General features: G+C 33.6%; 8 protein-coding genes, 3 non-coding genes and 3 pseudogenes across 11 annotated transcripts; 11 read left to right on the forward strand and 3 right to left on the reverse strand.

The window, feature by feature from the left end:
- The first annotated feature begins 23,742 nt into the window (after positions 1 to 23,742).
- On the forward strand, positions 23,743 to 23,846 carry LOC130977446 (small nucleolar RNA R71). Its single transcript, XR_009085136.1, has one exon. It is a non-coding gene; the product is annotated as a small nucleolar RNA R71 (small nucleolar RNA).
- Positions 23,847 to 30,635: 6,789 nt separating this feature from the next.
- LOC130977144 (11-oxo-beta-amyrin 30-oxidase-like) lies at positions 30,636 to 32,843 on the forward strand. Its single transcript, XM_057902172.1, has 5 exons — positions 30,636 to 31,015; positions 31,107 to 31,330; positions 31,445 to 31,686; positions 31,762 to 32,134; positions 32,214 to 32,843. Exons 1-5 carry the CDS (start codon positions 30,676 to 30,678, stop codon positions 32,637 to 32,639), a joined length of 1,605 nt encoding a protein of 534 aa, XP_057758155.1. The 5' UTR covers positions 30,636 to 30,675; the 3' UTR covers positions 32,640 to 32,843.
- Positions 32,844 to 38,420: 5,577 nt separating this feature from the next.
- On the reverse strand, positions 38,421 to 42,240 carry LOC130975562 (TMV resistance protein N-like; annotated as a pseudogene).
- A 2,019-nt stretch (positions 42,241 to 44,259) lies between these two features.
- LOC130972959 (phosphopantothenoylcysteine decarboxylase-like) lies at positions 44,260 to 45,337 on the forward strand. Its single transcript, XM_057897311.1, has 2 exons — positions 44,260 to 44,638; positions 45,068 to 45,337. The coding sequence occupies exons 1-2, from the start codon at positions 44,300 to 44,302 to the stop codon at positions 45,335 to 45,337; spliced, it is 609 nt and encodes a 202-aa protein (XP_057753294.1). The 5' UTR covers positions 44,260 to 44,299.
- Positions 45,338 to 55,521: 10,184 nt separating this feature from the next.
- On the forward strand, positions 55,522 to 56,434 carry LOC130975563 (probable phosphopantothenoylcysteine decarboxylase). Its single transcript, XM_057900336.1, has 2 exons — positions 55,522 to 55,857; positions 56,150 to 56,434. The coding sequence occupies exons 1-2, from the start codon at positions 55,522 to 55,524 to the stop codon at positions 56,432 to 56,434; spliced, it is 621 nt and encodes a 206-aa protein (XP_057756319.1).
- A 3,602-nt stretch (positions 56,435 to 60,036) lies between these two features.
- LOC130974050 (heat shock cognate 70 kDa protein-like) lies at positions 60,037 to 62,982 on the forward strand (annotated as a pseudogene).
- A 1,589-nt stretch (positions 62,983 to 64,571) lies between these two features.
- On the forward strand, positions 64,572 to 66,035 carry LOC130975564 (heat shock cognate 70 kDa protein-like; annotated as a pseudogene).
- A 1,993-nt stretch (positions 66,036 to 68,028) lies between these two features.
- On the forward strand, positions 68,029 to 69,578 carry LOC130974051 (protein VACUOLELESS GAMETOPHYTES-like). Its single transcript, XM_057898788.1, has 2 exons — positions 68,029 to 68,069; positions 68,643 to 69,578. Exon 2 carries the CDS (start codon positions 68,652 to 68,654, stop codon positions 69,390 to 69,392), a length of 741 nt encoding a protein of 246 aa, XP_057754771.1. The 5' UTR covers positions 68,029 to 68,069; positions 68,643 to 68,651; the 3' UTR covers positions 69,393 to 69,578.
- A 2,236-nt stretch (positions 69,579 to 71,814) lies between these two features.
- Positions 71,815 to 73,729, forward strand: LOC130975565 (uncharacterized). The gene is made up of 3 exons (XM_057900337.1): positions 71,815 to 72,297; positions 72,391 to 73,383; positions 73,481 to 73,729. The coding sequence occupies exons 1-3, from the start codon at positions 71,815 to 71,817 to the stop codon at positions 73,727 to 73,729; spliced, it is 1,725 nt and encodes a 574-aa protein (XP_057756320.1).
- An 11,549-nt stretch (positions 73,730 to 85,278) lies between these two features.
- On the reverse strand, positions 85,279 to 85,352 carry TRNAV-AAC (transfer RNA valine (anticodon AAC)). Its single transcript has one exon. It is a non-coding gene; the product is annotated as a tRNA-Val (tRNA).
- Positions 85,353 to 88,150: 2,798 nt separating this feature from the next.
- Positions 88,151 to 88,600, forward strand: LOC130973695 (uncharacterized). Its single transcript, XM_057898323.1, has one exon. The coding sequence runs from the start codon at positions 88,158 to 88,160 to the stop codon at positions 88,329 to 88,331; it is 174 nt and encodes a 57-aa protein (XP_057754306.1). The 5' UTR covers positions 88,151 to 88,157; the 3' UTR covers positions 88,332 to 88,600.
- Positions 88,601 to 89,655: 1,055 nt separating this feature from the next.
- Positions 89,656 to 89,739, forward strand: TRNAL-CAA (transfer RNA leucine (anticodon CAA)). The gene has a single exon. It is a non-coding gene; the product is annotated as a tRNA-Leu (tRNA).
- Positions 89,740 to 108,003: 18,264 nt separating this feature from the next.
- LOC130975566 (formin-like protein 5) lies at positions 108,004 to 108,763 on the reverse strand. Its single transcript, XM_057900338.1, has 2 exons — positions 108,563 to 108,763; positions 108,004 to 108,423 (listed from the first exon to the last, which is right to left on the reverse strand). The coding sequence occupies exons 1-2, from the start codon at positions 108,761 to 108,763 to the stop codon at positions 108,004 to 108,006; spliced, it is 621 nt and encodes a 206-aa protein (XP_057756321.1).
- A 19,133-nt stretch (positions 108,764 to 127,896) lies between these two features.
- On the forward strand, positions 127,897 to 129,309 carry LOC130976291 (early nodulin-like protein 18). The gene is made up of 2 exons (XM_057901113.1): positions 127,897 to 128,189; positions 128,435 to 129,309. The coding sequence occupies exons 1-2, from the start codon at positions 127,988 to 127,990 to the stop codon at positions 128,869 to 128,871; spliced, it is 639 nt and encodes a 212-aa protein (XP_057757096.1). The 5' UTR covers positions 127,897 to 127,987; the 3' UTR covers positions 128,872 to 129,309.
- The last annotated feature ends 14,870 nt before the right edge of the window (positions 129,310 to 144,179 follow it).

Raw genomic sequence — 144,179 nt, forward strand, 5'->3', positions numbered from 1 at the left:
CCGTTTGTCCTTGCTGCTGCCAGCTGCGCCATCGCGAAGGAGAGACGCGCGAGAGATGTGGGATCGATTTTGTAACCGCCGCCGCACCGTGCTCCACAGCGTCGCCACCGTTCGCACCGTCAGCCTTGCGTAGAGCAACCATGGCCGTCAAGGGTCCATCCACGTCGCTGCCGAAGGTTGAACGCTGCTGCAACCACTGCGTGTCATTATCTTCAGATCTGCCGCCATCGGAGCGGAGCTCGGCCGTCCTCGCTGCAGGAATTTGTCGCTGGAGAAGTTGTTGTTCTGCCCTGCTCACTGAACGGCGTCGGAAAATTTCGGCTACAGCCGCTAGAGGACGCCCCTGCAGCTGCCAAACCCTATTCCACTTGAATTTGGGTTCCGGCTCTGGTTTGTCTATGCCGGGTTTTGTTCTCCCGAATCTCGAAGCCGCCATCCTCTTGGTAAGCATTTTTTTATTTCCGGAATCTTTGAAATTAGCATTCTGGTATGAGTTGTTAGAGATTCTGAGCTACTGGTATCGTAGGGTTGAGTTCCGATGATTTCATTGTCAAAATTAAGGTTATTGCTGAACCATTAGAGCTTCCGGCCGCTATCAAAGCGGCTGCCTGGTCAATTTGAAAACTGCTTCCGTGTCGTTCTATTCTGTTTATCGTGGTGAGATTATTCGGTTCTGTTCTTGTTTATGGCAATACTCTATTATCAATTATGTTCTAATATCGCTATCAATTCCGTGTTAATTCTAAATTATGTCAGATATGTGATTGTCGGAATTTCTGCCCGCGGTTGCTGCCGAGTAACATGAGAATAAGGATTTAATGGTTTTAATTATGCAACTTATGACTAATCGAGGTAGGGATTTTTCTTAAAATTTATTTTATATTACAGAGTTGTTATAAATAGATATTAATGCAAAAATATATTTCTGTGATTATGTTGGTCTTGTGGATGTGGTTATGTGATTGCTTGGGTGATGTATAGATGTTGATAAGAAATGGGTTTGAAAAGTTATTTACTTGATTATTATGAAAAGTGGTTTTTTCTTGGTTTGGAGTTAAAGCGGTTTGATTTTGAGTTGGTCTGATTTTATAAATGATTTAATATTTGAGTTGATTTGATTTTAGAAAGAGTTATATTGTTGGAATTGGTTTGATTTGGAAGTAATTTGATATTGGAACTGGTTCAACTCTGGAAAATGTTTGAGATTTGGAAATGGTTGAGAAAAGGTTTGAGGAATGTTTGGATGGGACCCGAAAAGGGTGGTAGTGTCCGAGTTTTAGAGGAGATGCTGCCGAAATTTTATAAATTTGGAAGTTTTATTTAAAGTAATTAATTATAAGAGATTTGTTTTTAAATATTATATGTTTTAATATTGCTTTATTTATCAAAGAAAGAATTATGTTTTGAATTGGGATTGTTAATGAATGAAATAAAAAGAAGGATGATGAGGATTTTCTTTGAAATATGATTCTTGAATGAATTAGGAAATGAGATTTGGATTGATGAACGATGATGATGTTGAGATATGGATTGAGAATGTTGAGATATGATCTTTGAATTATTCATTTGGCTTATGGATTTGAAATATCTGAGATACGAGATTCGCTGGTTTAAGTGTCGTGGCTTGCCACCACGTGTACTAGGTTGAAAACTCGATACTCTGTTGACCCTACGACGTAAGTGTGACTAGGCACTATATAAATTCCCGGGGGATGCATGTCGGGGGACAGTCTAAGGACAATTCAGACTTGTCGGGTTGGCTGGATAACCGACAGATGAGCTTCATCAGCCATAGGACAGGCATGCATCATATGCATCTGTATGCTTTGCTTGGGTTTGAACTTGTTTTGGTTTGCCTAATTGCTAAACTGTTCTTAACTGCTACTTGAACTATTTGCTGTAACTGCTACCTACTTGTGTTTTTCTTATCTGTCTTGCCTGTGTTTGTTCTGGCGTGCTACATTTGAGAATGAATTTTGGTATTGAATTAATGATTGTGTTATTTGATTGCGTGGTTAGCTTTTGATTGAGATTTTCTTATATGCAAAATCTTTTATCTTTTTCATCATATATTACTATTTATTTCTCTTAATTTCTGTTTTTATTTAGAAATAAAAAAAATAAGGTGCACACTGTGGAATCAAACTGCAACCCAATTACTCAATTATTTATGTAATCACCAAGCAACTAAAGACATATTTATTCTCTAATTTGCAAAATTTAACAAAAGCATTGGTAAGCATATTGGTTTAACCTTTTATTAACATATTTATTTATATTATATTTGTAATTATATTATATCTATTTTTACGAATATATCTTTTTAAAAAATATTATTAGTATTAGCACATGATATATTAAATAAATATTTTAAAAATAATTGTAACCTATAATAAAAAAATAATCTAAATAGATATTACAAAAAATAAATATATATTCTGCCATGCTGTACTTAATTAAATTATCTGGTACTTTTTTATTTCAGGTCATTTAGTGCTTACTTACAGAAGAGCTTTTGTTTTTGGATAGGACACGACCCGCACCATAACTCAGCCCCAAACACAAACATAGCAAAGACAATTTTCAATTATTATTTTCTTTGTAATGACAATAAATAAGTCTCAGAGACAAATTCTATCAAAAGTTGGAATATACCTTTTAAAGTCAATTTTCATCCATGATCAATTGTATGTTGCGTTATCAAGAGTAAAGAGTAAAGATAGTCTGCGAGTGCTATTGCAAGATTATAGACACTTGGAAGATAACTGCATGATGAATATGGTATATAGAAAAGTTTTTGAGAGCTTATAATGAAAAAAAAAATTTTAAATCTCTTAACCAGATTTATTAAAATTTATTACTATTAACTAAAAAAATTGACAAATTCTAGGTACTAATGGGCAATGTAACGACCCTCAGTTTTAAAAACATAAATATAAATAAGTTATAATTTATTTCATAAATTGGAGTTTTTTATTTTTAAAAATTATTTTATTATCAGTAATTGAACTAATTTTATAACTATTTGAATTCAATCAAATTCATATTCTTTTATGATGAAATATTTTACATAATTAAAATTATAATTCTAGTAATTTATAAGTAATGAAATTTATATGTATATTTTAATTTGAGTAATTGATATTTTAATTTAGAAATAGAGTTTAGTTAATAATATTATTATCGAGTTCGATATCTGCTGATATGAGTAAATATTAGTACCTTTTGCTGAGTTTAACTTTGTTAATGCTTCACCAAATACCTTTCATCCTTAAATTACTAATATCATTTAGATTAGTAACTCATATATTATTAATTTTATATATAAATTATTATTATTATTATTATTATTATTATTATTATTATTGTTATTATTATTATTATGTTAGTAATATTATAACTATTTGATTTACCTATTTTCGATTACCTAGTCTATGTATATGCTTTCGTTTATATATATATATTAATGTACTCCAGATATTATAATTATAATAATATCATCCTTCTAGAAATGATTATATTTGTATGCTAATAAAGGATTATATAAAGCAGCAAGAATGAGAACGGTGAAAAAAAAAAAAAAAGAAGAGCATAACCAAAAGAAAAAGAGAGAGAACGTAAACTCCCACCAAATTTCCAGCTTTGATTTTTTGCAATCTGTAACTCTAATAAAAAATTTAATCCGGTAAAAATATTCGTATCCTCCTCCTCTATATGTTGGCACTATTTTTGATAGGTAGAAGTTGACGATGACGTAACTCCACTATCCTTTAAGTTCGGCCAACTAGAATTTTAGGAGGTATAAACGATTTTGGACATTTTTTTCTTCGATAGCTCGGTCAGAAAGTTTCCTGGAACTTCGAGTATTTTAATCCGTACGAAGGTATGGTTTTAGTTTCTCGTAGTTAATGTTTAATGTCACGTGAAAACTTAGATTATTTTCATGTCAAAAATATTAAAATTAGTTGAATATTTTTTTCAAATAATATATAATCAATCTAATTTGGTTTTAATTGTCTATATATCCGGCCAATTTGTAAAAAAATATTCGGTGGATCCAATTAAAAGAAAAAATATAAGAAATTAATTGCAAATTTTATAAAATTATAAAGATTGATAAAATAATTAAACATAAAATAAATTTTTTGTTCTTTATCAAAGATCAGAAACAGCTATAAAAAAAAGAACAAAAAGATCATTAGAAACTTTTCTAAACTGTTTGTGATTTGTGAATTCATTTATTTTATTTGTAGAGTTCAGATATTTTTTGGCGTATATTTGTTGTCTCCTATGATCAACATTGATCAATTTATTCATTGATTCCCCAATCCCCCATGATCATATGTACATAACACTATTACATAAAAGTATCTTCAAACACACGTGTCTGAATTCCATGAAAAACATTCATGCGAACTAAGTAAATCCCGGCATGGTCCACCTTTCTTTATAATCCAACCACATGGATTATCACAAAGTCGGTCATCTCTCTCTTGTTTATATATGTCAAACCGATGACATGAACCTGTCCAACGAAAAGTGCAAAAAAATAATGTTATGCGGAGAATAATATTTGGAGTGAAAGTAAATCGATATGATTGATTTGGGCTGAGAATCACTGGTCCAAGATCATCATCCTTAGATTTGCAGTGAATGGTGAGATTCAAGTTGCCCTCTACAGTATTTTTTACTATAACCGCTGTCTTGCGAGCGATGGAAAGTGGTTGTACTTGTAGCACAACCAACAAGAATAAGAACATAATACATTTCACTCTTGCAAACATTTTCGGTAATGCTTTTTGTTCTGATCTTTTGTATTTTTTTATAAACTGATGGCTATATATTTCTAGAGATTGAAAATCAATTGGCCAAATAAAGAATAAATAAATTTAAGACGGGTATAAATGCAAATACTATATATAACTAAAATATATTAAAAAGTATTTAATACAAAATCAAAACAAATAAAACATTAAAGATAAAATCAAATCAATTCGTCAAATAAACATTCATGCAGACATATTTATTTTTCATTGCGAAAAAATGTATTTTTTATTTTTAATATTAAAAAAAGTGTGTATTTTATTGTATCATGAAGACGAAGAGTATATCACGAAATTGTGAAAGACAAATAAAATAAATTTGAGGTTCAAACATGGGTACCAAAAATTTAAAGAACAGATTTCACTACAAAAAACATCGTTAAAATCGACGGCTAGACTGTCGATAATATTAAAAATCAACGGCAAAATTGACAGCAGAAGTGATCGCTATTAAACTTGTTGAATTTTTAAAATTGTAATAGATAATTTAATAAAATCGACAATATTTCTGTCTGTAATATGAGTTTGAGAATTTTACCTTAATAAAATCGACAACGTTGTCGTTGATATTATTATATAAAATTGACAACATTTTTGTCGATATTTGATTCAATAAAATCGATAATATTTCTGTCTATAATATAAGTTTGAGAATTTTACCCGTTTAATAAAATCGACAACCTTGCCGTCAATATTATTATATAAAATCGACAAGATTTTTGTCGATATTTAATTCAATAAAATCGATAGAATGACCGTCGATTTAATTAGTTTTTAATGCATCATAAAATTATCGACGACCTGGCTGTCGATTTTAATATTTTATTTTTAATTATTTTTTTAGCAATATCGATAGCAGGCTGTCCAAAAATATCGACGGCAGAATAACTGTCGGTTTTTGGCGTCGAAAAAAATTACTTTTCCTCGTAGTGTTTATGTTTATAATTTCTTTTGTTTTTTCATTAATATTAGAAATTTGTAAGTCAAATTTTTGTTTTTAATTTTTTTTATTATTATAAAATTACATATTTAAAGGTCATATTTGTAAACTTGTAAAATTTTATCATAAAATATTACTCTCAAATTTGTGATTCCTGTTTTTCACCAACCTGACATGTCCAGTAGTTAATTTGGGCATCGTCCTCTTGAAAATTGGTGAGCGGTACAGTATCACAATCCCCACCTGGTGAGCGGTAAACCACCTCGATTCCCACCATCTGCGGGTGGTAAACTACTACGATCCCTACAGACGTTTTCAATTGCAAAACAGCACACACGTGGGCGGTAAATAACCACGATTCCCACAAAATAATTTTCTTTAAAATGTAGTGGGTGGTAAATAACCACGATCCCCACAAAACAATTTCATATCAAATTCATCCTCATCATCATTCAATTCATTCAACAATTAATATCATCACACCTCTCATTCCGTTCATCAATAATTCAAACTCAAAACAGAATTCTCTTCTTAACTAAGTAAAACTCAAAAACATAATACTTTTCTTGATAAATTGAATCTCCAACATACTACTTTTCTTAATAAATTAAGCTCCAAAATATAATGCATTTCTTTTCTTTTGATTATATACTTAGATATTTTTCAAAGAAAGGTTTTCATCTCTTCTCCAGTTGGTTTTTGTTTGGTAAACTTCACCTAATTTATTTTTAATTTGAATTTAGTTTAACATACTACATTGTTTATGCAATTGTTGTTCTTTTAGAAAAAAAAAAATGTTGGACTCATGTCTTTCTTCTTGTGAATAGACCAATCTCTTTCTTAAGCTTTTCATTTCTAAGAATGTTATATTTGATTATGTTTTTAATTACTCTCTTACTTTTTTTTTTGAACATTACCATTAGTCTTAGTTTTCTATTTCTTGTGAATCTCATGCTCATCCGAGTCAACTTGAATTCGTTTCCATCTAATGCACCATTTCTCCTTCTATTTGTCTTTCTTTAGTCAAAGATTCTTTCTTGAGAATTTTCTATTGACTAAGTTGTCTTTCCTGACGCGTTTTATATTCCTTTGGACCAATTGAAAACTCATTTGATAATCCATGCCTAGTGAGTTCTTGTTCGAATTCCCTTAATTTAAAGATTCTTTCTTTCATTGGTTGATTTCCTTTTAATCGCATCGTAATTTTCTTAAATGATTTTTGCGAGGTGGTTATTCCAAGTATACTCTCAAAATTTTGTTTTGGACCATTTTGACAAAGTTTTGAGTTCCTTTGAGGAAATTTAAGTTTTGAATCAACTTTTTAAGTTGCTGAGTTCCTTCTTAAGCTTTTCGTTTCTATGAGTGACATGTTTTATGAATCCTAATCGAAATCCTTTGATTTAAGTTCCTTTCTTAAAATGAATTAGTTTCCTTTTTAGCGCATCTTAATATTATTGAATATCCTTATAAAGTTGTGACTTCAAGTATATTATTGGAGTTTTGTTTTAAACCTTTTTAAACAAGTTTTAATTTATTCTTATGCAGAGTTGTCCCTGACTTTGAATTGCTTTATATGAGCAGTGCCTTTCTTTAATGTGATTTGAACTTGTTTCGGGGCGATATAACCGTCTATTAAAGTTTTAATAAAATTGCTTTCAATTCAGCCTACACTCCTTTATATTATACTCTGAAAATTTCTGTGTGATTTAAACCTGTTCAACTGTAATGCATCATATTTTCTTTTATAAGTAAAATTTTATGTTAGGTTTTCTTCCAACAAGATTGTAGTTTTCATACATGCTTGAAAAAGAAGAGAAAATACAATTTAGCGCTTAGCCAAATTAATCTTTCCATTTACAAAGTTTGTGTAATCTATTTCCACTTGAATTTATATTGAAATAATGCCACATTTACGCTTTTATTAATCTTTTGAAGGATGTTTGTTACCCATTTTCTCTTTCAGAACATGAAATGATTTCCCCTTAAGTTTTCCATGCTTTACAAACAATGCATTCGAAAATATTTTTAAACCATATTATTGAGTTCTATAAACTTTGTCTTTAGTTTGGATATTCCTCTTCTGTAAACCTCATATTTCTTAATTAAGCTTGAATTCGTTTCAAAATACTGTGTTGTTTTACATCTTATTATTCCTATCGAATTCCTTCGACTCAAGAGTTACCCTTAAAGTTATCAGTTGATTCTCTTTCCAACATTCTTCATTACTTGTTTATCCTTGTTTACTTGTGATTTCAACAATTCTTTTGGATTCTTGCGAACGTGGTCCTTTTCACTTTTCTTTCTTCTCTAAGGTCTATTATTCTTCTTAGTATACTCGAGATTAGTTTTGGTATCTTGTGCGACTGTTGGGCTTAGTAAACGACACATTAGACCTTTAGGACACGTTTAGTGGACGCAAAAGGTAAAACTCGTAAGTGTACGATGTCATAGAGAGTTGTGAAACCTTGTTTTACGTGAAAGAGTTCTGTTGATGTGAAACTTATGACCAGTAGTAAGGTTTGTAAAGTGTTTGGCAAGATTGAGAACCCTCAGATGAATTGTTTAATGACGTACAGTTGAGAATGATGGAGAAAAGTTATGTTGAAGTTTAAATAGTTGAATCTCTGAAGTTGGTATCAGATCAATATGCGGGCGTTAAGCACATCGTTTTAACCCCAACTTGTTTTATAACTTTTTGCCACTTTGCATTACCATCACATGTTTGAAACATTATTTTGTGTATCAAGCCTATCTTGTAACCTTGTTTCACATCATACTTATACCTTTTATATTTTTATGCCATATGAAAATCCTGGTACTAGAATCTATATATATATATACTAAGAACTTTTTGCTTTTTTTTTTAAATGAGTTCAAGAGTGAAATTATATGAAATCTCTTTTAATTCATATCAATTTTTGAGGACGAAAATTTTTATAAGTTGGGTAGGATGTAAGACGCATAATTTTCAAAAAAAAATATTATCATGAGTTAATTTCAATTTGTTTATTCATTAAAGACTTTATTTTTAAAAATTATTTTATTAAAAGTAATTAAATCAAGTTTTGACAATTAAATTAAAAATTTTACTTAATATCATAATTATTGAGTAATTTTCTATATTTAAATTAGATTTTTAATTAATATTCTATACCCCTAATTTTATTAAAATTACCAAACCCTAATTTTTATCCTAACCCTCACTTTTACCCTTCTTACCACCGCCATTCACATACCCACTTCAGGAACAGAAAAGAAAAGAAAGGGAAGAGAGAAAGGGGGGAAGCTGATCGGGGAAGACAGAAAGAGAAAGAGTGAGACGAGAGAGAGAGAGAGAGAGAGCTGAACAGAAGAGAGAGGGAGATCCAGGGGAGGCGCTGTTGGGCCAGAGCCGCTGCTGGGAGGGTCCTCGCCACTGCCGCCATAGCCACGCAGCCGCTGTCTGGTCGTCATCGTCGTCGTGCTCACCAGAACCGAGGCAGAGCGTAGCGCCGAGAGGAAACCCGTCAACCCCTTCGCCCCCGTTTGTCCTTGCTGCTGCCAGCTGCGCCATCGCAAAGGAGAGGCGCGCGAGAGATGTGGGGTTGATTCTGTAACCGCCGCCGCGCCGTGCTCCACAGCGTCGCCACCGTTCGCACCGTCAGCTTTGCGTAGAGCAACCATGGCTGTCAAGGGTCCATCCACGTCGCTACCGAAGGTTGAACGCTGCTGCAACCACCGCGTGTCATCATCTTCAGATCTGCCGCCATCGGAGCCGAGCTCGGCCGTCCTCGCTGCAGGAATTTATCGCCGGAGAAGTTGTTGTTCTGCCCTGCTCACTGAACGGCGTCGGAAAATTTCGGCTACAGCCGCTAGAGGACGCCCCTGCAGCTGCCAAACCCTATTCTACTGAAATTTGGGTTCTGGCTCTGGTTTTTCTATGCCGGGTTTTGTTCTCTCGAATCTCGAAGCCGCCATCCTCTTAGTAAGCATTTTTTATTTCCGAAATTTTTGAAATTAGCATTCTGGTATGAGTTGTTAGAGATTCTGAGCTGCTGGTATCGTAGTGTTGAGTTTCGATGACTTCATGTCAAAATTAAGGTTATTGCTGAACCATTAGAGCTTCTGGCCGCTATCAAAGCGGCTGTCCGGTCAATTTGAAAGCTGCTTCTGTGTCGTTCTATTATGTTTATCGTGGTGAGATTATTCGGTTCTATTCTTGTTTATCGCAATACACTATTATCAATTATGTTCTAATATTGCTATCCATTCCATGTTAATTCTAAATTATGTCAGATATGTGATTGTCAGAATTTCTGCGGTTGCTACCGAGTAATATGAGAATAAGGATTTAATGGGTTTAATTATGCAACTTGCGACTAATCGAGCTAGGGGTTTTTCTTAAAATCTATTTTATATTACAAAGTTGTTATAAATAGATATTGATGAAAAAATATATTTCTGTGATTATGTTTGTCTTATGGATGTGGTTATGTGATTGCTTGGGTGATGTACAGATGTTGATAAGAAATGGGTTTGAAAAGTTATTTACTTGATTATTATGAAAAGTGGTTTTTTCTTGGTTTGGAGTTAAAGCGGTTTGATTTTGAGTTGGTCTGATTTTATAAATGATTTAATATTTGAGCTGATTTGATTTTAGAAAGAGTTATATTGTTGGAATTGGTTTGATTTGGAAGTAATTTGATATTAGAACTAGTTCAACTCTGGAAAATATTTGAGATTTGGAAATGGTTGAGAAAAGGTTTGAGGAATGTTTGGATGGGACCCGAAAAGGGTGGCAGTGTCCGAGTTTTAGAGGAGATGCTGCCGAAATTTTATAAATTTGGAAGTTTTATTTAAAGTAATTAATTAAAAGAGATTTGTTTTTAAACATTATATGTTTTAATATTGCTTTATTTATCAAAGAAAGAATTATGTTTTGAATTGGGATTGTTAATGAATAAAATGGAAAGAAGGATGATGAGGATTTTCTTTCAAATATGATTCTTGAATGAATTAGGAAATAAGATTTGGATTGATGAATGATGATGATGTTGAGATATGGATTGGGAATGTTGAGATATGATCTTTGAATTATTCATTTGGCTTATGAATATGAAATATCTGAGATACGAGGTTCGCTGGTTTAAGTGTCGTGGCTTGCCACCATGTGTACCAGGTTGAAAACTCGATACTCTGTTGACCCTACGACGTAAGTGTGATCAGGCACTATATAAATTCCCGGGAGATGCACGTCGGGGGACAGTCTAAGGACAATTCAGACTTGTCGGGTTGGCTGGATAACCGATAGATGAGCTTTATCAGCCATAGGACAGGCATGCATCATATGCATCTATATGCTTTGCTTGGGTTTGAACTTGTTTTGGTTTGCCTAATTGCTAAACTGTTCTTAACTGCTACTTGAACTATTTGCTGTAACTGCTACCTACTTGTGTTTTCCTTGTCTGTCTTGCCTGTGTTTGTTTTGGCGTGCTACATTTGAGAATGAATTTTGGTGCTGAATTAATGATTGTGTTATTTGATTGCGTGGTTTGCTTCTGATTGAGATTTTCTTATAAGAAAGGAAAGGTTTCAGATTTCTGAAAGATTAAACATTGTTTCTTTGAAAAGGTTTTGAACGATTTCCTATTGGTTTTTAAAAGATTCATAAGGCATTGATAATCAATGAGTTTGAAAACAGTTTTCTTTTTAAATGTCTTCTTATGACAACTTTGAAACTCCGTGGTGAGACCGTGTGGTTAGGTTCTCACCCCCTACAGCTTTACCTTTTCAGGAACCGGATGAAGAAGTATTAAGAAGAGTTATATTGCATTTGGTTTATAAGTTGTTGTATTAATTAGATTATTTTTTCCTCGTCTTTGTTATTAGAAGTTTGTAAGAGGGATAGGAATTGTATGTTTTATATGTATGCTATATTATGAGTTATTATGTAAGGAGTCTTGTATATGAATCTATGTCTGTTTGTATTTTTCTTAAGATAAAGCGTTGATTCCGGTTTACAAAGAAATCAGCGATACAGTGGTGAGTCACAGGCTCCTATTTTAGTATTTAGTATGTAAAGTATGTAGTCGTAATACTCTTGCTATCAGAGTGGCGCAGCCGGAAGCGTGACTTCTAATAGTGAGGGTGTTACATTGCTTCTTTGAGAAAGAAGGTGCATGCTTTACTTCACAATTGACTAAGACTTTAATGGTTGATTTATCTTATTATATGAATTACGTGTAAAAAAAAAAGACTAATTGTTTATTAATTGAAAAAAATTGACTAATTAATTATAAAGAAAAAAATTTCTTTTATTCAATATTTTAATAAATGAGGTAAATATCAAATTGGTATCCAACAGATTATGGCGCTGATAAAATGGTACCTAACTTTTGGTATTGACAAAATAGTGCTTGAAAAATTTTAAAATTTGACAAATTTACCCAACCATAAAAGAATGACATTGCAGTGACCGAAAAATACTGATGTGGCCGTTGGAAGAGAACTCCGATGATGGCAGAGAGCTCTAGCGACGTTTTTAGTCTTCTTTTTTTTCTTGGTGAGGTGCTGCCATGGCGGAGGGGACATGGAAAGGACGCAATGGCGTATTGAAGAAGAAGAAGAAGAACCGGCGAACATGAGAACGCAACGAGGTACTGCCATGGCGGAAGGGGATGCAACAACGTGTTGAAGAAGAAGAAGTGACGAACACGAAGAACACAGCGAAGCAGTGGCATGCCATGGCGATCTTCTTCTTCAGATGCTATGGAGGAAGGGGACGCAGTAGCGTGGTGTGTGAAAAAAAGGTCATCGAAAACGTCGCTGCAGCTCTCTTCTGTCATCGGAGTTCTCTTCTGACGGTTACATCATCATTTTTTATTCACTGTGACGTCATCCTTTTATGGTTGAGTGATTTTGTCAAATTTTAAAAATTTTCAGGGACTATTTTGTCAATAACAAAAATCAAACATCATTTTGTCAACGCTAAATATTTTTGGATATCGATTTGGTATTTACTTTTTAATAAATACATTTGCCTCTAGTTAAAAAGTCATGACATGATATGTGGGTTTGGATACTAGCATTTGGGCTTTTTTCTCCACATAGGAAGGGAGCCCAAAAAACCCAACAAATCTTCCCCTCACGACTTTGTGGAGGTAACCACCAATCTAGCGATTAAGCAACAAACTTCAAACTTCCATCTTGGTAATGCCTTAGTCATCATATCAGAACCATTCTCATCAGTATGAACCTTTTCAAGTTCTAATAACTCAGCATCCAAAACATCACGTATCCAATGATACCTCACATCAACATGTTTGGATCGAGAATGAAAAGTAGAATTTTTACCAAGATGTATAGCACTTTGACTATCACAAAACAACACATACCTCTCTTGAGTAAACCCGAGTTCCTTCAAGAATTTCTTCATCCAAAGAATCTCCTTGCACGCTTCGGTAATGACAATAAACTCGGCCTCGGTAGTAGACAAAGCAACACATTTTTACAATCTAGATTGCCAAGACACAGCTCTACCCGCAAAGTTGATCAAGAAGCCTGAAATGGACCTTCTAGAGTCAATATCTCCTGCCATGTCTGAGTAAGTGTAACCAATTAGAATAGGCTTATCACTTCCATAACACAACTTCATGTTAGAAGTACCACAAAGATATCTCATTATCCATTTTACATCATTCCAATGCTCTCTTCCTGGGTTTGAAACAAAACGGCTAACACAACCAACAACATGAGCTATATTCGGTCTTGTGCACACCATAACATACATTAAACTACCAACGAATGATGCATATGGAACTTTTTCCATGTCTTTCTTCTCTTCATCACTTGATGGACTTTGCTTGCAACTCAATTTGAAGTGGGTAGCAAGAGGAGTACTGACGGCCTTTGCTTTCTCCATTTGAAACCTGTGCAACATTCTCTCTATGTATTTCTCCTGTGACAACCAAAGTTTCTTCTCCTTTCTATCATGCTCGATTCTTATACCAAGAATCTCTTTTGCTGGCCCAAGGTCCTTCATTGCAAATGACATTGCAAGTTGCTTCTTCAACATATCAATCCCAGAAGCATTCTGACCAACAATAAGCATGTCATCAACATATATCAAAAGGATAATAAAATCATTACTAGCAAACTATTTAACAAATACACAATGATCAGAAGTAGTCTTCTTGTAGCATTGTTCTGCCATAACAGACTCGAACTTTTTGTACCATTGTCTTGGAGCTTGCTTCAAGCCATACAAGCTCTTTTTTAGTTTGCAAACATGATCCTCTTTGCCTTTTACCATGAAACCTTCAGGTTGTTCCATGCAAATTTCATCCTTAAGATCACCATGAAAGAAAGTAGTTTTCACATCCATCTGCTCTATCTCTAAATCAAAACTTGCAGCCAAACTCAAAACAGTCCTAATAGAAGATCTTCTCACAACCGGTTAAAAGATTTCATTATAGTTAACTCCCTTTTTCTGCCTGTAGCCCTTGACCACCAATCTAGCCTTATACCTTGGACACTGAGAATTTTCTTCATGCTTCAACCTATAAACCCACCTGTTCTGCAAAGCTTTCTTTTCTTTTGGCAACTTCACAAGCTCAAATGTTTGATTCTCATACAAAGATTTCATTTCATCTTGCATTGCATCAAACCATTTCTTATTGTCGTCACCTTCCATAGCTTCCGCATAACATTCAGGTTCTCCCCCATCAGTCAAGGTCACATATCCATCAGTAAATGTTACATACTCACTAGAAGGATACCTCGCTGAATGTCATCGCTCTCTAGTAGACCTCCTAGGATGGAAACCTGGTGGATCTTCAGGTAGCTCAGGTTGATTATCAGCATCATCATCAACTGGAGCATCAATTGGATCTCCCATCTCCTAGTCATCAGGAACCAAAGGCTCATTTTGCTGTATATGCTCCTGATCTTGATTCTCTGTTTGTTCTGACAAAGGAGGCGGTTGAACTGGATCTACATCAGTTAAGTCACTGCTCTCTTGTGATTGACTCTTCTCTGCCTTATCAATATCTTCAATGGTCTGGTCTTCAACAAACTCTACATCACGGTTTCTTACAAGCTTCTTTTCAACTGGATCATAAAGCCTGTAACTAAACTTATCTTGACCATACCCAATAAAAATGCATTGCCTTGTCTTCACATCCAACTTGGACCTCTTATCCTTTTGGAACATGAATAAATGCTTTGCATCCAAAGACTCTCAAGTGACCATACGAGACATATTTGCCCGACCAAAAATGATCCAGAACATCATTGTCCAAAGCAATTGTAGGACTCAGATTAATCACATGAGCCGCTATAAGTAGTGCTTCACCCCAAAAGACTTTAGGTAGCTTAGCTTCAGTAAGCATACACCTAACTCTTTCAATCAGTGTTCTATTCATCCTTTCTACCAAACCATTCAACTGAGATATTTTAGGAGGTGTTTTTTTCATGCCTAATGTCTTACTGCTTGCAATACATGTCAAATGGTCCACAATACTCACCACCATTATCAGTGCGAATACATTTAAAGTTTTTACCTGTATGCCTCTCAACCAAAGCTTGGAATTGTTTGAACTTTTCCAAAGCTTGGTTCTTTGTTTTCAAAGCATAAGTCCAAAGCTTTCTTGAATGATCATCAATAAAAGTAATAAAGTAAATAGCACCACTAAAAGACCGTACCTTCAAAGGACCACAAATATCGGAGTGCACCAATTCCAAGAAATCTGATTTTCTTGAAGGTTGATGCTTCTTGAAGGATAATCTTCTTTGTTTGCCAGCCATGCAATGAGAACATTTCTCCAACTCTGCAATCTTCAAACCTGAAAGAGCATCCTTTCGAGCTAAATAGTTAAGTCATTTTTCACTAATATGACCAAGTCGTCTGTGCCACAAGCTACAAACTTCTTTACTTTCAATTGCATTCACACTACCTTTTGCAATCATGGCATGCATCACATACAAACTCGAAGTACCTTTTTCTCGAGCCACCACTAAGTTGCCTTTAGTAAGCTTCCATTGTCCAAAGCCAAAAGTATTTACAAAGCCTTCATTATCAAGTCTTTTAACTGAAACCAAATTCAAGCAAACATCTGGAGCGTGTTTAACATCTTTGAGTAGCAGCTTCATTCCCATATTAGTCTCAAGATAAACATCTCTTACTCCAATAACCTTGGCCAGGCCATTATTACCCATTTTAAGTACTCCAAAATTACCTGGAGTATAAGAAGTGAAGAACTCCTTCTTCGGTGTAACATGTATTGAGGCGCCAATATCAATTACCCAATGAACTCATCATCAGAAACAAGATTGACCTCATACTCATAATAAGCAATATCAACAGTAAAAAGATCATCTGAAATAGAAGATATACGATCATTATCACTATCATCCTTCTTTTCTTGCTTACCTTTGTTTTTCTTTTTCCAAAGATAGCAATATTTTTTAACGTGACCCATTTTGTGATAGTAGTGACACTCAACATTCTTGTATCTTCCCTTGGATTTGCTCCTGCTTTTACCTCTACCCTTTTGAACTCTATTCTGATTTTTCCCCCTGATTTCAGTGACTAACATTTCAGAGTGTGACGAAAAATTCTGCGTCTTCCTTCTCATCTCTTCATTTAAAATGCCACCTTTAACAAGTTGCATGCTCACTTTACCATTCAGAGCAGAATTAGTAAGAGAGATACGAAATGTCTCCCAAGAATCTGGTAGAGTACTATTTAGCAACCACAATCCTTGAACCTCATCTTCAAACTTGATTCCCATGCTTGACAACTGATTCAGAACCCCTTGAAATTCATTCAAGTGATCTAATACTTGTGACCCCTCCTTGTATCTCAAATTCATCAACATATTCAACAAGTACAATTTATTATTGTCAGACTTGGAAGCATACAAGGATTCAATTTAATTCCACAAAGCCCTAGCATGAGTCTCATTAGCAATGTGATTATAAACATTATCATCCACCCATTGCCTAATAAAACTACAAACTTGTTGGTGTTCAAACTCCCATTCTTCATCTGTTTTAGATTCTGGTTTTTGTGTAGAAAATACGGGTAAATGTAAATTTTTAACAAACAACAAATCTTTCATTTTGCCCTTCCATAGATGGTAATTAGTGCCATTCAAACTTATCATCCTAGTAGAATTATTTGCCTCTATCTTTCAAGCAAGTTATAACCAAATACCCAAAACTGAGCTCTGATGCCAATTGATAGGAATAAAACACAATTTCCTACTTGCAAGAATTAGAGGAGCAACAATATCTACTCACAACAAGTATTAATACCAGCACAATAATACCCAATAGCAGCAGAAAAATCACGTAAACCAGAAATTAGAAACAAGCTAACACACCAAGATTTTTAACGTAGAAAACCTCCTCAATGAGAGAAGTAAAAACCACGAGTCACCAAGACCAGGAAATAGCTTCACTGTGATGAAAAATAGGGTACAAGAGAGTCACAAATTACTGCACAAAACTTGCATACAACAAGCCAAACAACACAAGCTTCAAAGCTTTCAAAACAAGAACAAGAAGATGAAAATACCACAAAAACAGAACTATTGTGCATGGCCAATATCTCCAGCTAAAGATATCGAATTGAAGATCCGAATGGTGAAATCAAAGAACCAGATGTGTAGAACACACTTTCCAAATTTGAGCTTGATCCAACGGTTAACGAAAATAACTTTGTGTATGTGCGAAAATAACTTTCTCTCTTCTTTTCTCGCTAGTGTTTGGTGTTCTCCTTTCAAAATGACCTCTCTCATTCAACCCTAACTCACCTCAGCTACTTCAACTATTCATGAGCTTGGATACTAGCATTTGGACTTTTTTTTCCGCATAGAAAGGGAGTCCAAAAAACCCAACAATCTTTATATAAGCAAATTCATATTATTAAATATATATATTTTGTTATAACCATGTTTAATTCTTAGTTGAATATATTTTATTATAATTAAAAAAATAATTTTAATTGAATATATATATTTTTAAAAAAGTGAATCTTTATTTAAAGCACCGTAACCTTTTTCACGGTACATATTTAGTTATTTCAAAGTCATATAAGCAAGGTTCTGAAAACCGAATCGGTCATCGAACCGTTCTAGTTATTAATTTATCGATTTATAAGTTCAACCGATTCAATTGTGGTTGAACCGAAAAAATTATTTTATAATAAAATAATATATAAAATATAAATAAATACATTAAAATATAATTATAGTCTAATATAAATTTTAAAATACCATCCAAATTACAGTACTACATAAACTAGAATGTTATGATCGTATTTAAGTACAAACTCAAAAGTCAAATAACAAAAAAAGACAACCAAATATAAAATGTCAACATCCAAACTTATCATCAATCATCAAAATCTGCCATAAATCACAATGTTATTGATACTAATGCTGCATGCCATTAATTCTGGATGGAGTCATAAATTAAGGAATGGTATATATCATCCTGCTTTCAGTTTGCTTATTGATTCCATAATATATATCTGTTCACCAGTTTTGTAATTTATCATCCACAAAAGGAAAATTACAATCTAGTGAATCCACAAAGACCTCAAATTTGTCAAGTTTAAAAAATTTAACAAATATAGATATATGTGTGAACTGTTATTAAAAGTTGTATGTGTTAAAACAGTAAAACACAAACACAAAACAACAGCAATTCAATCTCCAATAGCATATCACTATGCAAAAAAAAAATCACAAAATCCTACATAACTGAAATAAATAATCATGAAGACAGTCACCATTTAAGCATAATTAAATCACAAAATAGTAAAACAAACACAAACACAGACAAAACAGCAGCAATTCAGTTTCCAGCAGTACATTACTACGCAAAAAAATAACAAAACACAAAACATCAACACAACAACAGCATAGCAGAACATATGCTGAATTAACTAACATAACAATCTAAGCACAATTAAGCCCAAAGCATAGTTTTAATTGACTTAATTAAACAAAAAAATGCTCAGCAATGAACAACAGAAAGCCAAAAAATATAGCACAATAATGAAAAAGACACAAACCAGGTACAACACAGCATAGCAGTAGTGAGCAGAGCCATTCAATAATCAATATATTTTGATAATTTAGAACTAAAAAACAAACACGAACAGCAGGCACTAGTAGTGAGCTATTTGATACAAGTATTCCTTTAGGCAATTAGTACAATCAAAAAACTTTAACAAAATTTAACAGCAGAACAAAATAAAAGCATGTACAAACTAGTAACAATTTATCGGTATCAATTGATCATCAATCAGTAGGGGGATTGGCGTTGGGGGAATGGAAGGGCCTTCGAGCACCACAAAATGGGAATGGAAGGGCCTTCGAGCACCACGAAATAGGAGGATTGAAGAACGACCACAACGAACCAGGCGGCGACAGTGCGACCAACGACGGTGCGATGGAGGCTAGGGTTGTATTTTGGGGAGAAATAATGAGAGTATTTATGAGACTGAGGAATCAGGAATGGGGCTCGAGACAGGGGCAAGGGCTTCAGGTCACTCAGGACGATACTGTGCGACGGCAAGGAGTGGTGGCGGTGGCTGCGATTTCCACAGCTAATTTCGACAAAAAGGGCTGCACGAATCTCCAAGATGGCTCCACGAACTTGCGACAGTGAGTGACTTCGACAGAGGTGTTGCGACGGTGGCAGTGGCTGGACGGAGGTTGCGCCGGAAGCTCGAGGTAGAGACTGCATGCGTGGCCACTGAGTGCGAGAGGTGAGAGTGGAGGGCTGCAGGGTGGAGGCTCGAGAGTGGTGTCTGAGTGCACTGAAGATCGAAGACTGAAAGCTAGGGTTCGTTTCTGAATCTGTGGGCAAAACACAGCGTTTTTGACAAAATTTAAAAAATTGGCCGAATTACGGTTCGGTTCGACTGACCGATTCCCAACCAATTTAGCAATTCAATTTTGGCTTTTGAATTTGGCACTTTTATCTTCTGTCCGAAATATATTTATTAACAGTTTTTTATTCAACCAACCAGTTCGAACCGATTTCCAGAACACTGGGTATAAGAGGTTAATGTTAAATGGTCATTTTATTGTGGGTCCTTTGAAAATCTAGTCACTTTAGTTAAAAGAAAAGAAGGTGATAGTTGACGTAGTCATGTCTTGGCAATCATTGTAAAAACTTGATCATCATGTATTGCATGTGTTTAGATTCTTTTAGGATGCAGTTAGAAGAGAGATAATAAAAATTAAATAATAGAGATCGAAAAATAGACTAATTTAAGTTTTTATGTTAGTCCATTTTAAATAAAAGTTGTAGTTCGGTCCTGTTAAAGTGCTATATTTAACAAATTAATTTAAAGCTAATTGGATTGGGACGAGTTATATAAATATAAAAAAAAGATTTGTTGTTGAAGTTTAGTTTAAGAGATTTATGAAAATTTAGATCTTTTTAATTTGTTTAAATAAAAAAACCTACTTTTATTGATTTATTTGTTAAAAAGAATTTTTGAAGTGTGCAAGGAAAAAGTCATAACAATAGGAGAGGAGAGGGGGAGAAAGTTAAAATTATAAAATCAAAAGTATCATATAACAATTATTGCAGAAATTATTTTTCATATGGAGATTGTATTAATGTTTTTGGCTGAATATTAGAGAATGGGGTGTCTTGTTGGTATGTGAACGTCACGGTTAATACGTAGAGGACGTAGTATCGCTGTTTGTCAGAAACGTGTCAGCATCCCAATAACACGCGGGGGCGTGGTGATACGGCGCGCATGCATCTCCCTGGCAACACGCAGGGAGCATGTTGAAGCAGGCTTCCCAATGTGTTGTAGTAACACGGGGTGGGCGTGTTGGAAGCTGTCTACATGCAAGGGACAACTCTTCCACCCCGGTAAGCAGCAAACGTTACTTATGGCTCTATAAAAAGAGAGTCTCCCTCCCTCCCCAATATATGCATTAGAGTGTCTGAGTGTGTTAGTGTTAGTGTATGTTAGAGAGAAGAAAGGGATTTCGAGAAAAGAAAGAAAAAGGACGGAAAAAAAGATAAAAAAAATATTAGTTTGTATTTATTTTAAAAAAATAATACGTAATTATTATACAGTTTTCGAGAAACCTATTATAAATTATTTGGATTATTCAATTTATGTAAATTGGTAAATTATATATTTTATTATTTAAATTTTTTTGAATTTTGTTACTTAACATATTAAAATATAGTAGCATTATTGTTTTTTGTATTTTACGAATATTTTGAAATACAATTTTTATTTGCAAAATATAATTATATTATATTTTATTTTATATGATCCAAATGTGAATATATAATTTTTTTTGTTATAATTGGATTAATTTTCTGTTATAAAAATACTATAAAAGAATATATATTTTATAATTTTTGTTATGAATATACTAATGAATAAATAAATATTCGGAGTTTTTTAAAATAAATATGTATGTCAAACATGTATTTTCAAAATTTTAATTAATAAATATTAAAATAAATATATAAATATTTAAAAAATATATTGTTATTAAATATTGAAAAAATAAATATTTTTTATCTTAGGAAAAATATCAATCATTTATATTTATTTATTTAAAAAAAGAAGTATAAGTATAAATATTTGTTTATAATATTTAAAGAAAAAATGTTAATATATAATTTTTTTATTATTTTTGGGGGGAAGAGCGTTATGAAAAGGTGTGAGAGAGAGGGAGAAGGTAGGTGGAGATCCTGTGGGGTCCACAGATCCTGAGGTGTCAAGAATTTCTCATTCCTGCACCCTTTAGGCGTGTAAAATGCCCTCTGTATGCAATCCTGGCGTTTAACGCCAGACTGATGCTTGTTTCTAGCGTTAAACGCCAGCTCTATGCTTGTTTCTGGCGTTAAACGCCACTTTGTTGCTTGTTTCTGGCGTTTAACACCAGCTTTACTCAGGGTGCAATCCTGGCGTTTAAACGCCACTGCTGCTTGTTTCTGGCGTTAAACGCCACTTTGCTGCTTGTTTCTGGCGTTTAACGCCAGCTTCATGCTCTGTTCTGGCGTTAAACGCTAGCCAGATGCTCCTTACTGGCGTTTAAACGCCAGTAAGCTCTTCCTCCAGGGTGTGCTATTTCTTCTGCTGTTTTTTATTCTGTTTTTAATTTTTGCAATTGTTTTGTGACTCCACATGATCATAAACCTAATAAAACATAAAAGAACAATAGAAATACAGATAAATAAAAATTGGGTTGCCTCCTAATAAGCGCTTTTTTAATGTCAATAGCTTGACAATGAGCTCTCATGGAGCTTCACAGATGTTCAGAGCATTGTTGGGACCTCCCAACACCAAACTTAGAGTTTGAATGTGGGGGTTCAACACCAAACTTAGAGTTTAGTTGTGGCCTCCCAACACCAAACTTAGAGTTTGATTGTGGGGGCTTTGTTTGACTCTGTATTGAGAGAAGCTTATCGTGCCTCTTTTCCATGGTTGCAGAGGGAGATCCTTGAGCTTTAAATACAAGGTAGTCCTCATTCAATTGAAGGATTAGCTCTCCTCTGTCAACATTAATCACAGCTCCTGCTGTGGTTAGGAAGGGTCTTCCAAGGATAATGCATTCATCCTCATCTTTTCCAGTGTCAAGGATTATGAAATCAGCAGGGATGTAAATGCCTTTAACCTTTACTAACACGTCCTCTACCAATCCATAAGCTTGTTTTATTGACTTGTCTGCCATCTCTAATGAGATTCTTGCAGCTTGTACCTCAGAGATCCCCAGTTTATCCATTACAGAGAGTGGCATAAGATTTATACCTGATCCCAGGTCACACAGAGCCTTCTCAAAGGTCATGGTGCCTATGGTACAGGATATTAAGAATTTACCAGGATCTTGTTTCTTTTGAGGTAGAGTTTGCTGAACCCATGTATTTAGTTCACTAATGAGCAAGGGAGGTTCATCTTCCCAAGTCTCATTACCAAACAACTTGGCATTCAGCTTTATGATGGCTCCTAGATATTGAGCAACTTGCTCTTCAATTACATCCTTATCCTCTTCAGAGGAAGAATAGTTCTCAGAGCTCATGAATGGCAGAAGGAAGTTTAATGGAATCTCTATGGTCTCTATATGAGCCTCAGATTCCTTTAGGTCCTCAATAGGGAACTCCTTTCTGTTTGGAGGACGTCTCATGAGGTCTTCCTCATTGGGATTCACGTCCTCCCCTTCCTCTTTGGATTCGGCCATTTTGATTATATCAATGGCCTTGTACTCTCTTTTTGGATTCTCTTCTGTATTGCTTGGGAGAGTATTAGGAGGAGTTTCAGTGATTTTCTTACTCAGCTGATCCACTTGTGCCTCCAAATTTCTAATGGAGGACCTTGTTTCATTCATGAAACTTAAAGTGGCCTTAGATAGATCAGAGACTATATTTGCTAAGTTAGAGGGGTTCTGCTCAGAATTCTCTGTCTGTTGCTGAGAAGATGATGAAAAAGGCTTGCTATTGCTAAACCTGTTTCTTCCACCATTATTAAAGCCTTGTTGGGGCTTTTGTTGATCCTTCCATGAGAAATTTGGATGATTTCTCCATGAGAAATTATAGGTGTTCTCATAGGGTTCACCCATGTAATTCACCTCTGCCATTATAGGGTTCTCAGGATCATAAGCTTCTTCTTCAGAAGATGCCTCTTTAGTACTGTTGGATGCATTTTGCCATCTATTCAGACTCTGAGAAATCATGTTGACTTGCTGAGTCAACATTTTGTTTTGAGCCAATATGGCATTCAGAGCATCAATTTCAAGAACTCCCTTCCTCTGAGGCGTCCCATTACTCACAGGATTTCTCTCAGAGGTGTATATGAATTGGTTATTTGCAACCATGTCAATGAGTTCTTGAGCTTCTGCAGGCATTTTCTTTAGGTGAATAGATCCACCTGCAGAATGGTCCAGTGACATCTTAGAAAGCTCAAATAGACCATCATAGAATATATCTAAAATGGTCCACTCTGAAAGCATGCCAGAAGGACACTTTTTGGTCAACTGCTTGTATCTTTCCCAAGCTTCATAGAGGGATTCACCATCTTTTTGTTTGAAGGTCTGAACATCCACTCTAAGCTTGCTCAGCTTTTGAGGAGGAAAGAACTTAGCCAAGAAGGCCGTGACCAGCTTATCCCAAGAGTCCAGGCTATCTTTAGGTTGTGAGTCCAACCATGTTCTAGCTATGTCTCTCACAGCAAAAGGAAAAAGCATAAGCCTGTAGACTTCAGGATCTACTCCATTAGTCTTAACAGTATCACAGATCTGCAAAAACTCAGTTAAAAACTGATAGGGATCTTCTGATGGAAGTCCATGAAGCTTGCAGTTCTGTTGCATTAGAAGCTTGCAGTTCTGTTGCATTAGAGCAACTAGTTGAGGCTTCAGCTCAAAATTGTTTGCTCCAATGGCAGGGATTGAGATGCTTCTTCCATAAAAATTGGAAGTAGGTGTAGTATAATCACCAAGCATCCTCCTTGCGCCTCCACCATTGTTATTGGGTTCGGCCATGTCTCTTTCTTTTTCGAGATTCTCTGTAAGGTTTTCTCTGGATTGTTGTGCTTTAACTTCTCTTAGCTTCTTCTTCAGAGTCCTTTCAGGTTCAGGATCTGCTTCAACAAGAATGTTCTTGTCCTTGCTCCTGCTCATATGAAAAAGAAGAGAATAGAAAAGGAAGAGGAATCCTCTATGTCACAGTATAGAGATTCCTTTGTGTGAGTAGAAGAAGAAAAGAATAGAAGAAGGATGAGAAAAATTCGAACATAGAGGATAAGAGAGAGTTCGAATTTTTAGATGAAGAGAAGAGTATTAGTAATTAAATAAATAAATAGAAGAAGATGAGAGAGAGAAATTCGAAATTTTTTTTTGAAAAATAGTTAGTGATTTTCGAAACTTGAGAGAAGAAGTACAATTAAAATTAAAATTTGAAACAATTAGTTAATTAAAAGAATTTTAGAAAAGAGTGAGAAATTTTCGAATATTAAAAAGAGAAAAGTGGTTAGGTGGTTTTGAAAAAGATAAGAAACAACAAAAAGTTAATTAGTTAGTTGAAAAAGATTTGAAAATCAATTTTGAAAAGGTAAGAAGTTAGAAAAGATTTTGAAATCAATTTTGAAAAAGATATGATTGAAAAAGATTTTTTGAAAAAGTTTTTATTTTTAAAATTAAAATTGATTACTTGACTAACAAAAAACTAAAAGATATGATTCTAGAATTTAAAGATTGAACCTTTCTTAACAAGAAAGTAACAAACTTCAAATTTTTGAATCAATCACATCAATTGTTAGTAAAGTTTTTGGAAATCATGAAATAAAGATAAGAAAAAGATTTTGAAAATCAATTTAAAAAATTTTCAAAAATAACAAAAGAAAAATGAAAAAGATTTGATTTTTGAAAAAGTTTTGAAAAGATAGGATTTTTAAAATTGAAATCTTGACCTGACTAACAAGAAACAACTTATTTTAAAATTTTTTTACTAAGTCAACCCAAAGATTTCGAAATTTATGAGAGAAATAAGGAAAATATATTTTTTTATTTTTTTAAATTTTTAATGATGAGAGACAAAAACACAAAAATGACTCACAACATGAAAATTATAAATCAAAACACGTGATGCATGCAAAAACATTATGAATGTCAAGATGAACACCAAAAACACTTTAAAGATCAAGATGAACATCAAAACTTATTTTTAAAAATTTTCAAGAAAAGAAAAACATGCAAGACACCAAACTTAAAAATTTTTAATGCTTAGACACTATGAATGCAAAAATGCATATGAAAAATAACAAAAGACACAAAACAAGAAAATCTGAAGATCAAACAAGAAGACTTACCAAGAACAACTTGAAGATCATGAAGAACACATGCATGAATTTTCGAAAAATGCAAAAGTTTTTAAAACATGCAATTGACACCAAACTTAAAAATTGACTCAAGACTCAAACAAGAAACACAAAAATATTTTTTATTTTTTGGTTTTATTAATTTTTTTTGGATTTTTTTCGAAAATTAATTTTGGAAAAACGAAAACAAATAAAAATTTTTGAAAGATTTTTGAAAACTTTTTGAAAAGAAAATTACCTAATCTGAGCAACAAGATGAACCGTCAGTTGTCCAAACTCGAACAATCCCCGGCAACAGCGCCAAAAACTTGGTGCACGAAATTGTGATCATCAACAATGGCGCCAAAGACTTGGAGCTCTCAAACGTGAATCACACTTTGTCACAACTTCGCACAACTAACCAGCAAGTGCACTGTGTCGTCCAAGTAATACCTTACGTGAGTAAGGGTCGATCCCATGGAGATTGTTGGTATGAAGCAAGCTATGGTCATCTTGTAGATCTCAGTCAGGCGGATTCTAATGGTTATAATGGTTTTCGAAAATTATAAAATAAATAGACCATAAAATAAAGATGGAGATACTTATGTAATTCATTGGTGGAAATTTCAGATCAGTGTATGGAGATGCTGTGTTCCTCTTTAATCTCTGCTTTCCTATTGCTTTCATCCAATCATTCTTACTCTTTTCCATGGCAAGCTGATGTTGAGTTTTACTGTTGTCAATGGCTACCTCCCATCCTCTTAGCGAAAATGGTCCAAATGCTCTGTCACAGCACGACTAATCATCTGTTGATTCTCGATCATGTCAGAATAGAATCCAGTGATTCTTTTGCGTCTGTCACTACGCCCAACACTCGCGAGTTTGAAGCTCGTCACAGTCATCCCATCTCAGATCCTACTCGGAATACCACAGACAAGATTTAGACTTTCTGGATCTTAGGAATGGCCGCCAATAATTCTAGCTTATACAACAAAGACTCTGATTAAGGAATCCAAGAGATACACGCTCGATCTAAGGTAGAACGGAAGTGGTTGTCAGGCACGCGTTCTTATGTGAGAATGATGATGAGTGTCACGGATCATCACATTCATCATGTTGAAGTGCAGCGAATATCTTAGAATAAGAATAAGTTGAATTGAATAGAAGAACAATAGTAATTGCATTAATACTCGAGGTACAGCAGAGCTCCACACCTTAATCTATGGTGTGTAGAAACTCCACCATTGAAAATACATAAGAACAAGGTCTAGGCATGGTCGAATGGCCAGCCTCCCCAAATGATATATGAATTTGAAAATAGGGAAAAAGACCAATAGTCAAAAAGAAACCTTAATACAATAGTAAAAAGTTCTATTTATACTAAACTAGTTACTAGGGCTTACAAAAATAAGTCTTAGTGCAGAAATCCACTTCCGGGGCCCACTTTGGTGTGTGCTTGGGCTGAGCTTAGGCTTTACACGTGCAGAGACTTCTCTTGGAGTTAAACGCCAAGTTGTAACGTGTTTTTGGCGTTTAAACTTTGGTTTGTGACGTGTTTCTGGCGTTTTACTCCAGAATGCAACATGGAACTGGCGTTGAACACCAGTTTGCGTCATCTAAACTCGAATAAAGTATGGACTATTTTATATTACTGGAAAGCTCTGGATGTCTACTTTCCAACGCAATTGAGAGCGCGCCATTTGGAGTTTTGTAGCTCCAGAAAATTCATATCGAATGTAAGGAGGTTAGAATCCAACAGCATCAGCAGTCCTTTATCAGCCTCCTATCAGATTTTTGTTCAGGTCCCTCAATTTCAGCCAGAAAATACTTGAAATCACAGAAAAATACACAAACTCATAGTAAAGTCCAGAAATGTGAATTTTGCATAAAAACTAATAAAAATATCCCTAAAAGTAGCTAGATTCTACTAAAAATTACCTAAAAACAATGCCAAAAGCGTATAAATTATCCACTCATCAGTAAACATGAATAAAATTAAGAATAAAAAGAGAGAATAAAGTAGGATTTATTAACCGATTTATATCTATTAATAAAAGATACTAACATTACTACTAAAAGTATAAAATAACCTACACAATAGTAAAGAGTAAAAAAATATTAAAAGGTAAGACTAATACATAAGAAGAATAAAAAGTGTTATGATGATAGAAAACTATAAAATGACAATTTTACTAAAATATACCCATGATACAATTAGAGATTATTTAATATGCCAAAAGTTTATTGTATTATTATTTGATTTTTTTTATACATTATAAATAAGTTGATAGATAGATAGATAAACAAAAATTTTCATAAAATAAATTTTTTCTCCAAATAAGATATGCAATATTAAAATTTAGACCATTGTTATGAATAATTAATGTTTTTTATAATATAATTTTTTGTAATATTAAATAATTTAGTATATAAAATGATAAGATTAATATTAGATTGATTATATAGATGTTATTTTTTATAGTAGTATAAATGTAGTTTTAAGATAGATATTTTTTTTATGTTGTTATAATAGATGACATGACAAGTTTATATGAAACTTAAAATTTTATGTGTGATTCCTTCGCCATAATTAGAGTGAGACCTATGTAATGTATGGAGATGTAAATTAATTATATTATATGATGTATTTAATAAGTGCTATATTATTTAGAGATTGATTATTAGATAATATATAAACTAATGTTAATTAAATTTGAATTGTTTTATATTACAAATATTTTGTAGAACATTTATTTGATAATTTATATATAATTTCATATAATTATTCAACTAAAATTTTAATATAAATTAAAATATAATTTATTATTTTAAAATTTTGAATTTATTTATTTTTAAAAAGACATAAACCTTTTATATTAGAATTGTACAAAATTACATCTTTATTTGTTGCTTCTATTTTTATATTTACTTTAGTTATCATACTTTGTCTTCTCATATATACGGTGTTTTTTGGGTTGTAAATAATTAATTTTTTTAAATGAATGAGAATGAAAAATGCCAAAAATATAAGTTAGTTTGATAATTATGATATATTTAAATATATCTAGTAAGGAGATTTGTCAAATTTAAACTTACTTGGATTTAGAAAAATGAATGAAAATAAAAATACCAAAAATGTAAAAATTGATACCAAATTCTTATACAATAAATTTAAGCCATGCTTTTTCTTTTAATAATGTCACATCAGCAATTTTGATAATTTGGCAAAATTTAAAAATCAATCTATTATCTTTTAGTAAAAAATAAAAAAAAATTACAAAAAAAACTCTGATTTATTATTATTCACTAAAACATGCAGTACTAATATTAAGTACAATAAATATACAGTAAAAGTGTAATAATAATAATAATAATAATAATAATAATTATTATTATTATTGTTCATACCCTGGCCCAATACACAGACCCAGGTCCAACTAAAAGGCCTAATCTAAGGGATTAGAGCCTAGCTAAGTGCCGACCTTCACATAAGAAGTCGGTGTTAACCACGACTTGGTCTGAAGAGGTCGGATGTGAGATTAGCTGGCAGATAAACACTCATTCAAATGGGTAACCGCCCCTAAAATCTCTCTAACCGCCTCATAAAGCCATATCTTAACCTCCCCAAGATAATAGGGACGGTTACCACCCTAAAGATACGGCACTACACCAACGGTGGTTATTGGCTCACCACTATAAGTACACTGACACCCCTCAGGTATCTCTAAGTCCAATACTCTCTAGACCTGCTTACACTCTTGCTAACTTAGGCATCGGAGTGTCTTTGCAGGTACCACCTCCCATTCACGCGCGCACAAGTTGGACGGAGCCTCCCGAGTTGCGGACCTACCTGGAGTTCTCCTCCATCACACACTTGGGCCGCCAAACGCCATTGGCCGTATTAATCTCCGGTTACCTACCGTAACAATTATTATTATTATTATTATTATTATTATTATTATTATTATAAAATTTCAGTTATAAATATTAAAATTCTATAACTTATATATATTAATATTCTTACTACTATATTATTATTTAGGTCTATTTATGTATGCTACATAAACCTTTTATTACTCTTTATTTTTTAATCTTTTATACTAATTAACATAAATTCTTTTAAGAAAATTAAATTTAGCATATTTTTTTACTAAATACATTTAAAATATATCGTGATTATAAAATTAATGTATAATGTTATATCATATTTTTGGTATTTTTTATTCTCATTCATTTTTCTAAATGTAAGTTCAAATTTGACACATTTCTTTACTAGGTATATTCAAATATATTATGATTATAAAATTAATTTATAATTTTATATTATATTTTTGGTGTTTCTCATTTTTATTCTTTTATTTTTAGTTTTTTCTTTAATTATTTACAAAGTAAAAAATACCATACAAAAAGATAAAATATGACAACTAAAACAAATATAAAAATAAAAGTAACACACCAACAAATAAAAATATAATTTTATATCACTCTAATATAAAAAATTTAAGTTATTTTTAAAAATAAATAAATACAAATTTTTAAACTAATAAATTGTATTTTAATTTATACAAAAAATATATAAATTATAAAATAAATATTTTACGAAATATTTTTAATATTAATTTATATATTATTTAATTAAGTTTTAAATAATATAATATTTATCAAATGATATTATATAGTATAATTAATTGCACATTGCGTGATGAATGCAGCAAGCATTAATAATCTTGCACCGCGGTTGCGTACAAGAAATAGAATCAATATTTTATAACAAACGTATTTTGAATTGATTAAAAAAGCCTCACTAAAATTAACTACTCCAACACCACGTTTAATTAAAATAACAAAAATATTATCTGTACGTATTGTACATATTATAAATATAGTGAAAAATCAGATATCATATGAATTTAATAATTAAAAATTATTAAATAATTTAATTAATTTAACTAATTTTTCATCTAATATCTTTTAACTATTAATTTTACTTAAAGTAAGTTTTCAATCCAAGTAGTTGACTGAGAAAATAAAATAAAGGTTGGCTGGTTGTTTATTTGCACAATTGCACTCTCACCTTCCTTCTTGTTTGGATGTGCGTTGAAATATTGATTGTGCTCTCCGATCCAATCCCACACAAACACACAGACACACTAATGGAGAAGGTGATGCTTTCCTCTTCATTAACATGGTTTGTCACGGCGGTTGGACTACTGGTGGCGGTGGGGGGATGGAAGCTGCTGAACTGGCTCTTGCTGAGGCCTAAGAAGCTCGAGACCCTTCTCAGGGAGCAAGGCTTACATGGCAACCCCTACACGCTCTTCGCCAACAACAACTCCTCTTCTAATAACACGAAGCCAATGACTCTCTCTGATGACAAGGACATAGCTCCACGTGTCTATTCTCAAGCCGATCATGTTATCATGAAATTTGGTTCGCTCCCACTTATATAATTCTCAAGTCGTATAATTTTTTTGCTTCTGCTGTACATGTTGATAACATAAAAAACTCGTGTGATGGACAGGGAAGAATTCATTCTTTTGGGAAGGTCGGACACTCAAGGTGAATATCACAAACCCTGAGCATATTAAAGAAGTTCTTACCAATAACCGTTACTTCAAGAAAGAGAAGCCTAATCTGATGCGTCTTGCCACGTTACTGGGATCTGGACTTCCAAACTATGAGGACCAACAATGGCACACACATCGAAAGATCATCAACCCTGCTTTCCATCTCGAAAAATTAAAAGTTGTCTTAATATGTTTTTTATTCAAATAAATTCTCTTATATTTATTTATTTAAATATGTATGTTAAGCATTGCTGACTGCGCTACTTTACTATTACTAAATATATATATATAGGTTCTAACATCAACAATGGTCCAATGCTGCGATGATGTGATTACTAAATGGGAGGAGATGCTGTCTTCAGAGGGTAAATACGACATTGATGTATGGCCTTCCATCCAAAATTTGGCTTGCGATGTTATTTCCAGAACAGCCTTTGGAAGCAGTTACCAAGAAGGAAAAAGAATTTTTGAACTCCTTACCAAGCAAGCTACACTTATAGTGAGATTAAAATATCTTCACATCCCAGGATGGTGGTAATAAGACATAACTAGCTCAAATCTATTCTATTTAGGTTCTCCTCATGTTGTTAATGATGATTTATCTTGTAGGTTGCTTCCTAATAGTGTTAACAGGAGTATGATTAAAATTGACAGAGAGATACAAGCATCAATCGAAGCTATCGTTAGCAAAAGAGAGAAAGCAATGAAGGATGGTGAGGAGGTTAACAAGAGTGACTTATTAGGGATACTTTTGGAATCAAACAGCAAAGAAATAAAAGAAGATGGAATGAGTAATCGAGAGATAGTGGAAGAATGCAACACATTTTACCTTGCAGGCCAAGAAACGACAGCTGATTTGATGGTATGGACAGTGGTGATGCTAAGTAGGTATCCGGAATGGCAAACGCGTGCGAGGGAGGAAGTATTCCAAGTCTTTGGCAACCGAAAGCCAGACAGTGATGGCCTGAATCGCCTTAAAACTGTAAGCATGTATATATAATTTGTTCTACTTAGTATAATTTATTGTGACATGTTGATTGATAAGATAATTTTAAACATAGGTGACAATGATCTTAAATGAGGTGTTAAGGCTATACCCGCCGGTCCTTTTTTTCAATCGAAGAGTCCAGAAAGATATAAAGATGCAAAATCTATCACTACCTGCCGGAGTTAAGGTTACATTACCAATACTTTTGATCCACCATGATCGTGAATTATGGGGTGATGATGCAACAGAGTTCAAACCAGAAAGATTTTCTGAAGGAATTGCTAAAGCGACTAAGGGTCGGCTCTCATATTTTCCTTTTGGATGGGGGCCTAGAATATGCATTGGCCAAAACTTCTCCTTAATGGAAGCAAAGATATTCTTGACATTGCTTTTACAACGCTTCACATTTGAGCTCTCCCCTGCATATGCACATGCTCCATTCGTTTTCCTTACTCTTAAACCAATGCATGGGGCCCAAATCATCTTACATAAATTGTAGTTTCAAGTGTGTACAAGCCTTTGGAATCTCTACTTTCATACCTAGTGGCGCCTCCAAATTTAAGTAACGTGGAAAATAAGACCAATACTCGCTACATATTACTAATGTACACAGAATACAGAAACTAGATATGTTTAGTGGTGGAAGAATATTTTCTTCAAATAAAAATTGATGAAACCCACATAAATTTATCATTCTCTCTCACTTTTTCTCTGTTTTCTGTACACTTTTACTATGTATTTATATAGAGACAGAAAAAGAAATGCGTTGCATGTTCCATCTTTCTTTCTTTTATATGAAAAATAATCATTTATATCCATCAATTTTATAAATCCTGATAAAAATTCATTGAACAAAAAGACTAACGTTGTATCATAAAAGATGAGTTTCGTATTTCAAAAGTATTCAAATTCTAATTTTTTATTGACCTTTTAATAAAACTTTAAATTATTTTCGTCCTTTATCTTCAACCTCAAGTCCATCATAAAAAAAAATGCTTTACTTCCGCCTAAACCACAAACGACGAAGAATGTCGTTGCTCCCTTCAAGTCGAGTTTCTCTATCTGATAGACTTTCACCAGAAATAGAGATTTAAATACGTAGGTCGAAACTACTGATAAGCAAAATTTTTTAAAAATTAGAATCCAGACGAGGACTGTCAAAAAAAAGTGGAAAAAGACAACACCGTAGAGTTCAAGTAATTCAAGTAATCAACAACAATGAAAAATATAAATGTACACAAAAATTTAAATCAACAATAGGCAAAGAATTAATTCTAAAGCTAAAAAATTTAAAAAAAAATCAAGCAAAGAATTCAAACTCAGCATTCAAATTAAATTTAGAATCACATAAACAACAATCCAAATTCAGAATGTAATAAACAAACTCAACTTCTATAATTTACATAACAAAATTATAAGTGATAAAAGTTTATTACAATGTTACATAAAAATTTCTAATTATTTAGACTTACTACAGTGCCATACATATCTGCATAATTAATAGAAACACTTCATTTTTAAAAAAAATAAAAACACGGAATTAAAAGATGAAATATTTGTCATAAAAATCTTACACTTTTGCACACAAATCATTTTTGTGTTCTTTAATTTTGTTTATACGGATGGATATGTTTATAATAAATTGTCAATTGTTAATTGTTATTTAGGAAGTTACATCGTTTGATACTTTCAAGTTTCAAATCGGCATTGTGAGGGAGAGACTTAGTTTCACCAAAGATTAATAAATATATGAGAAACAATTTTGTTAGATAGACAATAAAAAAGTTACAGATTTAGCTCAATAAAATTAAAAAAAAAATATTTCATTTAAATTATCTAACAAAAAAATTTCATTCAGTAATTTAAAAATTTTAAATATTCATTATATCCTAATTTACCAAAACACCGGCTTCTCTCTAAATCTTTTGCCGTCGCCGTCTCACTAACCAGTCTTTTCGCCGACATCACTCTCTTTTTCACCGGACATCATCGTTGCCTCCTGAGTTCTTTACGCCATCGCTTGATCGTTAACCAACTCTATCGTCACCGTCGGAATCCTCCTCACCGTCGCTGGTTCATCAACAAAGACCCTCATCGGCACTAAAGGATAATCATCTACAGACAAAAATAATCATTCGCATATCGATACATCACAACTCAAGGACATAATTGTTTGGTAAAACTTTTCAAAAGTAGCTTATAAAAGTTAACTTTTAAATGATGACTTTTAAAAGTTATAGCATTTGTGTTTGGTAAATCAAATCAAAAATAGCTTTCAATAAACACAAACAATATCAATTGTGTTTGGTAAAATAGCTTTTAAATTTTAAAAATATTATAATAGAGATAAAATGTAAGTATTAAATTTGAAAATTAGTTAACATATGAGGTTATATTAGATTTTTAAATTTTGAAAAGCACAAGCCAACTTTAAAAAATTCTATCTTAGGTGCTTTCAAAAATATTCTGATCTTTTGTGCTTTCAAAAATATTCTGATCTTTTAAAAGCTGCAAGTACAAACACATGATCTTTTTTATTTATCAAAAAATAAAATGAGAAGCTTGACCTTTTAAAAAGCACAAGTACTTTTTCAAAAAATTTTACCAAATCAAGCCTAAGAGTTAAGAGGAAGTTAAGTCATCTAACTCTAATAATTTAAATTCAAAAATTGAATTGAGACTCTAATTTTAATAATTAATTTAATTTTTTTTTTAAATTATTGTTCACATGATTCAATATTTATATTATTTACGTATATTTTTTTTCTTTTTTAAAAATACTATATAATTTCATACTTTTATTTCTTTAGCTTTCTGCGGCTAATTTTTTTTAGAAATAAAAAAGATAGTGTGTAATTCATCATCATGATTAATTTGTGTGCTTTTTTATATGAATTTTATTTTTTTATTTTAAATAACAAATTAAATTCTTAAATTTAAAAAATAATAAAATTTGTAAAAAAATCTTAAAATTAAATTTTATAGTACATAAATTAAAAGATTCAATTTGTCCACTTAAATTTTTTTTATACTAAAATATAAATTTGAGCAAATTGATATATTTAAAAAATAAAATAAAAAATCCTAAACTCTTGTATATTTAAAAAAATTAAAATAAAAAAGAAAACATGACCCTCAAATTTGCATGTTTAAAAAAATGTTAAAATTACAGATATAAGAGAATGTTCTCCACATAAAAAATATGAGTTAATACTTAAAATGACTCTCGAAATTTAACCACCAACTCAATTTAACCCTCTAATTTTCAATTGATCCAATTTATATCCTAAAATTTTAAGGCGTGGCTTAGATTGATCCGTTCGTCCAACTCTATCACAAGCGATGACATGACACTGAAACCTTACTACATGTCTCTTTTTCTTCTTACTATCACCATCACCACCTCCCCTCTACCAACATTCTCTCTTCCCCAACAAACAACAATATTCACAAATCACAACCCACCAATACCCACACATTTCCACCGCCATAACTTTGAAGAGCATAACAGCTCCACTCACTATTCCTTCATGACTGCAAACAAATAACAAACCAATAAATGTGACATCGTTAGGAGAAACACCATGAACCACCGTTTGTGAAAAGAGTTACAATACTTGCTTTTTCTGACCATTCATCGCTATGCCGCAAATAACGGCACCCCAAGAAATAACATCCTTATACACAATTATGTTAAAAATTTTGAATCCCATTTTCATGTAACTACGCTTAGCATACATGTTAAGCAATGCATTTTCAATGTTACCATCAACACAAGGTCATATCACCCATTGTCCCAAATTCGAAGCACCCTTACCCATTGCACCAATCTTTGTGTTTCTTTTTCCTTTTCTATTTCTCTTCAATTTGTTGATAGTGATTGTTAATGTTGTTTGTTGGTGATTGGTAGAGAAAAGACGGTGATGGCGAGAAAGAAAAGGATCAGATAATAGAAAGACTTTTCATAAATGACGGTCGTGAAAATGTGCGGGTGTTGGTGGGTTATGAATGTTATTGTTTGTTGGGGGAAGGGCGGGTGTTAGTAGAGGAAAGGTGATGATGCCATGGTAAGAAGAAAAAGAAGAAGCATGTGGTGAGATTTGAGTGCTCTGGCATCACTCCGGTAATGGAGTTAGACGAAAAGACCAATCTAAAATACGTCTTAAATTTTAAGATATAAATTTGGTAAATTAAAAATTGAAAGATTAAATTAAATCTGTGATTAAATTTTGAGTGTCATTTTAAGTATTAACTCTATAAAATACATCTAAATTTTTATATTGTTCAAAAACATCATTAAAAATTCAATTTCAAAATAAAAATAAAAATATTATTTATTTTTTAAAATTTAATTTTTGGTTAATTTTTAACAATTTTTTATTATTTAAATATTTATTTTTATATATCAATAATTCAAAAAATTTAAAAATTTATTTGTTTTTTTATTTTATTTTATTTTTTAAAATAAAATAAAAAATAATATTTAAAAAATACTTAGTTACGCTGAAATAAAAAAGCGACATCGAGCACGGGTCCAAATCTAATTACAGTCCGCAATTTCGAACACAATACACACACTAATATTTTGAGTTTGTCTATACTCTATAGTGTCTTTTTAAGTAAGCAAATACAACATAAAGGCATTATTAAGTGCTCTGAAGGTAAAATAAAAAGACTTACAATAAAATGACTTTGTTATAGATAATCATTAATAATTTGTCATTCAATTAATAAATCAGTGTAAGTGGCAGAAGTATAATTTAATTTTTAATAACACAAGGAAAAGTATGTGGAGCTAATAGAATATTTGTATAATATATACAATAAAAATTTAGGGAGTATTAGAGATATAATCATTAGTGTTATCTTTAATCATCAGTGTAAGTTTCTGGGATGAGTGGTATCATGACATGATATTAGACGGCATAGAATTCGATGGCCCAGAACGTTTGGACTATTAAATGGTCCCATAACAAAACATGTTTTTTAAGTTTTTTAACAACTGTTAAATAGTTCTTTAACTAATTTTAATTATAAATTAACCCCGTATATTTTATTTAATTATAAAAACTATTTTTTTATAAATTATTATTTTATGAATCAACTATTATGTTTATTAACAATAAAAAACAAAAACAATAACGAATTAGATCTTCTATTGATCGTAATAAAATTTTTTGTCATTCCAATGGATTAAAAGTTTATATTTAATCCGTGACGTTTGTACAGGGTTGCAAAATCGTGTTTCTTTGAAAACCAATTGATTGGATTATAAAAAAAATCAATTGAAAATTGCAAGTCAGTATGGTTTTCGCATAAATCAATCGATTGGTCATAGTATTTCAATCGATTGGACGATGAATAACATGTGAATTTTTTATAATTCAATCGATTGTTTATACCTTCCAACCCATTGAATGCGTCAAAAACAACTTGAGGTTCACAATTCAATCGATTGTTTTTGTTACTCAATCGATTGAATTCACCAAAACAATATCGATTTACCCAATTCAATCGATTGGAGTGTGCTACTCAATCGATTAAAGTGTGTACTATGTCTATTTCAATTTTTTTATCGTTTTTATAAATTATTAAATTATTATTCATCCATCTTATCTTTAAAATTCTATCTTCAATTTTTAAAATTTTATTTTGATTTAGATACTTTAATCTTATTTTTTCTTTAATATTAACATTATAAATTGGTGAATAATCCATCACCAATTATTCAATATCCAATTTTTTTCATTTGTTATCCGTCTATTTAATCGATTGGGTAGTAGAAGCAATTGATTGAATTATAAAAAATTACTTTTTATTCATCGTCCAATCGATTGAAATACTGTGACCAATCGATTAATTTATGCGAAAACCATGCTGGCTTGCAATTTTCAATCGATTGTTTTGTGATACACTATAATGATTGGTTTTTAAAGGAAACACGATTTTGCAACCTTGGACGAACGTCATGGATCAAATATAAACTTTTAATCCATTGGAATGACCAAAAACTTTATTATGATCTAATTCGTTATTGTTTTTGTTTTTTATTGTTAATAAACATAATAGTTGATTCATAAAATAATACTTTTTATAAAAGAAAAAATAGTTTTTATAATTAAATAAAATATACGGAATTAATTTGTATTTTAAATTAGTTAAAGGACTATGTAGTCATATTAAATCAGAAAGGTCAAAAATTTAATCTTTGGTGAATTCTAAAATTAATTTATATAATCTATTGTACATATGCTACAAATAAGCCATTGGTTCCCTAGGATAACTCTAATCATAATCATACATTTAGTCAATAAAATCTTGTTGATGCACCCAGCGGCCCCAGCATTGGTTGGAGTCGTAGCTCCATGCTTTCTGCATGTTGTGATTAAGGTCATTGTTGACAGAGAGCTTAAACGTATAATCAGGGCATGATTCAGCACTAAAATAGTCATTGCTTAGAAGGATAAAATACACGCGATTGCCCTTTTCACCTGAATTCTTCTTGGTGATCCATCTTCTACCATTGCAGACACACAAATCCGTCTTGTTCAAATAAGTAGCCGTCTGAAAGCATAGTATAATTCCCAACCTATCATTTGGAGCGAAATCACCTTGTGGTGGGAGAGAAAGATGTTCACCATCTTCTAGATTGAAACTTAAAAAAGATTGCCACGGTGAAACTTTTTCTTTCGTATATACCCATGTTGTGAACTCCATGATAAAGACCTGAGAACGATCACTGCTCGATGATCGAAAGAAATTGAATATGGATTCACAACGATCAAATCCTCTTTCATGATAAGCAATGAAAGAATTGCATGCTTCCAATATCTCAATACTTGAGGGGAGCACCGGGAGAGACTTAAGATTTGGGCAATTATTTAGACAAAGACGTTTGAGCTTGGGAAGTTTATGAAGGCTTATTGGTACATGGACAAATTTGTTACGAGACAGATTCAAATCAGTCAACAATGGCAAGTGGAAAATGTTGCAAGGGAATGCCAGTTCAGTTAGATTGCAGCAACTTAAGTCTAGACTGCATAGCAAAGGTAGACTCGATGAGACGGAACGTGGCAGGTTTCTTATGGCGGTTCGTTTCAAAGAAAGCAATGATAGTTTCATGCATTCCGCGAATTCTGGCAAGTTTACAAAACTGCTGCAATTGCTCAGGTCTAATTCCTCCAGTGAACTCATCTTCAGTTTGCCTGGAAAAGTTTTGAGACTTGTGCAATTGCTGAAATCCAATTGAACAAGGTTCTCATGGTGTGTAAGGGATGGGTGAACCTCACTCAGCCCTGAGCAGAATTGCAGATTAAGCTTTCGAAGCATTGGTGCGCCAGAAATATCAGGGGTTCCAGTTAGGTTCTCAGACACACTCAAATCCAGGTACTTCAACTTTTCAAGAAACTGAACCAAATAAAGAAATATGATATAACCTTAAGTTATCGAATAAATAGTCAAATTCGTCCCTCAAAAATTACTCATTCTCTAAATTGGTTCCTAAAATATTTTTTTAATCAAATTCATCTTTCAAAGATTTTTAGTTAGTCGCATTAATCCCTCCGTCACTTTCATTTCTCATGGTGTCAAAGTTTGCTGATATGGCACCTTAAGTGATGCCACAACAGACATCTGACAATCCTAATTAGGTGCTAACATGGTAAATTTATGAAATTAGATCAAATTAATCCTAATTTGAGGAATTTTAATGTCTCAAAGTCTTGTTCCATTTGGGGTTGATTTGATCTAGTTGCATAAACTTAGTATGTTAACAGTCAATTATGACAACTAGGAGTATACTATGGTCAATATAGTGTCACTTTAACGTGTCACATCAACAAATTTTGACGTCGTTAACAACGTAAATGACAAAAGAACTAATGTAATTAACTTAAAATCTTTGAAGGACGAATTAAAAAAAAACTTTCGGAGATCAATTTGAAGAACGAGTGATCTTAAGTTATCATTTAAATTTCATTCAAATGAGGTATTGACAAAAGGAACTTACCTTTTTCCCGTGCCAAACTTGTTCAATCTTGCTATTCCGCAGTTTAATTTCAACCAGTTCATACTTTTGATCTGCCAGGGGTAAAGTCTTCAAGGGACAGTAATTCCAATGAAGGACTTTTAATGATCTAGGAAGGTAGTTGAGACCAAGTGGAAGTTTCATGCCATGTAAACTGAGAAATGTCAGTTGACTTGTCTTTGAAAAGGCTTCAATACTCCACTGAGCTTCATAACTTGAGTGTAGAACAATTCCTTGAATTGCTTCAGTTCCCTGCAAAATGCAATACCGTCATCTTACAAAATGATTTGTTTATGTAACACAATCATACCACATTTGTTGCAAGGAAATTGGCACCTACCATATCATTTGTCAAAACTTGATCAATGTCCTTTTTAGACCACAACCTGCTTCATTTCTCGGGATTAGTTGGAAATTCTTGAAATACAATATTTTTTCCCATATCTTGAAGCAGATCATGCATTTCCAACATCTCATCCTTACTTAGAGTTATCAAAGATTTTTCAATCAAAGTAACAATCCCATTTTCAATTCCATCATAATAATCACACATCTGTAATATATTTACTACTTCATCTCTGTTCATTCCTTTGAAGAAACAAGCAATATCCAGAAAGATATATTTCTCTGTTGGCTCTAAATGGTCAAAGCTTATTTTCAGTGTATTGAGGATTTCCAAGGGTAGAACGCTCCTCAATTCTCTAGCAGTTCTATGCCAAAAATGAAGATCTCTGCCACACAAATAGGAACCTAATACCTTAAGTGCCAATGGAAGGCCACCAGTATATTTGACAATGTCTTTGGACAAATCCAAATAGCCTTCTTCTGGTTTATCTCTTTTAAAGGCTTTCAAACAAAAGAGTCGGAGGGCTTCTTCTTCCACCAACCCTTCAACCTTATATGTTCCATTCACTCTATGTATCTCAAGCAAATGCATGTACCTAGTTGTGATAATTACTGTGCTTCCAGGACCAAACCAATCTTGCTTCCCAGCCAAATTTTCCAACTGGATTTCCTCACTTATATCATCAAGAACAAGAAGAACCTTTTTCTTGCATAACCAGTTTCGTATCATCTTCTTTCCATCTTCAATGTCATAAAATTCATCACTAACATTTAGTGTTGAGAGAAGAAGCTTTTGTAAGTGAACAAAACCTTTTGCCTTGGAAACCTCCCGAACATCCCTCATAAAGCAACAAACTTGAAACTTGGATTGGATGGCTTCATAGACTGCTCTAGCAACGGTAGTTTTACCTATGCCACCCATGCCCCATATGCCTACAAAGTGAACATTATTTGACCCCATACCTAGAAGTGAGAACACATCCTCCATCTTTGGAAGAATCCCAACAAGATTTTCTGGGCAAGATGGAAATTTTGGAAGTAGCTTTTTTGTATGTGGTCAACTATGTTCTCCACCAGTCTTGCCTCCTGCCTGATAAAGAGAAGAAAGGTAAATCATACATCTACCCAATCTGACAAGAAACACCGGCTAATTCTAAGAACAACAATGCTACATAATCAGCAAATATTATTTTTTGAGGGGGAAATGATATGAGAAAACTCACTGGTTCTTGGAGTCCCAACCAGAAAAGCTAGCAATTTGGGTCAAAGCATCTGTCCATCTTCTAATCTTATCACTGTCTTGACCAAATCTATTCTGATGCTTTCTAAGAGCTTTCTTGAAGTTTCCTTTTTGATGCCTAACATCAGAAGGCTCCACATTGTAGAAGACTGGCACAACAGATAGCCCATGATTCTTGCTGCACTCAATGATCTTGTGTAGCTCGTCCAAGCACCAACTGGAGGAAGCATAGTTTGGCGAGAGAACAACGACAGCAAACATAGATTCTTCTATTGCTTTCAAAAGTTCATCTTGAATAATATCACCTTTCTCAAGGTTCTTGTCGTCTCTGTAAGCTGTGATTCCTCGCCTTTCTAGTGAGGCAGATAGATGATCAGTGAAGCCTTTCCGGGTGTCTTCTCCCCTAAAACTCAAGAACACCTGATGCTTACAAGAGTCTCCGGTTGCGGTAGAAGAAGAGGCTTCACCTTCACCTAAAGCAGACGCCATATATGTTCAGCTATATGCTGCTCGGCGGTGCCTCTCTTCCGGGTTCAACACATTTCTCGGATAAATAGTATTACTAAAATGAACTCCAGTGTGAATACACGAAAGTGGGTAGAAGCTGCATGGGCTGTGTTCTACTCTGGAAAGGGTGGCAAGGGAATCTTCGGTGGAATTACTCTGTCACCAACCATGTATCTATTTGTAATCATTTTGTTTCTAATTCTCATGTGGCTGGTGCATATCCTCAAAAAGAGCAGTTAAGGTAGTTTTTCAATTGAAATATTAGACAAACATTTTTTTTAGACTAAGTCCAAGATTTTTTTCTAGAATAAATCTGAAAAAAATTATTATTTTCTAAAAAAAATTAAAATAATTTTAAATATTAATTTTTTTTTGGTCAGTTGGCCTCATGTCAAGATGAATTGCACTACATTTTAATGAGTTTATATAGACATTAGGCGAACTTCTTATCGGATCCAATTCACAAAATATAAATACAATTTGCAGTTAATTCATTTACAATACATTACATAAATTCACTCTCTTTACTTTTTTATTTTTTTTTATTTAAAAAATGTCTTGAACTCCATTATTAATAATTTATTGGAGAAATATTATTAATTTATAATGAATCTTCTATATTTAATTCTTCTCAATTTATATTTGTTGGCATGCTAAATATGATATATGACGATGCTAATAATTTTGTACTACATATTATTAGTCAACAAGGCAAAAAATGAATGAAAAAACTTACTATAAATTTCTAATAAAAACAAGATGATATTTTTTATTATAAAAGATACTATTTTAATAAATATCAATTAGTTAGTAATTTTAATTACTATTTGGTCATTTTTTCTTAAAATATTCAAAAATTAATCCTCCTTAATAATTTGATACCAAAAATGTTTTCTAATAATTAAAGCCGATGTTTTAGAATAATTTTTTTTTCTTTACGTCAACGGAAAAAGAAAAAGAAAAAAAAAAGGAAAACAGATAAACTAAATTTTGTGACTTGCGAGTCTCCCACCAAAAATTCAAAAAAATAAAGCTTGTGCTTGGCGTGGCTCTGTTTTCTTTCATTCTGATTGTGAATGCTGAGAAATTCAGAGATTCTTGAATCTTCAAAGAGACCAAGCTCACAAGGTAATTCTTCTTGTGTTGTTGTTCTTCTCCTTTTCCTTTTTCTTTTTTACTTTCCTTTGGTTTTTGGTGTCATACGATAATGGATTCTTTTAGTACCCATTAAAGTTTTGGCCTCAAAATCGAGTCTTTGATAGGAATTTGGCATTTTAAATCATGTATCTTTTCACTTCTTGCATTTTTTTGGTAGAATATCAATCCACCTCTCTCTGCTTTCTTCTTCTTGTGATCATGGGTGGTGTGAAACTGTTAATAATTTCATTTCAATGTGTAACAAAATCTGTTTTGTTGGTGAATTCAAAGCTGTATCATTTCTTGCAGCTTCCGGTTGTCAACTAAGTCGTTCACTGTTATTGCTACAATCACCTCTTTTCCCGTCCAGTGATTGCATGAGAATCTAGATTCTTTGATTAGGGATTTGCATACAAAAATTATGAAAATTTTATGATTTGGTGCTCTTTTTCATTATTGGTATTATCATTTTCTTTTGGAATCTTGGTATGCTAAAATTAGTGACAATTATCTAGTGATGTGGATACTGAACTTTGGACTTGATAAAAATTCCGTTAAAAAACATTAGAAATTAACTATGATCCCTTTAATTATTGACAATGATTTATGTCTATGATTTCTCATACATTAATTAGGATGTGCTTATGTTATTAAATTGTAACAAGAATTAATCCTGTTTAACATTTATTCTTCCTGTTTGTTTTATGGATTGGACCTGCATTGTTTGCCTTGATGGTCTAACGTTTCATAATTTTGCTGTAGATATAGACATTGTAGCTGGCATATGAAAAGTCAAAAACTGACATAAGGTTGTATTTTCACATATTTCAGGGCATACTACAGTCTTACAGACATTGTCTTTTGTTGTACATCATTAGACCAAAATCGTTGTTGGAATCTCTGGATGATGGCTTCTCAACGCGGAAAACGGAAACTCGAAGTACCACATGCCCCTCCAAGGAAGCCTCAAATTCTACTCGCTGCTTGCGGATGTTTGGCTGCTGAGCAATTTGCACTCCTTTGCAATTATTTCTTAGAGTGGGCAGAAGTTAGAACAGTTGTAACAAAAGCTGCTCAGAAATTTGTTAAAGTTTCTGATATTCCCCATACTGTGCCTATATATACGGATGAATATGAATCGTTTATTTGGAAAAAATTGGGTGATCCAGTTGTTCACATTGAACTTGCTAACTGGGCTGAAATCTTGGTCATTGCCCCCTTATCAGCAAATACTCTTTCAAAGGTAATCAAACTGAGATTTGCTTCTTTTTTTATTTTATAAATTATGTTCATATAACATGATAAAAATTGTTATAATGAATCCAATTTGCTACTGAAAGATCATAGTGCTAACAAATTAGTTCCCAAAAGGTATTACATTGGTCTGAGGTACTCCATTGATGAATTATGTTATTGCCAATAGATTTTCTTAGCGTTTACAAACTAATTTTTTAGAGACTAATTTGCTAGCAAATTGATAGTTTAAGGATTAGTTTGTTAGTATGTTACTTTTTAAGGACTAATTTGGCATCACATTGATGTGTCTTTTATGGACCAAATTGGTGATGCTTGCAAAATGTTATTTAATTCCTACTTCCTAGGCATCATGTAATGTTCAGTTGTTATTATGTATAAAGCTATGTCTAACATTGTCACATATGTGCTGCTGTAGATTGTTGCTGGGTTTAGTGACAATTTACTGACATGTATTGTAAGAGCTTGGGACTACAGCAAGCCAGTGTTTGTTGCAACATCCATGAACACTTTAATGTGGAAAAACCCTTTTTCAGAAAGGCATTGCATCGCCATTGAAGACCTTGGCATTAATTTAGTCCCCCCGCCTTCCGGGAATAACCCAGAGATGGCTGATCCCGCGGTGATTTACTCCACTGTGAGGCTCTCCTATGATTCAAATATGAAGAAGGGACAGGGTGCGGTTTAGCATTTGTTTTGAGAATTGTGAGTGTAAATAGGATTCTTAAGGCTTCTTGATCTTCTGCTGTTGCATCATTCTTTTTGGCAATTTTTGTGTTTTCTCATACATCAAGTGTGATCATAGTTTTTGTGTATCACTGCTTGAGGGTTGGGACTCTAGTCTCTTTAATTTCTGTTAGTGTGTAACTGGTTGTGTTAAGCATCATTAGGAATAAAATTGTAGCAACCTTTTGTGATTCTTTGCAGTTCTGTAGAATGACCTCAAATGTAAAACAAGTTCTGGCTTTTTGCATACATGAATAAAAAATACTGAATGTAATCATAGAGGAATAAGCTAGTTTCAAATATCTTAGCAAATTTTATGGATTCAATTAAATATGTAAAATGTGGTTATTCTCTATTCATCAATTCTGATAGATTTATGATTAAAATCTACAAGCTTGATCCATCTTGATATTGTCTTAAGCCGCATAGTAGAAGGTATATATTAGCTTAAAGTAAAAATGCAAAATGGAAGTGTTTTCAAAGAAACTGCATGTAATCATTGTATCTTTAGTTCAGAAGTCAAGACTAAAGATATGTTCTGCTTTTCAGTAATGGCATAAAGCAAATTTGACCTAAGTAGCTTAACTTTATGGGCAGTGCTATGGTGAGGATGGTAAATTTTTTCAGCATATGAGGAAAGGAGGTGGATATCCTCTGATGGAGGCACGTGTTCGAGTGGTCTTGATTAGAAGAGACAAGTCCTGCTAGAAGTTCAGGTAGTGCAGGTATTGTGGGTCAGTTTGATGTTGACTGATGCAAGATTAGGTTAGCAGTAATTGTGATGTGGTGATAATTAAGTTATTAGATTTTTGGGTGTTGAATCCAATAATTTTTGTTAAGTGGGTGAGCTTATGTTGTTAGTGATTGGAATATAATAAAAACGGTTGGGAAGATAACAAAAACCAAATGAATGGATAAAGACTTGCATTATTTAGGCCGAGTAATTATTTTTAGTAGCTGAATTATTTTTGAAAAATAAATATATTAGGACAGTGTTATAACTCTTTTTTTTGGGCTTAGTTCTTATTTAATAATAATAATAATAACTATGTAAAAAGAAGTGTTAAAAATAACGTGAATAAATTATTTTTATAATTAAATTTAATTATTATTTTTTTTTATATTTTTCATAAGTTATTAGATTAATTTAGTTAAACTTAGTTACTAATTAAAATGACTCAATTATATAATATTATCGTAGTATATTTATATATTATATATTATATTTATTTATTTATTCATTGAGTATATTTTTCATTGAATATATAATACTATATTTATTTGTAATTTTTAAATGAATTAATGAAGCATTTTTTGTTAGACATTTAGACAATCATTATTTTATTTGTCAAAATTTTCGTTGAAAATTGGAAAGAGTTAAAAATCTGAAAAGTGCTTTCTCTATTAGAATAGTTGTATAGCTCAAAATGTACTTTATTCTTTTATTATTATTATTATTATTTGGATAGAAGGTGCTTTTTTCTTTATTTTTTATTTTTTTTGGATATCTTTATTTTTTGAACATCTTCAATTTAAAAATAGTAATAATATGCTTATTTTTTAATTTAAAAACTTAGTTTATCAAAATTACATAAAATTGTTAATTTAAATTACATCCATTTAAATTTTAAATTAATTTTTTTTGTAAATTTAAATTATTTAAATAAAGTTAGATTAATTAAAAAATAAAAACAAAAATAATTATTACCCATCGTACCTCATCCAATTCACTGGTTTCATAGTTCATACCCTACCACGCACTTGCTTGTGGTATAATTTTTGTAATTATTTTTTTGTTTTGTTTTGTTTTTTTGTTGTTATTATTATTATTCTTTAAATCTATATCATATTTCTTACTTGGTTTATAACGTTATTAGTATCATATCGTATGCATCACATAATATTTAGACCAGCTCTGCAAAATAAAACCCAAATACCATAGATCAAAAATATTCTTCGTGACACCAGACAAAAAGTCCAGAAGATTATTCATGGAATTACCCATTAATCATCCATTAACACTACCGACAACTCGATGAACAATTTTTACGAGTTTTGTGAATGCAGCAACACATTGCAAGGTATTTGGTAGCGTCACATTAAAGAGGTTGACATGTGTTGTGACGTTGCCAAATATCCTGCTGCTAGGGGTGGAAATAGGCCAGGCGGCCTGCCAAGGGCCTACAGCCTGGCCTGTGTTTGGCCTGACCTAGCCTGACCTGATAAGAAATAGGCCCAGTAGCCTGGCCTGATAAGAAATAGGCCCAGGCTTAGGCTATTAAAAAAGCCTATATTCTTTAAAAGGCCAGGCCTAGGCTTTTGAAATAGCCTGTTGGGCCTGTCAGGCCGGCCTGAGCCTGCAAATATATATAGAGAATTTTATTATACTAGTAAAAATGCTATTAGAAGGATTTGAACTTGGGTCTTCTATGTTATAATAATACCTTTATCCACTCAACCATTTGTCTCTTTAATTATATATGTGTATTTTGTATCAATATTATTCATAAATTTATTATTTTATATTTTATAATTTTAAAAATTAAATTATATCTTAAATTTAATTATTATTAAAAAAATAGGCCTATTGACAGGCTTCAGGCCAGGTCAGATTTAACAACAGGTCAGGCTCAGTACTCATTAAAAAGCCTATACCAGGCTACAGGCCAGGCTAAGGCCAATATATTCTATTACAGGCCTAGTCTGTTAAGAGTAAAGCCTGGCCTGGCCTGACCTGTTTCCACCCCTACCTGCTGCTGCATTCACAGAACTCGCAGAAATTGTCCACCGAATTGTCAGTAGTGTTAATGGATGATTAATTGGTAATCCCATGAATAATCTTCCGAACTTTTTGTCTGGTGTCCCGAAGAATATTTTTGGTCTATGGTATTTGGATTTTGTTTTGTAAAATTGGTCTAAATATTGTGTGATCCATACGATATGATGCTAATAAGGTTATAAACTAAGCAAAACATATGATATGGACCTAAAGAATAATAGTAACCAAAAAAAAAAACAATGACAAAAATTATACCAGAAGCAAATGCGTGGTAGGATATGAACTATGAAGCCAGTGAATTGGGTTGGGTGCCGTGGGTAATAATTATTTGTTTTTATTTTTTAATTAATTTAACTTTATTTAAATAATTTATATTTATAAAAAATTTAATTTAAAATTTAAATGGATATAATTTAAATTAACAATTTTATTTAATTTTGATAAACTAAGTTTTTAAATTAAAAAATAAGCATATTATTACTATTTTTAAATTAAAGATGTCCAAAAAAAATAAAAAACAAAGAGAAAAGCACTTTCTATTCAAAAAAAATTAATAAAAGAATAAAGTATATTTTAAGCTATACAGCTATTTTGGTGGAGAAAGCACTTTTCAGATTTTTAACTTTTTTTAATTTTCGACAAAAATGTTGACAGGTAAAATAATAATCGTCTAAGTGTCTAGCAAAAAATCTTCATTAATTCATTTAAAAATTATAAATAAATATAGTATTATATATTCAGTGGAAAATATACCCAAAATAAATAAATAAATAAATAAATAAATAAATATAATATATAATATATAAATATAATACGATGATATTATATAATTGAGTCATTTTAATTAGTAACTAAGTTCAACTAAATTAATCTAATAACTTATGAGAAACATAAAAACAATAATATTTAAATTTAATTATAAAAATAATTTATTCATGTTATTTTTAATATTTCTTTTTACATAGTTATTATTATTATTATTATTATTATTATTATTATTATTATTATTATTAAATGAGGACTAAACCCAGGAAGAAGAGTTATAACTATCCTAATATATTTATTTTTCAAAAATAATGCAGCTACAAAAAGTAATTACGCAGCCCAAATAACGGAAGTCTTTATCCATTCATTTGGTTTTTGTTATCTCCCCAACCTTTTTTATTATGTTCCAATCAATAACAACATAAGCCCACCACCTAACAAAAATCATTGGATTCAACACCTAAAAATCCAATAACTTAATTATCACCACATCATAATTACTGCTAACCTAATTTTACATCAGTCAACATCAGGCTGGCCTACAACACCTGCATTACCTGAACTTCTAGCAGGACTTGTCTCTTCTAACCAAGACCACTCTAACACGTGTCTCTATCAGACGATATCCACCTTCTTTCCTCACATGCTGAAAAAATTTACCATCCTCACCATAGCACTGGCCTAACTTTATTACCTTGGTTAGGCCCAAAACTGAAGAGAATAAAGAAACAAAAGGCACTATTTGCATTATGGGTGGCAACAGAGCAGGTAGGGGCAGTTTTTATCCTATCCGATACCGTTCCGTTCTACAGTAGCCGTATAAAATCTGCTTTAATCCTATCTGTAGATACTAAAAACTTGTACCCTAAATCGTCCCAATTTCTAAGATACTTGCCCTGTCTTTACCTGCCTTTATTAATTATTGAAATCTAATAAATAAAATTAAATTTCAAAATTTATATAACCATAGTTATATATAACATAAATTAAACTAAAAACTTAAGAATGATTTAATATCAAACAATAATATTAATAATTTTTTTAATTTTTTTAACATGTATTAGATATAGTTGTTTCGGTCTTCTATCTTGTCCCTATTTTAGTATTTTAAATTAAAATTCAAAATTTTATTTTTTAACTCATTTAAGTAATCTAATCCTCAAAAGAACATGGTCTTAATATTTGAACTTAACACTAAATAATATATTTGGTTCTATTAATTAAATTCAAATTCAAATTCCCTTGTTGTTTCTTTTAGTTACCAAAAAAAAATTCAAATTCAAATTTTTATTTTTTAATTTAATAAAACAACTTTAATTATTTAAAGAGTATTTTTATCGTTTAAAATTATATGAAAAGTGCAATTTTAGTCTTTTAAAATCAAATTTAAAGTTTAACATTATAAATTCATTAAATGATATCAATCCAAATTAGAATTAGATTTCTAAATAAAAAAAAAAGAAAAGAAAAAATTTTCTGCAGCGAAGAACAATATGAATAAAGAAAAAAAAAGTGAATGATAATTAAAGTGAGATTAGGATTAAGTAAAAGTTATATAATTTGTTATTGGATTGGTTGTTCGAACTTGTAAGTCGGTCATTAATTTTCATAAAGACATTTTTGTTTTTATTAAATTACCTATAAGAGTATTTGATAAATTAAATTTTAAAATTATATTTTCTAATTCATTTAAACAAATTTAATTCTAAGATCATTTTTATTGTTTAAATTTCTAGTTTTTTTATGCATTTAAACAACATCAATACTAAAAGGGTATTTTTGTCTTTTTATTAATATTTAAATAAATATTTTAAAATTTTAAAATTAATCTTTAAAAGAGATAATTTTATCTTTTAAAATTTAAATATAGTTTTTTAGTTTTTAATAATTAAACAACTCTAACCCTAGAATGATATATTTTTGTCTTTTTTATAATTAAACTAAAATAAGTTTTACTCTTTTTAAAATTAAATTAAATTTTTAATTCAAATTAAATAACTTTAATCTTAAAAAGTATTTTAGTCTTTTAAAATTAATACCAAAAAATATGTTTGACTTTTCAGTTTTTTAAACCTTTTATAATAATGTTATAATAGTCTTTTTTTTTTCAAAAATGTTATAATAGTTTAATACTTTAATATGAGTAATATTAACTATATAAAAGGGGATGAGAATTTTTCTTTTTATTGCTTTTCTCTTCGTTGTTTTTGGGTCTGAAGTTTGAATTTTGTGGCTATTTTTTTTTTTTGGTGACTTAAAAGAAAATAAACAAAAACTAAAAACGAGAAAAAAAAAATAAGAAACTGCTTAAGAAAGGCAGTCCCGCTGAATACTACTCTCAAATTCTTTCCAAGGCAACGGAAGCTCCACTTGGGGAGAAGGGTCCTCATTGTGGTCTTTGCCATGATGTCTGCTACTGTATTTGCATCTCTCAAGATCAAACGAAGATCAGCACGCCATTTCCAAGACATGATATCTCAAATTTTTAACACCAAAGGATCAATAAACCCAGAGCAATCTTGTAAATTATTGACAATAGTAAAAGCCTCCACACAATCTGTCTCACATATAATGTCTCTTTGTCCCGAGTCTCATGCTAAAAAAAAGCATCTCCAAATAGCAAACAACTCTCCTTGCAAAATGCTACGACTCTTAATTGTTCCCAGACAGCCTCGTTGCCACCTTCCCTTCCAATCTCTGCTAACACAAGCAAAACCAACTCGAGCACCACTGCCAGGATAGCTAGCATCACAATTAATCTTAAAGGTACCCACTGAGGGGGGAATCCAAGAGCCACTAATGGTTGAGGGGATAGATAGTCGTTGCAACTCAAAAAATATTTCGGAGCTCCTTTTCCAAGGACAAAGCCATACCAATCACCTTGTCTGTGGTCCAATGGTCGTGAGGATGAAAGATCTCGTTATTCCTCGAACGCCAAATCCACCAGAGACCAGAAAAGAATCTAAAGGGGCGTTGTTTGCTATTATGTAAGAACCAACTCATCAAATCCACTGGTTGATTGGAGATCCCTAAAGCTTGCCAAACAAGTTGGGCTTTTGGACAATCCCGAATAAAATGTAATACCGATTCCTGACCTGAGAAACATCGTGGACAGCTATCCGTGTGCGAAATGCCACTCCTAAAACGAAATGCAATAGTAGGAAGAGCCTCCCGAAGACATAGCCAGGCCAAAAATTTGTGCTTTTCCGGAACATGTTGACGCCAAAGCCAAAGCCAATTACCCCTATCCTCCCAACTAAACATCTTCTTACTGAGTCATAAATAACCACTATGAGCATCATAAACCTTTGAAACCGCACCAGTCCAACACCAACCGACCTCTGAACCAGCTTGAACATCTGGGTTGTAAGAGTTAATGTTGCTCTACAGAGACTGATTCAGAGGAGAATAGATATTCTCAAGGTTCCACTGTCCAGATGACCAAAGGTCCAAGATCTTGAGATCCGAATCAGAAATGTGAACGTAATCCATCTCCTGACACAGTCGCCCCTCTCTTCTCCATTTAGAAAACCAAAAGTTCTGTTCCAAATCCCCAATGCACCAAATAAAACCTTCCTTCAGGATATCCCAAGCTCGACATATACTCTTCCAAACATAAGATCCTCTTTCTCGAGACCGACTAAGACAATCATCCTTAGAAGAATGGTATTTCTCCGTCAACAGTTGAACCCATAGCTTATCGGGATGGTGAAAAAGTTGCCAAACTAGTTTTCCAAGAAGAGCAATATTGGTACAAAAAGGATCTCTAATTCCCAGACCTCCAAACTTCTTAGGGGTGACCAACACTTTCCAGTTAACTAGATTCAGGCCTCTACCATCAGCTTGACCCTTCTATAGAAAGTTTCGCATCATAGATTCTATCTTATTAGTTACCCCTTTAGGGAAGATAAATACTTGCATACGATAAGTAGGAATCGCAGTCACTACCGAGTTGAGCAAACAGAGTCTACCTGCCTTATTAAGCAATCTCCCTTTTCAGCTGGCTAGCCTTCCCCGAATCTTGTCCAGAACATCATTGAAAGTTGCGCGTGTCACCCGAGAGTGATTAAGGTTCACCCCTAAATACTTGCCCAAGTTCTGGACAAATTTGATGGAGGAGACTCCAGTGAAAATCTCTTTTCTTGTTGCTGAAACATTCCTAGAGCATAGCGCTTTAGATTTCTCCACATTCACCTTCATCCCAGAGGCTCTGCAGAAATTTTCCAAAGCTACCATTACAGTTTGTTTCAAAACAATGTTATATTCCATACTTTTGTCTTCTGATAATCACAAATGAAACTAGCAAATGATGTCTATTCATATGGTTTAACTAGTGAAAAATTTATGGTGCTCTCGGAAATTTGTGACCATGGGTGTGACTCTAGATTTGTTCGTTTTGTTCCTTATTCAAATACTCTTCGTCCATGTGGAATTGGTGCCAAAAGTTTGCGTCCTTATTTTCAATTAAAGAAACCTGACAAGCCAGAAAAGTTAGAATCAGTCACATTAAATAACTTAATTAGGTTTACATAATTAGAGGATGAACAAGAATTTGAATTTTATTTAATATCAAATATATTTATATTTTGAATTTTTTTTATTTGTTGTGGTTGAATTTAGTCCCATTGTATAATTAATAATTTTAATTTTTATAATAATAATAATTTTCTCTTATTATATAATTTTCTCTACTTGATTGCTCAAAAACATCATATACACTAGTTAAGGACTTACATCAATTTGATAATCTGAATGAAATTCAGTCCAAATTTTAAATTTTTATTAGAGGCATCAATTTATCTAGACTGATTATTCTTTCGTTCTATTAAGATGATGAAATTCATCATGGGGGCAATAAAGGAAATGAAGGAGCACAGTTCTTTGTATAAGTAAGGAAAATAATGTGAAAAAATTTTAAGGTTGACTGCAAAATTGCAAATGATGTGGTTCAGGCTCCATGAGAATTTTTTATTTCTTGAATTATTGTTTGAGCATTTTAGTCAATTAAATAGATTTTGATACAAGTGTAGTAACAGAGCAGTTAAATGTAAACTTGTGAATATATGTCATAGTTTACAAATAGTTTTACTATTCCTATTGCTTGATTAACATCTCTTTCTCAAGTATGCTTGCATCAGTAAATTAAATTATTATAACGAAACTTTTGAGAAATAAGTGTTAGTATAGCTCCATTGGTTTGGTTGAGGCTTCCATCTTTTTCATGAAACAAATGTTCTCTTTTCTAATTTGTCAGCATTAACAGCAGTATCACATTATGATTCTTATGGCAAAACTTGTCAACTTTTGTTCTATACAGGTTTCTTATTATCCAGAACCTGAAATTCAATATGGCTTTCTTCTCTGGAATTGCTGAATCTATGACTGGGGCCCTTCTTTGTACTTTGCGTTCTTCTCTGCATTTGGCTTGGCTGCTCTCCAGTGAAAGCCACTTGTATAGAACATAACGTAGGAAAATTTTCATTTGCTGAAGGAGGTTTGCTGCCTAACTTGATGGATCTTTGTAGAATGTGAAAAGCTAGTTAGCTTTATGGCTGCAAATAACTTGAATCCGCTGTCTTTGTAATAAGGTCCTTGATGGAAGTTTCTTGCTTATCTCCCTTCAATTTCTGAATCTATTCTGGCTTGTCAAGACCGGAAACTGGGACTATAAAGGGCTTTAAACTCATAAGCTGCCAAAAGTCAAAGGTCTACTCTTAGCAATGAATTCACCATTCTTTTTCTAAGTAAAAAGGTAAAGCCAATGACTCTCTCTTCGCCAACAACAACTCCTCTTCTAATAACATGAAGCCAATGACTCTCTCTGATGACAAGGACATAGCTCCACGTGTATCGTTGCACTTCTTGCATTTTTTGGTAGAATATCAATCCACAGCTCTCTGATGGGTGTGAAACTGTTAATAATTTATTCGAGAAAAAAAATAATTTCATTTCAATGTGTAACCAAATCTGTTTTGTTGGCGAATTCAAAGCTGTATCATTTCTTGCAGCTTCCGGTTGTCAACTAAGTCGTTCACTGTTATTGCTACATTCACCTCTTTTCCTGTCCAGTGATTGCATGACAATCTAGATTCTTTGATTAGGGATTTGCAAACAAAAATTAAAATTTTATGATTTGGTAATCTTTTTCATTATTGGTACTATCATTTTCTTTTGGAATCTTGGTGTGCTAAAACTAGTGACAATAATCTAGTAATGTGGATACTGAACTTTGGACTTGATAAAAATTCCGTTAAAAAACATTAGAAATTATCTATGATCCCTTTAATTATTGACAATGATTTATGTCTATGATTTCTCATACATTAATTAGGATGTGCTTATGTTATTAAATTGTAACAAGAATTAATCCTGTTTAACATTTATGCTTCCTGTTTATTTTATGGATTGGAGCTGCATTGTTTGTCTTGTGGTCTAACGTTTAATAATTTTGCTGTAGAAATAGACATTGTAGCTGGCATATGAAAAGTCAAAAACTGACATAAGGTTGTATTTTCACATATTTCAGGGCATACTACAGTCTTACAGACATTGTCTTTTGTTGTACATCATTAGACCAAAATTGTTGTTGGAATCTCTGGATGATGGCTTCTCAACGCGGAAAACGGAAACTCGAAGTACCACATGCCCCTCCAAGGAAGCCTCGAATTCTACGCGCTGCTTGCGGATGTTTGGCTGCTGACCAATTTGCACTCCTTTGCAAATATTTCTTAGAGTGGGCAGAAGTTAAAGCAGTTATAACAAGAGCTGCTCGGAAATTTGTTAAAGCTACTGATATTCCCAATACTGTGCCTGTATATACGGATGAATATGAATGGTTTATTTGGAAAAGATTGGGTGAACCAGTTCTTCACATTGATCTTGCTAACTGGGCTGAAATCTTGGTCATTTCCCCCTTATCAGCAGAGACTCTTTCAGAGGTAATCAAACTGAGGTTTGCTTCTTTTTTTATTTTATAAACTATGTTCATATAACATGATAAAAATGGTTATAATGAATCCAATTTGCTACTGAAAGATCATAGTGCTAGCAAATTGATAGTTTAAGGATTAGTTTGTTAGTATGTTACTTTTTAAGGACTAATTTGGCATCACAGTGATGTGTCTTTTATGGACCAAATTGGTGATTCTCGCAAAATGTTATTTAATTCCTACTTCAGTTGTTATTATGTATAAAGCTATGTCTAATGTTGTCACATATGTGCTGCTGTAGATTGTTGCTGGGTTTAGTGACAATTTACTGACATGTATTGACAGTATTGTAAGAGCTTGGGACTACAGCAAGCCAATGTTTGTTGCAACATCCATGAACACTTTAATGTGGAAAAACCCTTTTTCAGAATGGCATTGCATCGCCATTGATGACCTTGGCATTAATTTAGTCCCCCCGCCTTCCGGGCAACATAACGCCGCAGAGATGGCTGATCCCCCACTGATTTACTCCACTGTGAGGCTCTCCTATGATTCAAAGATGAAGAAGGGACAGGGAGCGGTTTAGCATTTGTTTTGAGAATTGTGAGTGAAAAAGGATTCTTAAGGCTTCTTGATCTTCTGCTGTTGCATCATTCTTTTTGGCAATTTTTGTGTTTTCTCATACATCAAGTGTGTTTTCTCCTTAGTGTATCACTGCTTGAGGGTTGGGACTTGGGACTCTAGTCTCTTTAATTTCTGTTAGTGTGTCAGTGGATGTGTTAAGCATCATTAGGAATAAAATTGTAGCAACCTTTTGTGATTCTTTGCAGTTCTGTAGAATGACCTCAAATGTAAAACAAGTTTTTGGCTTTTTGCATACATGAATAAAAAATACTGAATGTAATCATGGAGGAATAAGCTAGTTTCAAATATCTTAGCAAATTTTATGGATTCAACTAAATATGTAAAATGTGGTTATTCTCTATTCATCAATTCTGATAGATTTATGATTAAAATCTACAAGTTTGATCCATCTTGATATTGTCTTAAGCCGCATAGTAGAAGGTGTATATTAGCTTAAAGTATTTAAATGCAAAATGAAAGTGTTTTCAAAGAAACTGCATGTAGTCATATATCTTTACTTCAGTAATGGCATATAGCAAATTTGACCTAAGTACCTTTTTTTTTTTTGGTATTCGACCTAAGTAGCTTAACTTGATTACCTTGGTTAGGCCCAAAACTGAAAGAGCGGCTAAGGACGGTTTTTATCCTATCTGATCCCGTCCAACCTTACAGTATCTCATAAATTCTGCTCCAACTCTATCTGTGAATATTAAAAATCTATATCTTAATTAACCCGTCCCTACTTCTACGGATATCTACTCCAACTTTATCTGTCCATAGTAATTATTAAATTCTAATAAATAAAATTAAGTTTCAAAATTTATATAACTATAGTTATGTATAATCTAAATTAAACTAAAAATTTAAGAATGATATAATATCAAATAATAATATTAATAATTTTCTTAATTTTTTTAACATATATTTCTGGTCTTTTATTTTTGTTCTTATTTTAGTATTTTAAATTAAAATTTAAAATTTTACTTTAAATTTATTTAAGTAATTTAATCCTAAAAAAATATTTTAATATTTAAATTTAATACTAAATAATATATTTAGTTCTACTAATTAAATTCAAATTCAAATTCAAATTCTCTTGTTGTTTCTTTTAGTTACAAAAAAAAATCAAATGTAAATTTTTATTTTTAAATTTAAACAAACAACTTTAATTATTTAAAGAGTATTTTTATCATTTAAAATTATATGAAAAGTGGATTTTATTCTTTTTAAATCAAAATTTTAACATTATAAATGCATTAAATGATATCAATCCAAAATCCAAATTAGAATTAGATTTCTAAAGAAAAGAAAAGAAAAAATTTTCTACAACGAAGAACAATATTCTTAAGAAAAAAAAAAGGTGAATGATAATTGAAGTGAGATTAAGATTAAGTAAAACTTATATAATTGTCATTGGATTGGTTGTTTGAGCTTGTAAGTCAGTCATTAATTTTTATAAGGGCATTTTTATCTTTATTAAATTACCTATAAGAGTATTTGATAAATTATAAATTTAAAATTATGTTTTCTAATTCATGTAAACAAATTTAATTCAAGTCACAAAAAAAAATTAATTCTAAAATAATTTTTATTGTTTAAATTTTTAGTTTTTTGATGCATTTAAACAACGTCAATACCAAAAGGATATTTTTATCTTTTTATTAATATTTTAAATAAATATTTTAGAATTTAAAATTAATCTTTAAAAGAAATAATTTTATCTTTTTAAATTTAAATATAGTTTTTTAGTTTTTAAAATAATTAAACAACTATAACCCTATTACCCTAGAATGGTATATTTTTGTCTTTTTATAATTAAACTAAAATGAGTTTTACTCTTTTTAAAATTAAATTAAATAACTTTAATCTTAAAAAATATATTTTTTTTGGTAAAATCTTAAAAAATATTTTAGTAATTTAAAATTAATCAAAAAATATGTTTGACTTTTTCGATTTTTAAAACCTTTTATAATAATGTTATAATAGTCTTTCTTTTTTTAAAAATTTATAATAACTTTTTTTCTTGTCGGATAGATTGGACAACTTTCAATTCTAGATATCACAACACACTCACACTATACACTTACCCACATAATACTAATCACCAGGGTTCGAAACCAGATGCAGATGCAGCGTATTAAGAGGCACACAGATTACCATCTAAGCTAAGATAAATTGAAATAATAATCTTAGCCTAAACAAATTCTAATTAAAAAAAAACATAAGATAAATGTGAAGTAACTTTTTCCTAACTCTTTAAAGGGAGTTTACTCCAAAGTTTCAACTAGATGTGTATATGGTCTGGCTCGATTCGGATCCGAATATTTTAGGAGCTAATTTGATGTGATTTCATCGGATTTAGAGTCAAATAAAGGTCTCAAAAATAGACTTGGTCATTATTTAGGGTCGGGTCCAAGTCAAGGTGAATCCGGTTTCACGCGGTCTATATAAATCTTTAAAGAACTAAAAAAGGTATATATGTTTTAAATTAATTTTAATATTATATTATATTAATTATAAGGTTATTATTTTATTTTTAATCACACTTGTTAAATTAGAAAATAGATCAAAGAAGCATCAAATTAAAATTTATGGACAAATTGAAGTTCAAATATGGATATTAACTTTTCAGTAACAAATTTTTTCTTTATAAATAATTATATCATAAATAAGTTTTTTTATAAATAATTTTTTTTTTATAAATTATTGTTAAAGCCTTAAAGGTCCAATTTGGACCCGATATAATTGTGGCTGGAAAATATTTAAGTTTGATGAGATTTAGGGCCAAATTAATATCTAAAAAATAAATCCAATATATATTTAAGATTGGGTATAGATTAAAACAAACTGGTTTCACTCGACCATGTAAACTCCTGGTTTAAAGGAGCATGGTCTCCTATATAAAAGGGGATGAGAATTTTTCTTTTTATTGCTTTTGTCCTTCGTTCTTTCTGGGTCTGACGTTTGAATTTTGTGGCTTTTGAGTTCTAAGGTATGGGTATTGTTTCAAAACAATGTTATATTCCATACTTTTGTCCTCTGATAATCACAAATGAAACTAGCAAATGATGCTTGTTCATGACACCTTATAATCTTGATGTCACTTAAATTTGCACTTGCTTCAGCTTGTTATCTTTAATTTCTTGTTGAGTCTTTGAGAGAGAGAGAGAGAGAGAGAGAGAGATCAGACATGCAGATTAAGTAGAAAGGAGCATGATGAGTTTTCTTCTCATGTGCTATCCAATAATTCAAACATCATTCTTTTTTAAATGAAGTTTGAAACTTTGCTGCTTATATCCACAAAAACTTTCAAGTCTTGAGCTATTAGGGCTAGGTTAGAATTTTACATGCTCTAAGCTTTTAGATGTCACTCTCAAGTTGTTCATTTGACTTTGAAGAAGAAAATGTGAACTTTTTTCATTGTCTACTGTCATAAACTATTGATAAAAGAATACCTTTTAGCATTACCATATGAAAACAAACTGCATTTTTTCTTACTTTGCACCAAAATAGCCTATGCTCTGTATCTTCCTAAGCATAATATCGACGTTCTTTTACCTTAGGATGGCCAGAAGATATAAGGGACATGCCGTGGGAATCGACCTTGGTACGACTTACTCGTGTGTTGCTGTGTGGCAAGACCAGCAAAGCCGAGTGGAGATCATTCATAATGACCAGGGAAATAGAACAACTCCTTCTTGTGTTGCTTTCACAGATCAGCAGAGGTTGATTGGTGATGCTGCTAAGCACCAGGCTGCTTCTAACCCAACCAACACTGTCTTTGGTAATTGATCTTCCTTTGTATGTTACTTCTTTTAGTCAGTTCTTCAATGTTTATGTGTTTCCTATTAATAGCTCATGGTAATTTATTATTATTATTTTCTTCTCAGATGCAAAGAGGTTGATTGGTAGAAAATATAACGACCCCATTATTAAGGATGACCTCTTGTTGTGGCCATTTAAGGTCACAGATGGTGTTAATGACAAACCAATGATTGTTGTTACGTATAAGGGTCAGGAAAAAAGTCTTTCTCCGGAAGAAATCTCAGCTATGGTTCTCACAAAGATGCGTGAGATTGCAGAGTGTTGATCCTAGTTTGATTTTGGGTTATATTATGATGACAAACATTGTTTTGGGTTAAAAGCCCAATATTGTTTAATGAGAGTGTTAGTGATGCAGGTCCAAAGTATTCAAGTTCACATTGCTTTAGTCCATGTCCAACAATTGCTTCAGCAGTGAGCCAAAGCTCATCCTCACAGCAACGTTCATTATAAGGCTTACTAAAAGGTAAAGGAAGACAGCTGGAAAGGGAAAAAGGACAAGTGTTAAGCAACAAGGACAGCTGGTACACTCTCATCACTCCAAGGACACAAAGGGAACAACCACTAACTCAAGGACATTAGCTGAGCACTGCTAAGGATCGTGGTTGAGCAAAACACCAATGAACAAGAGCACACACAGCAACAGCAGCAGCAAGGAAATGGAGCAGGATGCAAAAGAAGAGCATGCCAAGGAAGAAAGAAACTCCAAGGACAGCAGAGGTAGTGGTGGAGCTCCTCGGACAGCAGGGAAGTGGAGCAGAATGAAGAAAGGACTGCATGCCATCAAGGACCACTCCAACGGGTAGAAAAGAAAAGAAAAGAAGAAGAAGCTACAATCAAGCCAAGCTGAAGATATAAAAGGAGCTTCATTTTCAACTTCTGAAGTCAAGAGAGAGAGCACGCAAATTCAGAGCACCTTTTCTAACATAGAGCTGGAATCTCTTTCTTCTACTCAAGCTTAATTCTGATATTTTTTGTTATGGCTGTCTTGCGTTATTTTCTGTTTTGAGAAAAGGCTAGTATGTGAGGATCAAAAGCCAAGAGAGAAAAGGCAAGAGTGATGCAAAATAGCCACTGTTTTTCTTTCTGATGTAATCTGGGTGACTGAACTAGGATGAGTTCCCCTTCCAAGTTGGGATAGCACTTTGGGGTTGCTAAGCTTTGGTGTGTAAAGCTTAGGGGTAGATACTAGTTGGATTAGGAATTAATTCAATAGTATTGGTGAATGTAATCTGAGAATTATAGTGAAATTCCACCATGGTTGTGGTGGAGACTGGATGTAGGATTCTTGGCACTAGGAATCGACCAGGATACATGCTGGCCCCTTTCTCTCATTCTCTCTTCTTTTAATGTTCTGCCATATGATCAAATGAACCCACGGCTGCAGCTATTGCATATGGCCTTGACAAAAGAGCTGATTGTGATGAAAAGAGAAACATTTTGATCTTTGATCTTGGTGGTGGTACTTTCGATGTGTCTCTTCTTACTATTAAAGATAAGGTGTTTGAAGTTAAGGCCACTGCTGGAAACACACACCTTGGTGGAGAAGACTTTGATAACAGAATGGTGAACTACTTTGTGGAGGAGTTCAAAAGAAAGAACAAAGTGGATGTTAGTGGAAACCCAAGAGCATTAAGAAGACTGAGAAGTACATGTGAGAGGGCAAAAAGGGTACTGTCATTCGCAGTTGATACCATTGTTGAAGTAGATGCTTTATCCCAAGGCATTGACTTGTGCTCTTCAATCACTCGAGCTAGATTTGAGGAACTAAACATGGACCTCTTTAAAGAGTGTATGGAAGCAGTTGATAGGTGTCTTACAGATGCTAAGATAGACAAGAATTCTATACATGATGTTGTCCTCGTTGGGGGATCTTCTAGGATTCCCAAAGTGCAGGAGTTATTGCAGAAGTTTTTCAACAGGAAAGATCTCTACAATAGCATTAGTCCTGATGAGGCTGTAGCTTATGGTGCAGCAGTTCAGGCTGCACTATTGAGTGAAGGCATGAAGAATGTTCCAGATATGGTGCTACGTGATGTTACACCATTGTCACTTGGTGTAGCTGTACAAGGAGATATCATGAGTGTAGTGATTCCTAGGAATTCTACTATTCCTATAAAGAAGACAGCAGAATATGTCACAGTCCATGATAACCAATACTCTGTACTTGAACAAGTTTATGAGGGTGAGAGGATGAAAGCCAGTGATAACAACTTGCTGGGCCAGTTCACACTTTCTGGTATTCCTCCTGCTCCTCGAGGCCATCCTATTACGGTAAGCTTTGATATAGATTTTAATGGTATCCTCTGTGTATCTGCTAAGGAAAATACCACTGGCAATAAGAACCAAATTACCATAACCGATGACAAAGGAAGAATGTCAAGTGTAGAAATTGCAAGACTGGTTAGGGAAGCTGAGAAATACAAGGCTGAAGATATGAAGTTTCTTGAAAAGGCTAAAGCTATAAATGCTTTGGATGATTATGTTTACAAAATGGAGAAAGCTTTAAAGGATAAGGGCATTAGTAATAAGCTTTCTCAATATGACAAGAACAATATTAGTAATGCAATCACAAAGGCTAGAACATTTCTTGATGGTGACCAAAAGCAGGAGGAAATAAATGTGATCAAGGTTATGCTAAATGAGGTCAAACGCATCTTTGATCCCATTATGATCAAGATTGGCTAGTTGTTTTCAGAATCTTTTGTTTTTTTTTTTTAATGGTTATGCTTCTGTTTTGTGTTGCCTCCTTGATAGTGAAAGGGAAGGCTCTATTTTGTGTTTTAGTTAATAGTTTAAGGGTCAAGGCATGGTAGTGGCTAACGAACTTGAATAATGATATCCGATGGTATATTTTGCCAAAACCTTATCATTTTTTGAGTGAAGACCCAGTCGGATCCTCTCTATTTTCACAAAAAACAACGCAATTCTTTGCTAAAACAAAAGGTTATTTCGCTCTTTGAATCTGTTCTTTATGAAATAACGCGACCCTTCTATCATTTTCACAGTAACACTTAGATCGGGGTCTAATTTGTCTCTCTTTACCATCATCTTTACTTTCTTCTCTTTGTGTCATTCTCTGATCTCATCATCTTTACTCATGATTTTCATCTAAGGAATATTATCATTTTGTTGTTGTATGCTCTCAAAAATAAAAGCCAAACACCACCATTACTATGTGAGTTGTATATTTAACGAAGAAAGTAAAGAAAGCATCTGAAATTATGCAAACAAATTAAACAAAGAAAGGAAGTCCATAAGTTAAAATTGGAGGCTAGTTATCATCTATATTTTATTTTAAGAGCTAAAACTGAAGAGAAAAGTGATGAGATTTATGCTTCTTCAAGGTATGTGATGGATTTCCAAACATATATATATAAACAATGCAGAAGAGCTCAGAGGAAGGCGATGTGGCAACTGCCTTCACCCTTGCAAGGAAGTTGTTAAACATCCAATTCCGAGAGGTGGCAGAACCAGTTTGGTCATATATGATATTTATACCTGGTAGGTTTGTATTGCTAATGAATTAAACCTAACATTGCTTTAGTTAAGGTCCTTATGCATATTTATTAATGATGAACACTTATATGCAGTTGTTTACTCACATGTAGTTGTTTTCATGGGAAATTCATAGTTGAACATTGTTAAATAATAATTTAGTAGAACTTATCAAATCATCTAACGGTTCTTAAATATTAACTTCATATGGAGACAATTGCATGCAAGTTTTCACCATTTATTAAATATACTTATTACTATTATCAGACTGGCTATGCTTTATGGTACAAAATGTTGGGCGGCCAAAGAAGAGCACGAACATAAATTAAGTGTGACAGAGATTAAGATGTTGAGATAAATGAGTGGTCATACGCGATTGGATAGAATAAGGAACCAAGATATGAAAGAGTTGGAGTAGCACTTATTGTGGAAAAGATGGTAAAATTGCAACTCAGGTGGTTTGGATGAGATGGAAGATGGACAAGGGGTGAAAAGCAGAGAAAGACCTAGGAAGACTATCCATGTAGCCGAGATTTTTTTTTTCTTTATTCAAGGTCATAGTAGTATTGGTGATGATTCGCATGACTAATAGCCATATAGTGTTTGGTTAACTACTGGGGAATGAACAATTAAGCTTCACCCTTGATACTAGTATAATACATTAATAATTCATTTTATGGTTTCAAGGAACATAAATAAAATTTTATTAGTATGTATATCTGTCTATTTACATATTCATATTTCATTTATACACTGCTTTTCACTAAGAGAATTGAAGAATGGCAACAAAACATAAGGGTCATACGATAGGAATCGATCTTGGAACTACATACTCATGTCTTGCAGCATGGGAAGAACAAAATGGTCGTGCAGAGATTATTGTGAATGATCAAGGCAACAGAACCACACCTTCTTTCGTTGCCTCCACTGATACTCAAAGATTGATTGGTGATGCTGCTAAAAATCAAGCCGCAGCCAATCCCTCTAACACCATCTTTGGTAACATGTTTGATTTCATCTTAGTCTCAAGTCTCATTAATAATGTTAATTTGATTCAGAGTGACTGTTAGTTAGTTAGATAGTTAGTTACTACACTCATCTAACTCTAGTACACTAGTTTGGTTCATTGTTATTTCTCCTACACAAAGAAAATATGAAAGTAGAACAAGATTACTCTTTTGTAGATGCTAAAAGGTTAATTGGCAGAAAATACAAAGATCCTACAATTTACAATGATCTTAAGTTATGGCCATTCAAGGTTGTATCTGGTGTTGATGACAAACCCAGGAAAAGTGTCTTGCTGCTGAAGAAATCTCATCTATGATCCTCACAAAGATGAAGGAGATTGCAGAGGCCTATTTGGAGTCTTCTGTGGGCAATGCAGTGATTACAGTCTCTGCCTATTTCAATGACTCGCAGCGAAAAGCCACCAAAGATGCAGGCATCATTGCCGGCCTTAATGTCATCAGAATCATCAACGAACCAACAGCTGCAGCTCTTGCATATGGCCTTCGAGAGAGAGCCAAATGTTCCAGAAAGCGCAGTGTTTTCATATTTCATCTTGGTGGTGGTACCTTTGATGTGTCTCTAGTCACAATTGAAGGTGATAACATTGAAGTTAAGACCACTTCCAGAGACACTCATCTCGGAGGGGAAGATTTCAATAACAGAATGGTGAGTCACTTGGTACAAGAGTTCAAAAGAAAGATCAGAATGGACATTACTCGGGATCCCAGAGCAATGAGGAGGTTGAGAAACGAATGTGAGAAAGCGAAAAGGATATTTTCACATGCTAATGAGATAGATGCTTTGTTTCAAGGCATTGACTTTCGTTTCTCTATAACTTGTGCAAGGTTTGAAGAACTCAACAGGGACTTGTTTGAGAAGTGCATGGAGATTGCTCAGAAGTGTCTTGATGATGCTAAGATGGAGAAAAGAGAGATACATGACGTGGTCCTTGTTGGTGGATCTTCTAGAATCCCAAAAGTTCAGAGTTTATTGCAGAACTTCTTTGAAGGGAAGGGTCTTTGCAAGAGTATCAACCCGGATGAAGCTGTTGCTTATGGTGCTGCAATTCAAGCTGCTTGCCAAACATGGTACTAGTTGATGTCACTCCTTTGTCTCTTGGTATAGCCACTCATGGAGATTTGATGAGTGTAGTGATTCCGAGGAATGCCGCCATTCCTGTTAAGATGGGTTCTGTACTTGAAACAATTGAAGATGAGATTTTGTCATTTAGTTAATAGTTTAAGGATCAAGATTCAAGACATGATATTGACTAATGAATATGAATGGTGCTATCCTATTGTGCATTTCACCAAAACTTACTTTTATCATTCTTATTTTGTAGTTCATAGATTTGTATTTTATTTGATTAATCCGTTTGATTTTGTCCTAATACAGATAATAAAAAATATTAATATAAAACAAATTGTGTATGTTTTGATTTCTGGAAATACTATATATTATACCTACAAAGATTGCCAGGAGGATCAAGCTTTACTTTTGAGTTTGAGAAAGTGTCTACATAATATAAGAAATAAGATCAACCTAAATAACATGAAATATTTTAGATAATGATTATTGCTGTATAATTTAGTATTATCAAGTTAGTAATAGTAGTTTCAACTTAAATGTAAAAAAGCAGAGAAAATTTTATATTACACTCTGTAAATACAAATTACTTTGATATAGTCTACATCTAACCTACTAATCGTATAATAAAGGTGTTATTTAACTTATTATCATCTTATCATACGTACATTAACTTGGAAATGAACTAGTTCTATTCCACGTTATAGGTGTTAACATCAAAGCAAAATAGCCGAAAATTTCTTAAGCAATGAAGCAGAACCATCGTCTTGGTTGTCATAATTTCCATGAAATGCATGCTTTAATTTGAAATTGAAGGTTCCAATGGAAACAGGCAATAGCCAATAGTTGAATGACACGTTTACTTGTGATAGTGAAGGATAATATAATATACATACCACAATTTCTTAGACAATAGTGCATAGCCTAAAATAGTCGTGACAGATTTGAATAACATGAAATCCATCCAAAGTCGAAGCAAACTACGTCGTGTGTCAAATCATGGGTTTTATTAGCTGCGTATTTCATTTTGAATTTGATTAATTAGTCTTAGATCGTTTTACTTTGTTTCCATATCGTTGTACAAATTAGTCCTCTACTCCCCTTATTTAATCGAGTGATAATGATGTGCGGAACGGATTATTATAAATAATATGAAAAAATATTAAAATACAGCACATAATCAACTAATATGTATTTTGAAGTTGTAATTTTTAAATTTTCATATATATATTTTTTTTCTGATCATTGACTAGGTTTTTGTTGTCTCTTTGATAGCACAGCGTGATTCAATTAAAAAGGAAAATTAGAACATAAAAACTTTACTAAGTAGCAAAGAAAAAGGTAAAACATAATTTTTAAACAATTGTGCAATTCAATTTATGAGTTTAAATAATCTTTTAAGTAATGAATTTAAAAATTAATTAATTAATGATAATATACAATTGAATATTTGTATAAAATTATTTTACAACGTTAATACATGAAAATTAAATTTTTTATTTCTTTTATTTCAACTTTGAAGAGCCAATTTCAACTACTACAATATTAAAGCTATAAATTAAAATGTGATTAGATTATTGTTATTATCTGTATTTTAATTAATTTGTTTGGAAAGTGTATGTCATTGCACTTTGGTATATTATTATTATTTATGGATAAAATTAAACTAATTAACATCATAGTCAATTATCTAGAAATTTTTATGATATAATACTAGCTATATCTACTATACATATCCACACTATGGGAAATTTTCATGGAAAATGTACATGAAAAGGATCCTTCAAAAGGAAAGTGTATGTTAATATATATAAGCTATACTTCTGAGCAATGAGTAGAAATATATTATATTGGATAATATATATATATACATATATGGAATGCAACCATTAATTTCCCTGAAATGTACTCATCAAAAGGATCCAGATGTGAAAATAACAACTAGTTTAGTTGAATAATGACACGTTTGTTGTGTGTTGTGAAAAAAGATATATAACTATAAAAACCGACTTTCTAAGAAATTCGGAAAAACATAGCTTAGTTCATTGGCTAATGCCTTAATTTCCAAATAAATAACAAGCTTTGGTAATTAACATATTAACTATAAATACTGCTAGTTCCTGTTTCCAATTAGAAAGTCATCTCAAAAGAACCTACCTTACTCAATTATTCATCTTTTTTAGGTACTTACGTCTTTCAATTTCTTTAGAATAGTAGAATATAATCTTATATTTTGTACATACATGATTTTAATCTCTTCTTATTCCTATTATTATTGTTATCATTTTCTTTCCTTCGCATCATTAAATATGTATCTATTACTTGATATAACATCTTATGCCTATTAATAATATGATTATATAGATTAACCTCTTAATTTATATTTTGATTTATTCTACTCATAGAAAATGCCTTTGTATAAAAATGATAACAGATAACAGTTACATAATTTGATATATTTAAATAAAAAAATATTTTTTATATACTAAAATTAATCACTTATATATTTGTATATAAATATATATGTAATTTAATTTATTTTCAATATATATTTATATTTTAACATGTATTTTATATTAATTACTGACGTTGATATATACCTACCTAGCATAATCCTTAGATAAATTACTTAATATAACACGTGTATGTTTTAGTTATTATTTTTATATAAAGAGATACATCTTCATGTGAATAATTACTTATCATTAGTTACATTATTTTCTTGATGTCTCTATATTCGTTGTTAATTTCAACAGAATTTAATTATGGATCATCCCAATCATTCACACCCTTTACACTTGAACCCTCCTGGAGCTCCATACAAGTGCAATGGTTGTAAAGAACTAGGGTTTGGACCAAGTTATGGTTGTGAAATTTGCAACTACATCCTTCACGAAGAGTGCGCGAACGTCGATCGCCTCGCCTTCCATCGATTTTTCCCGAAAAGCCACTTCGAGTTCTTCGAGAAGGCACCCGGATACCGAACTAGGTATTGTGATGCTTGTGGAAAAGATGTGCTAGGGTTTGTGTACCATTGTTCCCAAACAGGATTTGATTTGCACCCATGTTGTTTGAAGCTGAAAGATAGTGTTTGCGACAAAGATGGATGTGTGACATTGAAATTGTCTCAAAAGGTTCCTAGGAAGTGCCTAAAATGTAAGAGTAGGAATGTTGTGAACAAAGTTAAGGGTTGGTCTTATGTGTCTTGTAATGAGGATAATAATTCTTGTTACCATGTTTCTTGTGTTAAGGAATTGATTCTTGAGAATTGGAAGAGAGGCTATTTTTCAACTCAAGAACAAAACAATTATTCAGTAATTCATCATGAGATGATTGAATATGAATCTCGTCAACTTGCTTTAACAAGGTCATCAAGGAGATTGGGGACAATCAAGAAGTATACAAAGATAGCAGTTGTGATCTTCAAGCTAATATTTTCAGCCATTTTTGGAAACCCTATTTCTGCCATTGCTACTCTTGTTGAAGCCCTAGTTCAAGATTATTGATGAAGATTTTTAGCTTTTTTTCCCTCTTAATTTTTTGTTTATATGCTTTTGGTTAGTTTTGGGATGAATAATAAAGCTTTTCCGAGTGTGATGAGTTTGGTGGTAGGTGGAATGCATACGTATGTATGTGATATATATAATTATTAATTAAAAAATGTATGTGTATATAAATATATGTAAATAAAGTGTGAGAATATATATTATATTATAAGCAAAGAACAGTAAAAAGATGTAAGTTCTGGTTTTGGAGTTTATAATATTTTAATTCTTGATTGATTGGCTTTGTTCATTGTTTGATAATGAATTTTAATTCTGTTATTGGCTTGTTTTTAGTTGATTAACTCTGTTATTGACTTACTGTTTGATGATTAATTGATACTCTCATTTTTGTTTATTCTTAGTTGATTAACTATTTTTGAAAGTGAAATTATGGAAATGATTACAGAAATTTTATGTTTTTGTTGAAATTTTTTATTAAAAAAATGACTTTACTATGTTGTTGCTGTTTTTGAATTTTTAGCTCTATTATTTTTAAATTTTTGTTGATGATTTATTGATTTCATGGTTTTTGTTGATTATTTATTGTTGTTTTGAAATTTTTGTTGATGATTTATTTGATTTTTGGTTTTATTGTGCTATTGAAATTTTTCATTGTGTTGATGAAAGCTGTTGTTTTTACTGTAATGTTGATTTATTGATTTTAGTTATGGATAATTATTTGTTAAATGATTATTGTAGTGCAGCTGTTTTAATTTAATGATAAAATATTTTGTATTATATATACTTTTCGCTCCAGTGTTTCAGTTGTCACTTGTCATACCTATTTGACAATGAAAAAGTCTAGCTTTATCATCCCTAATTATATCAATGTATTCAATACACTTGTAACTCGAGTTCTTTAATAAAAGATTTATAGACAAATTAGAAATAAAATAAAAAATTAGTGCCATAATAAAAAGAAACAAAGATGATAGAAAAATTGCATAAATGTTCATGTTTGTATGCATATATTAGAGGATATGAAACTGTATTTATGATTTTTTTTTCTTAGCCTCTTATATCATTTTTTAGTATTAAAGTCAACGATCTTCTGGAATACACTTGTGTAAAATTTGATAACAAATTTATAAATTATTAATTTAAAAGATAATATTTTATGTAGTGTTTTAAATTGAAAAGATATTTTAAGATTTATATTAGATTATAATTATATTTTAGGATGTTTATTTATAATATATTTATTATTTTATTTTAAAATAATTTATCTGATTAAACTACAGTTAGACTAATTGGACCAATAAACTAATAACTAAAGCAGTTTGATGATCAAGTTCGGTTCTCAGACCTTAATTCATAGTGAAAAGAATAAAACTTTACAAAAATTTTGTCATTACATGAGATTAACCTAAATGCAAAATCTTGATTACTCAAAAAAATAATAAATAAAAAGCTTGTGAATTTTATAGGTCTTGAAAAATAAAAAATTTAAATTAAGACACTTTTAATTTTGAAACATATTTTTTAGTACACAAAATTTTTATCGTTGTCTCTTACAATAGCACAAGCTTAAAGATAAAAACAAAAAAAGGTGAGAAAATAACATGGCCATGTATTTTGATTGGGTTAAACTACATGTATATCAAAATCAGCTACTGTTCATATCCTGACCCAACGCTAAGACCCAGGTCTAAACGAAAGGCCCAACCCACAAGGATGAGCCTCACATTACGCCGACCTTCCTCCGAGAAGTCGGTTCTCGCCACGACTTGCTTTAAGGAAGTCAGAAATGAGGATTAGCTGGCAGATAATACTAAAATAACTGCACCTAAAATCTCTCAACCCACTTCCAGGAGCCATATCTCAACTTCTCTAAGATAAAGGGACGGTTATCCATCTTAAAATGTAGAACTACTTCAACAGTGGTTATTGGTTCACTATTATAAATACACTGACACCCCTCAGGTATCTCTAAGTCCCAATAATCTCTAGACCTGCTCACACCCTTGCTGACTTAGGCATCGGAGTGTCTTTGCAGGTACCACCCCCATTTCACTCACACTCACAAGTCGGACGGAGGCCACAAAGTTGCGAACCCATTCGAAGGCTTCCCTCCTCAGACGATTGGGTCAACCTAATGAATACAGCCCATTAATCTTCGGTTACCCATCGTAACATTGGCGCCGTTGCCGGGAACCCGAGAGTTCAACCAGTAATGGCGGACAACTCACCAGAGAATGGTCATACAGCGTCTGATTCCGAACAAGAAAATCTAGATACCGAAAACAACGATGCGAACCTGACCCTTCACTAGGGAGCCAACGACCAGCATAGAGAAGGCACCTCTGGGTTTAAAAACCCAAAGGTAAACTCCTCGGATGGACGAGAATCAGGAAAGAAAAGGCCACCCCATGCAGTCGAGCTAATGGGGTTGGTCCATGGTCACCAAGGTCGTTTGGAACAGCTGGAACATGAATTAGAACGACAACGAGAGGCAGAGCAAAATCTCAGAGAAGAGATAGAGCGACGAAAAGAGTTAGAAGAAAAACTCTTGAAGCTAGAATCTTCCCTTAGAAGTCGGAACTCCCGTGGCAACCGAGAAGAGTCGCCCCTGGGAGGAGAGGATCTGTTCAATGAGGATATAATGAGGGCAAAAGTTCCAAGAAACTTCAAAAACCCTGATATGAACCTCTATGACGGAACCACAAACCCGAAGCATCATTTAAGCAATTTCAAAAGTCGGATGTATCTGGATGATGCTTCTGATGCAACTCCCTGCAAAGCTTTTTCAACCACCCTGTTAAAAGCGGCGATGAAGTGGGTTGATAGCCTCCCTCCAAGGTCGGTTACCAGCTTTGAGGACCTCTCGAGAAAGTTCTTAATGAGGTTCTCCATCCAGAAGGATAAAGTAAAGCACGCACCGAGCCTCTTGGGAGTAAAGCAGGAGGTCGGAGAACATTTACGGAACTATATGGAAAGGTTCAACAAAGCGTGCTTGGAGATTCAAGACCTGCCCACTGAAGCAGTCATCATGGGGCTAGTAAATGGACTTAGAGAAGGTCCCTTCTCGCAGTCCATATCAAAAAGGCACCCCACCTCCTTGAGCGATGTACAAGAAAGAGCAGAAAAGTACATCAACATGGAGAAGAATGCTAGACTACGAGAGCCGAGTTGGCGACCGGGGCACCCCCACTCAGCAAAAGAAAAAGAAAGGGAGCCCAAGAAAAAAGAGGAGGTTGGGCCCGACAGGCCGATGAGATATCACTCCTATACTCCTCTAAAAGTTTCCATAGTAGACGTATATAGAGAAATCTGTAATACTGAAAGGTTGCCGCCCCCTAGACCCATCAAAAACAAAAAGGGAGGAAGCCGCGACGACTACTACGAGTACCATAAGATGTATGGCCACTCAACAAATGATTGCTACGACGTTAAAAATGTGATAGAAAGGTTGGCCAGGGAAGGCCGACTTGATATATATCTCATGGAAAGGTCGGACAATCATGGAAAAAGAAAACAATATGATGAGGACAGAAGAGACCCACTACCACAAACCCCCGAGAGACACATACATATGATCTCTGGAGGATTTGCGGGAGGGGGACTCACTAAGTCATCTCACAAAAGACACCTAAAGCGAGTTTACCAGGTCAGAAGCAAAGCGCCTGACCTTCCAACCATCTCTTTCACAAAAGAGGATGGGCAAGGGGTGATCCCTGGGCATGACGATCCAGTGGTGATAACCATGATCCTGGCGAATGCCCATCTCCACAGAACTTTAGTAGACCAAGGAAGTTCAGCGGACATTCTTTTCAAGCCCGTGTTCGACAAACTAGGATTAGATGAAAAAAGAATTAAGGGCTTACCCGGACACCTTGTATGGACTAGGAGACATGCCAATACAGCCACTGGGATACATCCCCCTCTACACGACCTTCGAAAGGGGGGAAAACTCCAAAACCCTAAGCATAGACTTTATCGTCATCGATGTCGGGTCAGCATATAATGCCTTGATCGGCAAGACTACGCTAAATCGGCTCGGAGCGGTGGTGTCAACCCCTCACCTTTGCATAAAATTCCCAACACCTAAGGGAATAGCAACGGTACGGGGAGACCAGAAATTGGCAAGAAAATGCTACAACGAAAGCTTGAACCTCCGAGGAAAGGGCAAGGAAGTTCACACCATAGAGCTCGGGGGAATAAAAGCTAAAGAAGAGCTGCGGCCACAACCAGGGGGAAAAACTGAAGAGATACAGGTCGGCAAGGAAGAAGGAAAAAATACCAACATAGGAGCCAGCCTAGAGGAAAACTTAAAGCGTAAGTTGACAAAGCTCTTGTGAGATAACTCCGACCTCTTTGCCTGGAAGGCCTCCGACATGCCAGGGATAGACCCCGAGCTCATGTCCCACAAACTCTCAGTATACCCTGGGTCACGACCTGTCCAGCAGCGAAGGCGTAAACTCGGTCCAGAACGAGCTCAAGCGATGGAGGAGCAACTACAAGCGCTCTTAGAAGCTGGCTTCATTAGAGAAGTCAAATATCCAACATGGCTAGCAAATGTGGTGCTAGTCAAAAAACAAAACGGCAAGTGGAGGATGTGTGTTGACTATACCGACATGAATAAGGCGTGTCCTAAAAACCCATATCCACTTCCAAGCATCGACACTCTAGTAGACTCCAGCTCGGGGTATCAATACTTGTCGTTTATGGATGCCTACTCGGGATACAACCAAATCCCGATGTACAAGCCGGACCAAGAAAAGACATCATTCATCACGCCTAGAGCAAATTATTGCTACATAGTCATGCCTTTTGGGTTAAAAAATGCAGAGGCCACATACCAAAGGCTGATAAACAAGGTGTTCGCTCCCCACCTCGGGAACTTAATGGAAGTCTATGTAGACGACATGCTGGTGAAAACCAGAGAAAAAACCGACCTCTTAACAGACCTCTCGCGAGTTTTCAACACCATAAGGTCGCATGGGATGAGGCTAAATCCCGCAAAATGCACCTTCGCGGTGGAGGCTGGAAAATTTCTAGGGTTTATGCTCTCAAAGAAGGATCGAAGCCAATCCCGACAAATGCAAAGCCATCCTAGAAATGAAAAGTCCAACCTGCCTAAGAGAGGTCCAACAATTAAATGGCCGACTTGCTGCCCTCTCTAGGTTCTTGGCAGGATCAGCATTAAGGTCTCTTACACTGTTCTCTCTACTACGAAAAGGATGCCAGTTCGAATGGACTCCAGAATGCGAAGAAGCATTCCAAGAGTTCAAAAAGTTCTTGAGCCAACCCCCAATCCTGACCCGACCTTTAATTGGGGAAGAGCTCGTCCTATATTTGTCCGTAGCAGACAAAGCTATAGCATCAGCCCTGATACGAGAAGACGAGGCCGGACAGTATCCTGTATACTTCACCAGCAAAGTTCTACAAGGCCCTGAACTAAGGTACCACAAACTAGAGAAGTTTGCTTATTCCCTAGTAATAGCCTCACGAAGGTTACGGCCTTACTTCCAAGCTCATACAATAAGAGTTCGAACGAACCAACCTATGAAGCAAATCCTCCAAAAGATGGATGTTGTCAGGATAATGGTTCAGTGGGCAATAGAGCTCTCCGAGTTCGACTTGAAGTACGAAACCCAGACGGCAATTAAAGCCCAATGCCTCACCGATTTCATAGCAGAATATACAGGAGATCAAGAGGAAAAGCCAACTACTTGGAAACTATACGTAGATGGATCCTCAAACAAGACAAGAAGTGGCGCAGGCATAATATTGGCCAATGAAGGGGGATCACAAATAGAGGTTTCCCTCAAATTTGAATTCCTAGCCTCCAATAATCAAGCAGAATACGAAGCCCTGATCGCGGGGTTGAAGTTGGCAGAAGAAGTCGGTGCGACAAAAGTGATGATATTTAGCGACTCTTAAGTAGTAACCTCCCAAATAAATGGAGAGTATCAAGCCAAAGACCCAAATATGAGGAGATACTTGGACAAAACCTTGGAGCACCTCGGGCGCTTTGCAGAAACCGAGGTCAGGCATATAACTCGAGATCTCAACAACCGAGCAGACGCCCTCTCCAAGTTAGCAAGTACCAAACTAGGAGGGAACAATAGAAGCTTGATCCAGGAAACTTTACAAGAATCATCTGTAGTTAAAACAGAGGCCAAACAAGATGTCCTTGAAGTCATCGGGTTGAACCTCGGCTGGATGAACCCTCTAGTTGAATACTTAAAATTCGACATCCTCCCTAAAGAGGAAAAAGAGGCCAAGAAAATCCGGATGGAAGCACAATACTACACTCTAGTGAAAAATATCCTCTATAAAAGAGGGATATCAACACCATTGCTGAAGTGCGTTCCGACCTCAATGACCACTGAAGTGCTATAGGAGGTTCATAATGGAATCTGCGAAAACCATCTCGGAGCCAGGTCGCTAGCCAGAAAGGTAATCCGAGCTGGGTTCTACTAGCCGACCTTGCAGAAGGATGCCACAAAATTTGTGAAGAAGTGCCAGCCATGCCAAATACACGCAAATTTCCACGTGGCTCCCCCCGACGAGCTCATCAGTATAACTTCTCCATAGTCTTTCGCAAAATGGGGGATGGACCTATTAGGGCCTTTTTCCCAAGCCCCAGGACAAGTAAAATACTTAATAGTGGGAATAGACTATTTCATAAAGTGGATAGAAGCAGAACCCTTAGCCACCATCACCGCACAAAAAGTTAGAAGTTCCTCTACAAAAACATTATCACAAGATATGGAATACCTCGTTCCATCATCACGGATAATGGTACACAGTTCACCGACTCAACCTTCAGAAGCCTGGTAGCCAGTATGAAGATAAAACACCAGTTCACCTCAGTGGAACATCCACAAGCAAATGGACAAGGTGAGGCGGCCAACAAAGTTATACTGGCAGGATTGAAGAAAAGGTTGCAAGACACAAAGGGAGCTTGGGCTGAAGAACTTTCCCAAGTATTATGGGCTTATTGGACAATGCCACAATCGGCCACAGGGGAAACACCCTTCCGACTTGCCTATGGCGTGGAAGCCATGATACCAGTAGAAATCAACGAACAAAGTCCAAGGGTGATCTTCCATTATGAGGTCAGGAACGTACAAGGGCACAAAGAGGAACTTGAACTACTCCCTGAAATCTGAGAACAAGCCCAAATAAGAGAAGCAGCATTAAAGCAAAGGATGACCACCAGATACAATAAAAAAGTCATTCGAATGAGTTTCACCCCAGATGACTTGATCTTAATCAGAAACGACATTGGAGTCAATAAATCTGGAGAGGGAAAGCTCGCTGCTAATTGGAAGGGACCATACAAGATTAGTGATGTCTTAGGAAAAGGTTATTACAAAGTGACCGACTTAAATGGCACTGAGCTACCTAGGTCGTGGCATGCTTGTAATATGAAAAGGTACTACAGTTAAAAGCGAACTCTACTCCCTGATGTACAATTTTCCCAACTTCATGATTTTTTTCCAAAAGAAAAGGGTTTTTTTTCTGAAGGGGGGGGGGGGTTTTAACGAGGCATCACAGTAGAGACTAAGGAGTCATAGATAGCCAAAAACCCTTAGTAGCAGTAAAGTACCTTCGTAAATAAATAAAGATCTTTTACAATATCTCTTATAAATTCCTTCTCACTTTCTTTCTTTCTATGAAACGCGCCGACTTAAGCTCAACAAAGCGTGAAAATTCCATGAACCGACCTAGATGGTCGTCAGGATAAAACGATGAGGTACAAGTCGGTGTAAAGAGGTTATAAAAGTCGATCGTGATAAACTCGGAAATTATCTGACTAACAAGTCGGAAAAACTGAGAAACAAAGAAATGTATCGCAAAAATAACCTAAGAACTCAATAAATAAAAAAAATTGAGTATAAGGAATACCAAAAAGAGATCAGAAAACCTATAGAAAGCACTAAGGAAAAGACTGTCCCAAACCTTCAAGAAAAATTTGAGAAAAACTTAAAAGAAGGGACAGCCAGCCAAGAAAAGGTTTTTCAAAACAAGGATCAAAAAGGTTTTTCGAAACCTAAACAGAAAGGCATGCGCACAACCAACAAAGATAACCTAAACCCTTGTCCAAAAAATGATATTTTTAAATATTTTGTTTACGGCCATAAAAGGCCAAGAAAATGTTAGCAGAATACCACCACAGAATAAAACTAAATAGTTTTAAAAGGGGGGGACCCACAGGCCGGGCCCCCATATAGCCACAAATAATTTTTTCTTTTCAGTTAGGAAGGACGTCACCACCAGAGTCAGGGAGAATAGTCGGAGCACCACCAGAGTCAGGGAGAGTAGTCAGAGCGCTATCGGGGCCAGGAAGAGAAATGTCCATAGGAGATGGAGTGGAAGTTCCAGGAGCCTTCGAAGAACTCGGGGCATCTTTTGGTTGGGGAGGGGACTCCATTATCCTCTGACCCCGAGTCTTTAGATCAGACTCGGTGACATATCGGGGAGAGGGAGGAGAAACGATAGCTTCGTCGACCACAATTTTATCCGGATCCAAAGGAGAGAAATCCAGGTCGGGAGCAAGAACCCCGACCTGTGCTTTAAAGATCCCCCATGCTTCTTCACCCCGTCAGTAATGGAGTCCTCCAACTCTGTATAGGCCTCCCGAGCTCTCATCAAATCCTTCTTCACCTCCACAAGATCCTCGAACAGGCTCGAATAACTCTCCTGTGCCTTCTCCCTCAGGCCCTCCGCCATGGAACACTGGGCATGCAACTTCCTCTCCCTCTCCTGAATGCCATTCCTCTCCTCCTTCAAATTGGCGACCTCCTCCCACAGCACCTTCTCCTGCTCTTGATATAAGAGAAGCCTCCCCTCCAGCTCCTTAACCCTCGAGGATGAACCCAAAGAGCTAAGAGGAGTCTTATAAAAAATATCAAGGAACTTTGTTCACACCCCTGCCACCCTGATACTCTCCTGAGCCAGAATAGTAAGGTGGTTTCGAACAGAAGCATCATCCATACTTATACGAGTATGAGGATAGATATACTTTCGAACAAACTGAGGCGCATCCACCTTGGCCTCACCTTCAAAAGAAGAGCTAGACTCTAAAGTCTTGCGCCTCTTCTTTTCTGGCTCAGGAGAAGATCGAGGAGGATGGGACGGCAGAGAAGAGGTTGAGGAAGAAATAACAATAGGACGAGTGCGGGTCCCAAATTGTGAGAAGGAGGGTGAGGAGAAGGAAGAGAAGGACCAGCTGCCCTGGCACCGCCGACTCTAGTGCGGGACCTCGCTTTGGCCTCCAGAGCTCTCTGGTAAGACTCCCTGGAATTATTCTTCGCCATTTCTGTAAAAGCAATTAGGAAGCTAAAGTCAATAAAACAAGCTGGAAAAAACAAGTCATGCGACCATCAAGTCGGAAAATATGATAAACAAACAAAAAGCTACATAGTTTAGCCTGGACAAAAGTCGGAGACCCTTGGAGAAATTTTTTTGTATCCAGATAGGGGGCTTGATGCGTGAGCATCTTTCCTATCTTTTCCTAGTGAATTTGCATCTAATTTGTTGAGTTTAATAAAGAATTAATTATATTTTAGCCACTATAGATGCTATTTTGAGTTTTGTTCAATTTTTTTATTTTAGGTAGCATTCGAATGAATTTGATGGAGTTTCTGCAACTCAAGATTTTAAGGAGATAGCAGCGAGGAGCGACGCGTACGCGTCGCGACGCGTACGCGTGACTGACGCGTACGCGTGATTTGGAGCTTTCCATGGCGACGCGTGCACGTGACTGACGCGTACGCGTGATTTGAAGATTTGCTCAGCGACGCAAACGCATGACCGACGCGTCCGCGTGACTTGCGGAAGAGACTATCGACGCGTACGCGTGACATGCGCCACGTGCAGAAAATGTAGAAACCGCTGGGGGTGATTTCAGGGCCCCATTTTAGCACCCAAGTTAGGCGCAGATCCAAGTGAAGCCAAGTGGTCCCCACGTTACAAGACGCGGAGTAGTTAGTTAATTCTGATTTAAATTCAAATTTGATTTTAAAATAGGAAAAGATATTATCTTAATTTAAAATATTAGATTTTAAATTAATTAGGATTAGTTATAAAAAGGGAAGACTTCTCTTCTATTAGGTACATTATACTAGAGGGATTCCATGAGGGAATTCTATACAACTTTACATTCTACATTCCATGAGCAACTAAACCTCCACTGTTAAGGTTAGGAGCTCTGTCTATTTGTATGGATTGATTTTATTACTTTTTCTATTTCAATTTATATTTTGGATTTATATTTAAGAATTGTTTTCGTTCTTTATCTTATGAATTTGGGTGGAACGGAAGTATGACCCTCTTTCTATTTGAGTTCTTGTATAACTTGAAAAAGCTCTATACTTGAACAACAGCTTGAAAACATATTCTCCTGAATTCTAATTATCTGGATTTAACGGGATACGTCATATAATCCTTTTATTCTTTGGGTAATTAGAGTTTTTGTGGCATGCAAACTTGAATTTGGTCATGTACCCTTTAATTGGAATTAATTGACCAAGGAATTGGCAGTTAATGAATTTTAGAGGAGACTAGGAAGGTCTAAGGAATTAGGGTCTAGTCACATATAGTTTGCCATAAATTAAATCCTACATAATTAAAATAGTTATTAAGAAAAGTTAATCCGGAAAAATAGATAACTCTGAAGCCCTAACTGTTTATCCATATTTTATTCCCAATTTATTTAATTGTCTATACTTTTGATATTTTGAATTCGAACTTAAACCTTTTGAACATCTCAAAACCAATTTCTGCTTGCCCAACTAAGCCAATCAATCAATCATTATTGCTTGATCCATCAATCCTCGTGGGATCGACCCATACTCACGTAAGGTATTACTTGGTACGACCCGGTGCACTTGCCGGTTAGTAGTGTGGGTTGTAAAATACCACACCAGGGCTCTCCCCCATACTTCTCGGAGAAACCCCACAATGGCTGCCTCCACCTCATCCAAATCGTCAAAACCGTATTTTTCACAAGGAGAGGCCTCTATCCAGTACAGGGTGAAACGTGGAAAAGAAGTTTCATCCAGGAAAAAGGGATGGTGACCTCCTATAGCTTGAACTTTGAAAAAGAAATTTTTGAAGTCATGGAAGGATTCATCAAAAAGGGTAAAAACTCTCTGGCCTTGTATGGCCCGGAAAGACACCCACTGCTGTTTGTTATTTTGCCCATTGAAGGGCTTAGTCATGTGAAAGAGATAAAAGAAAATATTCAAAGAAGTCGAAAAGTCTAAAGCATGGCTTATAAATTGATAAATTTTCAGAAAACCCCAAGAATTAGGGTGAAGTTGGGTAGGAGCAACACGATAGTGGCATAAAACAGCTATCTCAAAATCGAAAAAAAGGAAGAAAAACGCCTAAGCAGGTAATCATGCTCTCATACATATAGAAAAAATAAGGGGCTGCCTAAGAAGCCCTCCCAAAACAAACCCGGTCTTCCGGACCCGGGGCAATCAGTTCATATTTCGGCTCATCCTCATCAGAAGTACAAAGCCTATGATGAGTGCGAAGGTTGGTGATGAAGTCAGTATCAACAAAAGGATCTTCCCCCAAAACCGTGACATCCACCCATTGAGCAAGGGTTTCTACAGAAGACATTTTTTCCTAGAAAGGGATAGCGAAACCTACAAAGAAAAAAGAAAAAGGATCAAAAACAGGGTCTCTAAGGGGCCTAGAATCAAACAAAATAGAGTCACTAGGAGCCTACGAGCCAACCCTCCTCTCTAAAAAAACATGCAAACAAAAGCACTTCGAAAAAAGAGAGTAGAGAAAAACTAACCTTTGCTTGAAAAAGGGCTGGGGCAGAGAAAGAGGAACTCCTTCGAACAAGAGCTTCTTTTGAACAGAGTAGAGGAAGTGTGAAAGTTTTCAGAAACGAAGCAAGGAAAGAGAGGGAAAGTATTTATAGAAACGTTAGGGGCATAATGGTAAAAATGGAGACCGTAATTTAAAGAAAGGCACCGTTCCCAATGTAACTGATCCCCGCGTATGAATACACAAATCTCTAACGGACGCAACGTTTGATTAGACGCGACTGTTGAGAATTTTTAAACACGTGGGTTCCGAAAAATCACGTCGGTTCCTTATCAGGTCGCCTACGGTTCCGAGTGAAAATACTCGACCCCAACTCTTAAAAGAAATTGGGCTCGAGTAGGGGCACTGTTCATACCCTGACCCAACGCTAAGGCCCAGGTCTAAACGAAAGGCCCAACCTACAAGGATGAGCCTCACATTGATTACGCCGACCTTCCTCTGAGAAGTCGGTTCTCACCACGACTTGCTTTAAGGAAGTCGGAAACGAGGATTAGCTGACAGATAATACTAAAATAACTGCCCCTAAAATCTCTCAACCCACTTCCAGGAGCCATATCTCAACTTCTCTAAGATAAAGGGACGGTTATCCACCTTAAAAGATGGAACTACTTCAACGGTGGTTATTGGTTCACCACTATAAATACACTGACACCCGTCATGTATCTCTAAGTCCCAATACTCTCTAGACCTGCTCACACCCTTGCTGACTTAGGCATCGTCGGAGTGTCTTTGCAGGTACCACCCCCATTTCACTCACGCTCATAAGTCGGACAGAGGCCCCAAAGGTGCAAACCCATTCGAAGGCTTCCCTCCTCAGACGATTGGGCCAACCTAAAGAATCCAGCCCATTAATTTCCAGTTACCCATCGTAACAGCTACCAAAATCAGTCACTAGTATAAAATATATGTTGGAATACAAATATACTATAAAAATAAATTAAACTACACATGTATTTATACACAAATACATTGATAATTGATTTTAGTGATTAATTTTAATATACAAATAGCATTTCTCATTTTGATTTAACCTCAAAATGTAACAAAGTCTACATTCAATTTTCACCACAATTATAACAAAATTTTACTACCTTAATCGTCAAGATTACAACGCAAACACCAATTCAAAAACCAAGATAAAAACAAATAAACCAAGTTAATTAGTTTTACCTCAAGACAAATAAAACTACAATTTCGAATTTCACAAAACAAGATAAACTAAAATGTCAAGACCAAATAAAAATCAATAACAAAGACTCGAGCTTAAACTTAAATTATTTTGATTGTTCTTCCTAAGTCATGTTTATTCTTTTATAGATTTTTTAAAATAATATCTCAAAAAAATATAAATGTTTTTTTTTTAACCAAAACTCCAAAATCTAAACTAAATATATTGAGACCCAATACAAAAGAATGATAACACTCAAAGTGTATATTGTATTTCTGAATTTTCTTCTTAATAATAGACACTTCTTATAAAAATTGTAGCTTATTATTCTAGCCGAAGCAGTCAATCATTTCTCATTATTGCCATAATTTTCTTTTTTATTATAAAAAATACTCTCTTTCAAATTCTTCTCAAATATTACTTTTATGGTTGATTTTTTTAAAATATAGTTGAATCATCACTTAAATTATTTACTAATCTTAATTGCACAATCAATCAGCATAATACATATTTAGATCAACTTTAGTTAACCCAACTAAATATTTGCCATTACAATTAAAGATAATTTAGCTAACTAAATTCTTTTCAAATATTTTGTCTTAAAATATCATTAGTAAAATATTTTAATTTTTTTTTATTTAATAGATATAAACAAATGCATTGGATACTTAAAATTTTTATATATTCAATAAAAATTTTATCAATTTATAATCTTAATTTATCCGTTTATTTTTTTAGATATGAATAAAACTTTAGTGTAACACTCAATTATTGAATTTTATGATATTTTTTTAAATTATAGGAATGAAACAATACAAGGAAGACGTATTGTCAATATGCGGAAGGGATATTGTCCTGCTCATAATTTTAAAAAATATTACACAATCCAATAATTAAGTGTTACACCAAAAATTTTTTAATATTAAAAAAAATAGCCTAACTTATGCTCTTAGGGCACATATAATAGATAAACCTTTAAAGATAAAATTTTTTAAACTCATCAAAATTTATTACCAATTGAGATTTATTTATTATACATCCAATTGTTACCATCTCAATCACTTTTATACATGAATTATATTATTATCAAGGAAATTTTAAGTGACTAATTGATAAAAAAACTAATGATAAATAAAAGAAAATGATTGAAATAAAAAAATAAATTAAAATTGAAAATAAAAAATAAAAAGATATGTTAAAATTGAATAAAAAAAAGAAGAATTACTATATATTTTTTAATTTTTTTATACAACAAGAAAAAATTTATTCAACTTAATTTAGTTTATCTAATTTATTACCCAATTTTTCGATGCAATAAGTAGAACTGGAAGTGAGTCAAGCCAGCTCATGAGCTAGCTCGAGCTCGACTCGTTAATAGCTCGATAAACTAAGCTCGTGAGCTAGTGAGCTAAGCTTGAGCTTGGAATTGAGCTCATAAATTAAATGAGTCGAGCTTGAGCTTGGATAAGCTCAGCTCATTAGCTCGTGAGCTGACTCGATTATATATTAAAAACATATCCTATATGCATTTAATTTATACTTTTAATATTATATACATACATATGAAATAGTAATATATATATATATTAATGACTTAATTATTTAAAATTTTATATTTATTTTTTATATATAATTTTGATATAGGACATAAATAAAAAATTTATAATTTATTGATAGATAACAATATATAAAATTGATCTTTTTAAATATTTTTTAAAATATATAAGTTATAATTTATTGATATAGAGTTATAGATTATGTATTTATGTTTCTATTATTTGAGCCAGCTCGTGAGCTCGAGCAAGCTCGTGAGCTTTCGGTGAGCCGAGCTTGAGCTTAAGAAATAGGCTCGATTGTTAATGAGTCGAGTCGTGAGTCAAGCTCAATTTTTGTGAGCCGAGCTTGAGCTTGGTCTAACTCGACTCAACTCGACTCACTTCCAGCCCTAGCAATAAGAAAGAAATTCACTCAATCTTTTTTGTCCTCGTGATTTTATCACGAAATCAAAAAGAGATTTTTTGCACTTCTAATTATTCTACAACAATTACAATAGGAGGTATTTATTATAATCTTTTATTAAATTAAAATAAAAAATTATAAACCCACTAATACAAAGGTTAATTTAGTAAATAAATAAATAAAATTAAATTGATCATTTTAATACTTAAAAATATAAATTAATAACTATTAAATAATATTTAAACTCTTCGTATCATTAATATTTAAAGGCTGTATCATTTAAAAAAAATCATCTTCAAATTTTATAATTAAAAAATAATATATAAAAAGAACAAATATAAGAGTAAATAGTCAATTAGTCTTTGAAAGATCAATTGTTCTTCAAATTGATTCTCGAAAAATTTTTTTAATCAAATTCGTCTATTAAAAATTATAAATTATTCATGTTAGTCATTTCGTTATTTATGGTGTCAAAATTTTGTTAATGTGACATGTTAAATCATAAGTGACACCACAACATACATTTAAGTAGTGACGGACCCAAAAAATTTATGTTAGAAGGACAAAAATAATATACATTACTATTAAAAAATATATTAATTCAAATTTTAAAAAAATAAAAGTGCATATTAATTATTCGAATATATTAATTAAATTAAATTTACTGAATTTTATTTATGAGAAGTCACATGATTTAATGAATGATTCAATTATTATTGGTTCTTTCATTGTTTTAGTCTTTTAGATTCTTCCAAGATAACAAAATATTATGTATATAGAATGTTGTCTTTCTAATTGAAGAAGTATTTATACCGTAAGAAAAGAATGTTATGTAAAAGGAGGTGGGTGATCCATGGCTTCACTTGAGATATCTTAAAACTTAAAAGGTAATGATTGCTTAAAGCAAAAAAAAGAATAAGTTGGCGTCGCCCGGACTCGAACCGGAGACCTTCAGTGTGTTAGACTGACGTGATAACCAACTACACCACGACACCATTTGATTATCTTAGTTAATACTTATATAATACAAACGAGTATTGTAATGCATCCATGAATATTGAATATACCAATGTGGCTCTGGCCTTTGGAACCCCGAAAAGTGAAAACGGAAAACCCTAAAATCTTAAAACATCTCATTCTGCCGTCGCACATCGCAGTTGCGCCAACACCCCACGCCACTGCCTCACACAATTAAGGTCTTTCTCTCTCTCTCTCGTTGGGCTTTGGTGTATCTGTAATTTTTGAAGCCATGATTTCTAAGCATATTTTATAGAGTATTTAGTGGGATTGACTGTTTGGAAATCATGCTTTTGTAATTTGCTCATTACGAACATGTTTATAATTATATTGTCATCATAATAAACATATTAACCTTCTTCAATAATTTTAATTTATGAAAGAGAAATAAGCAGACAAAAAATAGAATAGAAATTACCAGAGTTCTGAAACCGGACCGAACCGGTCCAACCGGGAACCTGAAGGCTTTGCGGTTCGGTCCAGCAAGAGAAGCCGCTAGTTTAAAAATTAAAAATTAAAAATTGCTTAAAATCGTTGAACCGGTCGGTCGTATCGAACCGGTACCGGCCGGTTTTATGAAACGGCATCGTTTTTGCATTTTGTTTAAAAAAAGAAAGAGCCAGGTTCTCGTCCTCAGTCACCTGAAGGCTGAAGCCCTTGCCTCCCTCTCGAGCCCCATTCCTGATTCCTCAGTCTCGTACATAATCTCATTATTTCTGTCCAACACAACCCTAGTCTCATCGCGCCGCCGTTGGTCTCACCGTCGCCGGCTGGTTCGTCGTGGTCGTTCGCCAATCCTCCTGTTTCGTCGTGCTCGAAGGCCCTTCCATTCCCCCAACGCCAGCGTCTCCAGGTCCTGCTCCGCCGTCGTCCCTCTGTCGTGTTCGTCGCTAGCTCCCCGTCGTCCATCGCCAGATCGCCAGTGTTCGTCGCCAGGTTCCCGTCGTCTGTGGCTCTCCCTCAAATCTCTGGTCACTGCCCTCGCTGAAGGTAATGCCTGGGATGCTCCGTCAGTGCTCGGTGCTTTTCCTTGGTTGGTTGGCCTTGCTCACTGCTTGATAATAAATTTTAACTCGGTTACTGGCTTGTTCTTGTTTGTTCTGGATTGATTATTACTGATTGATGATAAATTGACCGATAAATTGTTACTGGTTTGTTCGTGCTTTTATTTTTTTCTGTTAAAATTTGTTAAAGTTTCTTGATGATAAATTTTGTGCTCATTGCCTAAAGGAATACTTGTAATTTAAGTTGGTGCTTAATACTCTTATTGTATCACATAGCTCACTACTAGTGCCTGCTGTTCGTGTTTGTTTTTTAGTTCAGAAATTATCAAATTATATTGATTATTGAATGGCTCTGCTCACTACTGCTATGCTGTGTTGTACTCTGGTTTGTGTCTTCTTCGCTCCTGTGCTGTGTTTTTTTTTTACTCTCTGCTGTTCACTGCTGAGCTTTTTTGTGTTTAATTAAGTCAATTAAAATTATGCTTTGGGCTTAATTGTGCTTAGATTGTTAGGTTAGTTAATTCAGCATACGTTCTGCTGTGCTGTTGTTGTGCTGATGTTTTTTGTTTTGTGATTTCTCTGCGTAGTGATGTGCTGCTGAAAACTGAATTGCTGCTGTTTTGTGTGTTTTTGTGTTTGTTTTACTGTTTTGTGATTTAATTATGCTTAGATGGTGACTGTCTTCATGATTAGTTATTTCAGTTATGTAGGATTTGGTGATTTCTTTGCATAGTTATGTGCTGCTGGAGATTGAATTGCTGCTGTTTTGTGTTTGTGTTTTACTGTTTTGCGACTTAATTATGCCTAGATGGTGACTGTCTTCATAATTTATTGATTTCAGTTATGTAGGATTGTGTTTTTTTTGCATAGTGATGTGCTGCTGGAGACTGGATTGCTGCTGTTTTGTTTTTGTGTTTGTGTTTTACTGTTTTTGTGACTTAGTTATGCATACATGGTGATTGTCTTCATGATTTATTGATTTAGTTATATAGCGTTTTGTGATTTCTTTGCGTAGTGATGTGCTGCTGGAGATTGAATTGCAGCTGTTTTGTTTTTGTGTTTCAATTTTGAGTTTGTACTTAAATAAGTTCATAAGATTTTGGTTGATGACATTTGTGTAGTGTTTAGAAGACATCTTAAGATTTATATTAGACTAGAATTATGTTTTAGGATATTTATTTATAATTTATTTATTATTTTATTATAATGGTTTTTCCGGTTAGACCACGAATAAACCGGTTGGACCAGTGAATCAGTGACTAGAGCAGTTCGATGATCGGTTCGGTTTTCAGAACATTGAAAATTACCGATTGCCTCTGTGTTTGATGGAAACAGAATCAAATTCATGATATTCCCCGCAAAACACTCAGATTTGATGTGATATCTATTATCTTGTGGAACTCATTATCTATTGTACATTGATTTCATAGGAAATTATTGTATTTAAAGGTATTATGTTGCTGCTGTATCAAATTTCCAAAGTGTGCTTCTTGAGTTAGGGTCTTTGAGGGAAAGAAAGGACCTAAAGATAAAATAGACTTTACCAAATGTGTGCATTATTAATTATTTCACCTTTCAATCATATAATTACAAGCTTCTTTTTGGATTATCATTCACATGGTAGGTGTAAAAGATAGTTGTTTTTTATTGACGTGACGAGATATAACTAAATGCAAGTGTGAATCTGTTTTATATTTCATTAAAATCAACTTATTTTTAATTGTTGAAGAGGAGGGAAAAAAACTGAACTAAATGGTTTCGTTGTGTTTAGAGTAAGGAATGGGGGACAAGAAGAAGAAGGCTCAAATGTTTGTAAAACTAGTGTCTGCTGCTGGGACTGGATTTTTCTATGTGAAGAGGAAGCCAAGGCAGTTCACAGAGAAGCTCGAGTTTCGCAAGTATGATCCAAGGGTTAACCGCCATGTTCTCTTTACTGAGGCTAAGATGAAGTGATACACCACCTTTCAGTTTCATTTCGATGATCATGGCTCCATTCTTGTAGCTGGAACAATTTAGTAGTGTTTTCTTTGAAACAGTGAGTTTGAATCATGCAATCTGTGTTTTTTACTTCTCTGCCTTGTGTACATTTCCCTTAACTTTTTGAACGTCTAGGATTTGATATTATCTTCTAGTTTGATGTTTGAATCTTGTTCAATGGTGATGGATTTTTTCTCCCATTTTCTTTAAGAAGACAAAATGTAAAATCAGAGAATCTAGTGCTACTTCTATGCAGTTCCTGTGGTTTTGAACACAAATAGCACTGAGTATACTGTGCAAAGAAAATGAATGATTTGCTTACCGGAATAGTTAAAATTTCTTACTGAACCCGTTAATAACTGTAACGGTGTACTTAGTTAATAGTAATACTTACCTATCAGCATATTCAAGTTAACTATGTCTGCTTTACATTTGTTTTAGGTACTGTGGTACTTTGTGCCAAAATTGTTTTCTTTGTCCTTCATAGTCCAATATTGTGATTGCGAATTTCAATTTAGTGTTGACGCTAATCACTATTATGTTAAAAGTGATGTTGTTCCGAAGTATCTAAACATGATTAAAATGTGTAATTTTCATTAAAAAAAAAAAAAAACTAGTAGGGGTGCCTAGTATTGAATTGAGTTAGAGTAATAGAATGGAATTTTTAGTCAAATTTGTGTTTCACAAATTTTAATTATCAAATTACTTCTTTTTTTTATTTGTTAGACAAATTAATTTTTACGCCAAGTTTTTTTTTTTATTACATGTTCATACATTTAATCAAATTCTCCTCTAAACAAGTAAGTTTTGTCAACTTGTAACAGAAGACTTAGAACAAGAAAATTGATTTGTTTAATAAAATAAATAGTGATGCCTTATTTGGTAATTAAAATTTATAGAAAATTAAAATGTCCAAACAAAAATTCATTAAAGAGTGATTTGGCGTATTGCTCGAGTTTATTTATCAAGTACTAGATTAATAAGATGAGTGTTAATTGGAAAACAATAAATAAAGTGCAATGTTGTGCATAAACAGACAAAATATAACACATTAATAATCGTTACCTTTGGCATGATAAATAATTGACTTGGTGTATCCATTCTTCATCTTATCTGTCAGTATCCAATATTTTCTTTTTACTTTCCCCACAAATAGTACGATCACAAGAAACGAATACATAACCTTTTAAAAACATGTACAATTGTACATAGATGATAGATGATTGAGGACGGAAGAAAAATAAACTAAAAAAACAATTGAATAGGTATTTATAAAATATATTCGAGAAATCAACAAAAAGTCAGGATGGCCGAGTGGTCTAAGGCGCCAGACTCAAGTTCTGGTCTTCGAAAGAGGGCGTGGGTTCAAATCCCACTTCTGACATATTTTAACAACACGTCAAATTTTTTCCTTTTCGGTTTTTTTTTGTTTTTGGACATCCCTTTTGGGTCGCTAACACCTCCTCAATTTTAACTGTATGGTTACGGATATATTGGGCTTACACTTATCCTTTTTTAATTTAATATTACTCTACGATCTGTTGAATTGGACTTAATTTTAGCCCAGATTTTAACCGTCTGCTCGCATCATTCTCATTTTCCGTTCTTGTTGATATTATGCTATCAATCTGTAACCAGCAGGAGAAGAAGAGTTGTAGAAAGTCAATATTGTTTGAAGTAGGGGGAAAAAATATTAGCACAAAATATGCAACAATCTTTTTTCTCCTAGCATAAAACAGCCATCAAATGAGACTATAATTTTGGACGATCAATCATAATGAGACTATAATTTTGTATTTTTTCTTGAATGTCAAAATAGATTTCTTATCTTGGGACATTTTACTCCCATGATACGTGTATGATTAATAAGAATTAATATTTTAAATTTTGGCATTTATTTTAAAAAAATATGAATTTCTCTCTCTCTCTATATATAATATTTGCACCTAACCTCTATAATAAAATAGAACAATTATATTAATCATTACATTAATATAAAATATAATATTTGACTATTTTTTAATTTAATTTAAATACAAACATTTTCAAATATAGATCGATGCATTTGATTACAACTCTTTTTCAAAAAACTCTTGAGTCTCGCGCTCAAACACTATGAAAGAGACCACATCAGTCTCGTCAAAAACTTAAGGTGCATATTTTGCACCTATATAAATGTATATGTAGATTAAAGAAATTCAATAATGCGTCGAATAAGTAAATATATCTCGAGGTGGTATTTGATGGATGTGGTGCATTATAAATTATTGTGGCAAAAAATAATCGTATTGTAATAAAATTAGACGGAAAAAAAATTTGAGTAACAACAAACATCAAATTATTAAAAGAATAATTATGGAATAATTACATAAAAAATATACAAAATTATAACTTGTATTTTAACAGATCAATTTCGATAAAAAACAAAAAATACATTTTTATTCTATGAAATAGTCAAGAAAGAATAACAAATTAAGAAAAACGCTTTAGTTCTGAAACTTAAACTCATGAACCACACAAAAGAAACACTATATATAATTATTAGTAGCATGAAATTAATTATAGAAATTAATTATTGAATTATTGATTTCAATATCAATTTACCACTATTAACGTTAGTATTATATTTATGGAAATTAGAATTATAAATTTATGTTTAATTTTTTATTATTGATATCAATATTAATTTTCCACTATCAACATTAGTATCGTATATATTTATGGCAATTAGAATTATTATTGAGATATCAATATCAATTTATCACTATTAATGGATATATTATATTTATGACAATTAGAACTATAAATTTATGTTTAATTTTATATATATATATATCGATATCAATTTGCCACTAATTATGTTTGATTTAAAATTATATTGTAATAATTGAAAATTAGAATTAGTAATAATTAATATAATTAGAATGATTAAAAATATTAATAGTTAAAATTAATATAATTATGCATTAAATGTTGATTTTTATATAATTATAAAAAATAGATTTTTTTAAATTAAATTGAGAAGAGAGAGGTGTTGCACACTTGCACTAGAATACGCCGAGTCAATCTTGTTGGTGCCAGAATTCTATTTGTTGTAAAATATTATAATGATAATGATTATGAAACAAAATGGACCAGTTTAATAGTTAGCTCACTAATTCACTTAAAAAGTGTTGCGAGTTTAAATTTTGTCTTATGTATACAACAATCTATCCGCCAATGGCAAATCTTTGAATAAAACTTCGATCCGCGATAAATTAATCATTGATTTATCGAGTTGAGAGATACCATAAAAAAAATTATTATAAATTATATATATTTATATAATCATCCTCCATACAATATCTAAAAAAATACATTATTAGAATAAATAATAAAGATAATAACATTTTTAAGTTTTAAATACGATGATAATATATTGAAAAAAAAAAATTTTTACAATAATACTATATGACTAAGCTAATTTTAGTAACAAAATTTAATTAAATTAGTTTAATAATTTATTAGGATAATAAAACTAAGATTAAGAAGGAGGAGATACATAAAAAAAAGAAGAAGACTAAGTTAAATTTAGTTAAAAAATAATTTGTTTACCCAGTATTTTTATTTTTCTTAATTAATATCTTTAACGTATGCTTGTGGTTGGAAAAAGGAAAATAAATATAAGTGATGGTAAACCACGGACGATTTTTGAAGATGATATAAAAGTATCTTTCGCACTTTGATAATGATAAAAATCTTTTTAAAATATTAAAAAATATGATAAAAATAAGAAAAAATATTAATTATTTCAATTGGGTTACACATTTATATAATTTTTTATTCAAGTCTATCCAAGCTGGCCCAACATCAAAAAAACTCAATCCCATTAAATGAGTGTATATTCACGCGCCAAAATCCTGGAAACATTTAACATTCATTCATGCTTTCATTATGAAACAACGTTCCTTTTTCAATCTCGAAATCATCACTAGAATGTTGATTTAGTTGATTATTGTTTGAGTTTGAATGAGTTTATGTTGAATTATTGTTGTTGCTTGTGATTTGTTGGTTTGGCTATGAGGAACAGCTCAGCTGTGATTGTTTTAATGGTTTTGCGACTGTTTGATGTGGTATTTAGAGGAAATTGATTAGATTTAGCAGTTGAAAGATTAAATTAAGAGTTGAAAAAAATCGGTAACCGAAAGACTAAAAAACGAATTAAAATACAAGTAATATTTTAAAAGGGAAGGGCTAAGGGTTTCGGCTTTGGGTATAAGAGGAAGATTAATATTAAAACTTTATTTTTAAAGAGTAACATTGTATTTGTATATAAAAATCAAGGTACAATTTGTAATTATATAAATTTTTGGGTATTTTGGATATTTTATAAAAATTCAAGGTTATTTTTATAAGTATGAAAATAAGTGATGGTTCAAATATAATTTTATAAAATATTAAGATTAAAAATAGAATATTAAAAAGTTCGTAATTTAGAAAGTAATTAATAAAAATTTAAAAATAAGATTTATAAACAGAATTTTAAAAAAAGATATATATATATATATTATTTATTTACTATTTAAAATATCTTATTTAAATTATTGTTATTATCTTTTTATTAAGAATATTATCTAGTAAAACTATTATTAATATTATTATAAGTTAGAGAAGAACAAATAGAATAATCTTAAAAGTTTTAGAGAACGTAGACTTATTTAAAGTACTTTATAATTCTTTTTCATAAGACACTTAGAGAGAGACGAGGGAATAATGCGAAGATAAATTTTATTATGAAATGATAGGAAAGAAAAGAAGAAGAAAAAAAAGAAAAGGAAAGAAAAATATTAAAGAACCTCTGCCACAAAAGAGTAGAGAGCAAATATTAAAAGAATCTAAAGAACCTCTGCCACAGAAAAGCAGAGAGCAAATATTAAAAGAAAGTAATGACCAAATCAGTACTCGAAAGATTCAAACGCTGACATTTTAGTACCTCACTATTGTTATTGACAAAATGGCCCTTAAAAGATTTTAAAATTTGACAAGCGTACTCACGAGTTCATTGGAGCACATTTCCGGCAAGCACAGTGCTGACATGGCCACTGCATTTTGATGATTTGTCAAATCACCCCCAAAGTTCCCTCCCCAACGCACACTTCCTCACGTTCCCTCTCCCTCCCTGTCGCAGCCCCCATCCCCAACGCACACTTCTCCCCCATTGCAGTCCCCGCCGCATCACAAGCCTCTCCCCAATGTACACTTTCCCTTCCTCTCTCAACACCACCATTCACAGTAACAACAACTTTAACATCAACAGCAACAACAACCTCCACCACTCTCTCTCTCTCCCCAATGCACACTACCCCTCCCTCCCTCAACCCCACCACTCGCAATAACAATAACCTTAATATCAACAGCAACAATAATCTCCACCACTTCCCCTTCCCCACGCACACTTTCCTCTGCCTCCCTCAACACCACCATTCACAGCAACAACAACTTCAACATCAACAGAGTTGTCCCAAATCATGAATTGTCCCAAATTTTTAGGTTAAATTATCATTCAAAAAGGTTAATCACAATAAAACTCAGAGAAAACAAACAAATTCATATACAATAATCAAAATAAAATAAAATTTAATACAGACACCACCAAAACAAAAATAGAAGAACATCACACACAGAGGGGACACGACACGATGGTTCCAAAATAGAACCCAGACAGAGGTAGCACGGCAACGGCTGGGGGCTAGCAGCAAGCACATACAAGTAGTAAAGGCGGCAGCAGTGAAGGCAAAGGGGAGAGAGAATTGAGAGTGTGAGACACTGTGTTGGGAAGGGGATTAGAATTCAAAGGGGTAAGGGAAGGTGATTAGGGTTCAGAAAGGGGATTTTGGATTGAGGAGGGGGGAAGTGCGTTGGAGATGGGGGATTAAGATTATGAAGGGGGAGGGAAGGATTAGGGTTGGGGAGGGAGGAGAATGCATTCAGAAAGGGGAAGGGGGAGTGCGTTGGGGAGGGGAAAGGAGAAGGAGAAGAATTAGGGTGGAAAAGGGTATTTGCCATGTCAACAAAACGCAGTGGCCATGTCAGCACTGTGCTTGCCGGAAATGTGCTCCGGTGAACTCGTGGGTACGCTTGTCAAATTTTAAAATCTTTTAAGGATCATTTTGTCAATAACAATAGTGAGGTACCAAAATGTCAGCGTTTGAATCTTTCGGGTACTGATTTGGTCATTACCTCTATTAAAAGAATCTAACAAATCTCTGCCACAAGAGAGCAGAGAACATAAGAGAAAGGAATGTATTAATTAAAGGAATCTCTGCCACAGGAGAGCACAATATAGAAAAAATAGAATGTATTAACTAAAGGGGTATCTGCCACAGGAGAGCAGAGGGCAAAGATAAAAACTTTAAAAGACTGTCTGGCACAAGAGAGTAGATGCAACCTTGTTTGGACTCTAGCGCCAAATGTATAGTGGGGACACCCACACACTGAAAACTGTTTTCCAGATGTAAGCACATTGAAAGTCACACTGTATGCGGCCTAGCCGTAAGACTTATAAGCACACAGTATGCATCTGAAAAGCCATATCTGGAACTGGTGCCCGGGTAATGTCAGGAGCGGGTAGGCAACCGACACATTAGCTCATGGCCTGCAATAGGACTAGACATGCATCATCCTTATTTGCGTATATTTATTTGTGATTGTGTTTTCTATGATTATGTGTGCTTGTGATTGGATTCTATGTTCTGTAATTATTGAGTTAGATTGTACTTTGTTTACTGTTGTTATTTACTAAGAACATAATAAAACAAACTTAACTAACTACCCCGACCCTACTAAGAACTCCCCAGTTCTTACCTCCTATCATCTCCACCCCTTTTCAACTACAAGTGCGAAGGTTTAGTGCGAAGTTACAGGAGCATAGAAGATTATTTTCACAAGTTGAGTTGTTAGAATTTATTTTCACTTCGTCGTTTATTATTTTGATTTTTAAAGGGTTAAAACTTGTAATTGAGACTTTTTGAAATAAATCTATGTATATAAAGTTATGTGGATATATATACTTTTGTGATTAAGTGGTTTAAAATAAAGTCTCATTTCGTTTTCCTAATAAGAGTTTTTGTTTGTATTCACGAAAGCTCAATATTAAATAACTATAGTATGAAATTGAAGGTTTAGAGTTAAGTGACGCCTGGGCTTTTAGTACGATCATGAGGTGCTAAAAGTTAGGGTGTTACACTATGCATAATGAACCGAACACGTTATTAAGGTGAATCAACTGTATAGTTGTAAATGAACAGAACATTATCCATTATATAAAATCAAATTCAACACAGCTTTCTACATAATGAACCGAAGACATTATTAAGTTGAATCAACGGTATAGTACTAAATAAACAGAATATTATCCATTATATAAAATCAAATTCAAAACACCTGTGTCTACAATTTAGAGATTATCAATTTAATTCAATTCAGAACACCTGCGTACATTCAATTCAATTCAATTTAGCAATTGCATTCCATTCAATTTGATTGAAAAAATAATCCAAACCTCTTCTGCTTGATTCGTTTCAGAAGAATAATCCTAATCGCTCTCGTTCAACTGATTTGAAGTTGAATCGTTCATTATTTTGATAGAATATTGAAATCTGAAAACGAAGAAGATAAATCTACAAATCGAAGAAGAAAACGAAGAAGAATAGGAAGAAGAAACACGAGCAACAGAGAAGAACAACAAACAGAAGAGAAGAAAAAAGAAGAAGAAGGACGAGCAGTAGAGATTGCAGATCCAAAAATTACAATACAAATCGTTAACGTTGAAGAAGAAGTTTACGTTAATAGGAGGGAGAGGGGAGCGCGCGTGTATTTCACGTAACTTGGGGGAGGGGGGAGGCACATTAACAAAAAAGTGTTTGGATAATTTAGTTAAGTTTTTTATATAGACGTGGAGTATTATTGTAATTTTTTTGAGTGACAGTGACTTTATATCTGATAAACTACTTATGTACTTTATCCAAAATTTTTTTAAAATATTTAAATAACTAATTAAAAATACATAAAAAAGATAAAAAAATTGAACTTTTTTCTTTATTTTTTAGGCCACTAACAAAAAAAATGAAAAAAAATAAAATAAAATCACTAAAGTTTACAGATGAAAATATCTTTTTTTAATTATATTTATAAAAAATCACATAAAAATTTAATATCTAAAATTTTTGAAAAATATATGTTTAATATTAAATATCTTTTGAGAATATTTTATTTTTATTAAAAATAAAAATAATTTTTGTTATTATATTTAAAATTAGAGACGATTTTAGTAGTTTATCCTGGATAAGCGAAAGAATAAATTAAAAAATTAAACCATATATATCATTAAAGACTGACTTCATTTTCTTTTATTTTCCATCAATACAATTTTTATTCTATTCCTCCTCTTTCAATATTTTATTTAAAAAAGCAACACACAAAACCATATATATAAAATGTTCATAAATTATTATTCTGGTATAGTAACTATGCTAGGAGGAGGTCCCTTGCAAATTGCAATAACAAGCATAGCAGAATTTCCTTTCGCAACATATTTTGCAATCTATTGGCCTGGAGCTCCCAGCAGCTTAACTCGTCCTATTCCACCAGAACCTTCTACTTCATTACCATTTGATTTGGATATTTTTTCTGCAAATTAATTAAATACGAAATGAACATTTTAGTTCTTAAAAATGATTAAGGTACTAATATTTAGCAAGTAAACAATATACATAATAACCACCCCTAGAAGAAAATATTTTTAGTGACAATTTATTTTATTTTTAGCAATAATAATAATAATTGCGGTTTTTTATTTAAATAAAAATAATTATTTACCAATTTAAATATAGATACAAAAATATACCATTTTGTATATTTAGTTATATTTTGCAGTCAAGAAAAACGAAAATATATAGAAGACTATTTTTGTACCCAAATTACAAAAACGAGATAAACTTATCAATTATTTTTGTTCACCTAAGGTGCAAAAATAAAAAAGATTTTTTTTTTTATGTATTTTAGGACTCTATGCCTGCGAAAAACAAGTTGCTTTTAGATTTTGGCATTTCATTACGTCTTCTCATCATTAATATGTATAAACTATAGAATAATAACATCTTTTTCACTCAAAGCATCTCAAGGTGACTGTCCCAATTTTTTTTTTTGGTAATTTATTTGTTTATATCATAAGTTAAATATAAAAGTTTTCAATTGATTTGAGCTAAACCCGAATGGAAAGAATAATTTTGATTGTTAAAAATTACTTTTTCTTTTTACAGGATTATTGGAATATCAGATTGATAGGACATTGCATATAGAAAAAGTTTTTGCTTTTTTTTTTTAATTTTATTCATTAAATTATTAGTTCAACAAATAGGTATTATAAAAATAATTAATAATATTATCTCGTTTCTGTAGTTTAGGTGTGCAAAAATATAGTCTTTCATTTTGTTTTTTTTTTTAAATTTAACTATAAAATTAAAATACAACTAATTACATAAAATGGTCTTTTTTTTGTATCTTATTTAAATTGGTAAATAATTAAAATCTTGATTAAAATCTTAGAAGTTTAACAGTACCTGTAGATGATAGTTTCTGGCAACATATACAGGCCCACCCCCAGGCCGAACAGCACAGTTTGACGCACGCTTCCTTTTCAATCTTATATAACGATCCATAATTTCTTTCCCATTTTTCTGCATATATATTATACACAATTAATAAACATTTTTAACTAGCGTACATTTTCTAAGAGGAGTTGAGGGACAAAAGAATATTTAATTTAGCTGAATAATTTATTAGCAGCAAGGGTATTGGTGGTTTGGCTTTCCTTTAATTTATTCGGAAAAAAAATATATAATGGTCACAACTCACAAAAAATAAATATATCACACTTTATCCTCTTAATTTTTTTTTTACAATTGAGGGGAATAGATCTTTTTAATTGTTAAAAAAAATTGAGAGAATAAAGTGTGATTTATAACTTTTTAATGTTTTTTCTCATGTTTTTTTTTATCACACTTATAAAAACGAACAGTGAGAGATCATATTTTACTCTCTCAATTGTTAAAAAAAAATCTATTTTTTAGAACACATTTTATCTCTTCAATTTTTTTTAATAATTGAGAGAATGTATTTTCTATAAACCATAATGCTATTATATTTAGTAAAAGACTAAAAATCTGTCACTAAAATGATTTTTAGTGAATTTTGCATGAAATTTTGTGAAAAAATAACCATATATATTAGAAATAAAGAGGGAGGAGGACATCAGTGCATGACTTTAGACTGAACTTATATATACAATTTTAATTAATTCTTCATAAATGATAATTCTTCAATATTTATATTATATCATAACCAATAGTGAATGAATGTGATTTTTATGATTAGAACAACCACTAATTTAATATAATAATTCAAAGTTTGTAAGCATATATACTAATAATATTGAAAGCAAAGGTCACACTAATCACCTGCTTTAGAGTTAGAAGAAATTTCAGGATAATTTCTAGTAGCAGCAACTTTTGAAGGATTGAGAACAACCATAGCTAATAATAAGAGTCCTAAAATGTGTTTTGTATTTTTGGCCATTTTTCTTGAGTAAGGAACTAAGATCAGATTCAAAAGTTATCAAGTGAATTGAATTTGATATATATTTTGTACATATATAAAGAGAGACAGAGAAAGAAAATACACGTACCATATATATACATTGAGAGATCGATAATATTAAAGTGATAATATCTAAATTTATTTTATATAATATAACATCTATAATTATAGAGTAATTATCTAAATCAGTCTTTAAGAATTTTAAAAGTGGACATTTTAGTTATAAAAAAAATTAATATACAGATTAATTTCTAAAGTTTTACTCCGGTAGACACAAATCAATCTCCAGTGCATTTTCTAACAGAATAATTACACAAATTAGATTCTAAAGAATTAAAAAATGGACATTTTAGTTCTCAAAAAAAATTAATATACAGATCAATCTCTAACGTTTTTCTCCGACAGACATAACAGTCCTCCATTCCAAAAAAATAAAATAATAATAATAATAATAATAATAATAATAATAATAATAATAATTATTATTATTATTATTATTATTATTAATTGCACAATAATATTGTAACATAATTTTTTGTATTTTTTTGACAAAAGTAATAATAAATTTATTCATTAGATTCTTATGTATGTATTTCTAATATAACCAGTCCAATCCCAAGATAAGATCAAGACCGATCATCGGCAAGCAGACTAAATTATGAACAAAATCACGCTGCTTGAACCTAAAGGAAACTTCCGGGCATCCTAGCCTAGTTACCGTGGCTTCATGGGTAGCATTGTACACTCTTAGATCATAACCTAAGGTTACAATCTTCAAGCCTAACTCATGGGCTTTCTCAAACTTGTCAGTATACTCTGATATGGACATAGTACCCTGCTTCAGCTGTAACAATTCAAGTTCCTTAGCCGTCCTAGCAGAAGTCGGAAAGTACTTCTTATAGAACTCTTCTTGAAAGACATTCCAGGTGATATAGTCATCACCCTGCTGCAGAAGACGTCGGATGCCTTGCCACCAATGCGACGCTTCACCTGTGAGCATATAGGTGGCAAACTCGACACGCTGTCCTTCAGGTACCACTTGTGCTTGCAGTGCTCGCTCTATAGCCTGAAACCATGTATCAGCCTCAGTCGGGCTAGTAGTTCCCTTGAACTTAGGCGGATTAACCTTCAAAAAGTTTGCCAGTGTCATCGGGCCTTGAACTCCACCTCCATCATTACCATGGTTGTTCATCTGTTGACCAAGAGCCTCAGCAGTGGCTTGCATAGCAGCAGCCATGTTCTCCAACGCAGCCATAAAGTTCACCGGGTCATTAGGGTTATTCTCCGGTGCACGAGCATTCGTACGACCTCTCGCACTACCTCTACCGCGTCCACGAGGCGCCATCTGGTTCCTATACACACCCAACAATCGATATTAAGTTGATCAGTCTCAATATCGGAAGTCTAGTGCTTCAAAGTCCCAAATGCATGCTCATGAACGTTTATGCCAATTATATCAAGCAGATATACTAATAGCACATAACACACACACAGAGAATGCACAGAAGCATAGTCAGTCCATCCCTCAGGCTCTATAGGAACGAACTGCTCTGATACCATAATGTAACACCCTACCATACAGAGCCTTATGCTTAAGTCATAATTCAGAGATGGCAAGGTATTACGACCTCTAAAATAAAAATTTTAGTACGTATAGTAGTATGAATGATTAATTATAACTAGGAGCCTTTGTAGAAAAAGGGGTAAACAAAAACCATCGCAACTTAAAAGCGCAACACTCCGATCGATAACGTAACGAACAAGGATAATCCAACGCGAGATTATATATATACAAAGGAGTGTCAAAAACAGGAATATCAAGACTCAAGATCCGGCTGCGAAGATAACCGGTCCGAGCATAGCAATATATACATATGATAAAATAAGAAAAACCCAAAGGAAACCCAAAGGGACACAAATACAGGAACCTATTCTCCAAAATCTCCCATAAGAGGAGTCATCACAGTTTGTATTATTTAATGGAGATAAAAGTATCTAAGCGAAACATATAAACCAAAACATAGTCCCGAGAACAAAGGATCTTCGCAAATCTAGAAGTCTCCAGCATGCCTCAGCGGGAAACCTCACGTCCTGCATCTGAAAACCACAAAATCCGCATGGGTGAGAACCAGAGGTCCCCAGCATGATAACAGCTTCCACATATATAATATATAATAATAGAGGAAAGCCAAAGGCAATCCTAGAACTTCCTCCAGATAATATCAAAGCTTATAAACAAGCTAAACCATATAAGGGCATCTGACTAAAGATTCTTCAGTCTAACTAATACTTCCCTTTCCAATTCCTTCAAACCTCCCAACCACCAGCAGGAGTATATTATAGCAAACACAATTATATCAGACAAAGAATATACAAATAGGAGCAGTTAAGACATTTAGACAATTAGCAAGTAATATGCAGTCAAATAGGCAATCTCAAACAATTCACATAGTATGCATATGATGAATGCCTGTCCCTAGTGGCCGATGATATCATCTTGTCGGTTATAGAGCCAACCCGACAAGTCCTGGTCGCTAACCATTGGACTGTCCCTCTGTCGCGCATCCCCAACTTGAGTTATACTCGTATAAACTTGATCATAAACATGATCCATATCCATCACCCTCACTGGTGAATATTTCGGGGGCGAGCTCATCCGGGTCTTTCACAGTGCCCGGCCACACTTACGACATAGGGTCAACAGAGCCTCGAGCCTCCACCTGGAGCACGTGGTGGCTAGCCACTGCTTCCTCCCAGGGATCTCGTGCCTCTGATAGTGGAAGTGCAAATCTCAATTATCAATAATTCAGCATAAACATGCATGAATTCTCATCCATGGATCAACATCCATATCAGCCATCCGGCTCACGGTTCAGTCCAGAACCAGCCAATATTCATATCATACACAGCCTTTCCGGCTTACGGTTAAATCCATAACCAGCTGTTTCATTAACAATTATAGCCCTTCGGCCTATGGCACAACAAGCACTTCCACCACCATCATCCGCATCTCACATAATCATCTTTGATCCTCATTGATCATTCATCTTTCCCTTGCTTCACTCGCAAGTTACCTCATTCACTAGCCCTTTTTTAATAGCTAGGCATGTCATAATGATTTAAGACATAAATGGTGAGATCGGAGGCTTAGAAGTATGAGATTTGGCTTTTAAAACCCAAAAATCAACTTTGGGATGAAAACAGGGCCACGCGTACGCGCACTCTACGCGCATGCGTGGATGGCCTCAAAAACTCATCGACGCGCAAGCGTCATGCACGCTAACGCGTGGATTACAAATTTGCCAATCGACGCGCACGCGTCAACCACGCGTACGCGCGGGTGTTCTCGTGCCCCAGGCATAACACTGGCACAATTCTGGCATAACTCTCTGGAAAATGGCTGGGCATTGGGTGCAGCACCATCGGCGCGCCCGCGCACACCACGCGCACGCGTGGATGGCATTTTCTGGAAGATCGGCGCGTACGCGCCAAGTGCGCCCACGCGCAAGGGGTCATTCTGCTAAAAATTTTCTAAGTTAAAAGCTGCAGAATTCACAGATTTAAACCCCGATCTTCCAATGGACATAACTTCCTCATTTTAAATCGTTTTTCACCCGTTCTTCGAACGGCATGGACATCCCGGATCCAATTTCATTTCTAAACAGATTTGGTACAAAACGGAGATCCGTAGTCCAAGTTATGTCCCGCCAAAGTGTGCCCAAAAACCATATTTTCATACAAAACCACAAAGTGCCATTTTCAAAACAAGCCATTTCCAACTCTTTTCAAAACCAATCAAAACATGCCAAGTTCATCCCTTTTCTTTGAAATCAATCAAAATATATCAAATTCAACATCAAGCCTCCTCAACTCACACATTGACACATTACCACAACTTACCAAAATCACTATCTCATCATGTTATCCCACTTCACCCAAGTGGCTCAAACTCAAACACATTGACATATCATATACTACTCCTCATGCCAATTCTCAACAACACCAATTCCAATAAATCATTATTGTACACAATCAACATCATACTCACCATCAACATGGTTCAATCCACAATTCAACCATAACCAATCATCAAGCATATATCACAACATGCATATTTCTCATACATCATACCACCAAGGCATCAATAATCATCATCACATATATGACCACATCATATATCTCAATCATTCAACAACATCAACAATTCAATGCCTATCTTAGGGCCTCTAGCCTAAGTATTTCCTACCACATTACATATTAGATACGGGAAACCGAAACCATACCTTAGCCGACTTTCCCAAGCTCCACCGGAGCACTTCCAAACCACTTATCCACAAGCTCTCAAGGCCTCAACACCTCCAAGAACAGATTTTTCACCACCAAATCCCTTTTTCAAGCTTTTCAAAATCACCAATCAAGCTCCAATATCCACACATATACAACCTAAGCCACAATCATCATACCCATACACAACATCTCAAAACCCAAACATCATAGAACAACAAAATACACTAGGGTTGAGAATCTTACCACACCCAGGGTCCAAGGAGACAAGATTAACCTTCTTCTTCAAGAGAGTTGGGTCCTATAACATCAAAGAACCCAAAATCTCAACATTTTACCCATGAAACTCGAAAATAAGGGCTGGAATTTCGAACAGAAACTTGTGGCTTACCTCAAGATTGATTGTATGGGTTTTGTAGAGCTCTCCGCGGTGAACGCGTGGCCGCAAACGGGACGGCAATCGGAGCTCTAGATCAAAAGTTATGGTGATTTGAAGATCAAGTGAGAGATAGAGTTTTGAGAGAGTGTTCTTCCCCCATTTCCTCTCTTTTCAGCGTGTTTGGTGTTGTGTGAGGAGAGAGAGTGCTGAAAACTAGAGTTTTGGTTTAGTTATGTTGGGCCAAGGGCCCACTTTGGGTCCGATTGGCCCTGTTTGGCCCGTTCGGTCCAATTTTGGTCCGAATTCTATAAAATTGGTACCAAAATTCTCGTCTCAGTCTCCTCTATCACATTTAGCCATAAAAATCACATTTTAGGCTTTCTAGAATAAATTCTCATTTATGGGTTAATTAGCCGTTAATTAACCGGGTTTTACAGTTTTATTTGTTAGTATCATATTCATTTTTAAAGTCAAAACACTGTGATTAATGTTGTTTCTGGTTAAAACTTCATATTTTATGACATTTTAAGTTTTTAAACTTATAAATTTATGTCATTACAAATTAAAATCTATTACATTGGTTAATATTCTTTAACATTACTGAAATACCATTGTTAAGTTTAGTTTGTAAGAGGAAAAACCAATATAACAATTTTTGTTATTTAATATATAATATATTCAATTAGAAAATAAATTATTATTCGTTAGATTGATAAATATATTTTTTTAATATCTTATACCATTTTATTTGGTAATATTTATCATTAAAGAATAATAAATGGCCATATTATTCTACACAATATAATATACAAAGTATTTTTTATTTTGAAATTAATTCTAATTAATGAGATAAATTTAAAATATATTTTTTATTTTTCTACTCAAATTTAAATTTAAATTCAAAATTAATTAAAATTTTCTGATATTTTAATCTCAATAACAAAAATAAAATTAGATACAAAATATTTAACATTTAATAATTTCAATCATTTAAATTTTAATTATAAAAAATTAAATTAAAAATTAATTATAACTTAATAATCAATAATATATATTAGTATATAAATAATAATATCTAATTATAATTGTTAATTTTTTTTTACAGAAAAAATGTATAATTTATTGAGGGTTGATTTATTATCTTATTTTTTATTATTATTTAAAAAATTATTTATAATTTTTTTATTATGTAATTAATTTAATTGATCATTTTTTATTAAAAAATATCAATATATACTATTTATATATATATATATATATATATATATATATATATATTTTTAATACTAATAAGTAAATAGATATTTATACTATTATATTTATTATCCTACATGATGACTTAAGTTACTTATTTTATATGTTATCTTGTATCTTAAATTCAATATATATCTTGGACCAGTAAGATTTCAAAGCAAGCAAGATTAATCTAGGCCGTCCCAAATCTAACTTAGGTTCATTACTTTAAAGTCCAATAAAAATAAAGTCTACGTGTCTCCTCTCAAGTCGGCTCTAATGAAACTTTTGCTGCTAATTATGTATGGTAACGTATACTTGAGAAAACGTGGTGGGCCTTTTTTTCGTCCCTCACTTCCATTTACAAAAAATACCCTTGTTCCCTCTTCGTCTTTGTAATTTCTATTTAATAATCACCTCAGGAAACCTAGATTTTCTAGGATATCTATAAATATTTTTTAAAATTTTTAAAAAAATAACAAAAAAAGATATAATATAATAATTATAAAATAATCAATTCAATATAATTCAATACAATGTATAATATTTATTATGAAAAATAATATTTTAAAAAAAATTTATAAAAATATATTTCAATATAATAACATAACATATTTTTTTGGGTAAAATCGAACGGCGTAGTGACGGATTTGAGAGGCAGAGAAAGTGAGTTAGAAGGGAAGTGAGAGAGAGACAGACACATAGATTTGAATGGGTCTAAAAGAAAAAAAGAAAGATTTGAATTGGAGGCAAGAATTAAGATTACTAAATTTAAGAAATAAATTTATGTATATATAAATTAGGATAAATAAGTAATTTTATATTCACGTAGATTTAAAAAGTCTCATAGGACGGTTACTTATGTCTCGGTCTCCATACATTTTCACGTGGGCATGTCGTCGGAATTTTACGAGTCCCCATATAATCCGAAATCGTGAGTAATCCTCATGAATATCTGTTTCGACTGTTTTATTTTATTATTCTTATTGCTAGTATTCATTAGTTCGTGACGTGGAGTTCTTCCGGCCACTTAGTAAATTCTCAGATAACTAAAGTTCAGATCATTCTCATAAAGTCACATGTATCCTTGTTATAATAATATTAATTGAAGATAAATGATTAAAGACTAAATGAGTCACATTTTTCATATATATAAGAATAATTAATATCACATATTATAACTTGTGAAATTATAATATTTTAAGAAGTGATGTATAAATAACTTAAATGTTAATAAATTTAAAAATTAAAAAAAAATTAAAAAATTATATTTTATCCATAAAATTTTATTTTTAAAAATTTATCTATAACCTATGATTAATAACTTTAGAATTATATATATATTATTTATTATATATATATATATATTATATTTTATTGAGACTTATAATTATTTTTAATCGACGATATTAGTGACTATAGAAAAACTTTAATTTTACCTTTAAATAAAATTACAGAAAAATTAAAAACAAAATTGGTAGATATTTTTTTATCATTCATTCAGCTTTTAATTTAAAATTAAATTATATATTTAATTTATATTTATTTGTTTATTCTAATAATTATATGTAATAGATAATATATTTAAATATATTTTAAAAGAAACTATTTAATTTTATACAATTATAAGATAATCATAAGATTGAGACTAAAATGAAGTAAAATATAATAAATATATGAGGTGTAAAAGTAAAATAAGCAACTAAAAATAAGGTAAAAAAATAATTAAAAGAAGTAAAAAAAAATAAAAAACACAATGCGTGTAGTCGATAAAAAATACACTATAACAAAAATTTAAGAGAAAAGGATAAAAAAGTCCCTGACCTTTTACCCTGCGGACATTTTCGTCCCTGAGCATTGGAAAATACATTTAAATCCCTGACCTCCTTGAAAATAGGACGAATCTGTCCCTCCGTCAAAAAGCCACCGTCAGACACAACAAAAAAGTCTGACGTGGCTTCCCTTCGTCTTACCTGGCATGACGGATGCCAACGTGGCACGTTAGTGAGATGGAGCATTTGGAAGGTGGACAAATAAGTCCCTGGAGCCCATAAATACGTCGTTTAGATTGGTGCCCTAATCTTGAAATTCGTTTGACTTCTTCGTTCAAGCTGGTGGGTGGTGGTGAGGAGAAGAATTCTGCGTATGTTAACAATGGCCATGCAGGGAGCATCATCAACCTCAAGAAGAAGCGTAAGTGGATTTAGAGAAGAGAAGTCTGGTTCAAGCTCAGTTCCATCTGCGCTTCATGCTGGAGATGGAAACGTCGCCGTCGCACCGAGGTGTTTCTGCGGAGTTTATGCAATAATGTATATGTCGAAGACAGTTAGCAACCCTAACAGAATCTTCTTGGGTTGTCCATTCTATAAGGTAAGTTAAGGAATTTTGGCTTTGGTCTGATGTTAGATGGTTGCAAATAGTATCTGATCATTGGAAATTTTGACAGGGAAAGGAAGGTCATTGCAAATTTTTTGTTTGGCTCGATGAGCATCTTCCCAGAATAAGAAGCAATTGTTGCATCTGTGACAGGAAACATATTGAAGATGTAGAAGAGGAAGAGGAATTAGATCATAGAATGGTTGTTTTAGAAGAGAAGATTGTTGCTTTAGAGAAGAAAAAGAACCCATTAGCTTGGTGTATTACTGTGATTATATGTGCTGTATTTGTTGCTTTTTATGTATCTGTTGCTTGAGAGATGTAGTAATGACATCATGATAGAGAAAGGGATGTACGGAGTTTTTTCTTGTGTATTGAATCATGCTATTTTGGCAAGTTATGCATCCTGTAATTTAAATGCAACTGTAGCTATTATATGAGTATGTTCAAATTATGTTTTGAATAAGTACATAGACAAGAAAACGCTAAATTAGGCTTAAAAGTAGCATACATAATCCATGAAAGTTGATGTTCGATAACAGAAAGAGTTTCCTAAAGCTTTCCAAAATGATATAGTCTCCTAAAGTACAGAGTTTGATGAAGATGAAGCTGAACATGACAAATCAAAAGTCAGCCTCACAAACACAACATCACAGATCTTAAAACTCAGCCAAAATACAAAAGCAAGTTTACTAAAACCTAATACAAGGCATAATAGAATGCCCAAAGTCACACAGTTTTTCACTTCTTTGGCACAATGGAAGGTGGGTTTGGGATGAATTTGAACATGCCAGTTGTAGTCGTGCTTGTTGGTGCCAATGTCTCCTGGGTAGCTGCTGCATTTGGTCCTGGGATGACTTGAGGAGGATGTGGGCCAGGTGGATTTGGCTGACTTTGAGGTGGGAGTGGACTGGGGTTTAGTGGAGCTGGTGGCCTGAATATCCTTTGCTTGGGCCTCATCTCTGATTGAGTTGCTTGAGCGTTTTGGTGGGTTGTGGATGGAACTTGGAGTGGAGGCCTAAAGTGTGTCCTTCTTGTAACTGGACCTGGCTTGACTTGGGGAGCTACTGCTGTTGCTGCCACAGGGTTAGAAGGACCAGGGGTGACATCAGGCATGGGTGGCTGAGTAGGTATACTGTGATCTTGAGTAGATGGAGCATCCTGTCCAAACATTTACATACAGATAGTGCTTAGCATACAGAAATCAGACACATGATATAGCTAAACACTAAGAAAGAAGACACATAAATCCATGGTGATAAATTAATAAGACATATTAGGACTATAGCAGTTTACTTACACTATCAGTAGGAGCTGACTGTGAGAGTGGGAGGATTGTCAATGCCTGAGATGTGGAACCTTTCTTAGCCTTCTTTGTCTTAGGTTTCCAGTTGAGGTCAGAGGGAGTCCCCTTGCAAGTCTTGTAGTTATGCCCCGTTGCACCACACTTACTACAAGTAACCTTGAATGACCTCTTAAGCTTTTCACCCTGCTGCATCATTGGCTCAGTTGGATCCTTCTATCTGTTGTGCACCTTTGGCATGCCTATTGGTCTCTTTATGATGGGAGGATCCGGCCTTGAATACTCGGTCCTTGTCCAAAACTCCTGACTTGGCACAGGCTGAATACAATGAGCATATGTCTTGTGGATTGACTCCATGCATAACCATGGATGCACATAATCCTCTGGATGATCGTGCCTCTTCCTTATTGCTGCAATGGCATGGATACATGGCATGCCTAAAACAGGATAACAGTAAGGTACCAGAATATCACCAAACCTTACAACCGGAACAGAATCAGCCATAAATAACTAACATCATGTACCACAAGTCATTTAATCAGCAATTAAAGCATAATGGACATAAAATGATATAATGCCTAACAATAAATTAACACTAACCAGTGAGCTGCCATTTGTTGCACGAGCAAGTCTGACTGATCAGGTCCACGACCACCTTTGTAGCTTTACGACTTACTTCGAACCTCTTACGTTCTTCATCACCAGTCCAGTCTGCACGCCATTTATTGCTAGGCCTAATTAGACGCTCCATCCTCTTCTGCTGAACAGGTGTGAGCTTTTCAGTATAATTGCCAAGTAGATCTTTGTGCTTAACCATCCTCCTCATCAGATAGCATCTAATCTCTTCACACATTGTGAGGATGGGCTTGCTTCTATAGTTGACAATCTTTGCATTGAACACCTCACACATGTTATTTGTGAGGTTGTCAACTTTTAGTCCGTGTGAGAAATATGCCTTCACAAGTGGCTGCCTCAAATTTAGATAGGTATTCCCATGCCCCCTGATTAATGCCTTTGAGCCTCTCCATTTGTTCTTTGAATTCGGGTATGGTAGTGCACTTTGCACATTCCCAAACTACCTCCCGAATATACAAATCTTTAAACCGGTTGATAAAGTTTTTCCAAATGTGCATCACACAGTTTCGGTGATGGGCATTTGGCATAACTTCTTTCAATGCAGGAAGCAAATTGATGAGCGGATAATTTATACGCTTTTTGGCATTGTTTTTAGGTAGTTTTTAGTAAGTTTAACCTACTTTTAGGGATGTTTTCATTAGTTTTATGTTAAATTCACATTTCTGGACTTTACTATGAGTTTGTGTGTTTTTCTATAATTTTAGGTAATTTCTGACTGAAATTGAGGGACTTGAGCAAAACTCTGAAAAAGGCTGACAAAAGGACTGCTGATGTTGTTGGAATCTGACCTCCCTGCACTCAAAATGGATTTTCTGGAGCTACAGAACTCCAAATGGTGCGCTCTCAATGGCGTTGGAAAGTAGACATCCAGAGCTTTCCAGCAATATATAATAGTCCATACTTTATTCGGAAATTGATGACGTAACTTGGCGTTGAACGCCAAGTACATGCTGCTGTCTGGAGTTAAACGCCAGAAAAACGTCATGATCCGGAGTTGAACGCCCAAAACACGTCATAACTTGGAGTTCAACTCCAATAAAAGCCTCAGCTCGTGGATAGATCAAGCTCAGCCCAAACATACACCAAGTGGGCCCCGGAAGTGGATTTATGTATCAAATTACTTACTCATGTAAACCCTAGGAGCTAGTTTATTATAAATAGAACTTTTTACTATCATATTATCATCCTGGATTATAATTTGAATCCTGTGATCACGTTTTGGGGGCTGGCCATTCGGCCATGCCTGAACCTTTTACTTATGTATTTTCAACAGTGGAGTTTCTGCACACCATAGATTAAGGGTGTGGAGCTCTGCTGTACCTCAAGTTTCAATACAATTACTATTACTTTCTATTCAATTCTCTTTTATTCTTATTCCAAGATATACGTTGCACTTCAACTTGATGAATGTGATGATCCGTGACACTCATCATCATTCTCACCTATGAACGCACGTGATTGACAACCACTTCCGTTCTACCTTAGGCCGGGCGCATATCTCTTAGATTCCCCAACAGAATCTTCGTGGTATAAGTTAGATAGATGGCGGCATTCATGAGGATCCGGAAAGTCTAAACCTTGTCTGTGGTATTCCGAGTAGGATTCTGGGATTGAATGACTGTGACGAGCTTCAAACTCCTGAAGGCTGGGCGTGATGACAAGCGCAAAAGAATCAATGGATTCTATTCCAACCTGATTGAGAACCGACAGATGATTAGCCGTGCTGTGACAGAGCATAGGAACGTTTTCACTGAGAGGATGGGATGTAGCCACTGACAACGGTGATACCCTACATACAGCTTGCCATGGAAAGGAGTAAGAAGGATTGGATGGAAGCAATGAGAAAGTAGAGATTCAAGAGGAGCACAGCATCTCCATACGCATATCTGAAATTCCCACTATTGATTTACATAAGTATTTCTATCCCTTTTTATTTTCTATTTATTATCAATTATTCGAAAATCCATAAACCAATTTAATCTGCCTAACTGAGATTTACAAGGTGACCATAGCTTGCTTCATACCAACAATCTCTGTGGGATCGACCCTTACTCGCGTAAGGTTTATTACTTGGACGACCCAGTACACTTGCTGGTTAGTTGAACGGAGTTGTGAATTCAAATAGAGCCAATTATTAAATTTCATACAAGTACAAAGAGCATGGATCACAATTTCGTCCACCAAGTTTTTGGCGCCGTTGCGGGGGATTGTTCGAGTATGGACAACTGACGGTTCATCTTGTTGCTCAGATTAGGTAATTTTCTTTTCAAAAATCTTTTTCAAAAATTTTTCTTTTACTTTTCGTTTTTCTAAACTTTATTTTCGAAAAAAAAATTAATAAAAATCCAAAAAAATTAATAAAATCATAAAAATAAAAAGTATTTTGTGTTTCTTGTTTGAGTCTTGAGTCAATTTTTAAGTTTGGTGTCAATTGCATGCTTTAAAAATTTTTCTTGCATTTTTTCGAAAATCCCATGCATTCATAGTGTTCTTCATGATCTTCAAGTTGTTCTTGATAAGTCCTCTTGTTTGATCTTGATGTTTTCTTGTCTTGTGGTGTTTGTTGTTTTTCATATGCATTTTTTGTTTGTTAGTATCCATGCATTAAAGATCTCTAAGTTTGGTGTCTTGCATGTTTTCTTTGCATCAAAGATTTTTCAAAATTATGTTCTTGATGTTCATCATGATCTTCAAAGTGTTCTTGGTGTTCATCTTGACATTCATAGCATTCTTGCATGCATTCATTGTTTTGATCTAAAAATTTCATGCATTGAGTATTTTTGTTGTTTTTCTCTCTCATAATTAAAAATTCAAAAATAAAAAAATATCTTTTCCTTATTTCCCTCCAAATTTTCGAAATTTTGGGTTGATTTGGTCAAAAATTTTTAAAATTAGTTGTTTCTTACAAGTCAAATCAAAATTTCAATTTTAAAAATCTTATCTTTTTAAAATCTTTTTTAAAAATCATATCTTTCCCATTTTTTTCTTATTTTCGAAAAATTTTAAAAATTATTTTTCAAAATCTTTTTCTTATCTTTTATATCATATTTTCGAAAATATGCTAACAATTAATGTGATTGATTCAAAAATTTGAAGTTTGTTACTTTCTTGTTAAGAAAGGTTCAATCTTTAAATTCTAGAATCTTATCTTGTAGTTTCTTGTTAGTTAAGTCATTTTAAAAATTAAATCTTTTTTTTTAAAATATCTTTTTATAAAATTTTTTATCTTATCTTTTTATCTTATCCTTCTCAAAATTTTATCTTTTTCAAAATTTGATTTCAAAATATCTTATCTAACTTCTTATCTTCTTATCTTTTTAAAATTTAATTTCAAATCTTTTTCAATCAACTAACTAACTTTTTGTTTGTTTTTTATCTTTTTCAAAACCACCTAACTACTTTTCCCTCTTCAATTTTCGAAAATACCTCTCTCTTTTTCAAAAATTCTTTTTAATTAATTAATTGTTTTAAATTTAATTTCAAATTATATTTTATCTTTAATTTTCGAAAATTACTAGTTTTAAAATTATTTTCGAAATTTTCCTTCTCTTTTCTTCTTCTATTTAATTATTTAATTACTAACACTTCTCTTCACCTCTCTCCATCTAATTATCCGAATCCCCTCTTCTACATTCTTCTCCCCTTTCTTCTTCTACTAACATAAAGGAATCTCTATACTGTGACATAGAGGATTCCTCTTCTTTTCTTGTTTTCTTCTCTTTCATATGAGCAGGAACAGGGAAAAAGGCACTCTTGTTGAAATTGATCCTGAACCTGAAAGGACTTTGAAGAGGAAACTAAGAGAAGCTAAATTACAACAATCCAAAAGTAACCTTTCAGAAAATTTCGAACAAGAGAAGGAGATGGCAGCCGAACCCAATAATAATAATGCAAGGAGAATGCTTGGTGACTTCACAAAGCCAACGTCCAAGTTTGATGGAAGAAGCATCTCCATTCCTGCCATTGGAACCAATAATTTTGAGCTTAAGCCTCAACTAGTTGCTTTAATGCAACAAAACTGCAAGTTTTATGGACTTCCATCTGAAGATCCTTATCAGTTTTTAACTGAGTTCTTGCATATCTGTGAGACTGTAAAGATGAATGGAGTTGATCCTGAAGTCTACAGACTCATGCTTTTCCCTTTTGTTGTAAGAGACAGAGCTAGAATATGGTTGGACTCACAACCCAAGGATAGCCTGGACTCCTGGGATAAGCTGGTCACAGCCTTCTTGGATAAATTATTTCCTCCTCAAAAGCTGAGCAAGCTGAGAGTGGATGTTCAAACCTTCAAATAAAAAGATGGTGAATCCCTCTATGAAGCTTGGGAAAGATACAAGCAGCTGACCAAAAGATGTCCATCTGACATGTTTTCAGAATGGACCATATTAGATATATTCTATTATGGTCTATCTGAATTTTCGAAAATGTCATTGGACCATTCTGCAGGTGGATCTATTCACCTAAAGAAAACGCCTGAAGAGGCTCAAGAACTCATTGACATGGTTGCAAACAACCAATTCATGTACACTTCTGAGAGGAATTCCATGAATAATGGGATACCTCAAAAGAAAGGAGTTCTTGAAATTGATACTCTGAATGCCATATTGGCTCAGAACAAAGTGTTGACTCAACAGGTCAACATGATCTCTCAAAATCTGAATGGATGGCAACATGCATCCAACAGTACTAAAGAGGTAGCTTCTGAAGAAGCTTATGATCCTGAGAACCTTGCCATGGCAGAGGTTAATTACATGGGTGAACCTTATGGAAACACCTATAACTCATCATGGAGAAATCATCCAAATTTCTCATGGAAGGATCAACAAAAGCCTCAACAAGGCTTTAACAATGGTGGACGCAATAGGCTGAGCAATAGCAAGCCATATCCATCATCTTCTCAGCAACAGACAGAGAATTCTGAACAAAACACTTCTAATTTAGCCAATATAGTCTCTGATCTGTCAAAGGCCACTTTCAGTTTCATGAGTAAAACAAGATCCTCCATCAGAAATCTGGAGGCACAAGTGGGCCAGCTGAGTAAGAAAGTCATTGAAACTCCTCCCAGTATTCTCCCAAGCAATACAGAAGAAAATCCAAAAGGAGAGTGCAAGGCCATTGATGTGATCAATGTGGCCGAATGCACAAGGGAGGAGGAGGACAAAAATCCTAGTGAGGAAGACCTCCTGGGACGTCTCTCAAGCAAGAAGGAGTTTCCTATTAAGGATCCAAAGGAATCAGAGGCTCATACAGAGACCATAGAGATTCCATTAAATCTCCTTCTGCTATTCATGAGCTCTGAAGACTATTCTTCCTCTGAAGAGGATGAAGATGTGACTGGAGAGCAAGTTGCTCAATATTTAGGAGCTATCATGAAGCTGAATGCCAAGTTGTTTGGTAATGAGACTTGGGAAAGTGAACCTCCCTTGCTCATTAATGAACTAGATACTTGGATTCAGAAAACTCTACCTCAAAAGAAATAGGATCCTGGCAAGTTCTTAATACCTTGCACCATAGGCACCATGAGCTTTGAAAAAGCTCTATGTGATCTGGGGTCAGGGATAAATCTTATGCCACTCTCTGTAATAGAGAAGCTGGGGATTATTGAGGTACAACCTGCCTTGTTCTCATTACAATTGGCAGACAAGTCATTGAGACAAGCTTATGGAATAGTAAAGGACGTGTTAGTAAAGGTTGAAGGCCTTTACATCCCTATTGATTTCATAATCTTAGACACTAGGAAGGAAGAGGATGATTGCATCATCCTTGGAAGACCTTTCCTAGCCACAGCAGGAGTTGTGATAGATGTCAATAGAGGTGAATTAGTCCTTCAATTGAATGGGGACTACCTTGTGTTTAAGGCACATGGCCATCCCTCTGTGACAAAAGAGAGTAAGCATGAAGAGCTTCTCTCAGTTCAGAGTCAAGAAGAGCCCCCACAGTCAAACTCTAAGTTTGGTGTTGGGAGGCCACAACCAAACTCTAAGTTTGGTGTTAAGACCCCATATCCAAACTCTAAGTTTGGTGTTGGCACTATACAACATTGACCTGATCACCTTGTGGCTCCATAAGAGCCACTGTCAAGCTATTGACATTAAAGAAGCGCTTGTTGGGAGGCAACCCAATTTTATTTATCTAATTTTTATTTTATTCTATATTATTGTTATTTTGTGTTTTATTAGGTACATGATCATGAGGAGTCACGAAAAAATAATAAAAATTAAAAACAGAATCAAAAACAGCAGAAGAAAAAAATCACACCCTGGAGGAAGCACAGGCTGGCGTTCAACGCCAGTAAGATGCATCTGGCCGGCGTTCAACGCCAGAACAGAGCATCATTCTGGCGCTGAACGCCAGAAACAAGCAACATTCTGGCGCTGAACGCCAGGAATGTGCCTAGAGAAGAAAAGCTGGCGCTGAACGCCAGTAACAAGCATGAAACTGGCGTTCAACGCCAGAAACATGCTTTACATGGGCGTTGAACGCCCAGAATGTGCACCAATGGGCGTCTAAACGCCAGAATGGTGTGCAAAGGCAATTTACATGCCTACTTGGTGCAGGGATGGAATTCCTTGACACCTCAGGATCTGTGGACCCCACAGGATCACCTCAGGATCTGTGGACCCCACAGGATCCCCACCTACTATATTCCCACCTTACCTCCTAATCCTATTTTTGTGATTACTCTTCCCCATGTCACACTTCCCAACACTCTTCACCAATCACCTCAATTCCTCTTCCCAATCACCCCCTTCACCACTCACATCCACCAACTCTTCCCCATAAACCCCACCTACCTTCAAAAATTCAAAACCATTTTCCCACCCATTCCCACCCTAAATGGCCGAACATACACTCCCCCTCTCCCTATAAATACCCTTCCATTCTACTTCATTTTCACACAACACAACCCCCTCTTCTTCCCCTTGGCCGAACCTACATCTCCCCTCTCTACCATATTCTCTTCTTCTTCTTCTTCTTTTCTTTCTTCTATTGCTCGAGGGCGAGCAATATTTTAAGTTTGGTGTGGTAAAAGCATAAGCTTTTTGTTTTTCCATTACCATCAATGGCACCTAAGGCCGGAGAATCCTCTAGAAAAGGAAAAGGGAAGACAAAAGCTTCCACTTCCGAGTCATGGGAGATGGAAAGATTCATCTCCAAAAGCCATCAAGACCACTTCTATGAGGTTGTGGCAAAGAAGAAGGTGATCCCTGAGGTCCCTTTCAAGCTCAAAAAGAATGAGTATCCGGAGATCCGACATGAGATCCGAAGAAGAGGTTGGGAAGTCCTAACCAACCCCATGCAACAAGTCAGAATCTTAATGGTTCAAGAGTTCTATGCCAATGCATGGATCACTAGGAACCATGATCAAAGTATGAACCCGAGTCCAAAGAATTATCTCACAATGGTTCGGGGGAAATACTTAGATTTTAGTCCGGAAAATGTGAGGTTGGCGTTTCACTTGCCCATGATGCAAGGAGATGAGCGCCCCTACACTAGAAGGGTCAACTTTAATCAAAGGTTGGACCAAGTCCTTATGGACATATGTGCGGAAGGAGCTCAGTGGAGAAAAGACTCCAAAGGCAAGCCAGTCCAACTAAGAAGACTGGACCTCAAGCCTGTGGCTAGAGGATGGTTGGAGTTCATTCAATGCTCCATCATTCCCACTAGCAACCGATCTGAAGTTACTGTGGATCGGGCCATCATGATTGATAGCATCATGATTGAAGAGGAAGTAGAAGTTCATGAGGTCATCTCCAATGAAATCTACAAAATAGCCGACAAGCCCTCCACCATGGCACGGCTAGCTTTTCCTCACCTTATTTGCCATCTATGTTACTTAGCTGGAGTTATCATAGAAGGAGACATCCCCATTGAGGAGGATAAGCCCATCACCAAGAAGAGGATGGAGCAAGCAAGAGAGACCCTTCACGGTTCTCAAGAGATGCATGAGGAAGCTCATCATCAAGAAATCCCTGAGATGGCTCAAGGGATGCACTTTCCTCCCAACAACTATTGGGAACAACTCAGCACTTCCTTAGAAGATTTGAGTCACAATGTGGAACAATTAAGGGTGGAACATCATGAGCACTCCATCATTCTTCATGAAATAAGAGAAGATCAAAGAGCAATGAGGGAGGAGCAACAAAGGCAAGGAAGGGACATAGAAGAGCTTAAGGACATTGTTGGACCTTCAAGAAGAAGACGCCACTAAAGGTGGATTCATTCCTTGTTCTTATTTCTTTCTGTTTTCGGTTTTTAATGTTGTGTTTATCTATGTTTTGTGTCTTTATTTCATGATCATTAGTATGTAGTAACTATGTCTTAAAGCTATGAATAAATTCCATTAATCCTTCACCTCTCTTAAATGAAAAATGTTTGAATTCAAAAGAACAAGAAGTACATGAATTTCGAATTTATCCTTGAATTTAATTTAATTATATTGATGTGGTGACAATACTTTTTGTTTTCTGAATGAATGCTTGAACAGTGCATATGTCTTTTGATCTTGTTGTTTATGAATGTTAAAATTGTTGGCTCTTGAAAGAATGATGAACAAGGAGAAATGTTATTGATGATCTGAAAAATCATAGAATTGATTCTTGAAGCAAGAAAAAGCAGTGAAAAAGAAAGCTTGCGAAAAAAATGGCGAAAAAAAATAATAAAGAAAAAAGAAAAAGCAAGCAGAAAAAGCCAATAGCCCTTTAAACCAAAAGGCAAGGGTACAAAGGATCCAAGGCTTTGAGCATTAATGGATAGGAGGGCCCAAGGAAATAAAATCCAGGCCTAAGCGGCTAAATCAAGCTGTCCCTAACCATGTGCTTGTGTCATGAAGGTCCAAGTGAAAAGCTTGAGACTGAGTGGTTAAAGTCGTGATCCAAAGCAAAAAGAGTGTGCTTAAGAGCTCTGGACACCTCTAACTGGGGACTCTAGCAAACCTGAGTCACAATCTGAAAAGGTTCACCCAGTTATGTGTCTATGGCATTTATGTATCCGGTGGTAATACTGGAAAACAAAGTGCTTAGGGCCACGGCCAAGACTCATAAGTAGCTGTGTTCAAGAATCAACATGCTTAACTAGGAAAGTCAATAACACTATCCAAAATTCTAAGTTCCTAGAGAAGCCAATCATTCTAAACTTCAAAGGAAAAAGTGAGATGCCAAAACTGTTCAGAAGCAAAAAGCTACAAGTCCCGCTCATCTAATTATAATTAATATTCATTGATATTCTGGAATTTATAGTATATTCTCTTCTTTTTATCCTAATTGATTTTCAGTTGCTTGGGGACAAGCAACAATTTAAGTTTGGTGTTGTGATGAGCGGATAATTTATACGCTTTTTGGCATTGTTTTTAGGTATTTTTAGTAAGTTTAAGCTACTTTTAGGGATATTTTCATTAGTTTTTATGTTAAATTCACATTTCTGGACTTTACTATGAGTTTGTGTGTTTTTCTGTGATTTCAGGTAATTTTTGACTGAAATTGAGGGACTTGAGCAAAACTCTGAAAAAGGCTGACAAAAGGACTGCTGATGCTGTTAGAATCTGACCTCCCTGCACTCAAAATAGTTTTTCTGGAGCTACAAAACTCCAAATGGCACGCTCTCAACGGCGTTGGAAAGTAGACATCCAGAGCTTTCCAGTAATATATAATAATCCATACTTTATTCGGAAATTGACGACGTAACTTGGCGTTGAACGTCAAGTACATGCTGCTGTCTGGAGTTAAACGCCAGAAAAACGTCATGATCCGGAGTTGAACGCCCAAAACACGTCATAACTTGGAGTTCAACTCCAATAAAAGCCTCAGCTCGTGGATAGATCAAGCTCAGCCCAAACATACACCAAGTGGGCCCCGGAAATGGATTTATGCATCAAATTACTTACTCATGTAAACCCTAGGAGCTAGTTTATTATAAATAGAACTTTTTACTATCATATTATCATCCTGGATTATAATTTGAATCCTGTGATCACGTTTTGGGGGCTGGCCATTCGGCCATGCCTGAACCTTTTACTTATGTATTTTCAACAGTGGAGTTTCTGCACACCATAGATTAAGGGTGTGGAGCTCTGCTGTACCTCAAGTTTCAATACAATTACTATTACTTTCTATTCAATTCTCTTTTATTCTTATTCCAAGATATACGTTGCACTTCAACTTGATGAATGTGATGATCCGTGACACTCATCATCATTCTCACCTATGAACGCGCGTGATTGACAACCACTTCCGTTCTACCTTAGGCCGGGCGCATATCTCTTAGATTTTCTAACAGAATCTTCGTGGTATAAGTTAGATAGATGGCGGCATTCATGAGGATCCGGAAAGTCTAAACCTTGTCTGTGGTATTCCGAGTAGGATTCTGGGATTGAATGACTGTGACGAGCTTCAAACTCCTGAAGGCTGGGCGTGATGACAAGCGCAAAAGAATCAATGGATTCTATTCCAACCTGATTGAGAACCGACAGATGATTAGCCGTGCTGTGACAAAGCATAGGAACGTTTTCACTGAGAGGATGGGATGTAGCCACTGACAACGGTGATGCCCTACATACAGCTTGCCATGAAAAGGAGTAAGAAGGATTGGATGGAAGCAATGAGAAAGTAGAGATTCAAGAGGAGCACAGCATCTCCATACGCATATCTGAAATTCCCACTATTGATTTACATAAGTATTTCTATCCCTTTTTATTTTCTATTTATTATCAATTATTCGAAAATCCGTAAACCAATTTAATCTGCCTAACTGAGATTTACAAGGTGACCATAGCTTGCTTCATACCAACAATCTCTGTGGGATCGACCCTTACTCGCGTAAGGTTTATTACTTGGACGACCCAGTACACTTGCTGGTTAGTTGAACGGAGTTGTGAATTCAAATAGAGCCAATTATTAAATTTCATACAAGTACAAAGAGCATGGATCACAATTTCGTCCACCACAAATCCTAACACAATAGAGGAACAAATCTTCACTAATCAGAACTAGTATTGAGTAACAAGTTACTTTCAAATCCGGGTGGTGGAGGTTTGTAGGGCTCATCCTCCGTACTCTCATACCCATCATCCGAAGATGAACTCTGAACCTCTTCTAACACAGGACTCTTACCTTTACCTTTGTTTCCACCATCCTCCACAATCTCAGGCTCATCAACTGGGTGGTCAAAGTACAGGTAAAACTCATTCGTCTGCGCATTCTTCATTTTGTTCTCACGCATGGCATTAATACCTGCATCCTCCGTTAAGATGTGCAGTCCCAACTCAACATCAGCACTCGTTGGATCATACCAATAAACTGCATTGTACGATTGGTACCCCAAACCTTTGAATAGTGTGATCAAGTCCCCAAAATTCATAAAATCCAGGTCCATTTCGGGAAACTTCTCTACCTTCCCATTCTGATAAATAAGGGTTCCATTACTCGTTCTAACAAAACTACCTCCATGGTGAAAAACTGGCACGACAAACACATCAACCATCTTCCTAAACAAAAACACAAAAACCAATGATTAAATAAGCGTACACTCAAACAGCAATGTCTTCAAACAAAAACCGAAAACAAAAAACAACCAAGAACACCCTAAACCCTAACATTCAATCACTCTCACGGGAACCACGCACATACTTTTTTAGCCACTACTATCACCAAGCACAGACAATCCTTTCGCAAAACAGTTTTTACTTCCATAACCATAGAACCTGAAAATTAACACATTAAGCACGAAATGGATTCTTACCTCCGGTGATGAAGACGGCAAATCGGACAACACTAAATGGTTCTCCCTCCTCAACAACGAATGCGCACCGAAAACTCCTCAGTCTGGGTAGTGATTTTGGAGGGAGAAACAGAGTCTTCTTGGGTTTGATCGTTGGTCTTCTTAGGGCTTAATGTTATTCTCTCTCAACTGTGTGGGTGTAATGGACATTGTACATAACTCAAGGAGTGATAATGCAGTTAAGGGGCACCAATCTAAACGACGTAGTTATGGGCTCCAGGGACTTATTTGTCCACCTTCCAAATGCTCCATCTCACTAACGTGTCACGTTGGCATCCGTCATGCCAGGTAAGACGAAGGGAAGCCACGTCAGACTTTTCCGTTGTGTCTGACGGTGGCTTTTTGACGGAGGGACATATTCGTCCTATTTTCAAGGAGGTCAGGGATTTAAATGTATTTTCCAATGCTCAGGAACGAAAATGTCTGCAGGGTAAAAGGTCAAGGACTTATTTGTCCTTTTTTCAAAATTTAATATAATCAATGAATATAAAAGATAAAAGATAAAAATCAAGATATGCTTTTATTAAAAAATTTTAAGAAAAACATTAAGAAAAAGAACATGTTAAATAAGTTTTACGAAAATATTATAGAAAATTTAAAGTATTAGTAAATAAAATAGTAACTACATTAGTAACTATTAATTAAAATACATAAAAGCATAATCTAAAATAAATAAATATATATATATATATATATATAATAAAAGAATAATTTAAATTAAATTTATTCATTTTATTTCTTGTACATTAAATAATTAATATAATTGATTAGTCATAATTAATGTTGTTCATCCTAGTAGTATAACGTCAATAATAATAAAGGTGGTGGTAGCGTGAAAAGTAATTTTATTCGTAAAAAGTCAAAAGGACAATTTTAATATAAAATGAAATGTTGGGGACGATTTTAAATCTAAAATAATATTGGAGACATATTTAATTTTGATCCTAAATTTTAGGGTCAAAATAATACTTATCCCATACATAATAATAAAATTAAAACTAAATATTATGAATAAAATTAAAATAAAATAACATTTGTTATCTTATAAATTTTTTTAAACAAAAATCATATTTATATACCTTTAAAAATGCATCACTTTAGTAATAAGAGACCTAAAATGCGTATTGCATTCTTGGCCATTTTTCTTTTCGGTAAGGAACTAAGATAAGGTTCGAAAGACCTATATCAAGTGAGATGAATTGAATTTGATACATATTTTATAAAAATTATTATTCATACACTAAAATTAAATATATTTATATATAAATATATATATTTATAAATATATGTAAAATTTAATTTATTTTTAATATATATTTATATTTTAATATATATTTTATATTAATAATTAATTTTAATGTATAAATAATATAATCAATATTTCTTTTTTTTTTATTTATATATAGAGCTAGAGAAAGAAAGTACACGTATCATAGACATATTGAGAGATCAATAACACTAAAAATAATACTTAAATTTATCTTATATAACATAATATTTATAATTTTATACATAAAATATCTATAATTATATATTTATTATATATAAATTTAATAATTAATAAATATTAAATAAAATAATTTTATACTATTTAAATTAATTTTTTTATTTTTCTCAAACATTACTGATGAGAGATAATATGAATACAGATTGACTACAACATTTATTGTAAGATAATAAACTGATGAAGCATGATTTATTGCTATTCAACCATGATATTTAATAATTGTATGAGTATGAATAATGAATTGGCTCCAGCATATCCGGCAAAAATTTGGTATATAGCACCAAAGTCATCAACTTAAAATTATAAAAAAAAATCTCCTCTCTTGTGAAATGTTAGAATTTTTTTCTTTATTTTTAAAATATATTTTTTTATAATAATTAAATACCATAAATTTTAATTTATTTGACTAAAATATTATTTAATAATTTATTATAATTATATATATTAGTAATAATAATATAAAATATATATTTATTATTAATATAATAAATTTAATTTAATTTTAATATTTTAACTTGTTACAAAATATTTAATTTATATTTTTTATATATTTTTTAATTAATGACAAAATATTAAAAATACAAAACTTATTACTTTAAAAATAAACATATTATTATTATTAGACTAAAGTAATAATTAGATCCCCGGAAATTTTGTCTTCGTACTAATTAATCATTGAAAAAAAATATCAATTAAGTCATCCCGGATAACAAACAATAGACATATATATTCTCCCGAGGATTTTTGAATTAAATATTTTTATAATAAGTTAAAATATTAAAAATACACTACAGGAAACATCGTTAGAATCGACGGCATAAACTGTCACTTTTTAATGTATCGATCTTTTAAAATTCTAATAAAATCGAGGGTTTGCTGGACCGTTGATAAGTTTTCAATAAAATTAACACCATTTTCGTTTATAACATGAGTTTAATATTTTTATCTATTCAGTAAAATCGACAAAGTTGACGTCAATAATATTATATAAAATCAACAACACGACTGTTGATATTTGATACATTAAAATTGGCAAAGTGACCATCGATTTAATTATTAAGATATCAAAAAGTATGTCATCGAGTTTTTTATTTTTTTTTTTGTCTATTTTAAATTTAAAAAGTGACAAGAGTGTTGTTGATTTTAATAGCCATTTTTTTATTTGAAAAATAGTAGACATTTAATGCAAACAAACTTTTAAATATAGAAATAAAGTTTATACTAAATATTATATAACGAGGTAACTAAACTTTTAAATGTAAAAATAAAATGGGTTAAGTACTTTTTCATTCCTAAGATCTTGAGTCAAAATCAAAATCGTCCCAGTCTTTTTTTTGTATTAAAATCATCCTCAACTTTACAAAACGTTATAAAATTATCCTTTTGTCCATAAACAATATTTTTCTGACTATTTTACCCTTAAAAAATTCCCTCTTTCTCCCCACTAACTCCCAACCCCCTTCAGCATAGTTACCGAGCCTTTTTCTCTCTTTCTTTTTCCAAACTTCTACTCTCCCTCACCAAATTACCTCTAATTAAAGTTAAGAGAGAAAGAGAATCCTGGAGATGCTTGGCATCGAGATGGGTGATAGGATAAGTGGAATTGGGGTGGAAAGCATTGTGATCAGAGGAGGGTGTTCGATGGGAAGGCCTTCGAATTCATCCTCGTCCAGAAATCAAAGGTGATGGGCGCCAATTTTGGGAGATCAAAGAGTGTGGGTTTGAGATCAGGTTGGGAATCGATGGGGGTAGGAATAGTGAGGTTAGTTGTGAGAGGTTAGGAAGTGAAGAACAGAGAGTGGTGGGATCGATAGAAGAGTCTTCAAGTTTGTCATCTTCAGCTTCGAATCCGTCGACATGGCAGCGTTATAACGTGTTCTGGGAAGGGAGAGGCACCGCTTGTAGTGGCTGCTGGCTTTCGGCGAACGGCGACGGTGGGTGGCAGTTGGAAGGAAGAGGAAGAAGAAAAGAAGGGGAGGAAGAAGGAGGGTAGAACCGGTGCACTAAGGATGGCAGCAGCCAGAGGTTGATGACAGTAGGTTCTTGCACCGTCACTTCCTTTCTCTTCTTTTTGTTCTTCTTTTTTTTTAAGAACATAAATTGATAAACATAATTTCTTTCTTTTAAATTTTTTTAATTTCTATTGCTGCTAATTTTGGATCTGAAGTTTCAGTTGATGATTGTTGAATTGTTGTTAAATTTGAAATTTTTCTTGATTTATTTTGTAGATGTTGTTGTTGCTGTTGTTCATTTTGTTGTTGCTACTGTTGAAAGTGTGTTGATGTTGTTGGATTTGTTGCTAAATTTGTTGTTGCTGTTGCTGAATTTAGTTTGTGGGTGGGTGATAGTGATTTAGAGAGAAAGAAGGTGTGATGGTTATGGTGGCAATGGTGATGGCCATGAAGAAAGGAAGAGGGAGAGGAAGAGAGATGCGTAGGGATGATGAAGATGATGCAGAAGTTAGTGGTGAGGGTAAGAAGGATTTTTTGTATTTTTTAAGGGCAAAATAGTTAGAAAAATGTTGTTTATGGACAAAACGACGATTTTATAACATTTTGTAACTTTGAGGATGATTTTAATACGAAAAAAAGGTCGGAGACGATTTTGATTTTGATCCAAGACTTTAGGGACGAAAAAAATACTTAAACCAAATAAAATTTATACTAAATATTAGATAATAAATTTACAAACTTATCAAAATAGTAAATATTTTTTTAACATAAAAATTTAAGACGACATAAATAATTAAACTTAGACTTATATTCTTTTAAATTTCAATTCATTAATAATACAAAATATTCAAAGTAAAATAGAGTAAATAATTCTACTCGTACTCGTCTAAATAGTTTTCATCTGAATCATCAAGATCATTAGAATTATCCTCCATCTAAAAACTCTATAGCTATTCTGGTATCTGCAGAAGAAGCGAGAGATATGTGTGATGATTGTTCATTTGCTATACACATATATGCAGAGTAAATTTCCATGGTAGTCCTTGTGATTTGTGTGATTACCCAATGTAGTCCTCAAGATCCCGATTTTCCTATTGTAGTCCTCTAGATAGAGCTCCGAGTACTCATAGTGGTCTTTGGACATATTTCTGGTGATGAATCATCACTGGAGTGCTTACGTAGCGTCATTTTGCCACGCTGGTCCCTCCCACTATACCCACATTGGTCCCTCACAGTTGGTGTTATTGTACAAAGCCCCACTCCTGCATGCTTCGCTCTCCCTCTTCCTCACGTTCTTCATTGCATTTTTCAAGCTCCCAATTCTCTTCCTCTACACTCTCCAAACCTACATCACCCCGATGTACAATCCTTCACGTCCAACAGCCTTTGTGCTGCCATTCGCCGCTCTAGCTCCCCCGAAGGCCCTGCTCCCGACCACAGAAAGCGGCCCAAGAATAAGGACAAGCTCAATTTTGACGAGAAGAATGCCCAGATCTTCAGGCTCAGGCTCGATCATGCTCACCTTCAATCCCGCCTCTACATCGATCAATACTACGTTGCGTTCACCGTCTCCTTCGTTACCCTCTCTTCCCTCTTCCTTCACTCTTACTTGGATTCCGATACCAATTCTGGCTTCTTTGTGAGTGGTGCTTTTGTTCCGATTCTGTTGTCAAGTTTGAGCATTTACATGTGGGTCATGATGCTTGCAAGGCTCACTTTTCGAGAGATCCGCATCCAGGAGATCTGAGAAGCAGCTCAGTGTTCTTTTTGGTGTTTTCGGGATTTTTGTGGGAATTTTGGGTTTGGATCACACCTTTTTATTACTTTTAGACCTCCATCCTTTATGCAAACCAACTATTTGTTATATTTATTGCTTTGATTTGGAATAAGCTTTTAGCTGAGATTTTCGTGGATAGTTTGGGGAATCCTTTCTTTAACCATAGCATATTGTTGGCAACTATACACTTTATGACTTTTGGTTCAGCTGCATGAAGTTGTTTCTAAAAAAAGGTACAACAGATATGTGGCGCTTGCTCAAGCAGCATTTGGTGAATTTATTTAATATAATTTATTTATTATATCACATTGTTATGTAAAGTTGCATAATTAACAATGCAAGAATGCTTTACATATAATTGATCCTCAAAAACTATGTTGGGTACTCAAACCAAATTAACTGAAGATTCATATATATATATATATATATATATATATATATATATATATATATATAGGGGTATGGCTTGCTCTATTCCCAACTGTTTATTTATCAGTAGAAACTGCAACTGCATTGATCCTTATAGGAGGGAAAATCATGAAACTCTTCTTTTAAATAGTTTGTGGTCTAACGTATACCTCAAATTCTTTAATCACAGTGGAGTGGTACCTGGTTTTCACTTATCTATCTATTGTCCTGTCTCAGCTTCCAAACCTTAATTCGATTGCAGGGCTCTCACTCATAGGTGTTGTGACAGCGATCACTTACTCCACCATGGTTTGGGTTCTATCTGTGAGTCAACAAAGGCTACCCTCCATCTCTTATGAACCTTTGTCATCGCCATCATCTTCTGCATCTTTGTTTCTTGCCTTGAATATTCTTGGAATCGTAGCATTTTCTTTCAGAGACCACAATTTGACACTAGAGATTTAGATACTAATAATGCCTTGCCATAAACTTTGTCTAATTAAACTTCTGATTTTTCTCTCTTTAGTTAATGAAAATATGAGTTTTTCTTCTTTTTCAGGCTACAATGCCATCGACTTTTAAGCACCCGGCTCGGGTGCCAATATGAAAAGGTGCCAAGGTTGCTTATTTCTTCGTTGCATTGTGCCTCTTTCCTTTAGCTTAGTTAATGGATTATGGTTGATTTTTTAGGCAACTGCAGAATTTTAAATATAATTGAGTTATTTGTAGTTGTTTATCAAAATTTGGGGATTTAGGGTTAAATATAGTGGGAGGGATTAATGTGGGTATAAATTGGAAATGAACCAGCTCAGCTAGCCGTTGGAGTCATCCAGTGTGGCAAAACAACGTTACGTAAGCGCTCCGATAATGACTCATTACCAGAAATATACTCATAAACTACTGAGTACTCAGAGCTCTATTTGAAGAACTACAATAAAAAAAATTGGGATTTTGAGAATTACATTGAATAATCACGTGAATCTTAAAAATTACTATGGAGATTTACTCAATCATGTACTGTTGAACCAAATTAATATAGGATAAAAATGAATTTTTATGGTATTTCCTTTCTAAAATTTTATGGAGTTTCAAATCTCCATACAGGAAGAGATAATTGTAACCACCACATTTGTAATTTACTAATGATAAACACAATTTTAATTTTGAATTCCTTAATCCACTTCCCTCCCACGTTCCATGACTTAGTTTCATGATCCATTTATTATGTTATGCTTCATATTAAATTAAATTAAACTTCTTTATTTGAAAACTCACCTTCAGCCTTTTCTTCATTGACATTTGACAGTCACATCCTCACACAACACAAAACGCAATATCTGCTCTCAAATCAACACCGATCTCCGCCGATGGCGCCGCCCATCGCAGCCTACCTCGCGGTCTTTTTTGCTTTGACCACCGCCGTCTACGCTGCAGCATCATCCAGCGGATACCACAACCACACGGTGGGCGGCGCATCCGGATGGTTGTTCAACTCCACCACGAGCACAGCCGCCACCAACTACTCCTCTTGGGCTTCAACTCAAACATTCAACCTCGGCGATTTTCTCAGTAAGCTCAATCACACTCTCCATTTTCTTTTCTCTCTCTTTTAACGTATGAATACTGCTTCGTTTTTGACAAAAACAAAAGGGAAAAAGAAAATTAAATTGATTGTTGAAAGTTAAAACTCGATGAAGTAATAATAATTACTTAATTACACATTTCTATCTGATTATCTGATTTGTTTTAAGTTCCAACCAAACGCAGCAATGAATCTGATTCAATTTTTAATTCTTATTTTCCAATTTTATCAGTTTTCAAAACGAACACGAATCAAACGGTGGTTCAGACCTACAACGAGACCTCTTACCTGAGCTGCAACGCCGACGACTTCGACAACGGCACCTTCGTATACGATAGCGGAAGCAGTAGTTTCAGCCAGGCGTTGACCATTTCCGTTCCGTTGACCGTCGTCGGACGCAACTATTTCTTCTCCGACGCCGCCGACGGCCTCCAGTGCCATCGCGGCCTTGCCTTCGAGATCAATGTCAACCGCGGCCAAGGCCTGCCACCCAGCCTCAACCAACCGCCGCCGCCGCCCTACATCGAGCCGCCGGGTCCTGACGCCGCCGAACAGTCTCCACCGTCCACGGTGACGCTGGCCCCTACTGGAGGCACGTCACCTCTGCGCGTTAATGCGCTCGTGGCTGTTTGTGGCTTCGCAGCGGAGATCTTGATACTGTTACGGTGAGGAGTAGTTGGATTACGGTGGGTGCGCAGCATTTTATCACTTTTCTTTTCTTTTATTTAGTTTCTAAATTTTACACTGTTTCTAGTTACTATACGGACATTCTGGATTTTCATTCACGGCCTTAGTTAAAGGTTTAGATTGCAACGGTGAACAACCACTCAACTTCATTGCAAGCTCTACACCAAATTATCAACCATTACCGCTAAATAATGTAATTACATTCTGCCATTTCTATCATAGATTCAAACTATCCATGGTGGTTGAAGCTTGTGTTTAGCTTTCCGCGGGAACCAAACAAAACCAAATTTGAAGCATTGCGTGCTGCACCATACATTGGATAATTTGTATTACAATCCATTTAGGAAATCAATTTTCGTTGTTTTTCTTTTTAGATTGTCCTTTTATTTTTTATTATTTTTGTCCAACACTTATAGCTATTAATTCAATTATTAATTTAACCATCTAATAACTTATTTTTTATTTACATTTTTAAATATTATTAATTAACTGACAAAAATAAATAAATTTTACTAATTTTTTAACATTTTTCTTATCCGATCCCTTTATACATCTTTTTATTTGTTATAAATAGAGATTGAAAAAATGTGTCTGTGAATTCCTAAACATTATACAAATAAAAAAATATAGATAGACAATAAAAATACTAAACAATATGAATAATGGATATATCGAATATTCATTTTATTAGGTGTGCAAATAATTATTCTAATATTAAAATTTAGGTAAATAATTTAAAAATATAATGTGTTTTGATTTGATTGATAATTATTTATATTATTCAAAAAAATTATTAATTACCTAACACAACCTTATACACATAGTCAAATATACATATTGCGCTAAGCTTCACCTAATCCACTAATCATATATCATACTCTGGCATTGATTCTCATGTATTTTTATTTATTTATTTCTTCAAATTCCAAACCTTAAACTTTTATTTTATATATATTGTTAATCTAAGTAAAAAAAAAAAACAATAATACTACAAAATCAATAGATTTTATCATTTTGAATCATCAGTCAACGTTAGTAATTTTGCATATAAATTTAAACAAAGTCTAAATGCAACATAATCTTAAAAACTAAATACAGACTAAACATTGGTTAGAATTTGTTGAAATCTACCGCATTGAGACCTTCCCAAAAAAATATACTTGTTTGGTAATTATTTATATGTATGGTAAATATAATTGACAAGAGATTGGCAAAGGATGAAGATCATCAATGGAAGTACTCGTCATGTTTTGTGGCGCAATGATGGAGCATTTAGGTTCTAAATAAAGCAGGCAATGAGAAAATGAGGGAGGTGGAAATAATAAATTTTGACTCGTTGAGATATGTGCTTAAGTGGCTGTCAACCAAGATATAATGGTGGCCTTAATATTATTATACATTCGAGACGAAAAATCATTGGTTATCGACACAAAAAAAATTCTAGTTACGATTAAATTTATTACGCAGTGTTTCGATCTACCGAATCATGGTAAGTAAGCCTCCTAAGAAAATAGAAAAAGAAGAAAAAAAAGAGAAAATTTAATCTCTTTAGTTACTCATTTTTCTGTTTGGCAAGGGCAAGTTTCTAGAAACCAAAAACACTAGACAAGCACCAAATTTTTTATAGCTTGAAGTGAGAGACACCGGGCCAATTGAAAAAGGATGTTACTATATGCTTCATGAAGACTAAAGACGAAAGAATTATTTTCTGGAGACACTTCATCATGCTGGTATCAAAGTATTTTTTCTTTTTCTCGCTAAAGACTACCATTTCAGATATACATGTACGTGCTGTGATCGATGTATTGAACCCAATGCAAATCTATTAGGCCAGGTACATTTACGATGAGCTCATTATAGGGGTTGAAAGGTTTCAAAATGTAGGGAAGAAGACAGTGGATGGTTGTATGTGCGCGTTACTGATTAGTTATAAATTCCTAATTTTTTAATTGTTATCTGTTAGCTTATAATATACTTTAATGATACTTACTGCTATAAGTTGCAGATAATATATCTCAATACTAATAAGAATAAAAATTTAGAAAAATACAATGGAAGAGAAACGTGGATTAGAGATTGGACGCTTGTAGATCTGAAGACAATAGATAAAGAGAAAAGCACATGGTATTCGGTAAGTCATAGAATAACTATACATTTTCTAGGCTTTGAATCCTCTAAATTTTGAATTTCACTTTAGAGTATAAACTGTGATCTTTCACCATTTATTTTTTAGGTAGGACCAAGAGAAAATATGAGAGAGAAATCATTCAAGGGTGAGTGATCACACTTTATCCTCTAAAGTGAAAATTCAAAATTCGGAGAATCCAAATTCCATTTTTTAAGAGTGTTAACTATGAAATATATGTTTACGTGATCACCTCTTTTATGCTCCAATGAAATAGAGCTTAAATATTGTTCACTACAGAGTCTTCTAGAATTCATGGGGATGAAGACTGCCCTATCAAGAAAGCACATCGTGTATCCAAGAAAAGATGTATTAGGAGGAAATAAAGGTGTAAGTAGAAGACATATAAAAGGCATGTTAATGGTATTCTAGCGTTAATATGTAACACCCTAACTATCAAAATGTCACGCTTCCGGATGTGCTACTTTGATAGCTCGGATATTACGATGACTCTTAAATTATTTATTACTAAAATATGAGCCTATTTAAAAACTTAAACCGAATTACTACTCAGAAGACTTTAAGTAGATAACTTACATACATACAAATATTAATACTTACAAGGGATACATACATACATACATATATATATATATATATATATATATATATATGGATACATATTATTAATTTTACAAGCATTACATAATCAAATACCTATCCCTCTTATAAAAGCTCGTAAAGGTAAAAGGCGAGGGAAAAAGTAAATAAAAACAAAACAGCATTATCGACTAAGCGAAATGCAATACGACCCTTCGTGAGCTTTTTCATCCGTCTCCTGGAAAGATAAAGCTGTAAGGGGTGAGAACCTAACCACACGGTCTCACCACAGAGTTTCAGAATTGTCATAATAACATATTTTAAGCGAAATCTATTTTTAAGCTTAGTGATTATTGTTTGTCCTTTGAATCTTTTAAAAACTAACAACTAGTCATCCAAAAACCCTTGTTGAAAATCAATATTTAAACATTCAGAAATCCAAAACCTTTCTTTTGTTATAAGAAAATCTTAGTCAGAAACTAACCACGCAATCAATCAACACAATCATCAATTCAGCACCAAAGCTCATTCTCAAAAGTAGCACACCAGGACAAACACAGGCGAAACAGATAAGAAAAGCACAGGTTTAGATAGTAGTTAATAACAGTTTAACAACTAAGCAAACCAAAACGAATTCAAACCCAAATAAAGCATACAAATGCATATGATGCATGCCTATCCTATGGCTAATGAGTTCATCTGTCAGTTATACAGGCAACCCGACAAATCCGGTTTGCTAATCCTTTAGACTGTCCCCTGACGTGCATCCCCATGAGTCTATGCATAGCTTTTTCTCATATATATATATATATATATATATATATATATATATATATATATATATTAAATCGCTCAATGGAGGTACCATTACCGGGAATTCATAAGTGCCCGGTCATCCTTACGTCGTAGGGTCAACAGAGTATCGAGTTTCAACCTAGAGCAAGTGGTCGCAAGCCACTGTGTCTACCCACGAAAACTCGTGTTTGAGATAATTCAAATTCATAAGCCATATGAATAATTCATTCAACATTCATCAATATCTAATTCTTTCTCAATATCATCATCATTCGTCAATCCATATCTCATTTCCAAATTCATTTAAAAAAAATCATATTCCAAAATCAGTCCTCATCATCCTTCTTTCCATTCCGTTCATCAACAATCCCAATTCAAAACATAATTCTTTCGTTTCTAAATAAATCAATTTTAAAACAAATAATATTTGAAAACGAATCTTTTTAAATAATTACTTCAAACGAAACGTCTAATTTTATAAAATTTTGTCAGCATCTCCTCTAAAACTCGAACTCTGCCACCCTTTTCGAGTCCCATCCAAACATTTTTCAAACCCTTCCTCAACAATTTCCAAATCTCAATAATTTCTTCCAAAATCCAACCAGTTCTAATATCAAATTATTTTCAAATCCAATTATTTTCAATAATAAATCTTTTTCAAAATTAAACCAGCCTAAACACTAAATCATTTATAAAATTAAACTAATTCAAAATTAAACCGCTTCCAAAATTAATTCATTTTCATATCTCAAATAATTTCCAAAGCCGGTTCATTTACATTATCAAAATAACTTCAAAACCAAGAAAACCACTTTTCATAATAATCAACTGAATAACTTTTCAAAATAATTTCATTTCAACAATCACACACCACTCAAGCAATCAGTCATTCAGTCCAGCAAACAACCACATTTTTAAGACAATCATAATCACAAACATAAAATAACTTTTAAGAAAACTCCTACCTCGACAAGCAAACCCGCAACCAAACGCGTCGGAGAATTCCTTTTCTCCTCGGCTTGAAATTGAACGGCATCGAGTCTGACTATTTCCCGCATCCGTAACATCCCCAAAAGCGCCACTCACAACAAAACTTGATCTTGAGATATTAACGTCGTGTAAAATTCAATAATCTATAACAGAACATCAACTAAAAGAATTCGGAACAAGGAATGACTTACTAGGCTTACGAATAATTGAGCAACGGCATCTCCGGTGATGACGCAGCAGCTTGAGGCCGCATGCAACAGCCATTGAACTCAGCACGCAAGACTCGGAGCTCGACCCTACGTTACCAACATCTTAGAACCTTTAATAACTCATAACAGATTATCAATTTTAAAGATTTCAGAACGAAATGCTTATCGAGTCAGAGGATCCAGCGGTGGTCTCCGGCGACAGAGGCAAGGCACGAACCTCCAGCAGCGGCGGTGGAGACAGCTTCATGGACGGTGACACGGTTCGACGATGGGTCAGGCGCGCATCTCCTCCCTCCGTGGCTGAGCTCTCGCGGTTCTGTTTCCCCCCTTGCGTGTCCTTCTCCCATGACGGAACAGAGGCGGCGACGGCGAACGACAGATCTGACGAATGAGAAGGCAGCGCGAGCTCCCTCTCTTTCTCTCTTCGTGGGTCTGTCTTCCGACAGTGGATCGGCGGCTCTGTTGTAACGACGTGGCTGGATGGGACAGCGGCCTCCCTCCAGCGGTGGCGACGGGACGCGAACAGCGATGGCGACGAGGCTAGCTCTATGGTGCTGCATCTTAGGGACGGCGAGGTGGTGATAGCTCACGAGGATGACGTTGACAGGGCTCCTTGTGACGGTCCCGGTCCTCCTTCCCTCGGCGGCGTCAACGGCGACGGTGAGTCTAGTGCCACTGGTGCAGCTCCCCCTCTATTCCGCTCCTTTTCTCCCTTTCTTTTCCCCTTTTCTCCTCTTCGCTCCCTCTGTTTCTTTCTTTCTTTCTTTTTTTTTATTTGTTTTCAGAAGAAGCTGAGTATTAGGTTTTTGGGAAGGGATGGCAGTGGTGAATGGCACTGAGGCGGTGGGGTAAAAGGGTTAGGGTTTTCAATTTGGGAATTAGGGTATATAGTATTAATTAAAAATCTAATATAATCCCTTAAAATTATTTTTAAAAAAATATTTTTTGATTATCAATTTGCTAATTTATTTTTAATCAAATATTGTAATTTAAAATTAGAGGTAATATAATTAATTTTCTTTATTTATAAAAATTAAAGTATTAAATTCTAAAATCTCAATTATTTAAACTAAATCATATAAAATTCTTAACTGCTAAATTTTAAAATTTAAATATAGAAAATTATTCAATAATTATAAGATAAAGTAAAAATTTCAATTTGATTATCAAAATTTGATTTAATTACATCCGATAAAATAATTTCCAAAAATAAGGTCTTTAACGAATAAATAAATTGAAATTAACTATTAATAATATTTTTCGAAAATTCTGGGTCTTACATAATACGAATTACAATAGCTAATATTCTTCTTTTTGATTCGCCATTATTGGTTTGCTAATAAATTGATTCTAATTTTCATATTTGTGTTGAGAATCATCTTCTTGTATTTATAATTTTTGTAATTTGGATGTTATGTATATTTAAGAAAGGATGTTATATGTATGACCTTATAGATGTTAAACTCATGAAACTGCGAGTGTTATTCTTCCTCTTTTACTTTATTCTACACTAAAACAGTTTGGAAAAACTTTTGAATTGAAACTGTAAATAGATTTAAGAGTACTAACTTTACTTGATCAGGTTAGATTTGTGTTAGTTCCTTTATTTTTATCTCCCGCTTATACTCACCCTCAAATTTATTTAAATAGAAAGCGCATTTGTGTATCAAGGAAGGGATGCCTTGGGAGGAATCCCAACTATAAGAAGAAGACTTGTAAGGGAATGCCCATGAAGGATGAGTCTATGCTTGACACACAGCTAGAAAGGTAGCAGATGATAAATTTGATGAATGTCCTTCATATAAAAGGCAAGTTAATGGTATTCTAGCACTAATACGAATTAGAATAGATAATATTCTTCTTTTTGATTCACCATTATTGCTTTGATAATGAATTGATATTGATTTTTGATATTTTTGTTGAGAATCAGCGTTTTGTATTTATGACTTTTAATTCGGATGTTATATATATGACCTTATGGATGTTAAACTCATGAAACTGCAAGTGTTATTCTACTTCTTTTACTTTATTATGCACTAAAATAGTTTGGGAAAACTTTCGAATTCAAACCCTGAATAGATTTGAGAGTACTAGCTTTACTTGATCACGTTAAATTTGTGTTAGTTCCTTTATTTTTATCTCCCTCTTTTACTCAACCTCAAATTTATTTAAATAAAAAGTGCAGTTGCGTATCAAGGAAGGGATGTGTTAGGAGGAATCCCAGTTGTAAGAAGAAGACTTGTAAGAGAACGCTTATAAGGAATGAGTCTATGCCTGACACAACGACTGAAAAGGTAGTAGATGGTAAATTTGATGAATGTTCTTTAGAGAAAAGGCAAGTTAATTTCATTTAGCTTTAATACAAATCCAATAACTAATATTCTTGCTCTTGATTCACCTTTAAGTAAAACGATTTGATAATGAATTGATACGAAACATTGATAGTTATAGTCAAAATCATTAGTTGTTACTTCTAATTTTTTTTAATTCGGATGTATTGTATATTTTACATAGGATGTTATTCGTATAACATTATAGATGTTAAACGTATGAAAATATTGGTATTGCTCTTCCATTTTTACTTTAGTCTACACTAAAAAGACTTTGAGAAAGACATGCTTGCCTAATAAATAAAGTAGAAAAGACTTGCGTGAGAATTTGCAATAGGAACTAACTTAAAATGACTTAAGTGCTAATTTACGTGCATGGATTTGGGAGAACTTGACACAGTATTGAATGTTGCGCCAGAAGATCTAATTCTGATAGACTTTTCAATCCCATCATTCTCACTTGGCATCACTCAAATGCACCTACCAGACTCACCATCCAATCTTCGGTAATAAACCGGCCAAATGTGATGCCAGAACCCAGAATACCAAAAAATATAAGGAAATCGAAAGATGTGGCGAAAACACCAATGCCATCAGGGAGTGTTGCAAGGCCTACAGGTAATGACATAAACAATATATACATGTGGGTGACAGATCGCAGGGCACACAACATACCATTCGAAATGGTGATGATGTTGAGTTACACCAAGTGGACTTGCAAACATTAGGCTGGCAAAGAAGAGTAAGCGATGCGTTATGATAGAACAAAATGGCATCAAAATTTGATGAATATGTATTGTGTGTTATAGAGCTATAAAATGCATTATTCTATTATATTCAGGTGGTTGATTACTGTTGTGCCATGTTCAATGCTTTGAGCATCGCAAGGTTTTGCAAGAATTTTTACCGTCTTTTGCCTAGATTGATGGTTAGTGCAAAGTGTCCTTAACCAACTAAATCTTTAATTATGACATTTAGGTATGATAAGGATGTTATTTAGATATCTTGATGATACTTGATTGTTACTTACTAAGTGGTAAATTGTAATTAGTTAGATAACATAATAACTCTAAACAAGTGTTCAAATAATCAAAAAGTGGGTTTGTAGGGGTTAATATTAACTGATGAAAATATTGAATGATGTGTGAGCACGAAAAAGGGATTCATTCCTATTCTTAGTCGGATCACAGGTTGTAGACAGCACTGGTTCGATGAGGAAAAGGCAAAAGAAATGGACTATATAATTAATTGCTTAACAACTATATACAAAATCTTCTTTTCTTTATAAGCATTTGATAAAAAAAAACTATATGTTAACATGCTTTTTCAACCATGAAGCAGTTTGTTCCAGTATGTCAAAATGATCGTTGGTGGCTATATGTACTCCACCGGCATATCGATAACCTATGGGTGTTAGACTCCATACACAATGGACCAAACTTCGAGCGGCGGAAGAAAATAGATAAATATGTTGTAAATGAAATAGAAGTGATGTTGATTATACCGTAAGTGGTACTTGATACTTTTATTGTATGTTTTTTTTTTAAATTTTCTTTTCTTCTTTTCTATTTGGCTTGTCATAGGAAATTGTTCTCCAAGAATTGGATGCGGCTATAGACAAGAGTGTAGTATTCATAAGGGAGGGTTTCGAGTGTTGCTATGAAACAGTGATCCCAAACACAACCAAATGGGTAAGTGGACTCGAGAGAAAAATATATAAAAAAATAGAAGAAAAATTTTAATATATTGACACAGCTCTCTGTTGTTTGTGTTGGATAGGTGGGACTGTGGCATATATATTATAAAATAGATGGAAATGTGGGATCCAAAAACCATGGCAGATGAGGAATCAAATATGCCTATTTGGATGATGGTTAGTATAATTCAAAACATATGTCGATACTTATTTGCTTATTCATTATCTAATTCTTTTTGGATGTATTTTATTTATAATGGCTGAATCTATCTTTGATTTCGAAATGTATTTTATACCACACAAATATACGTTTATTTATTATCACAGGCCCAACTGCAACAAATTCGAAAGAAACTGATAATCGACATACTATTTTGCAAGGACAACATCTTTAGGAGCGTGGTAGAAGATGTACTTAATGTGTCGCATTGCCATGTGGATGATAGGGGCAGCAAAAAGAAGATTAAAGACCCTTGGAAGAATCCGAGGACGAAATCACTGATTCGAGGGTCGGAAAGGAAATAAAAAAATAAACAAAACTATAAACAATAACTTAGAATATGTGTTGGTGTGTGGATTTACTGTTAATTTGATTTCAAGATTTTATGGATGTTATTAAAAAATACTTATGGGTGTTTAATGGATAAAAAAGAATACACCTTTTTTATAAGTTAGCTATACTTAACCCTTAAACATTCCTGCTATTTTTATAATTATAATTTCTATAGTATATATATATATGTGTGTGTGTGTGTGTGTGTGTGTGTGTGTGTGTGTGTGTGTGTGTGTGTGTAAGAAATTCCTAAGAGTATATGTATATGCGAGTAAGAAATTTTTAGGAGTATCATATGTTACAATTTAACTTTTTTTTTAGTCGCAAACTCTTCAAACCATTTTAAGACATTTTATTTTGAAAGAGTCTGATGCATGTAAAAGGTAAAAATATGGGGTTAATAGTCAAATTAGTCTTTGAAAGATAAGATATTTTTCAAATTCGTCCCTCAAAGATTTTTTCAATCAAATTGGTCCCTCAAAAATTACAAATTAATCATATTTGTCCTTCAATTACTTCACTCACAATTGTCGTCAATTTATTGATGATGTAAAATGTTAACTAATAGTATACATGACACATAATATGTTCAATTAGACGTTGACTAAACATGTTTACGAAAATCTATCAATTTAGTGACTAGGTCATATTAGGAATAGAATAATTGGAAAAATGACTAAATTAATAAATTTTCATAATCATATTTAGTCAATATCCAATTAGACATATCAGGTATTATATACGTTATCAATTAACGTTTTACAACATTAATCTTTGAAGAAAATTGTTAATGGAGTGATTGTAGGACAAATATGATTAATTTGCAATCTTTGAAAGACCAATTTGATTGAAAAAATCTTTTAGGAATGAATTTAAAGAATGTCTTATCTTTCAAGGACTAATTTAACTATTAATCTGTAAAAATATGATATTAGTTTTAAAAGTTTGAATCAATAGATATTTTTTTATTACAGATGTTATGTTGCTAAGATAATGCACATCATAAATATATAAAAGTGAACATTATATATAATAAATTATAGATATTTTTTTGTGTACGAGCCAATTTTTTACTTCAATTTTAAACTTTAGTTAATGCACTAATTTATCGTCATGACCAAATTATCAATTGAACGTTTTCTATTCAATGTTAACTATATTCTGATTTATTTACAATAACAATGATTAACAAACACTTTAACAAGTAAAAAAAAATAAAGGTACAAAAGAATAAAAGAAATAAAAGAGTTTTTTTTTATTGGCCCAAATCTATTATTATGTTTTATTTAATAATGATACATAAAATTATAATAAGGGAGTATATAAAATATATAAAACTAACTCACTAAACTACTAATACCATAGAGATGTTAAAATCGAATGTCATACTCTATGAGCCAAGTATGACAACTCACATAAATACAAAAATGACCAAATTATAAAGTAGTAAGTTACTAAAATCTAAAACTTATTTATGTAGTGCTATTAATCTTTTAAGTCCACCAAAGATGCTTCCTATAAATAAAGAAGGTCAATAATGTGTGTAAGAAAAAAAACAGACATGACATTAACGCTATAAAAAATAACATATACCAAGAGAAAATCATACACGATTATTTAGCATTACAAAATGAATTCAATAGTGATGTGAAAGAACCAAAGTGCACAACTAAATTGTTCGTAATTTATAAACAAGGTGACTGTGTATCTTTGATGGAAGATGCCACATTGATGAAAAATGATTGTTCAGTACCATTAGGTACTTGAGCACATAAATTAAAGTGAAAATGAAATCCTAAATTATTTTTTTATATTATTTATTATTATTATTATTATTAATGAAATTAATAGTTACCGGAAGATTTAACCAATGGTAAATTCGTCGATAAACTTAAATTTTAATTTTTTTAAAAAAATTATTTGAAAATTAAATATATAATTTTAAATATTTAAATTTAATAATTTTAAACTAACAAAATTCAAATTTTTGCAATTTCTTATAATAATTTATCTATAATTTTTAGTTAAACGTTCACAAACAAGTTTAAATATCAAAGTTTATTATTAAAACTAAAAAAATAAGATAATTCAATTAAGCAGGAAAAATCATATTTGAAATACACCAAACCTTCAATTACAAAAATTGAACAAAATTAAATAAAAAATCAAAAGAGCAATACTGATCAGCATTAGAGATAGGCTATACTAATGCTAATACATTAAATAAAGAATCAACCATACCAAATTATTTTTTATACTTGCAAGTTGCAAGACTACCCAGAAATTAAATTCTCAAGAATCACTACCATAGTATTTTAGCATTGAGAATTGACAAATAAAAATGCACTCACTATAGCTATATAACATCTACCATCCCCTCTGAGTTTCATTGCAATAGTATCATCTGATTCCAAATCAATGAAGCTACCAAAATGTAAATTTACAATAAACCAAGAGTAAACGATTTACTTAACATTTAAAAATACAGATTTATGCAGCCAATCTAAGATTTGAATCCATGACTCTCCAGTTCATGTTACAATGCTGCATACCAGTGCATCAAATAAATTTCATCGAGCATATTTTGTGCTAGTAAAATTAAAATGAATTTTAAAGCAAACAAAAATTAAAACTTCCAACAAAACAATCTGCTACATAATTTAAAACTTCCAACAAAACAATCCACCACATAATAAAAAATTAAAAATACAAGAAACATTATCAGTTTTAAATTATTTAATAAAAATAAGAAAAACATAATCCTCCATCATAATACAAAAACAATCTATAATAATATAAAATTAATACCAGAATACCAGATTAACTCCAATATTTTTTATAATTAAATACTCCACGAACACCCAAACAATAAGATGTTTAAACACTTACATAAAAAAAACAACAAACACGACATAAAATAGATCAATCAGAACAAAAATAATAACAAATGTATCCTCATCGTATTCAATTCATTAAGCAAAGGAGGCAAAGAAGGCAAACAACAACAACAACAACACACACACACACACATAAATATCTAACAATTAAACAAAAAATTGAACAAACCCTAAAATCCGAACAAAAAATTACGTAATAATTGCACAAATAATTGAACAAACAGATATACAAAATAAGATGATTAACAATTTCAAAAATATTTCAAACAATTGAACAAACCCTAAACCCCCAAATGTTGAAAAAAAATCAAAAGAAACTAATCAAAGAAAGAGGCTTAGTACATAAGGTGGCAACAAATGAGAGGTGGCATGACGAAGCTGCGGGAGGCAGCGATAATGAGTGGCAAAGATGCTGTTGGAGAAATGGAGGGGAAGAGTTTGCAAATTCGAATTTAGGTCAATTTTACCGGTGGATTTATTATCGGAAAAATTCGCCAGTAACTCACAGTCTGTGACCAAAACGATACGTTTCATTTAGTTATCTTACCGTCGGTAATGATCGCACAAATATTTCTTTTTTCTCTTCAATTATTACCATCAGAAAACTGAATCGGATGGTAATTTTTTTTACTCGATGAATTTATTGTCAATTCCGCCGCTAACCTCCGACACTAAATCCATTGGTAAATTCGACAATATTCAGCATCTTTCTTGTAGTGTACATGGCCCTAGTAGCTTATCTATGCCAATGGGGCAACCATCATGCCTGTGCGAGTGAATTACACTTGTTATAGGTGCAGCTTGACGCTTGGATTCTTTGTGTTATTTGAGCTTGTTCTAGGCACTGCAAATGACATCACGCAATATAACAGCATCCCCTGCAGAAGCCACGAAATCTTGAGCGACGTAAAATGAGAACACAATTTCCTAAAAATGATAATGCTGTCGTCAGAACAGTTCATGTCATGGCTACTCCTGATGTGTGTGTGTGTTTGCGATTGACATTCTTATTCCATTGAGATATAATGTACTATGAGGACACCATTATTACACGAAAATGCAAAAGAACAACAAGAATGTGACAACGTAGAATACTATCCGATTGGAACAAGTAGCAATCACATCGAACTTCTGATGAGTGTGAGCTATAGACAACTTGGTATCAACTATCCACTGACATGTTAGACACCATCTTTTGTTGATCAACTTCACATACTGTACTTGTGCCATGATGGTTGATTAAGGAGAGAATGCAATCCGCCTTCTTTATAAATTGATCATGAACGTTCTAAAACATAGAGTTAGTGTATTCTCTCTGAAATTGCTTCTCTATTGAGAGTTGGAAGCACAAGGGATAATCGCTCTTAAATCGGCAGCGTCACACTCAAGCTCCTTTTGCTCTTTGTCTATAAGATAGTTTTAGTATAGCAAACAAACTAGAATAGGGAGCTCTTACTATTTAAATATTGATAAAAAATCGCATTCATGCTCTCACTACGCTGTGTGCTCCTCATGCCATCCCAAAATTCATCCTTGAAAAATATTGGCACCCACATGTGTCAGTTGACAAACATATCTGCTAATGAATAAAGAAAATAAAAATACAATAGTGCATGTTAACCCTTAAGTGCAACATCCATGTCTACTAGAAAGTAATATCCATAACCATGTTAGACACACGCTGCTGTATAGCCACATAGAATTGTGGAGGTTATACTCTTGAATAAAATTCTACCAATCTCTCTCAAATGAATCTTTAGATCTGAATTCCCACACAATCCTCTTCATGCACGTGCTGAGCTCATCAAAACGATGAAAACCTAACAACTCATGTGATATCTTCTTTAGAATATGGCATATGCACCATCTATAGCATGTGTTTGGCAAGGTGACCTCTAATGCAGAATGCATTTAAAGGCATTGGTTTGTAATGACACAAGCAAGAGACTTTCCCATGCACTTTATCCAAGTCCGAAAAGCCATTGAAATGTACTAGTCTCCTCATTCCGCAATAATCCACATTCAAGAAGCGTAAATATCACATGGTAGTTGACGCCCACGAAAGAACCCAAATGACATGTCGTACCTTAATAACGGAAAGATAAAAACATGTAAGTGTAAAATCCAATGTCTTAGTTGAAAAATCTAATTAAATCGAAAAAAAACTTGGTACCTATTAGTCTTATAAATAGTGTCAAACGTTACGACATCACCGAAATATTTCCATGCAGCTTTACACCGAGCATCGACCCAAAATACATTTCTGAGTCTGTGGTTTTCGTCTACATCTATCTCAAAGAAAAAGTTTGGGTTTAGCCCCTTCATTCGTGAGAAGTACTTAAGCAATTCCTTTGAATCCGTCTCATCCCCAACGACGCGTAAGTTACGACTGATGTAATTTTTAACATCATTCTCTGTAAAAGTAAGGTTGGCAAGGTGACTCGCGGCATTGCTAGTGCCAGGTTTTTCTTGCTCGGTCTACGTCCAGCTTAATTGTTTTGTTGTATCAGGCCATTCACATGCATACTTAGCTATCGGTTTGCTGGGAACATGCTTAGATAGCTTTGGATGAAGCGAATGTGTGTGGGATAATTCTAAACGAGAAATCCTCTATTGCCTAATCATCTTGTCTAATGGTACAAAACACGAACTTTGCAGTTTGTAGAAGATACTATTTTTCTTCTCTTAGATGCTTTTACATGGGATGTGCAGTAGCCATATTTGTTATAATGCAAAGCTTGATTAATAAGCACCTTTTGACCATTTTTTGTCTCTCAGCTAGTTGTTCCTTTTTTAACAACAAAACCAGTCCTTGCTACATATCAGTATAATATATGCGCGCATCTTCTAATGTGTCGAAGCACATCCCCTCCTCAAGCTCTATCTCCTTGAGACCAATGATTTGATTTGCGACCTGAAAAAAAAAACTAAACAATAACAATCGAAATTCAACCTGATAGTTACTTATACAATAAGGGTAGTTTTAATGTCGAATATAATAACTAAAATAGCTTACTGTAATTCTGGATACTAGTTTCATGTAATTATGGATGTTTTGTATCTTTAACTTTGGATGTAATGTGTAAGAAATTATG

This window comes from Arachis stenosperma, chromosome 4 (assembly GCF_014773155.1).
Source record: "Arachis stenosperma cultivar V10309 chromosome 4, arast.V10309.gnm1.PFL2, whole genome shotgun sequence".
Classification (NCBI taxonomy): domain Eukaryota; kingdom Viridiplantae; phylum Streptophyta; class Magnoliopsida; order Fabales; family Fabaceae; genus Arachis; species Arachis stenosperma.

What these genes read in the sequence shown, in the direction of transcription:
- LOC130977144 (XM_057902172.1), top strand. Translation starts at nt 30,676, where the DNA reads ATGTGCGTTGAAATATTGATTGTGCTCTCCGATCCAATCCCACACAAA. An exon ending in TCATGTTATCATGAAATTTG is followed by an intron (nt 31,016 to 31,106) that starts GTTCGCTCCCAC and finishes TGTGATGGACAG; the next exon opens with GGAAGAATTCATTCTTTTGG. An exon ending in GCCTGAATCGCCTTAAAACT is followed by an intron (nt 32,135 to 32,213) that starts GTAAGCATGTAT and finishes TTTTAAACATAG; the next exon opens with GTGACAATGATCTTAAATGA.
- LOC130973695 (XM_057898323.1), top strand. Translation starts at nt 88,158, where the DNA reads ATGGGGGACAAGAAGAAGAAGGCTCAAATGTTTGTAAAACTAGTGTCT.
- LOC130975566 (XM_057900338.1), bottom strand. Translation starts at nt 108,763, where the DNA reads ATGATGCAGCAGGGTGAAAAGCTTAAGAGGTCATTCAAGGTTACTTGT. An exon ending in AGTCAGCTCCTACTGATAGT is followed by an intron (nt 108,424 to 108,562) that starts GTAAGTAAACTG and finishes ATGTTTGGACAG; the next exon opens with GATGCTCCATCTACTCAAGA.
- LOC130976291 (XM_057901113.1), top strand. Translation starts at nt 127,988, where the DNA reads ATGGCGCCGCCCATCGCAGCCTACCTCGCGGTCTTTTTTGCTTTGACC. An exon ending in CAACCTCGGCGATTTTCTCA is followed by an intron (nt 128,190 to 128,434) that starts GTAAGCTCAATC and finishes CAATTTTATCAG; the next exon opens with TTTTCAAAACGAACACGAAT.
- LOC130974051 (XM_057898788.1), top strand. Translation starts at nt 68,652, where the DNA reads ATGGATCATCCCAATCATTCACACCCTTTACACTTGAACCCTCCTGGA.
- LOC130975565 (XM_057900337.1), top strand. Translation starts at nt 71,815, where the DNA reads ATGGGGTTGGTCCATGGTCACCAAGGTCGTTTGGAACAGCTGGAACAT. An exon ending in TCTCCATCCAGAAGGATAAA is followed by an intron (nt 72,298 to 72,390) that starts GTAAAGCACGCA and finishes GCGTGCTTGGAG; the next exon opens with ATTCAAGACCTGCCCACTGA. An exon ending in TTTATCGTCATCGATGTCGG is followed by an intron (nt 73,384 to 73,480) that starts GTCAGCATATAA and finishes CCAACACCTAAG; the next exon opens with GGAATAGCAACGGTACGGGG.
- LOC130975563 (XM_057900336.1), top strand. Translation starts at nt 55,522, where the DNA reads ATGGCTTCTCAACGCGGAAAACGGAAACTCGAAGTACCACATGCCCCT. An exon ending in CAGCAGAGACTCTTTCAGAG is followed by an intron (nt 55,858 to 56,149) that starts GTAATCAAACTG and finishes GTGCTGCTGTAG; the next exon opens with ATTGTTGCTGGGTTTAGTGA.
- LOC130972959 (XM_057897311.1), top strand. Translation starts at nt 44,300, where the DNA reads ATGATGGCTTCTCAACGCGGAAAACGGAAACTCGAAGTACCACATGCC. An exon ending in CAGCAAATACTCTTTCAAAG is followed by an intron (nt 44,639 to 45,067) that starts GTAATCAAACTG and finishes GTGCTGCTGTAG; the next exon opens with ATTGTTGCTGGGTTTAGTGA.